Source organism: Antechinus flavipes, chromosome 1, assembly GCF_016432865.1.
Source record: "Antechinus flavipes isolate AdamAnt ecotype Samford, QLD, Australia chromosome 1, AdamAnt_v2, whole genome shotgun sequence".
NCBI lineage: Eukaryota > Metazoa > Chordata > Mammalia > Dasyuromorphia > Dasyuridae > Antechinus > Antechinus flavipes.
In genome coordinates this window covers 695624460-695757286 of record NC_067398.1, presented here as the reverse complement: position 1 = coordinate 695757286, position 132827 = coordinate 695624460, and the positions used below count along the sequence as shown (strand labels likewise).

At 40.2% G+C, this 132827-nt stretch overlaps 2 protein-coding genes and 1 long non-coding RNA gene across 4 annotated transcripts; 1 reads left to right on the top strand and 2 right to left on the bottom strand.

The window, feature by feature from the left end:
- Positions 1–28677: 28677 nt before the first annotated feature.
- Positions 28678–69433, top strand: HVCN1 (hydrogen voltage gated channel 1). The gene is made up of 7 exons (XM_051972776.1): positions 28678–29396; positions 40358–40397; positions 47714–47986; positions 52459–52563; positions 57792–58023; positions 68716–68828; positions 68943–69433. Exons 2-7 carry the CDS (start codon positions 40377–40379, stop codon positions 68997–68999), a joined length of 801 nt encoding a protein of 266 aa, XP_051828736.1. The 5' UTR covers positions 28678–29396; positions 40358–40376; the 3' UTR covers positions 69000–69433.
- A 2-nt stretch (positions 69434–69435) lies between these two features.
- On the bottom strand, positions 69436–106596 carry TCTN1 (tectonic family member 1). Its single transcript, XM_051972777.1, has 14 exons — positions 106369–106596; positions 102692–102812; positions 94479–94609; positions 93048–93199; positions 86874–86964; positions 86036–86145; positions 84119–84139; positions 81523–81660; positions 79460–79585; positions 79019–79098; positions 77253–77393; positions 74738–74900; positions 72533–72658; positions 69436–71778 (listed from the first exon to the last, which is right to left on the bottom strand). The coding sequence occupies exons 1-14, from the start codon at positions 106574–106576 to the stop codon at positions 71635–71637; spliced, it is 1752 nt and encodes a 583-aa protein (XP_051828737.1). The 5' UTR covers positions 106577–106596; the 3' UTR covers positions 69436–71634.
- Positions 106597–114526: 7930 nt separating this feature from the next.
- Positions 114527–125848, bottom strand: LOC127545466 (uncharacterized). Of its 2 annotated transcripts, XR_007949668.1 has the most exons (3): positions 124889–125848; positions 115456–115568; positions 114527–115005 (listed from the first exon to the last, which is right to left on the bottom strand). It is a non-coding gene; the product is annotated as an uncharacterized LOC127545466 (long non-coding RNA). The 2 variants fall into 2 exon arrangements; XR_007949667.1 differs by having other exon boundaries at positions 114527–115568.
- Positions 125849–132827: the final 6979 nt, after the last annotated feature.

Sequence of the window (132827 nt, the reverse complement as noted above, 5' to 3'; positions counted from 1 at the left end):
TGTCAGAATGTCACACTCCCGAGGGTCAGGGCCATACCCTCTGCTGGCATTCAGCGTGCTGCCATTGGGTGAAAAAGCATGGGGGACATCCCATAGGGTGGCACTTGCCTCCTCGTCACAGTCCTACCCCTCAGAATTTCCTCTTGACCAAGAAGATAGATAGGTCTGGGGTTTTATTTTTTACTTTCTCCTGGATAAGGAAGACATCTCAGGTCCACTGCTAGGGGACTGGGATGTCTCATTTTGAATTGGTTGTATAGTTGTGAGAAGAAACCATAATGTGTCCAATAACAGTTTTCCTTTCAAAACATCAGTGAATAAAATTCTTAGAAACTTTCTAAAGTAATATTTAGGGAAAATAGAATAAAGTATTTGGCAGTAAGACTGCCTAGATTAGCTTTGCTAAAATATTCTTGTAGACTAACTCCTAGAGGTCCAAAAATTAAACATGTTAGCCTGTCTCTAGTTTTAACTAAAAACTCGTCTCCTCCTTGCTACTCCTGATAAGGAATTGGGGCTCTTGAAGGAAGAGAATCATTTCCCTTTCTAGTGACACAACTTCCTAAGTTTAAGTCAAAGTTGGTGATTGCTAATCTGTTTATAACTGACCAATACTCTGTCAGCGTTCATGATCTCCAAAACAGTTTTCCTGGGGAGCAGGAAAACTCCCCTAAGAGCCAGCTCCGCAACTCAACGTCTTGCTTGGGCTGCTCAAGTTTCGTGACTTGCTCAGGCCCCTTCAGCTGGGGTCTGTCTGGAGGACTTGCTGCTCCCCTTTGAGGTGGCCTGTTTCCCACAAGAGTAAAATCTCCCTATTTTACATAATCAATTTCTAATAAACTTATATCTAGATAGATAGATATATGGAGAATTCAATCTCTAGGTGAAGCAAGCTCCTTTGTTTTGTCTGTGTATCCTCAGTCCCTACCACAGTCCTTCCAGCAGGAATTGTTGAATAGAACGTTGCTCTGGTGGAGAGAAAGTTGAATTCGGGACCTATCTGCAGGTTTTAACTTTATCAGCAACGGTTAAGTCACAGCTAAGCAAAATACCTCCTGGAAAAAGCATGTGCTTGGCTATGGATGGATAGGGGTTTGTTGGCATTCCCTTTCATTCTCTGTCTTGTCTTGGTTCCTGCCTTTTAATTCTCAGGGATTACCTGGAAATTTTTATTTATTCCGTTTTAGGCTACCATCCACCAGTTCTTTAAAATGTGAGTGATGTGTAAAAAAAATAATTTGCTATTGCTTGAAATTAGAACTCTCATTAGGTATGAGGATAGGCATTTTCTGTTTAAAAGGTGCCTTCTTCAAAACAAATCTGGAGTGATACTATGGGACAGACATTGTGCAGAGATGACCCATTACCTCATTTGATGCTCACGGCAGAAGGGGAGGAGCAAGCACCATAACCCGAGTTTACATGCGACTTGCCCATGATCATGACTTTTCTGAGGTATAATTGGAATTCCCTTCTCCCATCTTCAGTCATTATCCTCTCTTTGTTAGTAGGGCGGGTGGTGGAGGCCTTTTCTGGCCCAGAGAGTAGTAAGGCAACTTCCCCAGAGGGCACAGAAGTGCCAGAGCAAGGATTAGAAAAGCGAGTCTTTCCATCACCCTCCTTCACGTTCATTCACTGGGATGGTTTGAATCACTGTACTCGTGTGATCTGACGACCTCGTTTCCCGTTGGAGATGGAGACCCAAAGGCAGGGATCTTGACAATGTGCCCAACGGTGCCGGCCGGGCACAAATTCTCAGGGGTAGATTCACTGAATTCTAACCTGAGTCACCACCAAAAGGGACAGTCTGCTCGGATTCAGGGAGTGTCGGGGCCGAGGCTGAGGTACTGACCGGATTTTGCATTGATGCAGGACCTCCCAGATGTTGGCTGCATTCATGGTGCTTTTGTGCGGGATGGTCCCATTAACCATCACCTAACTGGGAGGAGGATTGTGGGATGATTGCTCTCACAACACACTAGCACTGATGCTTCTGATAGGCAATGTTCATGGTGGGTAGTGGGCTTCCAAGGCAGATCCGGGTTCAAGTCTTGTTTCAGACATCCTGTCTGCGGGATTGGGCAGGTAGGTCTCCCTCGGACTCCCAGAAACCTCAGACTGTAGGAGTGCTTGGATTAGGAGTAGTGCTACATGCTTTTAATAGATCTATAAGCAGTATCACACACACGAGGAGGGGATATTGCTAATATTTATTAAAGCTCATGTTTGTACTCATTAATTTCAGTGAGGAAATGAATGCTGGATTGGTCCAGGTGTGCAATGTGCCCTTCCCCTTCTGACTGACCGCGGGCCCCTCATCTCCTATCAGCAGCTCAGCATCCTCTCCATCATGACCCTTAGGTCTACTCCCCCTTTCTCAGCGGTGAAGGACAATTCCTGTGGAGCACACACCTTAATGTCTCCCTGACCTTACCTGTCATCCCTAGACCCACTTGGCAGTGCCTCTAGTTTTCCAGCCTTTCTGTCTGCCCTGCAGTTCCTGGCACATAGTAGGTCCTTAACAAACGCTTCTTAATTAGCTTTCTGCTTCTTGAGGAGCAATTGAGGGTACATTTATTTACAAAGACTTCAATGCTACAATGGGAACTCATTAGGTGACACCCTGCTCCCATTCCCATTTCCTTCCCTATAGGACTTGGCTAAAGGGTCTTTAGTGCCCAACAAACCGCAATACCTCCGGATGTGGATCAGTGTCAAGCTCCTACGCTGCCGGGCTTAGTGCTAAGCGTTGGCAATCTAAATAGAACGAATAAAACCGCCTAGAGCTTAAACTGACCACGGAGGTCAGATACAAACAATATCAAAGCAGAAAACTAAAGACTTGAGGGACACTTTTTTTTTTAGGGACACATTTTTTCAAATAGTTTTTATAGTAATGGAGTTAATTGTTCTTTAAATGTTGGGTAGAATTCACATGTAGATCCATCAGGTCCCGGAGATTTTTTTTTCTTAAGGAGTTGATTAGTAGCTTGTTCTATTTCTTTTTCTAAAATGGGACTAAATAATTTAGAAATAGAACATTTAAGTAGCTACAAAGAAGGCTCGGTGATCCTCCACGGAGGCTGCAGGGCGGAAGGCCGGATCTAAAAGCAGAGAGAGCCACGATTCCATCCCTCCTCGGATCAGTTTCAAAGTCGGTTAACCTTTACCTGCCTCCATTTCCTGAGCTGTAAGGAGGCAATCGGACGCTAGGTGGCGCCGTAGTGCGACAGGAAAACGCACTTCTTGAGTTCGCAGTCCGGGACGGACGCTCCAGGAAGCGGGGGATGCTGGGAGGGTCGCTGCGCCCGAAATGGGGGCCAGAAAGCGCTAAATGGAGCCACAGACACACGGAATCACAACAAAAGCGGGAATAGTCACACTTTAATTAATACATATTTTCTCTTTGTTTTGTTTATTGAGGAAGTTGGGGTTAAGTGACCTGCCCAGGGTCACGCAGCCAGGAAGTGTTAAGTGTCTGAAGTAAGATTTGAACTCAGGACCTCCTGACTTCAGGGCTGCTGCTCTGTGCACTGCGCCCCCTAGCGGCCCCATCTGTGTAACTTTGGGCAATCACCTTGAACCTCCCGCGTTTTCCTCGTTTGTAAAATGAAACCGACTGGACAGCCCCTTAAAGTCCTCTTTGGGCTCCACATGGAGGGTTCGTGCCTGCCCCGGGCAGCTCTCCGACGGTCTGCAGCTTTCCACGGCCCCTGAGAGGCTTCCCCCGGCACTCTAACGAAGGGCAAATTGTAACAGTGACCGCTCAAGGCTCCCTGCCTAAGTAATGATTTCTAAGCTAGCCCGAATTGGAGGGGGAGGGGGAGGGAGGAGAGGCGGCTGCCTCACAAATCCTCCCTCCGACTTTCCTCGTTATCATTACCTCGGGCTAAGCCTTCTTCCCCTTCCTGGGTCACGGAATGTGTCCGGAAGGTCACATTTGGAGCTTAAGAATCATCCACCTTCCAGCGAAGGGAAGAACAGGCCTCGACAAGTCCTACGTCCAGATTCATGGAGTTAGCAGATCTAGGACCATAGTTAGCACTAAATCCACATTTTTCTTTTTGGGAAAAAAAAAACGTTTTAATTTAATTTTTTTCATTTAATAAAAATTTAATTTATTATTATATCATTATTATTATTCTTCTTCCAACTGAAAAAGAAAAAAAAAAAAAAGCCAGAAAAGAAACGGAACCCTTGCCACAAGCATAGTCAAGCAGGACCAAGTCCCACAGGGCCACGTCCAAAAATGGGCATCCCGGTCCGCCTCGGGAGTCCTTCCCCGCTGCTCCATGGTCAGTCCTCTGGAAACCCGGCTGGTCACCGCACAGCGGCGGCTCTGAATCCTTCCGAGCTGTGTGTCGTTACAACGTCACTATTGTCTAAACCTCTCCCCGATCTGGGGCTTTTCCAGCTCACCGCATCGTGTCATTGTCTGCCTGAAGCTCGATCACCAGATAGACTCGAGGGCAGCGAATTTGTTTTTTTGTTTTTTCAGGCTTGAAAAACTAGGGAAGCAACTGGGGAAGACGAAGACCATTTATCCCTTGTGTGTCTCAGGTTTGGGGAGTGTACTCATGCTGACAAGGATCCTTGAGCCTGTGAATCTTTATAAATAGATAATATTTATATATTTTATAATATATATTATAGATATAATAATAAATATGCAAATATATAAATAAATATATAAATTCCCAAAGAATGAGCACTACCCATTTATGGAACTGGATTGGGGGACATGGGGTAGAGAAAAAAGAGAGAGAACATGTTAGTTTAATCGGCATCATATCTGAGAATCTACATTGAGAAGCGAGGAAACAAAGGAAGTGTTATAAAAATTATCTTACTTGATCCTCACAATAACCCTAGGAGATGGGCGCTATCATTTTCTCTTTTATGACTGAGGAAACTGAGATAAAGAAGTAGAGTGACTTGTCCAAGATCACACAACTAACAAATGTCAGAGGTTGGATTTGCACTCAGGTCTTCCTCCACCTAGTCATAGATCCACAGGCCTGCACATTTTATATATGCAATTATAAAATATTTTACATATAATTATAATTACATAGCATACATATAAAACATACATTATAATTATGTACATAATTATGTGTGTGTCCATATACATATAATTATAATTATATGCATAATTATATATGTATACATATAAAATACATATAATTTATTTTTAAGTTTGTGAGTTATTCGCTCTCCATTCACCTGTGCATTTATATGTGGATTTGTTTTTCTTTTACATCATTAGATACTGCAGAATATCTTCTGCTTTTTTATTGTAGCCTGCCGTTTCTGCTAGACATTATGTCTCTTTGCATATTTCTTTGCATCCCTCTTTCTCTGGCCCTAGAGCATCTCCTTCCTTTTGGGGTATCTGTTTATTCAGTCATTCACCAAATGTTAGACGATCAGCTGTTGCATCTGCCATTCCAAAGGAGGCTGCTACTTGGATGAGGGAATTTATTTCTCCTTCCAAATCAGACGATACCAATTTCCCAGCCTCCTTCTCTCTAGTGCCAGTCTCCAAAGAAATATGCTTAAAGGTAAAATTTCATTTCTGAGAAAAGGGAGTCGAGAAAGAACAATAGGAAAATATATTCCAAACCCCTCTTGTGACCAAATAGATCTCCCTGAGTCGATAAACCAAACCATTCAGCAGAGAACACTACTTCTCTGTTCCTGCCAAAGTTCCCAGCAGCTGTTCCTTAAGCCGTATAGGAGACTTCATTCATTCATTCACTCAACAAGCCCTTACTACATGCTGGCCCTAACAACGAGTGTACAAGATAAGATCGAAATCTCTCATCTCAAGAAATGTGGGGGAGGAGAGGAGGATGATAAATATATGAATGGGAAGGGGAGAAGGAATAAGCATTTATTAAGCACCTCGTGTTTACCCAATACTGTGGTAAGACCCTTATATATTATCTCATTTGAACCCACCCTGGGAGGTAAATACCATTTATTCTTACAGTTGAAAGAAATGAGGCAAATAGGAGTTAAATGATTTGCTCAGTTAGTAAATGTCTGAGGCTGAATTAGAATTTGGGTCTTCCTGACTTCAGCACTCTATCAATGGAGCTCCCTAGCTGGAGCGGGTTATGGGTAGAACATGGGATGCTCCCCATAGGTAGGGGGTGGGCCCCGGGTGATGACCCTGAAAAGGACAGTGAGAAAGAGCAACAAGACTCAGAAGAAAGGAAGAAAACCCAGAGTGTCCAGGAGAAGATGGAAATTGCCAAACGCTGCAGTAAGGGCAGGAGGACTGAGCAAAAACCACTACTTTATGCCATTCACGAAGAAATCTCTGATAACTGGAGGGAGCAGTGTCAGGTCATTGCCACCCTAAGGGAGGGATGCCCCCGGAGAGACCAGCCTCAGGGAAAATCCCTTGAAGCCTCCTAAACGTTCTGTTAATATGATGTTAATATGATGGCTGAGCCATCACAGTAATGCATGGAGGGGGCAGAATTGGGAAGGAAGGGGGCCATTTGTACACCCCCTCGCCCAGATTTAGTAGTGGATGCAGAAACAATGCTCTTCAACCAGGCAGAGCCAAGATGGCAGAGGAAAAGCAGGGACTCACCCAAGCTCTCCCCCAATCCCTCCAAATACCTTTAAATAATGACTCTCACTCACAGGAACTGATGCTAAGTGAAGTGAGCAGAACCAGGAGATCACTGTACACGGCCACAGCAAGATCATATGATGATCAATTCTGATGGATGAGGCGCTCTTCAACAATAAAAGGATTCAGAGCAGTTCCAATGGCCTTGTGATGGAGAGAGCCATCTGCATCCAGGGAGAGGACTGTGGGAACTGAGTGTGGATCAAAACGTAGCATTTTCACTTCTTTTGTTGTTTTTTGTTTGAATTTTATTTTTCTTTCTCATTGATCTGGTTTTTCTTGTGCAGCAAGATAATTGTATTAATACGTGTGCATATATGGGATTTAACATATTTTATCATGTTTAACATATATTGGATTGCTTGTCATCTAGAGGAGGGGGTGGAGGGGAATTGGAACACAAGATTTTGCAAGGGCCAATGTTGAAAACTTATTCTTGCATAGGTTTTGAAAATAAAAAAAAGCTTCAATTAAAAATAAATAAATAATGACTCTAAACACATTTTAGAGCATCAGAAGCCATAAAATCAATTTTCCAACTGAAGGCAAGCTAGAAGGTCAGCAGGAAAGCTCTGTTGCCCCAGGTGGCAGTTTCCAGACCTCGTAGCCCACAGGCACCAAAGACCACCTGGAAGGCCATCAGAAAAGGTGTGTCTCACTAGGGTGAGAGGGCCTTGGGAAACCAGCCAACCAGGAGAGGGTATTGGGAGCCACTGAACTAGCAGTGCCAACAGTAGTGGCAGTGGAGATCTCAGCCCACAGACAGTAAGAGGTTGAGCAGCTGGGCAGAAGGAGATTATAAGGGTCTCTTTGTTGGCACTGAGGCAGGACTCTGTTGCTTTGTCCACACTCAAATCCAGATACAGTCCTGGCTCACAGGACAAGGGGGAGCACTAGAACATTAGAACTCACAGCCAAAGTGGATCGGGGATCCCCTTCATAGTTCTGAGGCAGAGAGGAGTGCTGGTGGCCACTCATGGACCAGAGCATAGGCCAGGAGACTAGTAAACACATTTCTCCTTGGATCATACCACCTTGGAAGGACCGAAAATTTACCAGTCCCTAGAAGGATCTCTGAAAACAGTAGCACAAAATCCCTTAAGCTTAGGAGAGTGACCCGCTATCCTGGAAGCAAAGCCCTACTTTAACAAAGAGTTAAAAGTCAAGTAATAGACTGGGAAAATGAGCAAACAACAGAAAAAGATTCTGACCATAGAAAGTGACCATAGTGACAAGGAAGATCAAAACATACACTCAGAAGAAAATAACATCAAAGCTTCTTTGACCAAAGCCTCCAAGAAAAATAAGAATTGGTCTCAAGCCATGGAAGAGCTCAAAAAGGATTTTGAAAATTAAGTAAGAGAAGTCAAGGAAAAACTGGGAAAAGAAATAAGAGTGGTACAAAAGGAAATGCAAAAAGCTAATGAGCAGAATGCTTTAAAAAAATTTGACCAAATGGAAAAGGACATACAAAAGCTCACTTAGGAAAATTATTTCTTAAAAACTAGATTTGAGCAAATGGAAGCTAATGATTTTATGAAACTATTGAGAAAAAATCAAAACCAAAAGAATGAAAAATAGAAAACAAGGTGAAATGTCTTATCAGTACACCTATAATCAACCATTAATCAATCAATCAAGAGCCAAATATGAAATAGTCCCTGTCCTCAAGGAGATTACACTCTCTACATTTTATTTTTATTATATATGTGTGTGTGTGTGCATATGTGTATATAATAAAATATTCTTTTTACAAATAAGGACCTCTAAATAAATTAGAGGAATAATAATTACTGAGTAGACCAAGCCAATATAATAAAAATTACAATACTACCTAAATCAATTCTTTTCTCCAATGGCATACCATTCAAAATATCAGAGGATTACTTTGTAACTAGAAAAACATAATTTTATAAATTCCCCGGGAAGAACAAAAGGTTAAGAATATCAAGGAAGTTCATGGAAAAGAAAGTGGAAAGGAAAGAGGTCCCATAGTTTCAGATCTCAAAGTGTATTATAAAGCTGAAGTCATCAAAACAATTTGGTACTATGTAAGAAATAGATTGATCAGTTGACAAGACTAAGTAAAATATGTGCTTCTTTGAAGTACAGTAGTCTACTGTCCAATAAAGCCAAAGATCCCAACTAAGGGGGCAAGAACTCACCACCACCAAAAAAAAATCTATTAGGAAAATTGAAATGCAGTCTAGCAGGTATAAACCAATATGTTCTACTGTATACCAAGATAAGCTTCAAGTGGGTACAGGTAGCATGCAAGAAAATACCTTTTTAGACCTGTAGATAATTGAATAGTTCATGATCCAAAAAGGATTACAGGAGGTAAAATGGACATCCTTGATAATATAAAATGAAAAGTTTGTGTACAGACAAAATCAATTCAGCTAAACTTAGGAAAGGAGCAAGAATAGGGGGGATATTTGAAGCAGGTTTCTTTAATAAAGTTCTCATTTTATATGTATACATCCATATACACATGCATACATGTATGAAACAGATTCAAATTTATAAAAATAAAAGCAATTCTCTAATTCATAAATGATCAAAGTATATTATCAAGTTGTTTCAGAAGAAACCCAAGCTATCAATAGCCATATGAAAAAAAAAGTGCTCTAAATGAGTAACTAGAGAAATGCAAATGAAAACAACTCTGAGGTTCCACCTTACATCTACCAGATTGGCTAGCATGACAGAAAAGGAAAATGACAAATGCTGGAAAGGGAAAATCAGTACAGTAAGTCCTCTTGCTGGAGCTATAAACTCGTTCAGCTATTCTGGAAATCAATTTGGAATCATGCCCAAAGGGCCATACAATTGAGCATATTTTTAAATCCAGTGATGTCCCTCTAAAGGAAGAAAATACGCATTTATTAAGCACTTACTATGTACCAGGCACTGCCTTAAGTATCTCATTTTAGCCTCCTTGGTCTATTTTCCAAAGAGATCAAAGAAAGAAAAAAGCTCCATATGTATAAAAATACAGCAGCTCTTTTCATGGGGGTAAAGTACTGGAAAATGAGGTGGTAGCCATCAATTGGGGAAATCCATGAAAAAGTTATGATATATGAAGCTGATGGAATAGGTCTGTTAACACCTGATATATGATTAAGAGATTCTGAGATCCAAATGCTTGACTTCCACAAAGTTGTGACTTTCCCCCAGAGTACTCCAGTCCTTCCCAAAGAGATAGAATTCTGCCATCAATGGAAGCCTAATTAGCAGCTGGATGGTTTCAGAAAAATCTAAGATTTGTATGAACTGATGTTAAGTGAAATGAGCAGAACCAGGAGAACACTTTATACTAACAACAATATTGTAAAGATAATTTTTTTAATTATAGAAACATATTTATTATCATTTTAATTGTCGTTCAGTTGTTTCAATTCTGTACAACTCTTTTTGGGTTTTTTTTGGGGGGGGGCAAAGAAACTGGAATGGTTTGTTAGTCCTTTCTCCAGGTCATTTTACAAATGAAGGGAAATCGAAGCAAATGGGGGAAGTGGTTTGCCCAGGACCACATAGCTAATAAGTAGATGAGGTCATATTTGATGTGGCTTCCTGACTTCAGGCCCAGCACTCTATTTACTGGGCTCCCCAGCTGCCCCCATTTTAACTGAATAATTATACCATTTCCACAAAATATTTGCATTTCAACTTAGCATCATGCTTGACACATACTAAATATCTGGAAACTTGTCTAACCAGACCCCTAATAACTTTTTTTAAGGTATATTTGATTTTTTTATTCCATTGAATTTTCGGTTTCAAATTCTCTCCCTCCCCCTTTCCTAGATCCATTAAGAAGGCAAAAAAATTAAAAGGAATACAAATATGTATATACATGCAAAAGAAATTTCCTTGCTAATTGTGTAAAAAGAAAAAAAAAAAACAAGAATAAGAAAGAAATTGAAAAAAAAATAATGCTGCCCATAAGATCCCTTCTCTTTTCTGGCCCTCAGGATAGGAAAATTGACCTTTTGCTGATTAGGATTTCACACTTCTAATGTTCCTGCACACTTTGAGACTGATTTCCTGAGGATTTACAGAGCGTAACATCACCACCTGAGAGAGGACCTCAAGGAAAGACCTTTGGCCAATCCAATCAAGTACCTCTCTCACAAAGACCACACTCTACAGTCACTCTGCACTCATCAATGGCAGTATTTCAGCCTCTGAAATCCTTCTCTCTAATTTGAAGGGTGGAGAGCTCTTCCCAAACCTCCATGTAAGGAGGGGATCGGGTCAGGTCTCTGGTTGCAGTAACCCCTGGCTGCTGATGGCCAAAGTCTTTGCCCTCCCCAGCTCATCCCTAACTTCCCAAGGTCCCATTTCAGAAGGCAGAATGGAAAGAATAAGCAGATCTGGAATGAAACATTAGGACGGTGCTCCATAATTACCAAACTTTCTTTCATCTTAATTCTAGTGCCTTCCTTCTGTTAATTATTTCCTGTTTATTCTTGTATTTAGGTTGCTTTGTAAATATTTGTTTGCACACTGTCTCCCGCCTCCATCTTTAGATTGTGAACTCTTTGAGGGCCAGACTCTTCCCTCTTTTGGTATCCTCAGTGCTTAGTACACACTAAGTGCTTAATAAATGTAGATTGTTCTTGAACTTCTTCCTTTGTGACTCCTTCTGTCTTCTGCCATTAAATCCGATTTGGTTCATTTCTGCTGACACTGCCTCCCTCCCTATACTTTCTCTCATATCCTCCAAGTCATGATGGAGGAGTCCAGAAGACTCCTTTCTCTTACCTGCAGGGGACACAGAGACTCCATTCCCTTTTGCTCCCTCTACTTACTGGTCTGGTTTACCTACTGGGAAAGGAGAGAAACCCAAGCTATTAGTTTCCCCTGCTGGTCCCCTGCTCTGAGCAGCCTCAGAGGTAGTCCTCTGGGAGTAGCTATCGTGAGAAATGGATGAGCATTTATTTGGCTTCCACAGTTATGAAAATCAAATTGGAGAAATGAAACTTGAATTAGGAAACGGAAACCCACAAGGACATCAAAGAATAATCAAGGGTGGAGGTGATCTTCCCCCAAAAGATTGTTCCTTGGAAGCAGGGGTGCCTTTTTACTTTTTACTTTTTTAAAAGTTTTTAAAGGATGCCCTGATTGTTTTTGTAATCAGGGGTGATGGTCTGAGATTTGAAAAGAATCTTCAGTTCTTTGCCCTTAGCCCTCCTCTGTTACCTTCCCCCTTTATAAAAAATAAGCTCCTTTGGGGCAGGGACTGGCTATGTAATGGAGGTGGAGATTCATGTCCTGTAACTTCTGAAACATCTAATTAATGGGGAAGCAGGAGAGGCCCTTGTGCTTCAGGATAGGAAATGAGATGCTGCCTTTGGAGTTTCAAAGGTGTGTCTCCTCAGCTTGCAAGAATGTAAAATAAATCTTCCCTGCCTACATCAGTGAGTCTGTGGAGTTCTTGCTAAGATATTATGTTTCTGGCATTATCTACAGCTAGAGAATTACCCCCTGAGACTGAATCCCTGGTGATCTTAATAACGCACCTGCCCTCCCTCATTCATCAGTGCTCAGCAGCCCCCTCTCCATCATCCTCTCCTTAGCCCCGTGGTGCTGAAGTCCCAGCTGGCACTATTAGCCACCCTCCACTGGCAGCTCTCTTATTCCCACTCCCCGTGATGCCCCCTTCTCAAGGTCCCATTCTCCATCTCTTCACGCCTTCTCCTGTACCCTCTGTGTCCCATTCCTTTTATTTTCTGGCTGTCACGGATCCCTGGCTCCCTCCTGGTGTCCCAGCTTCCCTAACTACTCTTTCTCACCCGGACCAAGCTTTCACTCATTCCCCAGACTCCCTGGTCGAGATGAGAAAGCTAAGACTGCTCTCCATTTCCTCTTCCAAGGAATATCGCCACTATTCAGGAAAATCTCCTTTGAGGTTCCCTCATTGGCACCGTAGTGCCTTGGAATCAGGAAGAGCCATCTTCATGAATTCAAATCAGCTGTGGACCTTGGGCAAATGACTTCACCCTGTGTGCCTCAGTTTCCTCATCTGTAAAATGAGCCGGAGGAGGAAATAGCAAAACCCTCCAGCATCTGCTGAGATCACGACGGAAGTGACAGAATAACAGCAATTTGTGTCCACTTCTCCCAATCAAAATTCTGGGAACTGTTGTCTCCAGACCCACAGGACGCTTCTCCAACGAGCTTGCATGTTCTCCCCTTCAATTCCGGCTCCCGTGACTTCAACATGTGTCTATTTTCAAATGTAAAATCCTTCGTAGATGAGACGAGGGGATTTCACCATACTCCCTCAAACATCCTAATCTTCCATTTTCCCAACTTCCTCATTTCCCATGACCTCCTCAATCCCCTTTCAGCTACACACAGACGCAATTTTGCTAGCACATACAGATATACCGTTTCCATATCCATGAACTCTGGAATTCCCTTTCCTGTTAACAATCTGTTGCCTTTCTACCTATCCTCCTACCTTGTAACCCCAAACTCTGTTCTTTTTTCCCTATCATTTATTGATATAAATCTTAAATAAAAAGCAGGAAAGGAAAAAAATGCCACATGTACAGCAGAACACAAGAAAATTCAAAATATGAAGCAATAAATTTCCATTTCAAGAAAGGCTATATAATGAATGCAACACATTGGGTTCAGAGCTGTCCACCTTTGCTTCCTTCTAGTTTTTTTTGCGCTGTGTATTTTTTACTTTATTCTTTTCCCCCGTCTTCCCCAAGAGGCTACAATTAAGCCTGGAGGGGTGTGTGTGTGTATACCTACATATATAAATATACACAAACCTGCATACTCACATATACACAAACATAGACATAGATAGCTATAATTACATACATATCTATATACATATATACATTCATATGCATCTGTGTGATATGGCTGATGTAGACACCGGATGATGGTAGCCACCAAATGTTGGGGTGAATCCCCCATGGCTATTCTCTTTGGCAAAATTTATTTATTTATTAATATAAATAAATAGATTTATTTATGAGAAGAGGTCGGACAGAATGATACAATAGACACCAGGAGTGTAAATGTGAACTAGAGATGGGAAGCACCCTAAAAGGTTAGTTATGAGGAGGAGAAGTGGGACTGAGAAGTGTAGTGGGTTTAGGAGAGATACCAAGGGGCATGGGGGAAGGGGAAGGGGAAAGGCACCACAAGGCAGAGTGCCAGTGGCAGCTGACCCAACGAAGAGCATCAAAGCCACCGGCCCTAAGCTGTTTTATAGGGAAAATGTAGCTTCAGGGACTTGGATTTCTGACTGGATTTCCTCCAGAAAGTAGGACCACGGAACAACACTCATCTTGATTATTAGAGCCTTCTTTCTGTCTGCCCCAGGGAATCATTTTTTTTTTTAATATCAATACTTCAGTTTCTTTCTGTCTACCACACTCATCATTCAGGACCTCATCATGTATAAGACCATATCAGGCTTGTTTGCCCTATTTCTCGGATAGCATCTTCTTTTACAAATCCAAGTCTTTCATTTTTTTTTTTAAATCTACCAACCCATTTCTTTGCCCCAACAATATTCCAACCTAATAATGTTTAGTTATTTTTAAAAGTCTAAAACAATCTTGATTAATATGACTGATGTATAGTTTAGTTTTTCTATTTTTTCTTTTAATTAAATCTATTTTAACTTTAGCTTTGAGATCATGATTACTATCCCTGCTTTTTCTAGAATAAATTAGAATAAATTAATAAACAATAATATAAATAATAACAAATTTTTTTAAAAATAAAAAATAAAATAGAATAAATTCTATTCCTTATCTTTATTTTGTTTGTGTGTATTACTTATTTCCTATTGCTCCTGACTTCTTTGCTTTACTTTTACCTATCTTGTCTGCCTATTATTAACCTACCAGTCCTCCCTAAAGATCCTTCCCATATCCTGTCTCCCACTCTATCCCCTTGCCTTCTTGTTTCTATCTGAATGTGGAAGACTTCCATAACCTTCCAAATATATCTATATCTTTATATATATTGTTACCTCTTTATCTCATTCCTCTTCATCTATATACCCTTTTATGCCCCACCTTATTCTATTCCACCACCCTCATTTCTTTATAAATTTAGAATGCTTTTATTCCCTTCCAAACATATATGTTGTTTCCTCTTTAATTCAAATCTGATGTGAGTTGGATCTCCTCTACTAATCTCTCTCTTATCCTCTCCCCTTTTCTATTCCCTTAGCCTCTCATTTCTTTCTAAATTTCCAGATATATTTATATTTTTTCTCTTTAACCCATTCCCAATGAGAGCAGAGTTCCAGTTCATCCAGCCCTCTTCTTCTAATTCCTCTGCATCAGTTCTTTCTTTTTTCATCTGGTTTGCATGAGATAATGACCCTTTTTACCTTTCCCTATACAGTTTTGCTTTTTAGACTCACATCTTACTTCTACCCCAATCTTTCAAACTAATGGCAATCTTAGACATAACGGTTTAAATTTCTGGGTATAAAAAGCAAACAATTTGTCCTGATTGAGTCCCTTGTAATTAGCCTCTGATGTTCACCTTATATTTTGCCTCTAGTCTTTCTGTGAGGGAGGTGTCCAGGGTCTTAGATCCTCCTTCAGTTCTCCCCCTGGTCTGCACAAAACCCAGAACTCCACCTCCCCTAAGTCCTGCAGCGTCCCTGCACTTCTGGGGTGCCGTGGTTCCCTTTCACCCAAGACCACAGCCCAGCCGAGTCCGGTGTCAACCTACCTCCGCTCAGACTCTCCCCACCCTCTGGGAGGTCATAGTTCCTGTGGCTGGGGCTAACCCAGCCAGTTCCAGTGCTCACAGCTGGCCATTTCCCCCCAGGTGTTTACACTTCTCATGGGGCAAACCTCATTTATCCTGTTCTGCCCCAACTGTTGTTTATTTTTACCTCTTCACATTGGCCCTGAAGTCTACTTTGTCTTGTTTTGGGGGTAAATCTAGGAAGCAGGAATTTTCTGCCCTCTGCCATCTTCCCAGAATCCTCTCCCCAAACTTGTTCTTCTGCTCACCAGGACCTCTGATTTCCTGTCTCTTGGTTCTTTCCTAAGTCATCAACCTCCTCAAGACAAAATGCCCAATCGGCAATTTGAGATGCTGTACAGAGATGTTATAAGTCAAGAAATCTGAGAATCATCTATATAGAAATGATAAATGAAAACATGAGAGCTCATGAATATATAGGAAAGATCAAGAATAAGCAGTCCACTAGACTAGGGGAAAATCAGGAGATCACTCAGCACAGTGCCTAGAGCATAGTAGGTATTAAATGTTTATTGATTGGCTGCTTCCAGTTGCCATTTTCAGACAAAATAACCCCACTTACTACTCAATCCAAATATTGGGGGTTCCTCTCTATTGGCCCCCAGGCCATTCTTACTACTCAGTCCAAATATTGGGGGTTCTTCTCTATTGACCCCCAGGCCATTCTTACTACTCAATCCAAATATTGACGTTCTCTTTTGACTCTTGTTTTTCTTCCTCTATGAATTCAGGGACTGGTTCACAGTCTATCTTTCCTATCACCTCCTATCCTCATACCAGGGGATACATACATACATACATATGGATACTCCCTCAAATGCCCTAACCTCACAAATTTTCAGTCTTCTCAGTTCTCATGACCAATACCAGTCAGCATTTAGTAATCAAGTCTTCATCAAGGAAGAGAATCTTATGCAAATAGTATCAGACTCAGCATATATTAATGACAGGATTAACAATGAATATACAGAAAATATGGTACATTAAACCTATATAAGCTAGGTTATCCCAAGAGTATTTAAAAATGAAACTGAAAGAAAGACAAAAAAGTGATTTAAATAGATCTGTCTGTATTTCTAAGCCGCAGTAATTGTGTGGACTTTCCACAATTGGGTCATCTCATGCCTTTCTTCCCTTGGGAAACTCACCATTGGGAAATCACTTTTTGAAAGACTGAATCTGCCTGGTCCTCCAAGTTCACCAGTCTTCTCTGTGCCTCTGATTGGACCCTTTGACTGGAGGGCATGGCCATGGGTTCCACAGTTTCTATTTAAAGAGTAGGGGTTTTAGGACAGGTTTTTCCCCCTATTTCCTACCAGTGTTACCATTTTTGGCTTCTCTGAAACTCCTTCATGCTCCATGGCTAGGAACCTTCTATCCTGACCCTAAACCAACACTTCTAAATCTCCTTTCCTGTGTTATCTTCCTTCATTACATTATAAGCCCCTTGAGGACAAAGACTGGTTTGTTTTGGGGGGTATTTTTTTTAAATCACCAGCTCTCAGCACAGAGTCTGCCTGGCTCACTATAGATAGTTAATAAATAACTATTGACTGGTGTGCTGTATGAGAAAGACGTAGTACTAAATAACCCTGATGGGAAGAGCTTCTGGACCAAAATGAGTATAGACAGAGGACTTTATATTGGAGGCAACACAATCTGAAGGCATCGAGGGATCAAATCTCTTTTTTTGATTCAGCTTTTTATTTTCAAAACACGTTCAATAGATAGTTTTCAACATTCAGCTTTGCAAAATCTCGTGTTCCATGTTTTATTTTGTTTTTTCTCCCTCCTTTCTCCCCCACCTGTCCCCATGGCAAATAATCCATCTGGTAAACATGTGCAATTCTTCTCTACATATTTCCACAATTAGTATACTGCACAAGAAAAATCAGAAGGGGATCACATCTCTAAAGGAGAAGATACCAACTTAAGGGGGGAAACACCACAGACAATATTGCTACTCAAAAAAGGCAAGCGGGATGACATCAGTAGCTACAATCTCATATCTAGAAAAGTCTTCATGAAAATGACCTCCATGAGCATCAGCAGTATCCTTTTTTTAAATTGTTCTAAAATATTTTATTTTTAAAAAAAAAGAAAGCAAAACATACACAGAAACACACAGAGATAGACAACACTAAATAACATAATGATACTCTGAATTTGCCAAGGCCAATAAAGTTGAAAATTAACTACTTCTGCATCTGCTGTTCTCATAGCTTTATTTTTTTTTTGTTACAACAGACTAAAATAGGTTTTTTTTTCAATTAAATTAAATTAAATTTTATTTTTTTAAATAACTTTTTATTGACAGAACCCATGCCAGGGTAATTTTTTACAACATTATCTCTTGCATTCACTTCTGTTCCGATTTTTCCCCTTCCTCCCTTCCCCCTCCCCCAGATGGCAAGCAGTCCTTTATATGTTAAATAGATTAGAGTATATCCTAAATACAATATATGTGTGCAGAACTGAACAGTTCTCTTGTTGCACAGGGAGAATTGGATTCAGAAGGTAGAAATAACCCGGGAAGAAAAACAGAAATGCAAACAGTTCACATTCATTTCCCAATGTTCTTTCTTTGGGTGTAGCTGCTTCTGTCCATCCTTGATCAATTGAAACTGAATTAGCTCTCTTTATCGAAGAGATCCACTTCCATCAGAATACATCCTCATACAGTATCGTTGTTGAGGTATATAATCATCTCCTGGTTCTGCTCATTTCATTTAGCATCAGTTCATGTAAGTCTCGCCAGTCCTCTCTGTATTCATCCTGCTGGTCATTCCTTACAGCAATAATATTCCATAACATTCATATACCACAATTTACTCAACCATTCTCCAATTGATGGGCATCCATTCATTTTCCAACTTCTAGCCACTACAAACAGGGCTGCCACACACATTTTGGCACATACAGGTCCCTTTCCCTTCTTTAGTATCTCTTTGGGGTATAAGCCCAGTAGAAACCCTGCTGGATCAAAGGGTATGCACAGTTTGATAACTTTTTGAGCAGAGTTCCAAATTGCTCTCCAGAATGCATCAACAGTATCCTTTTTTTTTTTAAATTTTATTTTATTTAATAATAACATTTTATTGACAGAATCCATACCAGGGTAATTTTTTTACAACATTATCCCTTGCACTCGCTTATGTTTCGATTTTTCCCCTCCCTCCCTCCACCCCACCCCTAGATGGCAAGCAGTCCTATATGTGTTAGATACATCAGCAGTATCCTTAATGAGAATATAAGAAGGGAACAGTTAGGATTCTGCAAGTAATTTTCTATGCCAAGAAAACTGAATGGAAGGTGTAGAAAATACAAGATCATGGGCAGAAAGAATCATAGATGGAAAGGATCTTAGAGTTAAAGGATTTTTCCAAGATTACAAGGTTATCCATGGCAAAGCTAAAATTCCAACCCTTTTGCTCTTACTCTGGAACCAGCCCCTTTCTCATTAGACCACATCCCAATAAGCTTAGAGTCTGTGGATAATTTGAATGAATAGGGAAACTGAAAGTTTGAGGTCTTGTATCTTAGCTTTCAATATCCGTCCCATACAACAGACTAAGATCTTATTTAATTGCTTGATAAGTCACAGAAGGCACCTGTGTGCTGATGTCCCAACTTCACTCGGTTCTATGTTTTAACATGTAAAATTATTTGCAGATGATAGTTCCCAAATTTAATTACAATTAGATTCATTCACTCTATCCAGACATTAAACTCTAGGACAATTCATAAATATGAATACTGTTCTACTTCCCATTAAGAAGCTAATCTATCCACTTTTGCATGACCCCAAAGGAAAATACAGTGATCTCATACCTGAGAAGTATTTATCATATGAAACAAGAATTTTTTAAAAACAGCTTCAAACGTTAGATGTTTTATTTCCTCAATAAAAAGCTGAGTCCTGAGATCATCACTTCTCTCTCTCTGTCTCTCTATCCTTCTCTCTCTCCCTCTTTCTCTCTCTCCTCTCTCTCTGTCTCTTTCTCTCTCTCTCTCTCTCTCTCTCTCTCTCTCTCTCTCTCTCTCTCTCTCTCTCTCTCTCTCTCTCTCTCTCTCTCCTAATTTTTTGGAGGGTTAAGGGTCACACAACTAATAAGTATCTTAGGCCATATTTGAATTCAGGTCTTCCTGATTTAGGGACAGTAACCATAACCTCTAAAACAACAAAACCATAGATGACCATGAAAGCAGCAGAGAACTGAGTAATGGGTAGAAGTCAGATATCGCATATTTTAGTGACCAAGACAGAGAAGGAATTTTTGATGTGGGTTTGGACTTGTGATTTAATGAGGGAAGGTGCTAAGTAGAAACCGCCTCCATCAGTGCAGATTGGGATTCATCTGTAATTCATTATCTGAAAGTCATTCACAATCTGTCTCCCTCTTATGTTCCCAACCTTCTTTCTTATTATCTTTCCTATTACTCCTTATTCTTATTACTCCTTACTCTTTCTTTTTACTCCTCATCATGTACTTGTTAGCATACTTGCTATATGCCACATCTGGCATTCTGTCTCCCACCTCCATGCTTTTTCACAGCCAGTCTCCCATGCCTGAAACACTCTCTTCTCTTCCCTCTGGCTCGGATCTGAATATCACTCTCCAGCTCAAACACTTTCAATGGCTCCCTTTCTACTCTTGGGAAAATGTAAAATCTTCAGCCAGACATTTAAAGTCCTCTACAATCCATTCCCACTTACATTTCCAAATTAATTTCTATTTGCACCCCTGGTCCAGTCAAATTGGCCTGCCAACTGTTCTTTGAACACAAAATTTTATCTCCCACCTTCATGCCTTTACACAGAATGCTCTCCTCCTTAGAACGCCTCTTGAAAACTTTAAGGTTCAGCTCAAATGTACCTATACAAGAAGTATATTCTGATTCTCCCATTTTCTAGTGCTCTCATCCAAAAAAACCCTACAAATTATATTTGTTTTAAATATATGTGTATATTTTGTATATGTAAACATATATATGTGCGTGTGTATTTAAATTAGTATGTCTTAAATATAGATATATTTAAATGTGTCTATATTAAATCTATAAATATGTATTTATGAATACATTTATAAATATATTTATACATTATATATGTAATATATAAATATAAATAAACTTATAAAGATAAAATAAAAAATACAATAAATTTTTAAGTATAAAAAATAAATAAATGTATATGTATACATTTAAATATGCATGTATGTTTAAATATGTCTCTATTAAATATATACTTAAATGTGTGCATATTTATATATTTAAATGTGTCTATATTACGTATTTAAATTCAAACATGTACACATACCTATTTAAATATAGATGTATATTTATGTGTCTGTATTAAATATATTTATATTTAAATATATACACATATTAAATATATGTATATGCACATATATTTCATTTACTCATTTGTCTACATGTTACTCCCCTCCTCCATGTGTTAAGATCCTTAAAAGCACAACCTCCTTCATTTTTATCTTTTTTGACCTGCAGTACCTGGCATTTTTTTGGTGTAGATCTATGATTCACTGACACAGGGAATTCTCAATAAGGAAATGTCCACTACGCACACAGATTGGTTGCCCAGGATCACACAGGCAGTATGTGTCAGAGACAAGACTCCAACCTAGCTCTAGAACTTCAAGAGCAGAAGTTCACTTTGTCACGTTGGCCAACATTGAAGGAGGTGAAAGATCAGAAAAGGAAGTGATGTAGGAAGGGAAAGAGTCCCATGGCTGCCTTGGCATCCATAGAATCAATCCACAAGCATTTATTAAGTTCATCTGTGTACCAGGCACTGGACTGGGCACTGGGAATACAGAGATAAACATGTCATGGACCCTGGCCTCAAGGATCTTAGACAGAGAAAAAGAACTCAAATGCATCAGGTGGTTAAATTTCAATTTAAGGCAAATTCTAATTTTAAGGCAAAATCTCCCTCATTTCTTTTCAGAGGTGGGGAATAATGGATGTGCAATACTACCTCTGCTATTGGACCTATTTGATCTCTTGGTTAGTTTGCTAAACTCTTTTTTTATTTTCCTTTTTAAAATTTTATGTTACAAGAGATAAAGGAGTGGAAGGGATATATTGAGAAGTGAAGGTGATAATAAAAACCAAATATTAATATTTTTGAAGGTGCTCTGGCAGAATGAAGATTAGAATTATATAACATAAAAAGACATAGAGGATTTTGTTCTGCACCCAATGAAAGCATTACTCAGTTTGTGATCCATGGCACATTCAGTCCTTTTAGCCTGGCAACTGAAGGTCAGAAATTTAGTCTAAAGGGGTATCATAGGTCATCTACTTCAGAAGTCCTCATTTAATAAGGTTTGAGATGGATATAATTGGTTCCTGCTAAAAATTCTTTAACGAAACCCTAACGAGCAAATAATTGTCCACGTTTGTCTCAAATAATTTTTTCCTCTGTGCATCATGCTCATCCACACAACAACGTAGGTGTTTGTGTAACTATTACATCAAACTCTGATCATTTCTAAGTATAAACGTGTTGCAAGTTTATCATCAAACCTGTCATCAAACCTTTTCCAAACCACCACAAGAGTTCAACATTCAAGCACAAACCAATTCGAAACACATGTTCAGACACACACATACTCTCATCTGTGTTGCACAGACTTCACCAGAACAGTTCCCCTCTCCTTATTATTACCCTATAATTCTGTATAATCAAAGGATCAAGCAAAAACATTTTCATTCTTGCAGCACAAAATGGCAGGCTATTTGAAAACCATTATCGTGGGGTATGTGTATTGTAAGCGCCATCTTGAAATTATCACGGACCATCTCAAATGTTCCACAGAAACAAACCTTACATGATCTCTCATTGCAACGTGAAACTGTTTTCCAATTTCACCTTTTCTTTCATTATTATTTTTTTTCTATCGATTGGATTTTTAAGGGAGCTCATCAATAACTGGCCAATAGTTCAGTAGAGTTTCTGTGAGAGTGCGGCTGGTGTGCCAATGGAAAAAGAAAAGAAAATCTTATCTGAAGAGATTCTTTACAAAGGTTTAAAACAAAGAGATACATGCAATTGAACTTGAAGTATTATTTATCATTTAATATAATGTTTGCTTGTCATTAATCAGTAGAAAAAGGAATATTTTATATCGGAACTAGCTATTCATTTTAGCTGATTGATTAGGTAGCCATAGCTTCTGGAGTCTGTGCGTACTAATAAATCCAGTATTTAGCTTCAAGGGAAGGTCCTGATGTCTATCTATTGCTTTGAAACAAAGTTTCTTGGAAGTATATGCTACTGCATCAATCATGCTAATGCAGGGTTGTTACATATTTAACAAACATTGAATATAAAAATGAATTTTTTGTGAAATTTTAACATTTTGTTTTTAAAATTATAGCAACCCCTTTGGATCATCGAATAGAGACTGGAAGTATATGAAAAGGCTTGTGAAAAATATATTAGTGAAGAATCTAAAAAAATTGATTTAGATTCAATGAATTCTATGATTGAGAAATTTGCAAAAATCATTCAATAGTTCATAATTCTGAAATGACAAAGACACTTGAGATGCCTGCATTATGAGAGGCTGGAAAAAGAGGAAATATAATGAAAAATACATTAAGCTCAAATTCTTATTTATTATAGATAATTGATACCCACCCATAACCACAATGTGTAATTTGTGGAATTCTTGCCAATAGCAACTTAAAATCTTTTCTTGACATTTACAATCAGTCTGGTTATTGTTTAAGTGGAAAGAATAAAATGTGGAAATCTTATATTTATTCATTTATTAATATGAATAAATAAAAAATAATTGAAGCTTTACATTTAGTAAGTTTTCAAGTCGCAAAAATTGGAGTTCATACTATTACAGAATAATTAATTTTGCCGTGTTATTGTTCAGTCATGTCTGACTCTGTGACATCATTTGGGGTTTTCTTGGCAGAGATATTGGAGTGTTTTGCCATTTCCTTTTCTACTTCATTTGACAGATGCGGAAACTGAGACAGAGTTAAGTGATTCGTCCAGTGTGTCCGAAGTCACATTTTAACTCAGGGAGTCTTCCTGACTCTAGACCCAGAACTGTGCACTATGGTAACCCTTAGCTGTGCTCTTATAAGTAATATATTAAATACCCTGGGAATTCACAACACATTTTTTGGTTGTTGTCGAATCGGGTTTGTGGAACAGCAAAACACTGAGAACCTCTCTCTGGTCTAATCTCGTTTTTTCAAGGAGGAAATTGAAGTCCAGGAAGGAAAAAGGATTTGTCTAGAGTCCCACAAGAAGTTGGCTCACAGATCACAAATTTTTATAGACAGGGACATGTTGGTAAGTGCTTAACAACCAGTTCTGGAAATAACACACTTTAAAATTTAATTTGCATGATCAATACTCCCTTTAACACTTTCTTAAATCTAGACAATCAACAAAATAATCAAGAGACAAGCTTGGTCTTCCCCGCTTCTCCCTCTTCCCCATATTATAGATGAAGAAACTGAAGACACGACAGACACTTCAGAAGCCAAGCTTGATCCCAGATGGTCAAGCTCCAAAATGTGGACACTTTTCACTACTGTTCCAGAGAAATAAAATGTGGGTTTTTAAAAGTATGAATAGGGATTCAACCATGGGGAAAGAAAAAAAGAAATATTATAAATAAATATAAATACAATTCATCCCAAACACCGTAGCAAAGGTCCACGACTGCCTTCCAGGGCCTAGTTTTATGGGCAAATGGGCAACAGAATTTGGGCAACAGAAATCCACTCGCAGGCCCTGAGAATTCCATTTTAGAATTCAATTATATAATTCAATTACACACCATTTCAATTATCTTTACTAATTAATTAAAGCCTGCTGGCTTGACATCTGGTACTTTTACCAGGGCAATGTCAGGCAGGTGGTCAGACCCGCTCAGCCCGGCTCATCATCCTTGTTAAGCCAGCAGCTCTGGGATTTCATCACTGTGGGTGCTCTCCCCACAGGCTCAGACAGACCCACATAAACCCTCCAACCCTTTTCTAAATGGTTTCATAAGTGCTTGTAACCACAGAGCTGGTCGCCGGGTAGACAATCTGTCAGAGATAAACTTCTCCCAGCTCACCTAGACAGGCTCTTGGCCCCCAGCCCCACCTAAAGGGGTTCAGGACCACCTCTCTGGCTCATTTCTCATTAGTAGTAAATGAATCCTTCTAAAGTATAAGGTTGGCTGTATCGCTACTCTGGTGCTCAGGAAGCTTCATAGCTCCCTATTACCTCTAGGACCAAACACAAATTCCCTTGTTTCATTTTGCTTCCGACCCACTCCCCACTTCTCACCCCCCACATACACACACATTATGTTCCAGCCAAACTGCCCTCTGTTATTCTCACGGAATGACATCTATCTCCAATCCTATCCCTCCTGCTTTCCCCATGCTTTGAATGTATCTCCTCTCACCCAGCCCTTAGAGAATCATGGGGTCACAGTTTCAGAGCTGAAACAGAACCCAAACAGAACCCTAAATTTAACCCTCTCATTTTTCAGATGAGGAAACTGTCTTGTCAGTTTGTAAGTATTTAAGACCAGGCTTTTCTGATCCTGAATCCAATACTCTATCCACTATATTACACTTAGCTTCTCTTAAAGCACCCCTATTTGTTGATGTTCTCTTCCTTGTGACATTACAATATTTGTTATTTACGTCTGGGTATAGAACATCAACTGTGTCTTCCACTTTAAGAATGCGTCCCATTTTGATATTTATCAAGTATATATGTCTTGATTTATACCCATAGCTCCTGCAATAGGGCATAAGTGAGGGGAGGGACAGTGTAGTCCTTGCCTTTGTATCCCTAGCACTTAGCAGAGCGCCTGGAACATAATCGGTATTTAATAAATATTTATTTGTTTGATTTTTAAAAAACTTGTTCGCCCCAGTGCCCAGTGTCTGACATGTAATTAGTGCTTTATAAATGTTGCTTGACACAGTCAACCCAAAGAGCAGTCTTAATAGAGCTTCTGTTCTATGAGCAGAGCTCCGAGTCACCTCCCTGGGATGATGAGGTTCGAGAGGAAGGTTTGAGGGGACTATGTTCTAGCATTTCATTTTTCTTTAATAAGTATCTAATAATTTTTATTCAAGTAATCATAATCCCAATGATAGCTAACATTATTATATTATAATATATAATATATGTAGGTGTTATATATCTAATTATATATTAAAGATTTACAAAGTGCTTTTACATTTTTTTAATCTCATTGGAGCCTTGCAACAATCCTGGCTATTTTACATTCTTCTATTTTACAAATGAGGAAACTGAGGCAAAGAGAAGTTAAAAGTGATTTGCCCAAGCCATAAAGCTAGAAAATATCTAAAACGGGATTTGTATACTCTGGTTTTTCTGACTTCTCAAAATGTGGTTGGGAGATCCGGGGTCAAAACTATTTTCATAATAATATATATAATTCATAATAATGTTTATTATAATAATGCAATATATAATTCACAATAATGCTGTAAATCTTACTAGATATAACCCACATAAACAAGCTATTTAGGAAGATGAGCGTTAAAATTTTAGAACATAAACAAAAAAAATTTGAGAGTATCTGCCCTGTGTTGTTGAGCTGCTCTTGATCCCTTGTTCTCATCATCTCTGTAGGTGTTTTGACTCATGTGTATAAATGGAATCTGCTCATAAATGACCTTTCATGCTACATGATTCCCATTCACATGATCTTTGTTGTTGCTCAATCATTCCAGTATTGTCCGACTCTTTGTGGCCCATTTGGGGTTTTCCTGGCAAAGATACTGGAGTGGTTTGCCATTCCCTTCTCCAGTTCATTTGACAGATGAGGAAACGGAGGCAGAGTAAAGTGACTGGCCCAGGATCTCACAGCTAGTAAGTGTCTAAGATGAGCCTTCCTGATTCTAAGCCCAGAGCTCTATCCCCTTCACCCCCCTACAATCTAGAGGGGAAGACAAGATGCAAACGGAAACTGGGAGGGAGGCGGGGAAGGGAGAGAAGGAAGGTAAGGTGTATATGGTCATTCAACATTTATTCGACAAACATTTATTATTAAGTGACCACTCAGTGCCAGACACTGTACTAAGCAATGAGGATACAAAGACCGACTAGAACTGACTTTCAAGGACTTGGGGGGAAACAACATATATACATGTATACAAAATACACACAAAGTAGGCACCAAGTAATTTCCAGGAAGGAGGAGGGACACTAGCATCTGGGGGGAAGGGGAAAGCTGTTGGACAAGAGGTGATACCTGAGCCCAGCTTTGAAGGGAACCTGGGATTCTGAGTGTCAAGACTAGGTAGAACATATGTAGGAGAGTGACAGGCAAAACATATATTTTTTTTCACTTCCCATCAGCTAAACTGCATTTTTTTTTTTTTGGTTTAAAATGCTAGAGAAATTTGTCTTTGATCTCAGAGGCATGAGGGACCTTCTTGAGTGTTTTGGTGGTTGGAGCAAGAGAAAGGAACTATTTTAAAAACAAAACCCAACCCCAAGAAACTGCAAAGGGCTGAAAATGCCAGAGAAATTTGTGTTTGATCCCAGAGGCATGAGGGGGGACCTCCTTTTTTTAAAATTAAATTTAATTTTTTTCATAATTATAACTTTTTATTGACAGAACACATGCCTGGATAATTTTTTACAACATTATCCCTTGAACTCTCTTTTGTTCCAACTTTTCCCTTCCCTCCCTCCATGCCCTCCCTCAGATGGCAAGCAGTCCTATACATGTTAAATATGTCACAGTATTTCCTAGATACAATATATGTTTGCAGAACCGAACAGTTCTCTTGTTGCACAGGAAAAATTGGATTTAGAAGGTAAGAAATAACCTGGGAAGAAAAACAAAAATGCAAACAATACATTCATTTCCCAGTGTTCTTTCTTTGGATGTAGCTGCTTCTGTCCATCATTGATCAATTGAAACTGAGTTAGATCTCTTTGTTGAAGAAATCCATTTCCATCAGAATACATGAGGGACCTTCTTGAGTAGGGATAGTGACATGGTCAGCCCAGTAATTGGCAGCTGCATAAGAAATAGATTGTACAGCAAGATTATAGGATGATCAATTCTGATGGACATGGCTCTTTTCTACAGCAAGGTGATTCAGGCCAGTTCCAATGGTCTTGTGATGGAGAGAGCCATCTGCACCCAGAGAGAGGCTTGTGGGAACTGAGTGTGGAGCACAACATAGCATTCTCACTCTTTTTGTTGTTGTGTGTTTGCATTTTGTTATTTTTTTTCTTTTTTGATCTAAGTTTTCTTGTGCACATAATTGTGGAAATACGTACAGAAGAATTGCACACATTTAACATATATTAGATCATTTGCCATCTCGGGGAGGGAGTGGGGGAAGTGAGAGAAAAGAATTTGAAACACGAGGTTTTGCAAGGGTGAGTGTTGAAGATTATCTATGCATATGTTTTGAAAATTAAAAGCTTTTAATTTAAAAAATGAATTACTGAGGGAAAAAAAGCAGCTGACATTTATGAAAGTGTCAGCTTGTTCCTTACTTCCTTGATAGCAGATAATTTTTTTTTGTTTTTTTTTTTGTTGTTTTTTTTTTATTTCAGTCACCCAAGGGAGACTTTTTTTGGCCATGTTTTCTGTTTACCTTAGTAACCAGAATTATAGGATCAGAGATTTAGAATTAGAAGGCAGATCATTCCCCAGAAACATTCACTGTGTGACTTTGAGGAGAGACCTTAGAAGTCAGCTACTCCAATCTTATTCACTATTTTACAGATGAGGAAAACTGAGGTCCCAAGAAACTTAAAGTGACTTACTACTGCATTTGAGCCAGGTTACAAACCCAGATCATCCTTCTCCACACTCTACAGTCTTTCTGCTATACCCAGCAAGAGAACAGGAGATCTAATGCAATTGAGGAAACTGGAATCTGGAAAGAGAAAACAACTTTCTTCCATCACACACCCTCAATCCATTTAGGTGGGAGGGGAAGTCTCTGGCTTTAGTTAAGGATCAGGATTTAGAGCAGAAGAGTTCAATCAGAATTAAGCTAAGGGGAAAACAGTGAGTATATCCGTGGTTGGAAGCAAGAGAAAGGAACTATTTAAAAACAAAACCAAACCCCAAACTGCAGAGGTTTCCCAAAGGAAGTCCCTGGTCACTTTAAGGAGGACCAGATCAGAAAAAAGCCCTAGCTGCTTCCCCCATGTAAAGGCTCTCCTGTTCAGGCCCAGGGGCAATTCCTGAAGGGTCCAGAGCTCCCTAAAGAGGACCTTGAGAACTTTAGATTTCCGTGTGAGGTTGCTCCCTCCTTCCTGTCCCTGTTCCTGGTTCTCCTTCCCCTGCATGTGATTCGACTTCCAACTGAGACCTTTGTCCATTTCCTCAGCCAGGAGGTTTCATTAACCTGAGCTCTGGTCTGTGCCCATTGAGGAATGAGAAAAGAAAGGAGAGAGAAGAGAGAAAGAGAGACAGAGATAGAGACAGAGAGAGACAGAGAGGGAGAGAGACAGGAGAGGGAAGGTTGAAGTGGTTGGGACAGAGGAAAGAAAGGAAGAAGAGAGGGAAGAAAGGCGAAAGGAACCGAAGGGAGAAGGAAATGAGAAGGGAAAGGGGAAGAAAGAAAGTGGAGGCGATCTAGAGGAAAGAGAGAAAGACAAAAGGGAAAGGGAGGGGAAAAAAAGAGGGAAAGGAAGAGAGAGAGAGCGCGAAGGGAAGAAGGAAAAGAAAGAGAATGCGAGGGGGAGGGGAGACGGGAAACCGGACAGTGGGGAGGGGCTCTGGCCAGTATAATAAGTGACTCCAGCCGTCCCGGGACCCTGAAGTCGGAGGAAGGAGGAGGAAAGGAGAAAGAGAAAAAGGAGGAGAAGGGGAAGAAGAGGGGCGGGGCTGCAAACCACTTCTCTCCAAGTTTGCAGAGGCGGCTCTAATTTAGCGCCCGCCCTGCGTTGGAAGCTGGGGCTCGGGACAGGGTGAGTTCTCTATCCCAATGGCCGCTCACACACCCCCCGCCCTTGCCCCTTCTCCTGCCCCGCATCCCTGGACTTGGGGGAGGAGGGAAGGTATTGCAGGGGGGCTTCGAGATGGGCTGGGGCCGTTACGTCCTCCCTGGAGGCTGCAGCGGGGCGGGGGAGGGGGAGGCGCGGAACCGGATCCGGGACTCCTCCCGGTGGGTGGGCGCTGGCCAAGGTACTCCGAGCCAGCGGGAGGACTCAGGTACGGAACTGGGGGATTGGGTCGGGAAACTAGCTGGCCTCAGTGACTCGATCTAGAAAATGGGATTAGGGAGCCTGCTCCTAGTTCTCCCCTCCCTTCCTCCCTCCCCTTTCCCCAATTTCCCTCCCCTCTCTTCTGGTTTGGAAGATAGTCTGCCTTCCCCTCCTCCGCCTCCGGAAGCCTAGGAGCTGGAATGGACCCCCTGGGGCCTCTATGGTTCCAGGCGTCTGTCCCCTCTCCGGAGCTCTGCCGTCCTTTCCTGGGCTTGCTGGCTGCTCAGAAACCCCAGCCCCACTGCCCATGGCCCTCCGAGGGGGTTTTCAGAAGGAACGATTGCCCCCAACCTGGTCCAACAGTGAACGCCGATTCTGTGGGTCGGCCCAGTCCAACCCAGCCCCCCTCCCCTCCCCAACACATCAGTTCTGTTGCCAAAAGCTTAACCGACAAGAACCTTAGAACTTCCAGGTTGTCGGATTTGGGTGGGAGGGACTTTAGGACTTGGAATGAGAATCTCCAGTCACCCAGCATTTGCTCATTTGGGTATGAGGAATAACCAAATAGTAGTACTGTGCACCAGGCTCCAGGCCGCACAATACAGAATTTCAGACTGGAAGAGATCCCCGAACACAGAACTTCTGCCGTCCATGGGCTTTATGGCAGCGGGTATCAGAACCGACAAAGAATGTCAAGTGGGGGAGATTGGAATGTCAGAGATGGGAGGGTTTTGGAACAGGGAATGTCAGTTAGGAGGGGCCTCAGAACAGGGAATGTCAAAGCTGAAAGGGGCCTTAGAACATGGAATGTCAGGGCTGGGAGGGACTTGAGAACAGGGAATGTCAAGGTTCTGAGAAACCTTAGAACATGGAATGTCAGAGCTGTCCAGGTGTCTTAGAACAAGGAATGTCAGAGGTAGGAGCATCTGGAAGGGACCTAGAACATAGATTCACAGAACTGGGAAAAACTTAGAGTACAGAAAGCTGGAATTGGAATTCATCTCCTAAACTTGTAGGGGTCCTCAAACTACGGCCTGCGGGCCAGATGCGGGAGCTGAGGACGATTATCCCCCTCACCCAGGACTATGAAGTTTCTTTATTTAAAGGCCCACAAAACAAAGTTTTTGTTTTTACTATAGTCCGGCCCTCCAGCAGTCTGAGGGACAGTGAACTGGCCCCCTGTTTAAAAAGTTTGAGGACCCCTGTAAAGAGCCCACTCCAGCTTCCTCCTTTTATAGAGAAAATGTTAGGTTGGACTAGGGAATTTTGTTGCCCTGATCAGCCAACATAGCTGTGGCTGAGCTCCCTTGGGGAGCCTGCTTGTCTCCATCTTTACTTCCTGCCTTCTCCATCCTCATCCCTCCTGAAAATATCCTAGAAACACCCACAAAACTTGCAGAGCAGCATCTCTGGGAGGAGGGGGGAGCCCTGACTGGGAATCAGACCATTCCACATCCCTACTCCCTTCCTTTTCTTCTGAATGAACAGGGGCAGGGATTTTCCCCTCTCTGAGCCTTCATCCATAGAAAGCCTTGGATTCAAAAATCACACTGATTGATTGATTATCTCTTTAGTTTCTCCCAACATCCCTCCGAGGATGAATGCTGTAAAAAGGACATAACAATAACCCCTACCTCCTAAAGGTTGTTACAAGGATTAAATGAGATAATATTTGTAAAGTACTTAGTACAGTGCCTGACCAAAAAAAAAAAAAAAAGAAGATGCTATATAAATGCTATCACTATATTACTACTACTACTATTATTATTATCTCCCTGCCAGGGTTGTTATGAAGACCAAATAAAATAACATTTTATTTGATACAGTGTCTGGCACATAGTAGGTACTATAGAAATGTTCTTGTTATTATCCTTAGCATTATTATCTACATCCCAGGATAAATGAGATCATTTGTAAAGAGCTCAGCACAGTGCCTGACACATAGTAGGTCCCATATAAATCCTAATTATCACTACCATTATGATAATTATATTATCATTATTATTATCATCATATCTCCCCTAGGATTGTTGCGGAGATCAAATGAAATAATATGTATAAAGTACTTAGTAAGAGTGCCTGATACATAATAGGTGCTATATAAATGCTATCACTATCATTATAATAACAATGATATTATTATTATTATTATTGTTATCATCTTCCTCCCAGGGTGATTGTGAGGATCCGTTGAAATAATATTTGTAAAGCACTCGCTACAGTGCCTGGAACATAGTAGGACCTACAGAAATATTATTATCATTATCATTATTATCTACATCCTAGGGTTGTCATAAAGATCAAATGAGATCATTTGTAAAGCACTCAGGACAGTGCCTGGAACATAGTAGGTGCTATGTAAATGCTAGCCATTATTATTTTTGTTATTACTATTATTTCAGGAATTATTGCTTTCATTTTACATGAGGAGGAGGAAGTTCAAAAAAAATTATATGACTTGCCCAGTTTTAGGGCACACTTTAGAAGCATCGAAGATAAACTTTGAATCAGGGTCTTCCACATGTCTGCTCTTATGACTTTGGGACCTTTGGTGCAGTTGCCCCTGGAGAGGGCCTGTACATTAGGGCGTGTACATCCCTCTGCTCGCTCCACCAAGCAGTCGAATCCTTTGAGATCATAGGATGGGAGGACTTAGAGCTAAAAGGGACCCAAGGAGGTCCTCATTTTCAACCCCCTCATTTCACAGATGACTAGACTGAGGTACAAAAAGGAGAAGTAGAATCACAGGGCCAGTTATTTAGAGCTTTCCAGCCACATTGCTAACCTTCACCACTTGTCTTCTAGTCAAACTGAATTTCCTATTGTACCTTATTTATGGCTCTTGATCTCCCACCTCTGCACTTTTGCACGCACTGTCCCCCCTGCCTAGAATGTACTGCCTCAGTTCGCTATTTTATTCTCTTGCTTCTTCAAGAATTAGCTGAGAATTCCATCATGAATATGAAGCTTTCCTAAATCCTCCCAATAACTTTTTATTTATTTGTCTGTATTTTACATATTCATATGCATACATGTGCAGGTAGCTACATGCATGTGCAGATATTTAATATATCACACATATGTGCACATGTGTCTATACATGCATGTTGTCTCTCCCTGGATTTAAGCTCCTCACTTTGTATCCCCAGCACCTCAGCCGTAATTCCTGGTTGGTTGACTGATTGACTTTGAAAGGGTCTTTTCAGTGACCACTAGTCTGAACCCCTCACTTTACACATGAGGAAACTGAGGCTGAAATTCTAAATAATTTGCTAAGTATCGCCACCATTGAGGACACCATAGTCAGGACCTCATAGGGTAGATTTTTAGGTCTTAGAGGGAAGCTGAGGTGGTACAGTGAGACTCATCTTCCTGCCTCAACTGCTGACTAGCTCTGGGACCTTGGACAGGTCACTTAACCTTATTTACCTCAGTTTCTTCTCTGTCCGCTGAAGCAGAGAAGGAAATGGGAGCCCACTCTGGGACCTTTGCCAAGGGGAGGGTCAGGGATGCAGAATCCTGGCTCTCCGGGGGTGCTTGGCCATCCTGCCTGCTGGGATGTTGTGCTGGAGGGTTTGAGGTCTTTGGTTAGTTTCCAAGGGGAAGGTGCTCGAGTCTGCAGGTCCCTCTGACCCAAGAGGCTTGTGGTTATCTGCTATCAGCAGGGTTTCCGGGGGCCCCCTCAGCCAGCCCCTCTCTTGGCAAGCAGGCCCCTTCTTGTGTAAAGCTGGGGTTTCGCTTGATTTCGCTCGGGGAGAAAGCGGAGGGGAATGGACACAGGACTCTGTGCCCAGAGTAACTGGATGTTACCAGAGCATGGAGCAACACGAAGTTTTGAAAACTTTCTTTGAAAGAAGGTTTGCATAACCCCCTCATCATTTAGCAAGAGAGAGGAAGAAGCATGTGGCATCAGGATGCCCTGAGCAAATTCCCCTCAGACAATCCCCACGCAATCACAAGATCATGGATCTAGAACTGAGTAGAACCACCCTTAGCATCAAGCCAATCAAAAAGCATTTATTAAGTATTCGCTGTAAAGTCAGGATATCCATCAACCAAAAAGCATTTATTTATATAGGCAGAATGTCAATGAATCGAAAAGCATTTATTAAGCACTTATTGTATACTCAGGATGTCAATCAATCAAAAAGCATTTATTAAGCACTTACTATATAATCAGGGTGTCAATCAATCAAACAGCATTTATTAAGTATTTACTAAAAATCAGGGTAGCAATCAGTCAGTTAGCAAGCATTTATTACATCTCCAGCATTGGGCTAGGTGTTGGAAATACAAAGAAAAATCAAAAACAATCCCTGCCCTTGAGAAGCTGGCATTCTAATGGTAGAGACATTATATAGAGATAAGGCATATAGAAAGTGCCCTTGGAGGTGGAAGAGATTAGCATCTGGGACCAAAGTAGAGGAGGAGGGATGCTTTAAGTGGAAACTTTTTTTCATTTTTTATTTTATTTTATTATTTCATTTTATTATTTTATGATTATTTCATTTTATTATTTTATGATTATTTCATTTTATTGTTATTATTTTAATATTTTATTATTTTTATTACAGTTTTTTAAATTTCAAAAGATATACATGGGTAATTTTTTAGTATTGACCCTTGAAAGACCGTGTATTTCAATCCCCCCTTCTCCCTACTCCTTTCCCTAGTTAGCAAGTAATATGTGAAACATGGTAAAAATATATGCACACATAGTTATACAATTATCTTGCTGCACAAGAAAAAGAAAATCAAAAAGGAAAAATAAATGAGAAAGAAAACAAAATGCAAGCAAACAACAACAAAAAGAAGTGAAAATGCTGTGTTGTGAACCACCTTCTCTCTCTGGGTGTAGATGGCTCTCTTTATGCAGAATCTTAAAGGAAGCCAGAGAGTTTAAAAGTCAGAGGTGAAGAAAGAATGCATTCCAGGCATTATAGCTGAAAAAGAATCCTTTCTAGGAATAAATATCCTTTTTTTTACATATTTTTTACACATAGGTGCATATTGTATGTGATATAAATAGATAAATCTGTATAGTTATATAGAGATAGCTACATATATATAAATATAAATATATATTTCTACGCATCTATATCTATAGCTATTTAGATATAAATATAACAGCTCCAGTGAAGGGTAACACCACCTCCTACCATAACCCATTCTACTTTGGAACAAATCTATTGCTTAGGAAACTTCTTTAACTCGAATATAAATATAGATTGATTAGAAATGAGAGAAAGGAAGTGGGCAGCTAGTCAGAGCAGTGAATGGAGCATAAGGCCTAATCAGAAAGACTTGAGTTCAGTTTCAGCCTCAGAGACTTATTAGCTGAGTGACCCTGGACAAGTCACTTCACCCTGTCTGCCTCAATTTCTTCATCTGTAAAATGGGCTGGAGAAGGAAACAGCCGACCACTCCAGCATCTTTTGTCAAGAAAACCCCAAATAGGGTGACAAAGAGTCGGATAAAACTGAACAGTAATTACAGAAAGGGATAGACTGGAGCCAAGCAGTCAATCAATGAACATTTGTGAAGTACCTACTATGTGCCATTCCTAAATTTCTGCGAGTTTAGTGCTACAAAGACCAATTTTGGCTACTTTAATAGTTTAAGTAAGTCAGAGTGGATTGAAATAGATTGATGGCTGTGTGAGTAGAGAGAAGGGGATGGATTTGAGAGATGTTTGGATATAAATTATAACCTCGAAGGCATGGACTGTTTCAGTTTTTTGTCTTTGTATTCCTAACACCTAGCGGACTCCCTGACACACAGTAGGCACTTAAATGTCTGGTTGAATTGAATTAAAGATGACTAAAAGAGATGTTATAGAGGTCTTTGAAGCTGATGAGTTATGAGGGCAAGGAAGGTATCCCAGATGATCACAGGTTATGAACCTGGGTGGCCAGATGACTGAGAGGATGATGGCTGTGCCCTTTGTAGAAACAGAAAAGTTGGCGGGAAGACAGAAGTTCCATTTTGAACATTTGACATCCCAGGAAGGTATGAATACATGAACAAATGGATGAATGAGTGAAAAAGCATTTATTAAGTGCTTATTATGATCTAAACATTGTGCTAAGCACTAGGGAAACAAATATAAAAGTAAGAGAAAGATTGGGATTAGACACAGAGATCTGGGACTCCTTTGCATAAAGGTAGTCATTGGACCATGAGAGCTGATGATCAGCAAGAGAGGATGAATAGAGAGAAAAGAGGACCCAGGGAAGTACTCATTCTAAGAAGAAGGGAAGAGAATGAAGAAAAAAGATTAAAAAAAGAAAGGTACAGGTAAAAGAACCAGGAGATACTAGCATCATCCAAGGCAAGAGAGGAGAGGGTGGTCAACAGTGATAAAAGATTAAAGAAGAATTGTTCAATTATTCAATAGGGTAAGATTCTTGGTGACCCCATTTGGATTTTCTTGGCAGGGATACTTGGAGAGGTTTGTGTTTCTTTCTCTAGCTCATTTTACCAGATGAGGAAACTGAGACAAACAGGGTTAAGTGACTTGCACAGGGTCATACAACTAGTGTCTGAGATGGGATTCAAACTCATGTCTTCCTGACTTTATCCTTGAGGATTCTATCCACTTCCTGTCAAGGAAGAAGGAAAAAAATCATTGTATTAAATAATTAAGAGGTTATCGGCTATATCGAACTGTTTGCCTTCTCAGAGAGGGACAAGGGGAAAGAAAGAGGGAGAAAAAAATGGAAATCAAAATCACATAAATGTAAATGTTTACAATTATATTTACATGTAATTAAAAAAATAAAATATTGTTGCTTGTTGAGATTACAATAGAGTAATGAACTTAGAAACCATAAATAAAGATAAAGAAAATAAAGAAATAACAATAGTATCTACACAGCATTTTAAGGGTAATAAAGTACTTCACATACGTTAATTTATCTAAACCTGATCACAGCCTTATGAGGCAGGTGCAATTATTACAATACATTTTACAGCTGAAGAAACAGAGACGTTAAGGTGATTTGCCCGGAGTCACACAGCTGGTAAATGTCCGAGGCAGGATTTGAACCCAGGTTTTCTTGTCTCCAGGCCCAGCAGACTCTCCATGATAAGCACTGGTCATGCTATGGAGACAAGAGCTTTAGCAGACTGCTCTTTCTAGTTTAGCGGTAAAAGAGAACTAAGATATTTGTTCACTCTGGCAGTGAACTCAGTGTTTCTTTCAGTCACCCATATTCCCAGACTCGAAGTCATCCAAGATCCTTCCCAATGATTCAGTCCCTTGCCCTCAAGGATCTTCTCCTTCCCCTCCCCTTTCTTCCCTTTTTCTCCCTCCTCCCTTCTCTCCCTTCTCTCTTTCCCCCTCCTTTTTTTTAGTGAGGCAATTGGGGTTAAGTGACTTGCCCAGGGTCACAGACTTGAACTCAGGTCTTCCTGGTCCAGTGCTCTCCCTCCTGCACCACCCAACTGCTCCTCAACTGTTCTAGGGAACACCCTGGTGAGGAAACCTCCGTTACCCACACAGCTGATAATGTCTCTGCAATGAAGGTCTTAGAATTGCCGGGAGCACTGACCCAAGTCTGCTAGCAGTCAAGCCCAGGGCTCCACTGGGATAGAATAGGATAGACTGGCCCACCAGCCGTCCCTAAAGAGTAAAACTCGCTGATTGGTTAATTAGAAGCAGCTGGTTTGGGCTTATGTCAAATAGACCATGTCTACCTGCGGGTAGTAAGGAGGGGAGCCCTGCATGTTAGAGACCTACTGTGGGGAGCCCTGCATGTTAAGTGCTAGGTTAAGGGATACTGTCCTAGGACTTGGAGTTCTGTACCTCAAGTCAGGAAGGTCTGCATTTTAATCCTACCTCAAACACCTACTATCTGTGAAACTTCAGTTTTTTCATCCTGAAAATGGGAACAATAACTGCTGTACCCACTTCTCAAGATTCCTGAAACATTTTATGACGATGATCCTTACAGTGACCCTGATATGCAGGTGCTATTATTATTATCCTTCCCATTTTCCAGATGAAGAAACTGAGGCAGACTTACTCAGAGTCACATGGCTAGTAAAGTGTCTGAGGTCATATCTGAATTCAGGTCCTCCTGACTCCAAGCTCAGCCCTCCATCCCCCGTGCTACCCGATTGGCCAAACAAATAAGTATGTTAAGAAAAAGGAGGAGGAAAGAGAACACTCACGAACCAATGGGGAAAGAGCTAGGAAGGTTTCGTAGAGGAGGAGACGTGAGCTGGGTCTTGAAGGAAGAGAAGGACAAGGACGGTGTGAGATGAAGATGTTCTAGGCAAGGGATGAGTATTGAGTTTAGGAAGTAGCTCATAGTCCAATTTGTCCGGAATGTCGAATGCATGAAGAGAAGGAAAGTGAATTAAGTCTGGAGACAGACCTTGGAGAGCCTTGAATGACAGTTAGAGGTGGCAAAGGTGATAAGATGCTCTCCTCCAGTCAGAAAAGCCTGAGTTCACTTCCTCCCTCAGACACTTACTAGTTATATGATTCTAAACAAGTCACTTAATCTCGCCTCAGTTTCCTCATCTGGAAAATAAGGGTCATTATATCACTTATCTTTTTTATAATTTTATTTTCTTTTTATAGCTTTTTATTGACAAAACATATGCGTGGGTGATTTTTCAGCATTGACAATCGCCAAACCTTTTGTTCCAACTTTTCCCCTCCTTCCCCCCACCCCTCCCCCAGATGGCGGGTGACCAATACATGGTAAATATGTGAAAGCATTATATCACCTATCTTGAGGGATTGTCAAATGAGGTCACATTGTAAATTGCTTTGTAATGATTAATGAGCTTTATCAACCGCTAGCCATTATCCCCTTCTCCTAGAGACAATAGGGAGCCACTGTAGTTATTAGGGAGGATTTTTGAGCGGAGGGGAGTGATTTGGTCAGATCTGTGCCCTAGGGAGATTATTGTGATAATTGTGGGGAGGATGGATTGGTGACAGGGGAGACTAGAAGCAAAAAAGGGCTCCTAGGGAGGCGTGAAATTAGTCCAGACAAGAGGTGACTCCTGTCTCAATGGGGTGGCAAAAAGGTGAGTAGGGAGAAGGGGAAAAAATACACCTGGGGGGGAGGGGAAGAATTGACAGGATCTGGCAGCATGACTGGATTGGGGGGAGGGGGATGGAGGAGGGGTCACCGGTGACTGACTGATGGGGGGGTACTGGGGTCCTCAATGAAGCAAGGGGGTTTGGAGAAGGGATGTTTTGGGAGGACAGATGAGGAGGATTGGAGGGGCCCTTGGGGTGAGCCAGGCAGGGATCTGGCTTCAGGAAGTTGCTGTGATTTTGAAGTTTTAGTAATTATAGCTTGGGCAGTACAACGGAGAGCCCGATGGGCGGAGAATTAGGGAAACCCGAGTTCAAATCCAGCCTCAAACACTCACTAGCTGTGTGAGCCAGATGGGATCCCAGAGTCAGACAAGGCTGGAAAATGACTGAATAATAATAAACCGGACGTCAGATCCAATGGAAAGAGAGCTAGCTCTGGAGTCAGCTTCAAGTCCTGCCTCTGAGGCTCTCAGCACATTATTTAACTTCCTTGGGACTCAGTTTTCTCATCTGGGAAATGAGGTAATTGGGCTAGATGGTCTCCGAGGTCCCTTCCAGCTATCAACTATGATCCTAGAGTAGAAATGCTACAGACAGCGCTTAAATACAGAATTAATTGTTTTAAGATGACAATTTGGAACTATGCCCTAAAAGGCTAGAAACTGCGTACCCTGTTTGATCCAGCAGTGTTTCTACTGGGCTTATATCCCAAAGAGATACTAAAGAAGAGAAAGGGACCCGTAGGTGCCAAAATGTTTGTGGCAGCTCTTTATGTAGTGGCCAGAAACTGGAAAATGAAAGGATGCCCATCAATTGGAGAATGGCTGACTAAGTTATGGTACATGAATGTTATGGAATATTATTGCTCGGTAAGAAATGACCAGCAGGATGAATACAGAGAGGCCTGGAGAGACTGACAGGAACTGATGCTGAGTGAAATGAGCAGGGCCAGGAGATCATTACATACTTCAACAACGATATTGTATAATGATCAATTCTGATGGACGTGGCCCTCTTCAGCAATGAGATGATTCAGGCCAGCTCTCGTGATCTTGTGAGAAAGAAAGCCATCTGCACCCAGAGAGAGACTGTAGGAACTGAGTGTGGATCACAATATTGCATTCTCACTCTTTCTGTTGTTGTTTGCTTGCATTTTATTTTCTTTCTCATTTTCATCTGATTTTTCTTGTGCAGCAAAAGAATTGTATAAATATGTTTACATATATTGGATTTAACCTATATTTTATATATATATATACATACATACATATATGTATGTATATGTATTTTTTTTTTTGATTGAGGCAATTGGGGTAAAGTGACTTACCCAGGATCACACAGCCAGGAAGTGTTGTGTGTCTAAGGTCAGATTTGAACTCAGGTCCTCCTGACTTCAGGGCTGGTGCTCCATCCACTGCACCACCCAGCTGCCCCAGATTTAACACATATTTTAACATGTTTATCATATATTAGATCGCTTGCCATCTAGGGGAGGGGGTGGGAGGAAGGAGGGGAAAATGTGAAATACAAGATTATGCAAGGGTCAATGTTGAAAAATCCATGCATATGTTTCAAAAATAAAAAGCTCTAAAAATAAAAATAATAAAATCAATTTAAGATGAATGTGTTACACTAATGAACCCAACTGCATCCTTCTTTCTAGATTCTGTGACAGCTGAAAAATGGACACTGAAGACAAAGAGGTAAGTGGACTTTCATCACTAGAATTCAGGTGGGAAGAGACAGAAGGGTCAAGAAGATGGGAGGGGAGGTCAGCCAGGGAGATCTGGGTCCTACCATTGACACAGTCTGGCCGTGCGATCTTGGACTAGCCATTTATTTCTCGGTGCCTCAGGCCCTTTCCTAAGAACATAAGTTACAGCAGTGACACATCTAAAATCTTAGTACTGTAGCAGGAAGCAGAGGTCAACAGACCCCACCCTCCCACCCCAAGAAAATGGCTGGTAGTCTCTTCAACATGGAAAAGGAGTTTCTGTACCGAACATTCCCCACATTGCCAGGAAATGAGGAAGAGGAGGAGGAGGAGGAAGAGGAGGAAGAGAATGAGAAAAAGGAGGATGTATATTCTCCCTAAATGTTTCCAAAATGAGCTTCCCCGCACAGCCACAGCAACTGGGGTGCAGTGGTTAGATCCCTGGAAAGCCTGAGTTCAAATCTAGTTTCAGACACTTACCGGCTGTGTGATCTTGGGAAAGTCATTTTAACCCTATTTGCTTTAGTTTTCCCCAGTTGTAAAAAGGAGATAACAATAGCGCCCATCTCCCAAATATGTTGTGAGGATCAGATGAGATAATAATTATAAAGCCCTTAGCACAGTGGCTGGCACATAATTAGGTGCCATATAAATGCTTATTCCTTTCTCTTCTCCGTGAAAGTTAGGGGATTCCGAGGATTATTAGCCCCATTCCACAGATGAGGAAACGTTGAAAGAAGGTTGCGAGTCACCCAGTTAGTAAGCTCCAGAGCCAGCCTCTCTTGCTTTATTTGCTCCCCACTTTTTTTTTTTTTGTAAGTTTGTAAGAGGAGCAAGAAGAAAGTTTAGTTCACCTGGCTGGATTCTGGGTTCAAGTCTCTGCTCAGACACGCTCTCGCTGTAAAATTCTGGATGTCACCTTTCACTGAAAAGTCCATGAGGGAAAAGGGGGCTGGAGGAAGAGATGCCCAGGTAGGAGGCAGGTGAGGACGCCAGGGCAAAACGTGCTGGGTGATAGTGAGGAGGGAGGAGAGACAGAGGCCCTCAGGCCCATGGCAGAAAATAAGCCTCTCTAATAGATGAAATCAAAGTGTATTATGACGTAAAATTATGTTGTTTTCTTCATTTGCCTAATCCTATGATTCTATAAACTTTCTCAGCTCTGGCCTGGATGTGTTTGGAGCAGAGGGAAAAGCCTGTTGCAAGTCCTTTCTTTTCTCTGAGCCTCAGTTTCCCCCTCTGCAAAATTAGGATAGTACAGCTTATTAACAGGCAGATATAATAGCAAGAAGACTGAACTTGGACTTAGAGGGTTGGGGTCAAATCCAGCCTCTGCCACTGAAGACCCAGGACAAGTGACTTGTGTTCCCTGGACCTATTTCTTAATTTATAAAATGAACAGATTGGATTAAACCATTGGAAGGGAGAATTCCCGCCCATCCTCTCATTCCCCAAACCATTAGTGACACATCTAAAAATCTTAGTACTGTAGTACAAAGCAGACATCAACAGACCCCAAAGGGGGCCACGAGAAGGATTTCATGAGATTTGTGAACTAGGATGAGGGGGGAAAAAATCTTCGTTTTCACCAACCTCTGCCTGAAATTTAGCATTGTCTCCAATTGGGAAAATAAGCAATAGCATGTGATTGGGAGCAGTAAATATGTCTCATCAGATTGCCAAAGGGTCAATATCTTCTATTGTTCAGTTGTATCCAACTCTTCATGGCCCCATTTAGTATTTTCTTGGCAAAGATGCTACTATTTCCTTCTCTGGCTCATTTCACAGATGAGGAAACTGAGGCAGACAGGATTAAGTGACTTTCCCAGGGTCAAACAGCTAGGAAGTATCTGCAGTAGGATTTGAACTCAGTTCCTTCTCATTTCTGGACTGGTGCTCTATTCACTGGACTGACTGTCTACTTGCCTGCCCATAATCCGTAGTGGGTGGTTGGATTTAATTGGATCGAAGCAGTGTTTTAGATTTGAAGATGGCAAAAACGAGATACCAAAAAACTGAAATAATGCACAGGATCACCGCAGGCCTTGAATGTCTGACTGCCGCCCGGGATTCAGGACCAGAAGGCTTCCCACTCCCCAGATCCTTTGTACCAGGCCCCCATGTCATGGGGTTTGGCCTGTTGCATTTGTGGTTGCCCCTCATAAACCTCACACTTCCTCCTTGAAAAGGAAAATGTGCTACACTTATTTAAAGACTTCCCTAATTTAGAAAAAGAAAAAAAAAATTCCACATAATCTGAGCCCCCGGAGTTTGGTCGAGGTCCCAGGCAGCTGGGTTCCGATTCCCCGGAGAGTTCAGCTCTCCCCGCCCCTTGCCCCTGGTCCCCAGGGATGGCCTTCTCCCCCATCTGTGGCTCGAAAAGGAAGCGTTTGCTTGAAAGACAGAGGCTAAGAGAAAAAAATCCATCTGGATCATTCTCTGAAGCGAGGGAGGGACAGGAACTTTGGTGGCCAGACTCAGTGACAACCGAGACGGTGCAGACGGGTTGTGTGCAGATGAACTCAGTCTGGTGGTTTCCACTGGAGTTATTCCTTCCCTGGTCTTTACACTAGATGGGAAGTTTCTGAAAAATGGAACAAAAACCATCCCGCTGACCCTAAATGTGAAGACACATCAGGAGGCTCCTTTTAGCCATTTTTCCTATTTTTCTTACTCCTGGGTCTCTCAGAAAGGCTGTGTGTCCACTGAGGCTTCCTGTTGCAGTGAAAAGATTTTGAAATTAAGGCTATTTAAATTCTGGCTAATCCTCTTAATACTCATTTGACTTTGGAATATTACTTCCTGTCTCTCTGCCTCAGTTTCCCCCTATGTAAAACCCAGGTCTAGATACCCTACGAGGTCCCTATCCAAATCTATAGTCCTGTGATATTTTTGCTGTCTAGTGGAGGGGAATGGCCCCAAGATCAGGAATGGAGAGAGAAGAAGGAGAATCCATGAGTATATTCAAGCCATGACGTGGATGATCAGCTCTGGTATAAGAGAGAACTGCCTCCATTTCTTTTTTGAGACTGGATCCCTATCTCACCCAGATTCATGAGTAACAGTGATTGTCACACGAGCTTTAACTTGCTCCATTCTTCCACCTGGGCTGGTTTAGCTCTCCTTCAGCAGCCTGATAACCCTCTGCTCCTGCAGGCTCGCCCTATTAGTTGGGACTCGGCTTAGTGGCTCTGACCCACTGCAGCTCAGACCTCCTGGGTTCAGGAGATCCACCGGCTTCAGCCTTGCCAAGAATTAGAGATGGATGGCACTGAGCCTGGCCAAACTGGCTGCATTTCTGAAAACAATCTTTGGACAATTCTAAGAACCAAACAATGGCTTCTTGGTGGCGGGTCTGTGGATCTTTTCCTTTTGTTTTTTGGTTAGGTTTTTTTTTTTTTTTAATTTCAATGAGAATTTTCCTTAAACATCATTGTTAAAAAATTCAAAATGCTCAATATTGATTTTATGATTTTAAAAGTTCTGCTCTTAGCCAAACCAAGCATATTATGGGCCCTGATACTAATATAGCACATTGTGTGAGGGGGGGGAAAAAGAGATTTTTTTAAATGTAGGAGTCGAGGAAAACATTCCAGATGAAAAAATTAATGACCAGTGAAGGGAGAAATGACTTGTACAAGGCCATTAGAGCATAGAATATTGAGCTGAGCTGGGAAAGGCTTTAAAGTTTGGGGGTCAAACAAGAATTCCTTTTACAATGTCTTCCAAGTGGTCATCTAATTTGTTCAAAGACCTTCAGTGAAAGGGAGTTCACTCTTTTAACGTGGCCCGTGTGGTTTTTTGTTGTATTGTTGTTTTCAGCCCTGTCTGACTCTTTGTGAACCCATTTGGGGTTTTCTTGGCAAAGATGGTTTGTCATTTCCTTCTCCAGCTCATTTTACAGGGGAGGAAACTGAGGCTTACACGATGAAGTGATTTGTCCAGGGTCACCCAGCTAGTTGAACTCTTTGGAGCAGCTCCAATAACTGGAGTATTTTCTCCTTGGATTTAACTTCAAAATGTCTCTCTGAAACTTCCATCAGTTATTCCTGGTCCTGACCTCTGACCTAGAGCAAAAATAGTCTTTTACGTGACAGCCTTTCAAATGCCAAAAGATGACTTCCAGCTCCTCATTTCCCCTTTGCTGATTTCTGCTCCCAAAGCTACCATCACCTCCAATCTGTGGTTTCTCTCCTCTAGACATGGTCCAGCTTGTTACTGGCCTTCCTTAATGATCAGGGCAAGCAAAATGGACACTAGAGTCTGGATGTGACCTAACCAAATAAACAGAAGAAGGGGACTTCCCTTTTTCTGGACAGTCTATCTCCTGGTAGGGTTCTGCCTTTGTACCTCCAAGGATGTCTAAGTAAAAGTGAAAAAGAGATGTCTCAAAGAAAGGTATGGGGGAGCAGAAATGGGGGGACAGGGAGAGGGAAAGGGACTTGACTGAAGGAATCTGTTACCCCAAGACACATTTACTCAACCTTCTTCTTGTTCAATCCTTGACCAAGAGTGTCATTTGAAAACTTGAGCTTCAGTGGTTTGCTCACAGATCCTCCTCATCAGTGCAAGCCAGTCCAATAAATAACATGCTGAAAGATAAGTCTTGAGGGAGTAGTAACCAGATTACTTCCCCTACATATAGACAGCCCACTTCAGAACAAGACATCAGGCGCATGTAGCCCACAACACCCCCCAGTGCAGCCGGAACCAGAGGAAAATGTGGTTCCTATGTAATTTTTAATGGTGGTGTATTAATTAAAAATTAATCTATGAACATTAAATAAATATACAATTTAAAATATCTTACTCATTAATTTAAAATAAATTGACATGCAATTAGATTAAAACATGAATATGCTAGTAAATCATTAATGATAAATAATATATACTTTAGCATAGAAACATCAAATCAATGTGTAATTAAATATATTAGTAAATAATTAATAATAACATATCATTTCATTAATGCACAAACATTAAATCAACACACAATTAAATACATTAGTAACTAATGCTTAAAATACCACATAATTAAATTAATGTGCAATGCACAAATTAATATGTGACCAAATATAGTAGCAAATAATAATAAAACAACATCTCATTTAATTAACATATGAACATCAAGTGAATATATAATTAAACTAACTTCACAAATAAGTGATAATCCAATAATGTATAATTAAATTAATCCATAGGCATTAAGTTAATATATAATAAAAGACATGAGCGATTAATTAAAACTTAATATATAAGCATCGGAACCATATCAGAACAATTAAATAAGATTATTATTTACCAATAATAATAAAATAACATCTTATTTAATTAATATATAAACATTATAAAATTAACACCTAGGCACATGTGAGTCCTGAGGATCTCACACATAAGATAAACTTTAGCACCCTTTTCCCCTCCTTTGGGGAATGATCTTAGCAGGCTGCTCACTATTAGTAGCCAAACTGTGTAGCCTGATCAATTCTTCTTATACATCCTTTGTATCTATAGTACTATAACCCATTACATCTCGCCTTGGCAACTGCAATAGTCTCTTTGCTGGTCTGGCAGTTGGATGATCTGATGTGATCTTGAGAAGATCTAAGTTCAAATCCAGCCTCAGACACTTACTAGTGGTGTGACCTTGGACAAGTCACTTTATTCTGTTTTCCTCATTTTCCTCATCTGTAAATGAGCTGGGGAAAGGAAAGACAAACAGCTCCAGCGTCTCTGCCAAGAAAACCCCAAATAGGGTTATGAAGGGTCTAACACGACTCAAGCAACCATTTCTCCTCCTCCAGGTAACCCTCAGTCATAAAGCTGACCATGTCACTCTGGTGCTCAAGAATCTTCAGAGGATCCCTATTGCTTCTAGAATAAGAATAAGACCCAACTCCCTCTGAGGACAGGGATTTTTTTTCCTTTTTCCTATGAACTCCCATAGCCCAGCACAGGGTCTGGCCCAGGATAGGCTCCCTGAAGGTTGTGGGGCTGCATTGAGAGAACCCGAATGAGACGGTCCAGAAGGTCCTTTCTGAACCTAGAAGTGATCCAAAGCCGCTGGGGTGGGAAGATGGGAGGTCTGTTCCAGCTCAAGAGCCCAGCTGATAAACATCTGGATTCTCTCTAAACCAAGTGGAGGGGAAGGAGGAAACAGGGTTTGCCCTACATAGGGATTTTTTGCTTTAGCACGGAAATGTTTTGTTTAAAAACAAAACAAAACAAAACAAAAAGCCAGCATCTTGATTCTGTTAGAAGAGGCCCAAATGACCCAAATTCTGTTTATTTTCCACCTTTCAGGAACCTGACTCTTGAAAAGGAAGAGTCTGCACGTGCCGTTTCCTTAGAATTCTGTGTGGGGGGTTGTCACTTCCACCCCCCCCCCACCTATTTCCACTTCCACCCCCCAAACACAGGCTCACTTCTTCAGAATGTGCTCACCTGTGAAGTGTGACTCACAGCTTTTCCTGTAGACAGCTCGAACATGGGCCTCGGGTGCCATTTAACAGCATCATTCCCACCCACCCTTCCTCCCGGCCCCGGGGATTTTTGATTGGACTGCAGAGTCAGGTCCTTTGCTTGCAGCCAGGCAAACCACAAGGGCAGGCTGGGGCTTCCTGTTGCCAGGTCTCTATAAAGCCCCTCGTTCCAAAATAAGAGAACAAGAGAAACTCCTTAAACCCCTGAGTTCTGGGTCCCCCACACGCTCCTACCTCTTCTCTGCTGTTTGACTGTGCCCTTACCCACGTGGCTCTGCTCCCTCTTTCTCTGTGTCTCTCTGTCACTCTGTCTGTCTCTGTTTCTCCCTTTCTCTCTCTCTCTGCCCTCTCTCTCTCTCTCTCTCTCTCTCTCTCTCTCTCTCTCTCTCTCTCTCTCTCTCTCTCATTACCTCTTTCTGCCTCTGTCTTTCTGTCTCTGTAACTATCTCTGTCTGTCTTTGTTTCTCTTTGTCTCTGTTTCTCCCTTTCTCTCTCTCTGGCCCTTCTCTATCTCTGTGTCTCTCTATTTCTCTCATTACCTCTTTCTGTCTCTTTCTTTTTTTTTGTCTCTGTCTTTCTCTGTAACTATCTCTGTGTGTCTCTGTTTCTGTCTCTGTCATACACACACATACACACTGTCTCTCTCACTCTGTCTCTCTGTCTCTCTGTGTCTCTATCTTTATCTCTGTGTCTGTCTGTGTCTCTCTCTGTCTCTCCCTCTCTCTCCCTCTCTGCCCTGTCTCTGTCTCTCTGTCTCTCTGTCTCTGTCTCTGTCTCTGTGTAGCCTGAGCTAAAACTCATCTTTCTCCCTCCCCCCGCCCAGGACGGCTCCCCCAGAGCTATGTCCAGGTTCCTGAGGCACTTCACTGTGGTTGGCGACGACCATTACAAATGGAACACCAGGTATAAGAAATGGGACAACGAGGAAGAGGAGGACGAGCAGCCGCAGATGCCAGCGGCCCCGGCGCCGACGTCCCTGGCTCCTGGGCCTGAGAGCAGCGCCACCAGTGTTCCAGAGGAGGCCGGCAGCCCTCCAAAGCCCCCTCCAGACTTCAGGACTGTGATGAGAAAGCTCTTCAGCTCCCACAGGTTTCAGGTAGGAGCCACTGAGAGCCGGACCAGCAGGATGGAGGGGAAGAGTCTAGATCTGAGAGTCAGGGCTTGGCTGGTCAGTCACGTGCCTTGTCTGGCTCTAAAGTAGAGAAAATAAACCTGCTCTCCTTCTCTTGCAACACTATTGGAATTGGAAAATCAGATGAGAACTGTGAATTTTTTAAAAGTTTGGAGCCTTCCAAGGCTATCACAATCATTGCTAATATTATTTAAAAAGAGAAAATAAAGGGGCAGCTGGGTGGCACAGTGGATAGTGCAGCAGCCCTGAAGTCAGGAGGACCTGAGTTCAAATCTGGTCTCAGACATTTAAGATTTCCTGGCTGTGTGATCTTTGCTGCACTTTAACCCCAATTGCCTCAGAAAAAAAAAAAAAAAAGAGAGAGAAAATAAGAATGCTTCCTGTTCTACCCACCTGCCATTCAACTCTTTAGAATCAGAATGTCAGGACTGAGAAGGGCCTGAAAATAGGGGATGACAAGGGGGAGGGGTTTTAGAACAGGGGATGACAGGGGGGAGGGGCTTTAGAACAAGGGATATCGGGGGGAAAGACCTTAGAACCTGAAATGTTCCAGTCTGAATGAACACCAGGACACTGAATATTGTTGCTGGGAGGCCCCTAGAATGAGGAAAATTGAGACACTTAAGAGGAATGGAGAATAAGGAGCCTTAGCTGTGGGTTGGGAAGTTAATGTCCATTCAGTTGCTTCACCAGCAGCCATCTCTTGCCCTCTCTGAGCCTTCCTTTTCCTCCTTATGTTTGAGACTGGCCTGTGGATAGCAGTGAGACAGGGAGCATGTCCCGGGAGCCTCTGGGCATCCCTTTTGGACGCTGAGTGCTCTGGGAGGCTGAGGAACCGTGAAGGAGCTGTCAGGATTGATTGCTGATCGGTTATTTTTGTGACCCTGCTCACGGGCCCCTGGGCCTGCACGCTGCTGGAAATAGAAATGAACCCAGTGCTCCAGATTGTGCAGATGTCACTGCTCCTGTACCTGGGGATGGGAAGCAGTCTCGTTCCTGTCACTGTCATTGTTCATGGTTTCCTCCTCCCGGGGCCCACCAAGAATCCATTTCTGTCAGGGATGCGTCCCTCTCTCCTGTGGCTGTGACGAGCAGAGAATCACAGTGTTAGCTCGGGAGGGGTAGCCCAGGCCGGCCATCTCCACCCCGCCAAGTCCCAGACTCAGTGAGCCAGTGTCCCTGCACCTGCCAAGGGGCTCACCCTTCCCCAGGGGGCTTCATTCCTCCAGCCTGGCCAAACCCCGGCCCATCTGCTCTGTGACACTGAGAGGGCCTTGGAGAGCAGGCTTGAGGGAGATGAACTAATTATGCAAGTGTGTAATGAGACTGGGGGCTGCAAACTCTTTCCATGCATGCTCTTGGTCAGTCACTGTCTCCAGCTAGTGCTGGGGTGGGCACAGTGGGGAAAGAGAAGAGAAGGAGAAAGGATAATTGTGCTGTTTGGGAAAAACCTTTGATCTGTAGATGGAGAACCGAGTTCAGATCCCACTCCTGATGCTTATTCATTGATTCACATTGATGACATTACCAAATCTTCCTGAAATCAGTTACTGACATGGAAAATGAGGGGGATGAATTCAGTGGTCTGTGTGAGAGAGAGAGACAGAGACAGAGACAGACAGAGAGAAAGAAAGAGAGAGAGAGAGAAAGAGAGAGACAGAGAAAAAAAGACAGAGAAACAGAGAGACAGAGACAGAGACAGACAGAGACAAAGAGAGAGAGAGAGAGACAAAAAGGGGGGGGAGACACACAAAAAAGGTGGGGAGAGAGAAGGTGGAGAGAATCAGAGAAAGAAAAGGAGAAAAGGAGGAAAGCAGGAGACAGAGAAACAGAGGCAAAGAGAACAAGCAAGCGAGAGAGTACATTTAGAGTTTACTATGTGCCAGGCATTAGATTATATGTTAGGGATATAAATAGAAGCAAAAAAGACAGTGGCTGCCCTCAAAAAGCTTTCCTTCTAATGAGGAAATAATGGGAAGCTAGAAAGGAGGCAAGGAAGGCTTGAGGGGAAAGAAGGAGAGGTGCTCTCTGAATTCTAAATCCCCAATCGACATCCCATAACCTGTTTCTATATTGCTTTAAAGTTTTCAAAGCACTTTCTTCATAGGCATCCTGTGAGCTGGGTAGGGATCCTTATGCCCACTTTACAGATGAGGAAATTGAGGTTCAGAAAACATAAGGTCTCAAAGCTGGCACCTGTGAAGGGCAGGATTTGAGTACAGACCATTTATAATCCCCAGTTCACCACACTTTGCTCTCCTCATGCTGCCTCAGTTTCAGGTCCTAGTTGTGTGAATCTGAACAAGTCACTTCACTACTGTCTGCCTCAGTTTCCTCATCTGTGGGATGGGGAGAATAGCACCTGCAAGGGTTGTAGTGAGAAGATATTTGTCATATTTGGCTCATTGCTGGCACATGCAGGAAGGATAGAGATCCTTATTTCCTTCCCTCAGGGAAGGAAAGATCGGGCAGGGTTGTGGGAAGCCTTTCTGAGGAATGAGCAGATGTGGGCAGACAGAGGAGAGAGCCAGTGGAGAGGGAGGGATTGAAGAGGTTAGAAAGAGAAGAGTCGTGGAGGGTGATTAGGAAAAGTGAGAGGGAGGAGTTCGGAGCAGATTGGGATCAGATTGCCCCAGGGGGAGCCCAGAAAGCTTTTCTGGAAGGAGGAAGACTTGGGTTTCAGTCACAGAGGCTGAAGGTGGCCCAGGTTGCCAGCTCCCTCCCAGACAGAAGTGCGGCTCCTTTCTCTCGGCCCCTAGAGGAAGTGCCCAGGTGGTATCAGCCAGACATTATGCCAACCTCTTGTTTTCTGACTTAATGACTTTCTGATTTAGGCTTTTTTAAAATCTAAAATGATTAATTCATGAAAAAAAAATGCAAATGAAGGTGGTCTAGCTGAACCAGATCTAAAACTATATTATAAAGCAGCAGCCACCAAAACCATTTGGTCCTGGCTAAGAAATAGAGAAGTTGATTAGTGGAATAGGTGAGGATCACAAGACACAATAGGCAATGGCTGTGTTTGATAAACCAAAGATCCCAGCCTTTGGGATAAGAACCATTTGACAAAAACTGCTGAGAAAATTGGAAACCTGTATGGCAGAAACTAGGTATAGACCCATACCTAACCACCATACACAAAGATAAGGCTAAAATGGGTTATGATTTAGACAGAGTGACACTGTAAGCAAATTAGAAGAACACAGGATAGTCTACCTCTCAGATCTGTGGAGAAGGAAGGAATTTGTGGCCAAAGAAGAACTGGATGTCATTATCGAATACAAAATGGATAATTTTGATTATATTAAGTTAAAAAGGTTTTATATAAACAAAATCCATGCAGACAAGTTTAGAAGGGAAGCAATAAACTGGGGGAAATGTTTACATTCAAAGGTTCTGGTAAAGGCCTCATTTCTAAAATATCTAGAGTACTGGCTGAACTTTATAAGAATTCAAACTAGTCTCCAACTGATAAATGGTCAAAGGGTATGAATAGACAATTTTCAGATGAAGAAATTGAAACTATTTCTAGTTATATGAAAAGGTGCTTTAAATCATTGTTGATCAGAGAAATGCACATTAAGACAACTCTGAGATACAACTACACGCTTGTCAGATTGGCTAAAATGACAGGAAATGATAATGACCAATGTTGGAGAGGATGTGGGAAAACTGGGACACTGATACATTGTTGGTGGAGTTGTGAACTGATCCAACCATTCTTTTGTTATCATTTTGTTATCATTTATTTTATTTTATATTTTTATGCAGTTAGATTCAAAACAAAATAATTTTTACTTTTTTTTTTACTTTTTGAATTCTAGGTTCTCTTCCTTATCTCCACCCACAATTAAGAAAACCCTTGTGAAGCTACACAAAACATTTCCATAAAAGTCAGATTGTGGGGGAAAAAATTATATCTCCCAGCTCAATGAAAATAAAAACCTTAAGAAAAATCAAGTTTAAAAAACAAGACAGAGAGAGAGAGAAAATGCTTCAGTCTGTATTCAGACACAATCAATTCCTTTTCTGAATATGGATAGGATTTTTCATCATAAGTCCTTCAGATTAGTCATGGATAATTGTACTACTCAGAATAGCAAAGTCATATTTCACAGCTGATCATCCCAGGGCATTGCTATTACTTTGTATCCAGTACATTTCACTTTGCTTGAGTTCATGAAGGACTTTCCAGATTTTTTTTTTTCTGAGAGCATCCTGCTCATCATTTCCCATAGAACAACATCCCATCACAAACACACACCACAGTCTATTGAGGCATTCCCCACTCAATTTCCATTTTTTCTTTTGCTCTGAGAAGAAAGGAACAACCAGTCATTTAATCCCCAAGCTCTTATATATGTAAGAAAGTATTTATCACTTGACATTTTCAGTGTAAAGAGTTTAAAACAATTTTCCTCTTCTTCTTCCCATAGGTCATCATCATTTGCCTGGTCATTATGGATGCCTTGCTGGTGCTTGCTGAATTGATGTTAGATCTGAAAATCATCCAGCCTGACAAGGACAATTATGCTGCCAGGGTAGAGCACAATCAGCTTATTTGTCTTTCCATAGCTCTAGCCCTCTCTGTACTATCTCATTTTGTGGCCCAGTTTCTCACCCCCCAAGAATACAGTCTGCAGGCTTTTCAATGCATTTTGTGTTTGGCTAGTTAGGGCTTATAAAGGAAAGCCTTGGAAGACCCAAGTTCTAATGGACAAGTCACTGAAAGTGTTTGAATCTCAGTTTCTTCATCATACTGATATGGGCTGGATGGGGTGTGAGGGCCTTTTAGTTGTAAGGCTGTAACTCTTAACTTCTCAATGCCCTCAGGCAATTATCTAGTGCTGTGGCATGAGAAGCTTGGGTAGAAGAAGTTTCTAACCCAGAACCATAGTCAATATAGAGGGAAGGAGAAGGGAGCTTAGGGCCCAGTCTAGAGGGCCAGCCACAACTGTGGCCTGAATGAGAAGGAGCTGTCAGCCAAATGAGAGGAGCCAGGAGAGAGCAGTGTCAGGAGAGAAGCACGGAGAAGGAGGTGATCAGCCATGTCAACTCCTGCCAATGAGTCAGGGAGGGTCAGCACTGAGAAAAGGCCATGGAAGAGATCGGTGGTGATGTGGGAGAGCAGTTTCAGTTCAATGGTGGTGTCAGAAGCCAGAAGGGTGGAAAGAGAGGGCGTGAAGACAGATGGGAGGTGACTTTCCCAAGAAATGTAGATGATGAAAGGAGGTAGCGTGGAACAAGTGAATGGTTTTCTGAGGATGGAGTGGTGACATGGATGTATGAAGAGGCAGTAGGGAAACAGTCAATGGAAAGACTGAATCTGAGAGAGAGCTCGGGAATGGTAGTGCCTGAGAGTCTGGTGGAGGAGATGGGAGGGAATGGAATTGAGACCCTGGAGAGAAGAAAGGCCATCTTCATCTGAGATCAGGGAAGAGGAGGAGATAAAAGAGGAAGATATCTGAGATAGTGGAGAGAGGAAGAAGAAAGAAGTTGGAGCTCTCCATTAACATCCCATTTAATTTTACATGAAATATGGGGCAAGGTCTTAGGCTGAGAGTGTTAGGGGGAGGAGTAAGAAGATTAAGGAGAGACAGGAATGCTTGGAAAAGCCACAGTGGAGGTGGGGATAGTGAATCCAATTGGAGTCATAGGTTGTTTGCCGTGTTGCATGTAAGGCTCAGTTGAGATGAAATAACATCACTTTGTAGTTGGTCCAATCAGTCAGGTTTCATAATTTCTTCCAGCTCGGTTCAATAGCACAAGATTGTGAAGGAGGTGACTGGTGGGAGCTTTCTAGGGTTCAAGCTTGGTAAGCTTGGTTATGATAAACAACTGGACAGAGGGGCAAAGGGAATTATGGTGGAAGCTAGGGTAGACTTGAGTGGATTCACCAAGGGATTGAGATAGGGCAGCCAGTCACTGCAAGGATGATGACCTGGGAAATAACTAAGAGGTAGAGATAATGGAGGTCACAGTGAGATTAAAAAACTGGGTTGAAGGTTGTAGAGCAGAGGGAAAGATGGAATGATGAGTTTATGACGAGATTGAAGAATTTCAGAGCTGGTGAACACAGAAGTGGAAGATTTGGGCATGATGACAAGACAAGGGGGGTGTGTCTCTCTCCGAGTGGCCGAGGTGGAGCAGAGGAGGTGGTCATGGGAACTGAGTAAATTAGGAATAAAGAGCGTAGGTACTTAGTCATGAGCACCTACCCTCCTGTGATGGTGGCAAATAAGAGAAAAAAATTTAAGCCAGGCCCTTGAATGCCTTTCCTTGAGCTGGAGTGGGGAAGGAGTGTCTATAGCTAACAATCACCAGGTTTTTCTATGGAGTGACAAATTTGGCTAGCATGAATCTCAGGGTCAGGTTCAAGGGAGAATTTGAAAGTAGTAAAGGGGAAAAAGGAGTATTCTGATTTCCCCAACACAAACAGGGTATTGGGAGAGGAGAGGATATAAAGAAAATATCCAGTAATAGAAACTGCTTGCCTCAGTTTCCTCATCTGTAAAATGAGGGAAAGAACAGCACCCACCTTTCAGAGTAAACTCACAGGATAAACTGAGATCTTTTTCTATTGCTAGCTCTTAGTAATCATAGATTGGCGGGTCAAGCCTGCTTTTTCTTTAATTCAACATTTTTTAAATAACTTTTTAATTGATAGAACGCATGCCAGGGTAATTTTTTACAGCATTATCCCTTGCATTCACTTCTGTTCCAATTTTTCCCCTCCCTCTCTCCACTCCTTTCCCCAGATGGCAAGCAGTCCTTTACATGTTGTAATTCAACATTTTTAAAGCATCTTCTGTGTGTGTAACAGATGTAATGGAGACAGAACCATCCTCAAACTCAGGAAGAATGAGTTCAATTCCCACTCTTGACACGTCCTAGCTGTGTGACCATGGCCAAGTCCCTTAACCTCTCAGTGTCCTGGGATATTTCCCAAGTTTTTAATTTACAAAAATGATGCCAGCCTGCATTGGTAAGGGGAGTTTCTTCATCTGAGAGTTCCTCGTGACAGTGATATCACAAATCCAGGTTTGCTCCCTTTCTTCTGTGTGCAGGGACTGGGGACAGAAAGACAGAAATAAAACAATTCCCGACCTCACCAGCTCCTTCTCTGTTCTTTATTCACGTTCTCCTCTTTTTTTAGAGAGTGTCTGTCCTCAGTGGATCATAAAACTAGAGCCAGAAGAGACCCATCCAATAAAGCCAGCCTTTCTAGTAAGGGTCTGCTGTGTGCCTGCGGGACACAGAGAGGCAAACGTGGTCCCTGCTCTCCAAGGTCCCAGTCCAGTTGGGGGGACTCATATGCATGCATCTTTACAACTCTTCGAGTCCAATCCTCACTCTTCATCACCCATTTTACAGATCAGGAGATGGAGGTCCAGGCAGGGGGAAGTGATTTGCTCAAGATCACACAACTAACAAGCATCAGAGGCTGGATTTAAATCGAGATTCTCTGATGATTACCACACCACTGCTATCCCTCCTGTGTTTATTACTGTTACTACTCCTACTCCTGTTACTGTTGCTACCATGGCTACTGTTACTGCTGAAGTTACAAGCACTCCAGTTACAATGACTGTTTTAGGACTGTTATCACTACTGCTACAATCACTGTTTCTACTAATTTTGCTTCTATTGTTACTACTACTACCACCACCATCTTTGCTATTGTTAGTAATACTATTACAACTGCTATTACTATTACTATCATCAGTATTATTAGTACTACTATTATACTACTATTACTGCTGATATTATAACTACTATTACTACTACTATTATTATTATCATCAGTACTATTAGTACTACTATTATACTACCATTATTGACATTATAGCTACTATCACTATGAGTACTATTAATACTACTACTATCTCCACTGGTGTTATTGCTACTACTACTACTAATAAAACAGTTCCATACTGTCTTGAATAGAAAGGAACATTTTATTTACAGTGGGCAACCCAACCAGCATGGGCAGAAGCACAAGAATTAATAGCCTTGCAGGGTAAAACTGAGAATTCTGAACTTGTATCTAAGTAGCCAAGAAGATGCAGAGTGAGAGATCAAGATAGGCAGCGATGGAGGAGGGGGTTTCCTAGAGGAAGTAGCTATTGCACCAAGGCTTAAGGGAGGTGATAGATGTTGAAAGAAGGTGGGACTTGTGCTTAGAGGAAGCCTTAAAATAACGTTGGGCATGCCTTTGAACCTTGAAGCCAGTCTCTCTGGAGATGCACAGAGCATCAGAATTCATTTTATTAACAGAAAGAAGCAGATAAAGAACTTTCCCAATGATCATGCAGGTTGTTGAGTAGAGTCCTTGTGGTTAAGGAGCATTAACAGAAAATCCATCATCAATTAAAGGCTGGATCATGTTTTAGAGCAAGAGGAAAATTGCCCCTAATATCCCTCCCCTCATGCCTCGGAGTGGTGGGAAACTGACCTAAGGCTTTTGAAAACATCTCTGTCAGCTGAGACCAGCCTAGATCATTTCTTTTTAAAAATTTCTTTAATATCTTTTTTACATCACCTTTATTTCCATATATACCACTTCTCAGTCAGCCGATTATCACTTTCAAGAAAAATTTTAAAAGAAAAGGGGTGAAGCGCAGCTGGGTGGTACAGTGGATAGAGCCCTTAAGTCAGGAGGACCTGAGTTCAAATCTGATCTCAGACACTTAACACTTCCTGTCTGTGTGACCCTGGGCAAGTCACTTAACCCTAATTGCCTCAGCAAAAAGAAAAAAAAAGAAAAAAGAAAAGAAAAAGGGGGCAACCAGTTCAACAAACCAATACATGAGTCATATATGATAGTATATGTACCCCATCAAATAAAATAGTATATGTATCACACTCATAATCTCCCACCTCTGCAAAGAAGAAAGATCATTTTTTTCCTCCTCTCCAGAGATTAAGCTTGATCATTATAATTAAAGGGTGCTCAATCTCAGTTGTTGATTTTTTTAATTTTCCCTATTTTTTGGCCTTTCTTTGAATCTCTCATGTTTAGCACAGTGTGTGGCACATAGTAGGTGTTTAATTAATGCTTGTTGACAGATTCCAATGTTGTAATCATCGTGTGTGCTGTTTTCCTGGTTCTTTTTCTTTAAATTCTTCATATTCATCATTTTTTTTAAAGACACAGTAATATCCTATTACATTCATATAGGAAAATTTGGTTGACCATTCCCTCAACACTGAGTATCTCAGTCTAGCTTATTTCAGAGAGGCTTATCACCAAGCTGACCAAAGAATGATGCCGTTTTCCACCACAGCAACTTAAAGGCCATCTGCTAAATTATTTTGAATAATAATAGTTAATAACCCGAACACTTATTTGACACTTTAAATTTGACCAATTATCTTATATAAGTCATCTCACTGGATTTTCATAACTCTGTAAGGTAGTTAGTCCATCAAGATTTGCTAAATGGCTACTCTGTCGGGCACTGTGCGAAATTCTAGGGATTAAAAATAAAAGGCAAAAAAAATGCCTACAATTTAATGGGGATGATGACAAGCAAACAAATGTGCAAAAACAAGCACTTGTTTTGTTGTACTTGATAAATGGGAAATAATGAAGAGAAGGAAGACACTGGAATTAAAAGTTAGAAAAGGCTTCCTCTAGAAGATCAAATTCTAGATAGGACTCGAACCAGTCATAGGAGATGAGGAGGGAGACCAGTGATGATGATGATGATGATGTGATGCTTAGAGTAGGTGGAATTTAACTATTGTCTCCTTGCCTTTCTTCTAGGTGTTCCACTATCTCAGCATTGCCATCCTGAGCGTCTTCATGATAGAAGTTGCATTAAAATTATATGTCTTCCAAAAGGAATTCTTCTACCATAAATTTGAGATTCTGGATGCCGTTATTGTGATTATCTCCTTTGTCCTGGACATCGTCCTTCTGTTCCAAGAGCATGCCTTCGAAGCCCTCGGCTTATTGATCCTTCTCCGGCTTTGGCGGGTGGCCCGGATTATCAATGGTAAGTCCCAGTAGTGGCAGGTCCTCCATGAATTGTTGGCCGAGCAGACTGTTCCGAAAACTCAGACGTAAGGCGATACCAGTTCTGCAAGGCATGAGACATTCTTGTGTTTCAATCTAACTGGCATCGGGCCTTGTGCTGACCTTAGGCTACATCTTGTTTGGTCGTAGGAAAACAAAGAGCAAAAAAGTATCTGCCACAAGAAGCTAGTCTTTCTTTTTAAAAAAAAATCAATTTGTTGTTTTTAATTCTTACAATACAATCATTTCAAGTTGGTAATATAGTACCAAGAGTGTTAGACTTGGAATTAGAAAATCCTGAGTTAAAATGCTACCTCACAGACTAACTCTGTGAATTTGAGCAAATCATTAACCTTTGCCTGCTTCAGTTTCCTCATCAGTAAAGTGGGGGCAATAATAGCATCTACTCCCCTGATTTGTGAGGATAAAAAGGGATAATATTTGTGAAAAGCTTTGCAGATCTTAAAGCAGAATATGCTAACAATTATTATTTTTATCATCATTATTATCATTTATTTTATGGAAAAATATTATTATTCATATACAAACCAGAAAAGTAAAAATAACCATTTATTATACATGTTCTTCCCCTAGGTTTCCCTATTTCATTGTTGAGAAGCTATAGTTGATTTTTTATTTTCCAGGACCAAGACCATTTATTACTATTAATCACAATTCTACTTCCTTTTGCATTCTTTACATTACCCTCTTTTATTCATTGTATCTGTTGTTCAGTTTATTTCACTCTGCATCAGTTCACTAAAGTCTTCTGGCACTTCTCTGAACTCCTCAGGGTAGGGTGAGGATAAAGTCTGTGCTCATTCTCCCTCCTCCTCCCCTCCAGTATTTCTTCCATCCAGTCTTTTCTGCTACCAAGGAATTGAGCATCCAAATGAGTTGGCAAAATTGAATGCACTTCAGTGGGAAATATGACTTCCCCTTGTATTTAGAAGATAGGAAGTTCTAATGATTACTTCTAAAGCTAATGCTTTTATACTTTGATGTTAACATGATTTCATTAATGTAGCACTCATTCTCCTGGTGCAGACTGTAGTCCTTCCATGCCTTCTGGGTAATTCTTATTGATGTCATTCCACCAAACTGGTCTACTTGCTTTTCCCTGACATACATGTCATGCAACATTTCTGTGCCTTTATAAAGACTGTCCATATGCCTGGAAGCCATTGCCTCCTGGTTGGAACTCTTAAAATTAAATCTTTCTTCAAGGTTCAAGTTAAATGCCACCTCCCATAGGAAAGCCTTCCCTATGGGCCCTAGTTATCACTCCTTTCTCCCTCAATCAGCCCATCAAGCAGCATTTACTGAGCACCAGGTATGTGAAAGGAACTCTGTTAAGTGCTGAGGATACAAAGGTATGAGAGGAATAATGGCTGCCCTGAGGGAGCTTACATTCTGTCAGGAGACAGCATTGTAAATATATACAAAATAGATACAAGAAAGGTAGAGAAATCAATCTCTGCAAACTATCTTGGGTTTATTTATCTGTTTAAATGTTGTCTCTTCTCTACATCTCACCCTTCACCACCCTCACCCTAACCCCAAGTAGGATATATACTCTTTGAGGGGAGGGACTAATTCTTTGTTTTGTTCTGTTTTTTAATCTCCAAGTCAATTGACTTGATTTGAACAACATGAAAATCTTTCTCTGGAACTTTCAATATAACAATAATAATCACAATTTTGTAATACCTTAAGATATGCAACCTTTTACATACATTTGATCCTCGCAACAACCAGGTGAGTTCAGTGCTGTTATTATACCCAATTAACATATGAACAAACTGAGGCAGGGAGAAATTAAGTGACTTGCCCAGGGTGACCCAGCTAGCAACTGTCTGAGGCCACATTTGAGTCCTGACTCCAGTCCCACAATCCAGTACTCGGGTGAGCTATCTGTAATCACTCCTGGTTATATGACTAGTCTGTCCCTCTTTTTATCCATATCGGTCTTTGAGTATGTCTTACACATCACTTCTTGCACATGAATCTTCTCTGGTGTCATACTGCAGTCTGGTATATCCATGGTCCATTTGTCCATCTTCTCCAGGTCTTCATAATTTCCATACTTCAGAGAATATGGTCTTCCATGATTCCTAAAGCATCACTGGAAAAATAATGGTGTTAAATATGTAATTGTCTATGTAAATGAGGAGAACAATTATGGAGTATTTTCTTTTCTACCTGATCTAATAGCTTCCTTATCTCCTTGACCTAAGTCAGGATTCATCTCTTGTAGGATCCCACTGAATAGGGAAGCATTTTCTGGAAGAATTCTTTTTCTCTGTTATTTTAATGAATTTAACACTGGACAGCCTGGAAACTGGGGCTTATGTGGGTTAGGAACTCTGGGGATAAGGTTCAGAAGGGAAAAGATTGAGTGTCAATTTGACCTTTGTGTGAGAGAGTCTTGTTCTACTCCATTTGGGCCCCTTGATATCCTCCCATATTGTATTTTGGTGTTCACATGATCTCATTAATGTCTCATTTCAATGGCACCTTAGATGTAACCCATACCCTAATCTCTTAGATATTCAAAACAGGTCATTGAAATAAATGGGAAGATTTGATTATTATTGGGTTAAAGTCAATATCCAATATCCATAAGTTCTGATCTTGAGGAAGGGAGGGAGGATAGAGAAAAGGGATTTTTTTTTAACCAAACTTTCTACTAGAGCAGATTGGAGTCTGTTTTTGTAACCTAAGGCCTTAGTTGCCTGGGCAGTCAGAGATTAAGTGATCTGGCCAGGGTCACAGGTTAGAGTTCATCAGAAGTAAGACCTGAACCCAGGTCTTCCTGGCCCCACGCCAGCTCTGTCATGTTGCCTTTCATTTGGGAATTAACCATCAGAAAGTGATAAAAAGCTTATCTGAAATATAAAAATGTATAAAATCTCAGAGATGCCAAAGAGGTCAACCAGTCAAACTTACTGAAGAAAAACACTTTATTACGCATCCAGTAAATGGTACTTTGAAGATTTCTAGAAAGGGAGAATGACTACTGACCCAGTCATCTTATTCCACTTTTGGACAGCAGAAAGTTAAGAACTGACCAGCTCTCTGAATTTTTCATGGTTTAGCTAAGGCATTTTTATCATTTGTGTCCACAAGAGAAAAACTGGACCTTGGACACCAGCCAAGGTGTCACAGCCATGTTCTCTGACCACGTGGAATATGGCTTCCTGATTTATCTTACAACTGGGCTAGGAAGGCACCTTATAGTGGGGGTACAGAATGAAAACAGAAATAGGAAGGTAGTAGTCCAGTTCGAGGAGAGGGAAGTACAGAAGAGATTGAACTAAGCATGGCTATTGGAATATTCTCAGAATACATAATAGATGGTAAGCAGGTGCTTTCCATCATTCGGTCTTGAAAAGGCGCGCTTTCCCACAGACACACATTTCCCCAAAGCTTCTTCATATTGATAATGCCTCCTACACTCATGAGGCTTTGCAGTAATACTGTGCTTTCTGGGAAAAAGACAAAGAAGCAGGGCTACAGCCTTGATTCCACTCTTTGCTGCTCCCACTGCCTGCTCTTGGTTCTACCTGTGAGGACCAAGCAGAACGAGTCAATTCAAATTTTTTTGAAGCTGACAGTCCTTCAATTGCTGGAAGATTATTTCTGTGTCTTTACGTCATCTTCTCTGCAGGCTAAAGAGCTACAGTTCCCCCATGTAGCATGATCAGAAGCCTTTGCTTTCCTGCCCTCCCCCTTCCCCCGTTAGCCATCCCTCATAGTCTGGTGCCATCCAACAGCTATTTCCCAGGAACTGCTGAAAACCTGAAGCAGCACAGGGCCAAGCATAGATCTCTGGGGAGTTGCCCTGGAAACCACCTTCCAAGTGCAGGTCAAACTTTCAACATCTGCTACCGGTTCAGAAATCCATGCCTGTTAGGTTTGTCTGATATGACCTGCTCTTGATAAAGTTGGCCTTTTGTGTTCACTGTATTTTCTGTCTTCAACAGCAATCTCTTCAATAATGAATCCTGAATTAATGTCACCAAAGTCAAAATCAAGCTTATTGGATTATAGATTTCAGAATTCCTTTCCATTTCCCCGCTTTTTTTTTTTTTCTGAAAATAGGGACATTTCCCCTTCCTTGGTCTTAAAAATACCCCTCGGTGTTTTTTTTTTTTTTTTTTTTTTGATTTTTCAAAATCACTGTCAAGTGGTTCCAAAATCACACCTGCCTTTCCTTTGACTGGTCCATGATGTAGTTCATTTGGGCTTGATCAGTTGAACACATTAAGCTACCAAGTGATCGTAAAGATCTTCCTAATTACCTTTGCTGGTCACTAGGTGGCAGAGCAAACAGTGCCCGGTCTGGAATCAAAGACTCATTTTCTGGAGTTCAAATCCAACCTCACATATTTACTTATTGTGGGGCCCTGGACAAGTCACTTCCCCCTGTTTGCCTCAGTTTCCTTATCTATAAATTGAGCTGGAGAAGGAAATGGCCAATCACTCCAGTATCTTTGTGAAGAAAATCCCAAATGGGGTCACCAAGTGTTGACATGATTGAAATGATTGGACAGCCACAAGAAATGAACTTTACTATCAATGTCTTATTAGTCATTTTAACCCTTTTTCCTGACCTGTGTGAAGTCATTCTTGTGATAGAGAGAAACCACCTTCTTTCTGTCATCACTTATCCCTGTCCACCTCCCAAGCAATAGTCCTGTCCCATTTTTTATTCTCTTTTCCTTCCAAGAAAGCCTAAAAAAAAAAAAAAAAGATAAAACCTGACTGTTTTCAGGCTTCCTTGCTATCATCAGTTCATTCTGAAAGTGAGCACTCCTGGCGGTTGTTATAGGACCAATGAAACATCCTCATATTCATTCTATTTTCTCACCCTTCCTTCCATCTTCTATGTTTTTTGAAAATCAAAGAGATTTGCTGATCTGGCTCCCTGCAATTCCACATCAGGCTATCCAACAGCTCTTCCTCACTAAGATGTTTTCTTTTAGTTCTTCAGAATTTCGTTCAGAGCTTCCTGTTCCTCCAGGGCTGACTTCCCCTATAGAAGATGGGATCCTACTTATTCTTTTTCTGTATGCTATAGAATCTTTTCTCACTAAATCTAGGTTGCATGCTAGACTATTCCTGCATTTCCTCCTGTTGCATACTTTTTAATAGATTTAATTTTCAAAATATATGCAAAGATTGTTTTTAATATTAATCTTTGCAAAACCTTGTTTCAGATTTTTCTTCCCCTTCCCCTAGACAGCATAAGTAATCCACTATATGTTAGGCATGTGTCACACACTCTTAACGTGGAGTGGGCATTTCCCCCAAAACTCCTTTTCACTTTATTCTAGCAAATGTTCTCCATCTGCACTCCTATGTTCTCCAGCTGCACTCGTTTTGAGCTCCTTTGACTTCTCCATCATGCCCCTGTGCCAGGTACCTCCCCTCCCACCCACACTTTTAGCTTTCTTTTGTGTGTTGTCTTACCTTATTTTGCTGTGCTTTACTGTAAGCTCCTTGAGGAAAGGCACTTATCTTTTTTTAGTATTTGTATCCCTAGTACTTAACACAAGGCCTGGTATATGGTAGGAACTTAATATTTATTGCCTATTAACTTGTTCTGTTGGTGAAAATCATTTGCAGAACAGGAATCCTCATTGGTTCTCTCACCTTTTAAAGAAATGGTCACCAATTCAAGGAAAGGAACTAACTGCTGTTCTTTGGACAGAGGGAAAGTCAGCAGGAATATGAATAATGAAGTCCCCCATCAATAGTATGCCATACCTTCTTGCCAAGCTTGTGATGTTTCCCAATGACTCCACTATTTCTTCTTTCTGTCCAGGTGGTCTATAGTATAGATGGTAGAAAAGATAACTTTTTCCATCATTTTTCAACATTCACCCACAAGCTTTCTACCATGCTTCTCCCCTCAGATTCCTGGATTTCCTCAGGAATATAAATTTTAACACAGCATGCTAATGCAGACTCTGTTTCCTTATCTTTTGAATAAGGCATATCTTGTTCCTTTTAAATAAATCTTTAACTTTTTCAGAACCCAATTCCAGTCATTGGACTTACTCCACCTTGTGTCAGTGATATCCCATGGCCTAGAAGGGCAAATGAGCCTCTTTCTGTTGGCTCTAGTTCCCCTTGTAATTCAAAGCGTGCATGTGTCTAGATGACCTTTCTTGAATTTTCATTCCTCTTCTTCTGGACTGCAGCTACTCTATGTGGTGGATGTGTCATAGTTTACTCCTTTCCCCTCCCTTGTCAGCTTGAAGCTCTCTGGAATTCCATATTTATCCTTTTCATTTTCAATTTGAAACAAGCCAAGTTCTCCACTACATTCTATTTATATTCCTTATATATAAATGAATGTGAACATATATGCTTTGTTAAGAACCCTGTAAAAAGCCTCTATCATATTTTTATTTCAAGTATAAACAATTTTACAATGAGTTTTGTCTCTTGGAACCAAGCCTGGTCATTGCATTTATTCTGACTTTAGATGACTTTTTTCTGCTGGGAGGACACCCTATACATAGACAATTCAGGAGAGATAAAAAGTAAATATGAAGTGATTTGGGGGTTTGCTAACAAGTGGGGGAAGCAGGAAAAAAGTCTTGAAGGACCCCCCACTGGGGAGTTGTGGCTTTCCAGAGGCAATGATGAGAGAGAGCATTCCAGGCATGAGTGACAGCTTATATGAGTAAAGGAAGGGAGAGACAGAGTGCCATGGACTGGAAAGAGCCTGTAGTCTTGTTTGGCTGCAGTTGAGAGTCTGTGGGACGGCAAGAGCCAAAGTGCAAAAACTTTTAAACATCAGGGGAGTTTGTGTTTCATTTTTGGGACAACAGGAAATCTCTTAGGGGCGAAGGAAGCTTGTTGAATAAAGAAGTGACTTGGGCAGTCCTGTGCTGTGGGAGTCTCTGTTTGGCAGCTGTTGGAGGCTGGGCTGCAAATTGGAGAGAATGGCTAGAGGGAGGCTAGTTCGGTGGCTGTTGTCCAGACAAGAAATGATAAAGGCATGGACGTATTGTGGAGTGAAGGGAATTGAGGGAAGAGATGCAGGAGAAATAGCATCAAGACAATTGGCTATGGGGATGGCAGAAGTGAAAGACTAACTTAGACTGGTACATTGTGTCTGGGTGACTAGGACACTGGTGCCTCTGGCACAAAAAGAGCCTGGAGAAAGGGGAGGGCTTAGGGGAAAAGAGACCGAGTTTTGTTTCAGCCATTTTGACTTTGAGGTGACCAAGTGAAGATCATACCATCAGATTCAGATCTGGAAGTGACTTTAGAGGCCACTGAGTATGTCCCTCATTTTATCCAGGCTGACAGAGGTTCAGTGACTTTTCTATCTCATCCATGTCATGTCAATGAGCAGTTATTAAGCATGGTGTCAGGCACTGTGCTGAGCACAGGGGTCACATAGCTAATAAGTGTGGGGCAAGATGTGCACTCAAGTCTTCATGATTCCAAACCCAATACTCTTAACAAGATGGACATCCAAGAGAGGAGGAAATAAAGCTTGAGGGAGGAAAGCTGAGATTTTGAAGTCATCTGCATAGAGATAATCCATGGGAGCTGAGATCACCAAGAGAGGTACTATGGAAAAGAGGAAAAAGTACAAGATGAAGCCCTTGAATATAGCCATGTGACTTAAGTTGGACATAATTGATGATCCTGCAAAAGAAACTGAGAATTGATGAGAGAAATAGAATGAAAATGACAGATGTGTCCCAAACACCAAAGGAGAAGATATCCTTCCAGATAGGAAAGAGTGGCCAAGAATATTAAAAATTCATTTGGTCTTCAGCCAAATAATAAAATGTCAAAGGATATAAATAGGAGTTTTCTAAAGAATACATTAAGCTATTAATTGCCAAGTTAAAAAAAAGTTATAAATCACAAAGTTAGAAAAGTTACAGCATTGTTGAGGTTCCACCTTACACACACTTGTGAATAGATGAAAATGTCCCATATGTACAAAATTATTTGTACTAGTTTTTTTTTCCCCAATGCAGGCAAGAAACTGGAAACTTAGCATGGGGCAAGGAGGCAGGGGTTGCCCATAAATTGGGAAATAGATGAAACAACTATAGTATATGATTGTAATGAAATATATTGTTCTGTAAGAAATAGTGAAGCAGATGGTTTCAGAGAAACTTGAGAAGACTTGTATGAACTGATATGGACCAAATGAGAACAAGAGCACAATTTATTTAAAATGAACATTATAAACACAAAATTTTGATTTAAGAACAATGATATGCCCAGCTCAATTTGGCTAACCAGATAGAGCTAGTCATTACTAAATTCACCTAATTCCAGAGGAAGCAGGATAAATAATGCTACCCATCCCCTTACAGACAGGTGATAGACTCACGATGCAGATTGAGATATATTTTTTGGACATGCTCAATGTAGAAATCTGTTTTAGCAGACCATGCCTGTTTATTATAAGGCTTTTGATTTTTTATTTTTTTCCCCAAACCCAATGGACCTGGGGAGTTGAGAAGGGCAGAAAACATTTTTTTCCATAAAAAAAGAAATTTAATTTTAAAAAACTTAAAATTTCTTCACTCTTGACTTTGAGAAATTAAGTGTAAAGACCAAGAAAAAGTTAGATTTAACATAAAACTGAACTGATTACCTTGGAGAAAGCAGTTTTAGGTGAATGGGGAAGATAGAATCCAAACTGCAAGAGAGTGAATGATAAAGGGAGGTGAAAAAATAAAAGCCTCTTATAGGAAGATTTTTCTAGGACTTGGTTATAAAATGGAGGAGACACACAGGACAACAGTTTTAGCAGACAGCGAAAGTTTTTTTTTTTTTTTTAAAGACAGGGAAATGTGGGCATGTTTGTAGATAACATGGAAGAAGCCCATTTATAACAGATTGAAAATTAGGGAGAGGAAATGATAGAAGGGGCAGACTCCTAGAACCTACCAAGAGACAGGCACAAATAGATATTGGTATTGTTCTTCTGAGGATCATCTTCGGAGACTGGAGCAAAGGAAGGGAGGAGGGAATAATGTTGAGGTGACTTACACAATGGGAAGAGAAGCAGCTTGTGGCAGCCTCGGGTTTTTCAGTGAAGCTGCTGAGGAAGGGGCGAAGAATCAACATGAGTAGCTTGAGGAACAGCTGCTATGGGGAATATAACAATGGTCAATTGTGAAAAGTAGAACTGGTCACAATGTAGTACTGAGATCCTGCTGAAAACAGACCACAACTTGTAGTGTACCCAGTCAGCACAGGTACATGGCTTCCTCCAATGGATTTTTGCATTTTAAAGCTAGGAGTCTCTTTCTTTCTTTCTTTTTGGAGAGAGGTAATTAGCCCCAACATGGCGCAGTTAGGAAGCAATTTAACTAGGATGTGCACTCAGGGGTACTCTGATTCCGAATCCTGCACACTATCCACTACACAGCCAGCTATCTTTTTTGTTATTGAAGAACCAATCTTTCTGATTTCCTTTAAATATCTGGAGTTAGATCAGGTGTGAAATTTGTAACTCTGCATTCCTCCAAGTCATTTTCCAGAATTGCTGGGCCAATGATAGTATATTATTTGTGCGGGTCTTCCCACAGCCTCTCCAATAGCTCTTTCACTATCATCACTTTTGTCAGCTTGACGCACAAGATGACACTTCAGTTGTTTTGACATTTCTCTTATTAATGATTTGGCCCATTTTTCCCACATTATTACTTTTTATTTTTTTGAAAGCTTCTTGGTCATATCCTTTGACCATCATCTTTTGTGAAATATATTTTCTTACATCAAGGTTGATTTCCTGTATATCTTGGATATAGTCTATCATCAGAGATATTCAGTGCAAAGATATTCCCAACTGCCGGGCACCTTCTCTTACCCAAAATTGCATTGATATAATTTGTGCAAAAAATGCTAAAATTTTATACATTCAAAATTGTCTACTTTGTTCTTAGTGATCTGTCCTATCGCCCCAGTTTGATCTTGAATTCTTTCAGTAACTTGAGTTGTGAAAGGTACTTAACTCTGTTCTGCTCTCAATTTTTGTTACTATTTATGCTTTTATGTTTAAGTCATTCACTTGGAGTTTGCTGTGGCATACAACACAATCTATTGGTTTATAAACTTATTTTTTGCCAAGCAGCTCTCCCGATTTCCCAGCAGTTATTGGGAAAAAGGTAATACTTTCCCCCATTGTGTTTATACTCTTGGGTTGATGAAACATTGGGCCTTCATGTGCTCTGAGGCCTTGCTTTCTTGCTCCATCAACATGATTTCACAATCTCTGTTATCCTACAAGAAACAGGGGATGAAGCCAAAGTGGAAACTAAAAACATTCTTGGAGAAGTTTCACCTGGTCAGTTCAAAAGCTCAAACTGGGCATTCCCAAATTTCAATTCTTCTGAGAATTGAATGAGTAGCAAAAATGAAACTCCCAAACAAATACATTATGTGTAGCCTACAGCACACATCTGTGAGTCTATGTGGATGGTGGAATTGTGGTGAGGCTGCAGGAGCTTCAGACCACTTGGGTTTAAATCTCAGAACCAGGATTCATTTTTTAAATGTCCTATCTAACAGGACTGATGAAATGATGTATGGAAAAATATTTTAAAATCAGGAACCTAGTATAATGGACTTATGTTAATGCCCAAGGTCACCATCTGGCCCTCTGAATTATTTTTAGGCATAATTATTTCAGTCAAGACACGTTCTGAACGACAACTCTCAAGGCTGAGACTGATTAATCATCAACTGGCCACAAAAATTCAGCATCTTGAATTTAGCTGCAATGAAAAGGTAAGATGAATGAGAGCTTCAAGTAAGATAGATGAGTGACAGCTTCAACAGTAATTAGACTTATGCGCTTTAGAGATGTTCAGAACATAAAGTTGATCTTTGTTTTTGAAACAGGAACAAGAAATTGAAAGACTTAACAAACTCCTGAAAGATAATGGACTTCTTGAGTAGCTGGACCATGCAATATTTGCCTAACCACATGGAGAGGAAACTTCTTATTTGACAGAATGGCCTTTTGTACATGTCAGTGAAACACCCTGGGTATCTCCAGGATAATTTCTGGAAATGACCTGAAGCCTTCACTTAACTTGTTCTCAGGTCTGATTATGTCCAGATATTACATCATTCCTTCTAAGACTTGTCTTTTTTCCTTGCTGTGATAAGAGACTTCCCTTGGTAACAAATGTTTCATAAGCTACATTTCCTCATTTTCCCAACTCTAACCTTGCTTGAAATTGAATATTATAGCTGGATGGGTCTGTATAAAATTTAATTTTGCCAAATATATGTTTTCAAATTTGTTTCCCCTTTATTTCAGTCCTGGATTCTCTAATTGTGGACATTCTGAAGGACAAAAGCAATAAACAAATTTTTCTTAGACTCCAGGTCATTATAGGAAAGTCCATTTATTCATGAGCAGATCAGAAAGAGGAACCGTGTTCTGTTGCTTACAAGTGAATCCCTGCAGTTTGGGTCTTTCTCTGGATGTTGTCCAGATCCCTCTGTAGCAACCAGCTGCAAAATTCAGTCTAAACCTAATTGTATTTACTCATGCCTCTGGGTGACATTTGCTGAAGCTACCACACAATTAATGTCCATGTGAAACTGCCTGCTTTGCTTGAGCCCTCCCACTAGATTCTCCTGCTACAACAGTGATGAACTCTTAATGATCTACCTCCATTCTGTAGCATCCCAGGAGTGTTCCCGGGCTGGGCTTGGGATGGCACATAGCAATTAGATCAAAGATTAGGCTGCAATTAATGGGGTATTTGAGAAGGTGCTTTTCTTGAACCTTTTTTGTTATGCTTCTAATATTTCCGTATAATATTTGACTATTTTTGTGCTCATTTGCATATGGAAGTTAAAGGAAGAAGAGGCTAAATTGAACAGCTATTGCTTTTGAAGTCATTTTCATTTTAAAGCAGTGGGATGAATTAAGGGGTTGGATTTCCTAAGAAATAAAGGGAAAAGGCACCTATGTGGCACTCTGCTAAGCAATTTGAAAATAGTGTCTCTCATTTAAAACCCTGTGAATAAGGCATTATTAATATCTTTTATTACTGACGAAACCGAGGCAGAAAGAGATTAAATGTCCAGTCCAGGCTCACCCAGTGAGTGAGGCTGGAGTCGAGCCCTCATGAGGGCCCAGCCCGTAGCCACTGCACCACCAGCCGCCTCTGCTGAAGACAAACCTACAAAGAGCTTTGTCCTAAACACATTCTCTCCCACAGTCCCGAGTCACTTGGGACAGGAAGCCTGGAGGCTAGAGGGCTGGCCAGAACCTGGCCGGGCTCTCCCTTCATTCTGAAGCTGCAAGGTCATCTGGCCTTGCTCCCAGGTGGGAAGCATCTTTGACAGGGATCAAGGAGACTTTGCATAAACTACTTCCTGAGAGATTCCAGGTGTGGCCACCTGATTGTCCAGAAGGTGACTTTAGGCTGAGCTAAATCTGCCTCTGCAGCCTCCACCTGTTGCTCCTAGCTTTGCCCTCTGGAGCCAGAATAAATCGTACCCCCCCTCTACAAAACAATCCCGTGGCTATGAAAAAAAAAGCAATCATAGCTGTGCAGCCCTCCCTCCCAACCTGTTCTCTATTCTCCAGACTCTTCGTGTCTACTTCTTTCAACTAATTATTGTAAGGCACAGTTTCCAGCAGCGGATCGAATTCTGGACCTGGCGTCAGGAAGATCCATCTTCCCAAGTTCAGATCTGGCCTCGGATACTTTAGCTGTGTATCCCGGGCACTTCATTCCACCCTGTTTGCCTCAGTTTCCTTATGTGTAAAAGGCGCTGGAGGAGGAAATGGCAAACTGCTGTATCTCTGCCCAAAAGACTCTAAATGGGGTCACGAGTGTTGAACGGGTCTGAAGTGACTGAACCACAACTGAAAATGGCTTCCAGACCACACTCCACTGCTTGCTGGCCTGCAGTCTCCTGACCAGCCTCACTGAGACATTCTCGAACCGGCCGGTCCGTGTCCTTCCCAAGCCTGTGTATCCTCAGTTGAAGAAAAGCCTTTAGAGGTAGTTAAGCAGGGCCGGCCAGCCCTCCTCGCACACTGCTCCGATGTTCGGCCAGAGCGGTGGGCGCTCTGACGAGGACACAGGGAAGCCAGTCAGCCACCCTGCCCTTGGCCATCGGCGGAGCTTGGCCCTCGAGGTCAGGGACTGGTCTGTGGCCACAGGCCCAGGAGAGGTCCGTGCTCAGGCCTTTACTCTGGGTCTTCCGGACTCGGAGGTCAGCTCTGTCTCCCACACCCAATGGCCCAAAGAAGTCTCGGAGCGGCCCAGGCAGCTCCTCGTGAGGGAAGACTGAAACAGGGGCTGCAGTCAGAGCAGACACAGCTCGGCTCCTCCGAAGGGCTGGAAATCCCAGGAGCTTCTTCGACCTCCTCGATTGCTAAAATCAAGAAAAGCCCAGCGAGAGGTGACGAGAGACCGGAGGGGAGGCTTGATCTAGAAGTCAGAGCGGACGGGCACGGCTCTCCAAATGACGGGGACTCCTCAGCCCAACGGCCACTCCATTCTCAGGGCTAAAAATACCCGGCAGCAGCCCCAGGATTTCCTTAAGTTAGTAAGTACTTACGTCACACAAATGGAAAGAAGAAATTGGAGGGCAACTTGGCATCAATGGTTGGCCGAGCTTTGTAACCTGCTTTTGCAGGTGCAGACACATCAACAAAACTAACCACCGTAGAAACCTGCATCGTATTGTCATATTCTAATTCGGTCTGTAATAAAAAAAGGGAAAGTTACACAAGTTCCGGATATCCTGTGTTAGTTACCAGGGTAACAGAGATTAGGAAACTTTTTATTCTATTCCTGACTTTCCACTCCCACCCTCCACCCTCCAACCCTGATTTGATTGACTCATAATGTCAATCTGGATGAGAAATATAATTTTTTATTTCCTAATAAAATTATTAAAATAACACCCTTAATAGGTGACATATGGGGTTAATAAGTCAATAAATCATTTTGAGGACAAAAGAGATAAAAAAAATTTTCCTGGAAGTTTTAGACCAAAACATTAAGTCTATTTGCATTCCTAGATCAATTTTCAAAAATTTAAAAATAAAAACCAATTTTTAAAGTCTGGAGTTACACAGGCTATTTTTTTTTATTTTTATTTTTTTTTTTTTGCTGAGGCAGTTGGGGTTAAGTGACTTGCCCAGGGTCACACAGCTAGGAAGTGTTAAGTGTCTGAGACCAGATTTGAACTCAGGTCCTCCTGACTTCAGGGCTGGTGCTCTATCCACTGCACCACCTAGCTGCCCCTACACAGGCTATTAATGTGAATAAAACCCATTATCAAAGAATACCATTTTCTCCCCAAGAAATAAAGCTAAAAAGTCATAATTAAATTGTTTTGTAATGGTCCCAGAGGGACAAATACAAAGGCAGCATTTCAAATCTTGGCAAATATCACCTGCAATGTCTATATTCTGAAAATGTGTTATATAATCAACCTTAAACAAATCATACCTTGGAAAAATAATTTGAAGTCAATTTTGCTGTAACACTGTTTATTCTGGCTTGTGGATTCATTAAGGAACCATATTTAGTCCACTTCACTTTTATCTCAAAGGTCATTGGAATCACACATGGCTCCTGTAAAAGTAAAAAGCCAATCTTACATTATTCCATGGAACCATTTTTCCACATCCAATGAAATCCAAACTTTAGTTTTTCTCTTTTGGATAGAAGTCTCATCTTTTAGATAATGTTCTGAGCAATAGGAATTTCCTAAACAGTCTGGATAAAATAGTGTAAAAGGTGCTATTTCTACTTTTAAGTATTCCTTGAACCAAAAATATCTCAAAAAACTAGGGCATTAATTTTTAGATCCCTTTATACTCTAAATACTAAACTTTTCCTCCTTGTCTTTTGCTTCATGCATTAACTGGATTTAAGTGAGGCAGAGCTGCATGAAGTGGTCGGTCTCCCTCTCTTTTCCAGAGTCAACCTATTTCAGTTGCCTGACAGAGTCAAGACCACTAGTGCTGGCTTGCCATGCCCTTGGTGTCTCAATACCTTGGTGTTTCTGCAATTTAAGGCAGCATACTTAGTTTCTCTATAGCTTAGTTGCTCTGGCTTAGAAATGGGGCAAATCTCTGCCTTCTGCTGACCAGCAGGGACAATAATCTCAGGAGGAGATGGTGAGGGCCATGCTGGTAGCATCAACAGAAAGGTTCCTGCACAGAATGACGTGTGACACGCCCTGGGCACATTTCCAAAGTGCTCTTAGATCACAGGTGGCACATCTTTCCCTTTGCAAAGTTGGTAAGAGCTTTTCCATGGAAATCCAGGAATTGTCGCCATCAGCTCAGAGGGGAAGAAAGGGACAGAGAAAAGGGCTGGCAAAGGGCCTATAGCTACTGAAAGCATTTCAGTCCCTGCCCCATCTTCAGTGCTCAGCTTCAGGGACTTGGAGGTGACTTCTGGGGTTTCACTTGCTGCCTAAGAAGCTCAGCATGCTGATAAGCTAGCAAAAGGGCCTCCTGCAGCTAAGGGAGGAAAAGTCCCCACATACAGTTTTTTGAAAGGAAAGTGGCCAGTCTTGAGCTTGCAAGGTCATCAGAAGCTAGCAAAGAGGCAGGAAGATTGGGGAGGGAGGCAGAACTATGGGCAATTCCCTCACTAATTATCAGCCCAAGTGACCAGTGTCCAAGCAGAGTCAGGACTAAGCCACTTTTCTCATTACAGTGACCTGAGCAAACCCCATCTCCAAGGGGGTGCTGAGAGCTCCATCTGAGCCGGCAAATGCTGTTCTAGCAACGTTTTCTCTCTGTTACAGACTGAATTGTGTGAGACAACTGTAGGAGAGAAGTCACATAGCAACACTGGCCATTTAGGCAGAGATGGAGAACTTGCCTCCAGGGACAGATGCAGACCCACATTCCTCACAGCTTAGAGGAAGAAGGTGGGAAGGAAAAGACACAGGGATTCAGGGGGCCTGGAAGAAGTATCGACCCCATGAAGCTCATGGGCAGTTTTGGATCAAAAGTGCTTAGTGTGGGTGACATCTATAGCCTAAGGATGTCAGCTGCTTGCCTGCTGACAGCATGGAACACTGGAGTGTAGAATCTGGGGATTCTCGGCTTCGGTCAGTCACAGACACGTGAGGGTTTTTACTCTGTCCCAGATTGGGCAAGGAGTTAGAGATCGAAAAGAAAGGCCATTAGTTTTGCATGTGACTGGGCTCAGTCCACTTCTAAGTCTTGTGGCCCTGGAACAGCCAAGAGCCTGACCAGAGACTTCTGGGTCCCATTGAAACGGTCTACAGACTATAAAACTCATAGACTGCCAGATGTGGAAGAAAGGCCCCTCAGCAGTTTAGTGCAATCTTTGCAGTTGCCAGAAAAGGACGAAGAAACCCAGGAGGAGAAAGGACTTGCGTAGGGTCATGGTTAGAGGCTGAGCCAGGCCTAGAAGCCAGAGCAGGTTTCCTGATTCTCAGGTCACTGTTCCTGTCAGAATAGTGTACTGCCCCTCTTCCCATCCCTCCTGTCATAGATTTCAAGGGAGGGGGAATAACAGGAGGACAACTGTTCAAATACATCAATGTTCCTGCTTCTTCAGCCCAAGTCTTTTCTATACAGAAGAAAGAGGCAGAATGTCAGCATCTGCTACTCTAGACATTTTCATAAACAAAAAAACCGCCCTCCAAATATCAGGAATTATCTTTACCCGTCTATTTTGTGTCTGAGTGAAGAAACGGACAGGCACCCATTCCTGCAAATTCTGGACTGGAGAATTTCCAAAAGAAGATACATATTGTGGGAAGTTTTGTCCCATCAGTAATTTTTTCAGTCTTTCTTCAACTAGTTGGCAATTGAGTGTTGTGTTCAATCTTTCAGAAAGAAAACAACAAGATATTAAGCAGCTGACAATTATTAATAAAAGCATGTTGACAGTCTCCTGCTCTTCGACCTCTCTTTTCTTCTGACAAGGAGATCCAATGGATGGAAGTGGCTAACCTTGCTTTTCAGTGTAGAACTCACATAGAGGGAATTTCATTATAGAGAGACGGCCAAAACACCAGAGCCAGATGTGTTTTCTCTGGGGTGGTGGATAGTTTGAAATCCAGAAGAAAAAAAAAAAAAAACAGGAAAAATTTGGGAGCAGGAGAAAGGGGAAAGATTTGCTGGGAATTCACTTCTGTTTCCTGAAATGCAGGAAATGTACATTCTCCCATTATTATTAAAATGAACAAATAGTTGCAGTAATTTTCTTTAATAGTTCATTGTCATCTAAGACACTTTGCTCCAATGAATGGATAAAAAACAATTTACTAAATATCTACTCAATGCCAAAAGTGACCCTACCCTCAAGCAGATTCCATTCTTATGGGGAGATGCACATAGGAAATGTCTATGGAAAGGCGTTTTTCTCTAAAAAGTCACAGGGCTTACAATGTGCACTGAGGATAAAGAGAAAGGCAAAAATTGGTGGAATCAAGTCCTATTTCAATGAGAAGACATACATGAAGTGCATAGGGAGAAGAGAATAGAGGGTTGACAGATCCCAAGGGGGACACCTGCAGACAGAGAATCTGATCAGTTTTGAATGAACCCAGAAGAGCTAAGAGAAAGAGATGAGGAAGAGCTCTGCAGGTTTGGGGGACTTCCCTCCTTCCTTCTTTCCAATCTCAACACTAGAATTAACCAATTCATTTCTCCAGTGCCCTTTTGGCCCCTGATCCTGTTTCTGCTTGGGCCTGGCCAAACCACAGCCCTGCAGCAGCCATTTCCTCCACTCCAACGAAAAGGATTTGGAGTAAAGCTGGAGGAAGTCAGAGATCTCTGCTGACTGTGGAAGGCTACAACTTAATTGAGCTCATCACAACTGAGCCCTCCTTGAAGCAAGGCAATCCTGTGACTCCTCCCTAAATGATGCTCCATCACTTTTCACCCTCCACCTTTCTGGTCTCCCACTTTCCCTTCAGCCCTGAGGATCTGGAGGCCATTCACCTTGAGCTCATCTCAGAAGCCCTTAACACTCCCTCCCCCACTCTACTCCTTTCCAACACCAGCCCTCTATGGGGTCCCTTGTGCCCATTCCCTCTTGCTCTGGCAAACTGTCCTCACCATCATCCCCACTCTCTCACCTCTTCTCTCTCCCTGGCCAACAGCTCCTTTCCTGCTGCTTACAAACCTCACCAAAGCTCTCTCTTAAAAACCTGCGCATTTGATCCATACACTCTCAGGATATCAGCCTAAATCTCTCCTCCCTCCCCACAGTCACACTCTGAAATAAGCTGTCTAGTCTCACCAATGCTCTTTTCTTCTGATTTTCAAGATTTTCTCTAGGTCTTTTGACCAAGAGTCTACTCTGCTGGGTCATTCATCGCTGCCTCCTAACAGTGTGTGTACCAAAGACGGGGCCTCCTAACAATGTGTGTACTAAAGACGGGGCCTCCTTTCCTTCCCTCTGTCTCCTTCTGTCTGTCTCTCCATTCTCTGTTTTCTGTCTTTCTCTACTGTCTCTACTCTCTGTGTCTCTCTATTCTATCCTTCGTTATTGCCCATGACAAGAGGACACGCCCCTCGCCATCTGCCACACGGAAAGGCCTTCCCCCTAGCTGTCCCCCCTGCCTGGATGCACACCTGTGTCCCCACCTTCTTCTTACTCTTTCCTTTAAAGCTCTGCCAAAGCACTTTCTCCTACCTGGGGCCTCTGCTCCTCAATAGTGCCTGCCCCACCCCAAATTCCACTATGTTCATTTTGTCTACGTTTTGTCTACACTTAAGACAGATGACTGTTGTCTCCTCCAACAGAATGGAAGGTGCTGAAAACAAAGCCTGGCATACAGTGGGTGGTTAATCAATGTGAGTGACTGTCCCCCTTCCCAGTAGCTGAAAGAGCATGAGATGGGAAGCGGGGCTGGGCAAAGCACCTTGTGTCTGGAGGTCAGATAAAGAGATGCATGGTTGGAGATCGTGTCAGTTTTCACATGGTGGGCAGGCTCAGGTTTCCACAGGATAGAACGGGGAGAACCATGGGGGGAAAGGTCTACTAGATAGAGTGAGTAATGATGAACCCAGAATCTACTTTAAGGGTTTCATGCCTGCTGAGCTTGTTTAGAGTTAAAGGGGTTTTCTGTTTTTTTAGGGTTTCTTTTTAGGACAGTACCCAGAAAAAAGTAGTCTTTTTATTATCGAATCATCAGAAACTATGAAATGGTGATAAATGAATCCCTTACCTTAGTTTGCAGGAAGTCATCATATTATAACCAAAAAGTATCGGTTTTCGAAGTCCTTCTGCTAATAAGCAGTTCTGTTCATCTGTGCTATAAAAAACAGTAAACTGTCTATTTCTATTAGAACTTTGAATAATTCGAGATGTTCACAGAGTTAAGAAAATATATAACTAAAGATGTTTGAATGATATAACTAAAGATATAACAACAGTTCACATTTGTTGAATGTTATAGTTTATAAAGTTCTTTCTTTGGTCACAAACCCCTATTTATTAAACAGTGGAAAAATTATTATCCTTCTTTAACAGAAGAGGAAACTGAAGAGATTTGCCCTTCCAATCTTAATGTAATATTGGTCAAGCTGTGACTTGGTCTAACTATTCTGGAAAGCATTTTGGAACTATGCTAAAAAAATGGTAGGAAGGAGGCCATATATACTGAGAAATAAATATGGGTGATACAAAATCAAAAGACAGAGATTAAAAATAGAGCTAATAAGCAGCACAGCTGGACTTGAACCCAAGTCTCATTCCCAAATCTCTATACCAGCAGGCTGCCATTCTAGCATCAGATGGGAATATGTTCGTCTCACTCCTGATTGTCTTTTATGGAGTCCCTAAGGCAGCCTCTGGCAAGACAAAGTTATCACTTTTCCGTGCCTCAAGTTCCCTAGATGCACAGGAGTTTTTCAATACTTTCTTCAAGGCATTGCTGTGACTATTTTCATTGACTATTATCAGCTGAGGAAAAGATCAACTAGAAACAGGTTTCACTCAGGGTTAGCTGCAGATTTCCAGCATCGTTAATCTGGTCCATAAATCATTTATTCACATTAATAAGTGCAGATTTAGGGCCACTGGATGGCTGGGTGAATAGGTACTAGACCTGGAATCAGTAAGACCCAAGTTTAAATCCATCCTCAGATACTTACTAGGTACATAATTCTGGGCAAGTCACTTTTACCTCTCTTTGCCTTAATCCACTGAAGAAGGAAATGACACACCACTCCAGTATATTCGCCAAGAAAACCCCATATAGACAGAGACAGACACAACTAAACATATGAACAACAAAATCCCAAGATCTAATTAAATAAACAGTACCTACAGAAACTCATGAAAGCCAGCAGGTATTGGGAGAAAGAGGACAAGCTGGTGCCCAAAGATCGTGCACATTCTTCAGTGATAGTGTGGACCCAACATGTGGGACACAAGATCACAGGTTCATCTGACTCTAGTCCCATATTCCTTCCAGTTACTATAGGTTCCACAACTAAATACAAAATCATCACAGGCTCTGATGTCTGCAGACATTTCTACCTTGAGTCATAATTTTCTGTTTCTTAAAACATTTTCCACACACATATTACTTCACCCTAACCAATCTCCAAAAGATTTTCCACAATATGCAACTAGATCAGTAACTAGGGCAGAATTAGTCTAAATAAGTCCTGGATGAGAACAAATGACTCCACTCCCCAACAGTCTAAAGCCCAGTTTCTTAAACTGTGGGTCATGACCCCACGAGTCTCATAACTGAATGTAGGGATGACAAAATTATGATTTATTATCAATAATTGTTTTGTTTGTATACCTATTTTACATACCTACATATCTGGGATCATGTAAAAGTTTCTCAGGCAAAAATTGTTGTGAGTAGAAAAAGTTTAAGAAGTTCTGGTGCAAAGGATTTTAAAATATACAGACATGAGACAACACAATCTCCAAACACTGGCAAACTGACTCCTATTAGACAATCAAAAAGGATATCCCTTCTCAAATCCAGCTAATAATGGTTGTCCTGGAATATAACCTGGATTTCCACTTACACGGAATGATTTAACATTTTGCTGAAAGATAAAATATAACAAAGAAAAATTCTTATTTTTATTCAGAAAAAGGCAGAACAAATAAGAGCTTAAATAAAGTTTAGAATATTAAACAAGACAACATCCTCCCCCCATATACAAATACAAAGAAAACTACTGAATGCAAACACACGTCTTGCCATAAAATTACAAGTTTACTGAGTGTGCTGCTCTTAAGAGAAAAGGAAAAAAGAAATTAACACAATTCTACCATAAAATTGACTCCAGTGTTCAGTACGAACCATGTTATGGTTAGCATGTACAGCCTGAGGTTTTAAGTTTTAAAATATTATAATTTTATAATCACTTGGAAAAGCATCTGTGTTAAAATGACAGAAATTACCTGAAGAAATTCAACCTGAAATTGCTGTTGAAGTGGAAGCATCGAGCTGCTGATGGTCCCAAGAAGGAAATGGCTATCAGCCTTTGTGATTTCACCTGCCTCTGTGTATGTGATGCTGTACGTTAACTGAAAATAAAACCACACACAACTTATGATCTCTTTCATTAATTTTCATTTAGAATCAAAGAATACATTCAATAGAACTTTGGAGCTAGATGGACTTTGGAGATCACATAATGTTGTGATCTAGTTCAGATGGATCTGAATCGGTCCCTGTTCGGGCGCCAAAATGTGGTGAGCTTTTTCTTCTCAAACACAGCCAGGTGATAAAAGTTCAGATCTTTTATTATCTCCAATATAGCCCGGTTAGCTTAGAGGCCTATCTCTCTGCTTGGTTCCAAGAGCTCTCTCCGAATGTCGCCAAATCCAAAGGTCTGGTCCTTCAGCCTCTGCCTCTGCTTTCTTCAGCCTCCAGCCAGCTCCACTCTTCATGTCATTCCAGTGAAATCTCGACTTGTAGCTTCTTCACTCTGAAGAACTTCTTTGACTGGCCCATTGAAGCTCTATTTATGCTCCTTCAAGAGAGGGATTGTGGGTTTTCTCCCATAGTGCTCTCTGGCCCAAAGAGCTTCAAGGGAGGTGTGAACTCATTGAACTCCAATGAGTAAAGGTGTGAACACAAGCCTTGTATTAATTAGTTCTACTTAGTACCTTATTTCAAGTTCTGCCCAAAACATCTTCTTGTAAGATTAGATCAACTCTAATTAGTTAGCAGTTAGTAAGGATTCCAACAACATAATCTAATCCTTTTATTTCATATATTTCCTAAGAGGGAAAATGATCTGTCCAAGCTAGCAAGTGTGACCTTAGGGAAGTACCAGAGTTATATTTAGCATACTGAAAAATACAAAAGCTATGAGAAGCAACAAATTCTTTTCTGTCCCTGCACTTCTTGGAGATTGATATTTCCACTACGATCACAATAGGACCATGAAATGCACTGCAGCTCAGATGTGCCTCTCCCACCTCAAACAAGGATGAGCACTGGAGCTGCAGGCTACCCAAATGGGTACTTTGTGGATCCACTGGCATTTAGATACAACTAATCTCATCATTCACATTTCAAACGTTCTAAAACTGGAAGCAAAATGCGACTAATGTTTGGGGAAGGGTATACAAGTTATGGCGTGTATACGCTGGCTGGTGGTTGTCCTTTGTCCTGGAAGAGGACCAAAATGGCTTGCTATGTGAGAGTTGGTTACACTGTGTCCTCCTTGAGCTGACCAGAACACGAGTTGGCAGTGCTCTGCCACAGGTCGCACACAGTAGTCCCTGTGAACCTCCAGGGCAGGCTCTCTAACTGTGCATCTCATGTTCCTTCTGAGCTAATTCAGCTCTGCTCACAGAGCACAGCTCCTTCTCCCATGAGGGCATGCCATGCTGAGTGGTCCTGTACCAGTGTCTCCCATGTCATATAATCAATTCTAAAGTTCTTAAGAGAGACCTTGAGAGCGTCCTTGGATCACTTTCTCTGACTGTCTTCGGAGAGCTTGCCTTGTGTGTTTTCCATAAGATATTCTTTTTTGGCAAACATATATGTAATGCAGTGATATATATAAAGAATTCAGAAATACAAGGGAAGACTCAAAAAGGCCTAGTAAGAAAGCAGAACATACATAATAACAAGTGCAATGGAAATAGAATCAACATGGAAAGATCACAAAGACCAGGTTGAGTCCAACAGCCAATGTCCATTGTATGCTGTGATCTAAAGGGCAGAACTCTTGTTTTAACAAATGATAAATTCAGTCTTTGGGGAGGAATTGTTACTGTCACCCTTTATTCTTTTGAAGCTTCAGGATATGGCATAATTAACTCATCTATATCTAAAAGCTAATCAATTCCTAGACACCAATTGGAGGACAAATAAAAATGGGATACAATGTGGCCGTCTGCAAAAGCAACATTTGGGGAGGGGTTTCTGATGACTATCCCAAGGCATATGGCTTGATTCTACCTTGAAAAAATAAAGTTTCACCAAAAAAATGATATCTGGCACCTACCTGAAGAACAACATTAGTGCAGACTTTCAGACCACTGATGTTGACAAAAGTGGGTTGCAAAAGAACATCACTCTGGGGATGATAAGTCACTGTTTTATTTAGCGATTTCAGAAGTACTCCTCGGACAGTGATAGGAATCTGCAAAGTGTTATAAATAGATTATTCAACACACTTCATAAAAATATGCTTTTAAGACTAAGAAATCCCATAGCTATAAATCTTTATAATATCTGTTAGTTTGATTTTGGTATATATTTTACTTCCTATATCATCTCCTACATCTATAAACTCAATATTAAATCTTCTCTGGCTCTATAGCATAAGTAATCAAAGAGCAAAACTAAGTAAAGCTTTCTGTCTGAGTAAAATAAGTACCTCTCACATATCAAAGAGCACCCAAAGAAATGCCTGTTAGCTAGTGCCTTGGTCTAGAAGACAGAGGGAGTTTGTATATTATCATATACAGAGTTTTTATTCAAGTCATCATAAAATCAAACCAGATCCTTCTCACTTGTATCTTGCTTGGGATTCCTGACCACCTTCCCCCGCTCTAGTCAGGATAGTAAGCAACTTTTATAGGCAGCCATGATAAAGTAGCAATAACAGGAAAGAAGATCACAAAGAGGAACCTGTAAGTCATAGCTAAACCATCCCAAAAATCAAAGGAACAGAATTTACAAATCGTATCGTACACTGACTAAAATTCACATCCTGAAAATAGGTGCTAAATCAAAAGAAACCATGCAGGTGTTGCTTATCAAGGTTCTGATTCTATGATAAGTAAATTCCAGACATAATCCAGACCTCCACAGCTCCAGGCCACCAGAAAGATGCTGATAACTTTAAAATAATGACTTTGAAGTTTTACTGATAACTTTGGGCTAATTTGGATGTGTTAATGAACTAACTGCAAGGAGGAGTTGGTCTGCTTCATTCCAAAAGATTTTACAAAGGATCTCAAACTCCTGCTCCCCGCCCCCAAACATTCTTCTATCTCCTTGGTCTATGCTACAGCATGCTCACAACTCAGATCTATGCTTACATGAGTGATATTCTCTGTCTCTCCTCCTCTACTTCATTATCCCATTCACTGTCCTCATGCTGTCACTGTATTACTTTTTGCCTTTCTGCCTTTCTGATCTGTTAGGTCTCCCTCCCAATATCCTCTGCCACTCCATTTCCCACCAAAAATCATGGTCTTTCCTGAGGTGTGTCTGGCACTATTTCATAATTTCATAAATTAATTACCAATTTATCACTCAATATAAAAATCTTCTCATTTGGATTAGAGATCCTAAACATATTGGGTGACAGTAAATGAAACCTTTAGCCTCAAACAGGACATCCCTTTTTAGGAGTCTTTTTAGGAAGGGGAAACAGGGGACTGACAGAAATGCTAAGAAAAGAGCACTGTAAATTCAAATATCTTTGTGAGAAAGCACTGTGCCTGGGATGGAGGAGGAAAACTTGATTAAGTCATTTCATTATCCTCAAGAGGAATGTGAGAATGATGTCACAGAAGATGCTGGGAAGCAGGCTGTTATGGATTTCTGAACAATCCCATATGCTGAAACCAGGTCCAAAAGACCAATATTCAGAAAGTTAGAATTTATCAAGATAGATTTAATGCTATCAATTTAATAAATGCGATATGGATGTTTTTCATAATGACTCAAAGGTCTAGGAACTGCAAGCTGTCCCATTCCCTTGACTGTTGATTCCTAGACACAGCAATACATAAAAATAGAATGAGGCCCTCAACAAGCTTCCCAGACTCTCAAAGACACTCATGAAGTTGTTTTTTTGAACAAAGAAAGCCCCAGTGATTATACTTCTCATTCATATATCATATAAATAGAGCTCCATAGGTTTCACCTAAAAATTCTGCTTAGCTAAGCTTTCAGGCTACTTCAGGCCATTAACTAAAAAGATTATCTTATTTCTATATCTTTTTTGTATATTTATATCCTAAGTTCTAGAAGCATCTACAGAAACTTCATTACCCATGAAAATCACCAAGTACTTGGCAAAGAAAACCAGACAGTGCCCTATGATCATAATTCTTCCCTGATGGTAGAAAGATAAAAATTGAAGCAATAGAGCTTCTTGTACAAGTGACTCTTGTTCTTCACCCCTTCTAGTTCTAACAGATTCCACAACCAGTGAGGGATAGTATGGCAGACCCTTGGATTGACTATCATTCACCCACAAATCACCAAATTTATATTAATATTAAATAATCTCCTAAAATGTGATCCTGGCTGCTAATCATCACTTTAACAAGAGACCATTTGGAAGGAAACCAGAAAATATAGGATCTAATTCTATTCATTTGTCAATGAAGATTATCTGTACAACTTCAGCACAGAGAAAACAGTAAAACTTCAAAACCAAATCAGTTTCAGTGTTACCAAAAGATAGGGAGGGTGTATTAGGAATTCTTTATTTGCTTTTTAGCAAATAAAAAAACCTTTCTATTTAGTCAACTCCTTTCTCTTGATAACAAGGCACTGTTTCTAATCATACATATATTTATTTAAAAGATTATTAAAAGCAAGTTTTATTGTATTTTTACTATAAAAAGCCTGATTCTTACCTTTTTACTTGAATTAGGCTCCTAGACAAAAGGAAACAGAAAGAATTATATCTGTAAACATAGAAAACCATCAACATCTGTTATTATACCGGGTTACATGTTGTCAACATTATCATCACATTCATAATAAACTAGTTGGTTATTTGGTTGGTTGGAATACACTCCTAAAACAGAGCATGGCATCAGCCAACTCTCTAGCCACTGCTAGTCTGGAGGAACTCATAAGCTTTTTCTCTATTAATTAAAAAGGATATTTTGACTACCTCCTACATGCACATTATTAGGGGCTAAGAGAAAAGGGAGGGAAAAACCATGTAGAATATGGCAGCTTCCCTCCAGGCCCTTACAAATAAGGTGGGTAGAAGAGATGTCAACAAATGAAATTTACAGTAAAACTAGGTTTATTACAAGAGAAATGAGCAGTGCTGTAAAAGTGGGAAAAATACAAAACCTCTCCTGAAGGGGAGGAATAAACTTTTCCCTCAGGAACTGCTAGAATATGAAAATAGGATGGTCTGCTTATCTTCAGGGTCTCAGCCACATAAGTAGTTTCTTGGCCAAGCACAAACACAATCACAGACTGATTGGTGCCTGTCTCGACACACATGGAGTCCTATTTGGGACGCATACAACAAATTAGATCAGCTAGGGAGGAGGATCTTGTGCTTGACACATTCATACCAGTGCTCCTGGAAAATATTGCAACTCAAAAAGAAAAGTTCAGGGGACCCTTTAACAGTCCTTAATAAATAAGAATACATGAAAAATTTAACCACCAGTATATATGACGGAATACAGTAAAAGAATAGTTTGCAGGGAAAAGATAAGCAAAACAAATAAGGGGCTGAACTAGATGATCACAAATGCTCAAAATCTCTTAATCCCATGACCTCAAAATGATTGGATGTCTTTTGAATCTAAGATTCAATGATGTTAGGCGTTCAGGAGGAGGAATCAGTGCTCTGCAGTATTTGGAGAAACAATGCAATCTGAGTGTGAGCTAGAACTTGAAGAAGGGGCAGGACTTAGAAAGGCAGAGGGGATTGGAAGGGCTTCTCTGCAAGAAATGGCATGGAGGTGGGAATATACAAAACATGTTCTACAGAGAGCCTGATAAGAGTAGGAGACTAGTACTAGAGAACAGTGAGAACAGAATAGTAGATTAGGTCCTGATTATGGAGATTCAGAAATGCAGGGTTATGGAGTTTGGAGGAATCACTATTTTTGACCATGAAAAATGAGAGAAAGATTATTCTCATGGAACTATTCAAGGTGTTCAAAGAATGGAAGTGCAGAAACCAGTTGAAAGGCAAGAGCTAAGTAATAATAAAGTGATATGGACTTTCATCTCATCTCTTTCTCTGAAAACTGTCATCAGATCAATGCAATAAATACTCTGCTTTATTGTTCCCATACTACAATTCTATCATAGCTCTTCTCTTTGAGTAGTCTTCCCCCATTAAAATAATAATGAATGATATTTAGCAGCTAGTTATTTATGCAGTATTTTAAGCTGAATAAATATTGCTTCTTTTTATCCTCACCACAATTCTAGAAGGCTGAGGGAAATGACTTGCTTTTATATTTGTATTCCAATTTCTTAAGCTAGTGCTTGGCACATAATAAGAGTTTAATAGATGCTTGGCACTTCTTTCATTTACTGAACTAACTTGGTATGAGTGTGGGAATAAGGAGGCATTATATTAGAATGACCAATATAACTTTCAATGTTTAAAAAGAACATGAATAAGTAAGCAGGAGAAAAATATGGAACACTGTGTTTTTTGCAAAGGTGAATGTTAAAAACTATCTTTGCATGCATTTGGAAAAATAAAATGCTATTATAAAAATATTCAATATGTAATTTAAAAAACAAAATAAAATTGGGAAGCTGGGGTATTTTCAAATGGAACTTACAGCCATAATCTTGGGTTGGATGTAGTGAGCCATACTGAGGGCTTTGTCTTCACCACATTGCTCCAGAGTTACTCTTCTGTTACATCTAAAGTTCTGGTTCATCAGAAAGCCTGGAAATCACAGCAAAGTAATCAATAAAAGATAAGCAAAAAAAAGAAATTTCTAAAAGCACACATTCAAGGAAAGGTCAAGTTGCAAATATGGAAGAGAAAACTGAGGGCAAAGCAAGTTGTGAAACAAGATAGGAATAGTCAGAGGCTGATTTTGCTCCTTGGGCACTGCATGTGACTGAGAGGTTTCACTCAAGAACTGAGTCTGTTTGGTAGGCTGAGAAAGCACAGACACCCTAAAGGAGCCCAGTCATCCCTGACATTGTGAACTGGACAAGGGAGCCCCAAGGATGAGGAAGAATCACATTATGGCTAGTTTAAGATGCAAGTAAGAAATGTGACCATCTTTGAATATCAAAATGTTGTTTTTACTCCAGAGAGCAAAATGAAGACAAGAAGGAAGAAGTTACAGGGAAGCAGACTTCAGGCCACCATGAGAAAAGATTTTAGAGTAGCCAGAAATATCCAAAAGAAAATGAGCTGCCTCATCAGGAAAGTAGTGAACTCCTTGGAAGTCTCCAAGCAAAGCCCAGATGATTGAGACCTGTCAGAGATGTGTCAGACCCAGTATTAGAGAGAACTTGTGACTAGATCACTTTTAAGATCCTAAGTAAGAGGCCTGACTAAGGGGATTATAAATTTAAGCAGTGGATTCTAATGGCAAATCTTAAAGGGGAATGAAAATTAGACTTAATTTTAAATAGGAATGAGAAAATAGGAGCACTTACCTATAGGATTGTTATCTGTGCAATGAATGGTGACTAAAGGACATGGGAGCATCAGAAATGAATCAGAATCTGTCTGCACAGGAATTCTGTACTATAAAAACAGATAACAGAAGATTTATGGCTATTAAAAATAATCAGATATTTCTAAAGAAAAAGAAAAATTGCAATTCAAATAAAGAAATGTACTTTCCCAAAACAAACCCAATGAAGTTCTTCATCAAAATTCACAACAATGTTTTTTTATTTTCTTTTCTTAAATTTTAGTTCTGAATTCTCTCCCTCTCTTCAGTCCTTCCCTTCATCTACTGAGAAGGCAAACCATGATTTTTATTATACTTATGAAGCAATACAAAACATATTTCAACATTGCCATGTTTTGCTACACACATCCCTGCAAAAGCCAGAAAAATAAAATGAAAAATTATCTTTCAATATTCATTCTGAGTTTCAATTGGGCTCTATCTGGAAGTGAGATAGCATTTTTCATGCTGAATCCTTTCTTTGGAATTGTAGCAGATCAATGAATTGATTATTGCCTATCACAGCTAATTGTCATTACAATATTACTGAAAATGTGTCCATTATTCTAATGATTCTGCTCATTTCATTTTGCATCAGTTCATGTAAGTCTTCATAAGTTTTTCAGACAGCATTGTGCTCATCATTTCTCATAAACACAATAAAATTCCACCACAATCTAAACTATAACTTGTTCGGCCATTCCTCAACTGATGAGCATCCCCTCAGTTTATAATTCTTTGCTACCATAAAAAGAGTTGTTAAAAATTTTTAACATAGGAGCCCTTTTCCTTTTTCTTTGCTCTCATTGCAGTTTAGACCTACTTGCAATATTGCTGGTTCAAAGAGTATGTACAGTTTTATAACACTTTGGACATAGTTCCAAATTGTTCTCCAGAATGGCAGGCACCAGTTCTACCTGCGCATTAATGTTCCTATTATTTCACATCCCCTCAAGCATTTGTCAATTTCCTTAGAAGCAGTATCTCAGAGTTCCTTTAATTTATATTTCTCCCTTAATGATTTAGAGTATTTTTATATGATTTCATAATTTTGATTACTTCCTCTAAAAACTGCCTGGTCCTATCTTTTGACTATTTATCAAATGGAAAATGACTCTTATTTTTACACTGGCTCACACATATTTATGAAAATAAGACCTTTATCAGGGAAACTTGCTTTAAAACTTTTTTCTCTAGTTTTCTGCTTTTCTTTTAAATTTGGCTGCATTAGTTTTGTTTGCACAAAACTTGTAATTCTATGTAATCAAATTTTTAAAATTTATTTATTTTTATTTATGCAATTTGTGTAATCAATTGCTTTACTTCCTATGAACCTTTCTAGTCATGAACTCTTCCCTATCCCTAGATTTGACAGGTAATTTTTCTATGCTCCCCAAATTTGCTTATGATATCACCCTTTATGTCTAAATCATGTATCCATTTTAAGCTAATCTTAGTATATGGTGTGAGATGTTGGTCTATGCCTAGTTTCTACCAGACTATCTCCCCATCACCATATCACTCATATGTAGAACTATCAGTTACAGTAAATAGTGAAGTTTTGAATGCTATGCATAAGTTCATGTACTTTGGCAGTATATACTTTCCAGGGATGTCACACTGATAATGAGACTGGCACACGCATTTTAAAATTTCCATTTAAAATAATTATGGACAGAATAAAATATGTGGGATTCACCCTACCAAGATACACACAGAAACTACAAGAATGCAATTAAAAAACACTCTTTACATAAATAGAAACAGACCTAAATAAGTGGAAGAATATTAATTGTTCACGGATAGGATGAGCCAACAGTATAAAAATTACAATGGTACCTAAGTTAATAAATCAGTGCCATATCAATCAAAGTACCAAAGAATTACTTTATAATGCTAGAAAAAATAATGATAAAAATTGTTCTAGAGGAACAAAAGGGCAAAAATATAAAGGAATTCAATGGGGAAGAAATGGGAAGGAAAAGGGGAATAGCAGTACCTGATCTGAAACAATATTACAAAACTAGAATCAACAAAACAATTTGGTAAGTGGATTAGAAATTGAAATCTATCAACAGAATTGATTATGTATACAATATACAGAAGCAAATGAGCATAGAAACCTAGTCTTTGATAAACTCAAAAAGATCTCAGTTGTTATGACAAGAACTCACCATTTTAAAAAAAAAATTATTGGGAAAACTGAAAAGAAATCTGGCAGAAATTAAGTATAGATCACCATCTCCAACTGCATACTAAGATAATCTCAAAATGGGTATATGATTTAAATATAGTAACATCATAAGAAAATTAGTAAAGCATAAATGTACCTGTCACATCTAGAAATGGAAAGAGTTAATGACCAAACAAGAGGTTCACAGGTGGTAAAATGTATAAGTTTCATTACATAAAATGTGTAAGATTTTGTACAAACAAAATCAATGCAGCTAAAAATTAAAAGGAAAGCAGGAAACTGAGAGGGGGAAGTCTGAAGAAAATTTAAAGATTTTAGTTCTAAAATATGAAGGGAACTGAGTTAAATTTACAATAAGAATTATTCCTTCATTAATAAATAGCCAACGGATATGGATAGGCAGTTTTCAGAGGAAGAACTTTAAGTTTTATTTACCATATAAAAAACAGACTCTAAATCACTATTGATTAGAGAAATGTAAATTAAAACAATTCTGAGGTACCACCTTATACCTATCAGATTGACTAACATGACATAAAAGGAAAATGACATAGGCTGGAGGAGACATGGAAAAACAAGTACAACTAACATACTATTATTGATGAATCTGTGAACTAGTCCAAACCATTCTGGGAAGCAATTTGGAATTATACTCAAAAAGCTAGTAAACTATGTATACTACCTTTGACCCAGCAATTCTTCTAATAGGTAGGCCTATGCTTCCAAAAAGATCAAAGAAAGAGGAAAAGGACCAAAATGTACAAAAATATTTATGGCAACTCTTTTTGTAGTAGCAAAGAATTGGAAACTGAGGGATATCCATCAACTAGAGAATGAATGAAGAAGTTATGACATATAAATGTAACAGAATACTATTCAGCTATAAGAAATACTAAAGGAGATAGTTACTGATGCAAAGTGAAGTGAATAGAATCAGAACACATTAATACTAATAGTGTAAAGAAAATCAACTGTGAAAGGCTAATTCTAATCAATATAATGACTAACAATAATGCCAAATTGATGAAATATGTTACTCACCTTCAGTCAGAGAGCTGACAGAATCAGAGTGCATATTGAAGCACATTTTCTTTATTTTTCTTTTTTTTTGAGGGGACAAGGGAACCTGGCTAATGGGAAATTTATGTATTATTTTTGAATACAATTTATTTTATATGATTATACATTTTTTGTAATGGATTTTATTTTATTTTTTAGTTTTCAATGAGGGAGGGTAGAAGAGAGAGGAAGATTATTCAAAACTGAAAATAAAATGGAATTTTTTAAAAAGATTGCTCCTCAACTAAAATTCTTTTCTCCTTCTACACTGTGACATAGAGGTGACTCATTCTTAAAGCCTACATAGACAGATTAAAATTTCTGGCAAGTTTTACTAAGCTATAAAAGCTTTAATAATAAGTTCAATGATAAAAATGGAAATGTATAGAAAAATTGCACATTTAACCTATATTGGATTACTTGCTCTCCAGGGGAAAGAGGAAGGAAGAGAGAGAGAAAAATTTGGAACATAAGGTTTTACAAGGGTGAATACTAAAAACTATTTTTGTATGTATTTTGAAAAATAAAAAGCTATTATTATTTTTAAAAAATAATGATAAGCTCATTGATGGAATGTTATCTAAAAACCAACCCAGCTAAGTTTAGACAGGTTCATTACTCACAGGGCACAAGTACAAGGTGAGAGATCTTCTGATCACAGTTATTTAATAATCTTCTGTGATATGCCAAATAGAGGGAATATCTACATCACCAAAGTCACAGAGTTTTTGAAGTAATGAAGAGGTATACCATGATGAAGTGAATGCCTATTAACTGGGAAATAGCTAAAAAAAATTGTGGTATATGAATGTAATGGAATATTACCATGCCTTAGTAAATAACAAATATGATAAATTCAAGGAAAAATGGGAAAACTTGTATTAATTGATGTAGAATGAAGTAAACAAAATGCACAACTACAAAATATTAAAGAAAAGAATTTTAAAATGAAGCCAAATATCCAATCATTATAACAATCAATCTTTGCTTCAGAAATAAGGCCATGAATTCCTCTTTCTCTCTTGGAGAAATGTAGCACTAAGAATGTAGAATGCTGCATACACTATCAGATTAGCTTTGGTTAACTGTCTAACCTCGTTACAAGGGAGGGCTCAAAGAAGGGATGGGGAAAAATATACCCGGGAATGATTATGATGTAAAAATAAAAGGCATAAATTAAACTTACTAAAGCGTATCAGTGATCCAGAGAGAAAAATGGTGGACTCTAAGAGTAGACTGAAACATTTTTTCACTTTTTCTTTTTCTTTTGTTTTTTATAATATGGTTTATGTAGAAATATATTTTTCATGATTTCATGTGATAATGCATATCGCTTGCTTTCTCAATGGATGGGAGAGAGAAGGAACAGAATTTGGAACTAAAAATTTAAAAACTAATGTTATACTATAAAAATTTAAAAAGGGATGAATAATAAAATAAAGTTTATGGGAGGGAAGTCAATTGAATCAATCAATTAATCTAACTAAACTTATATAACTAAGAAATACTCTGGTCTTGTTACCTTCATCAGGTAAGAATATCTCTATTGAATCAATATAAATGCAAAAAAAACTTTGGTCAATCATTATTGATCAGAGAAATGCAAATTAGACAACTCTGAGATACCACTACACACCTCTCAGATTGGCTAAGATGACAGGAAAAAATAATGATAAATGTTGGAGGAGATGGGGGAAAACTGGGACACTGATGCATTGTTGGTAGAATTGTGAATGGTTTTTTCCAATCATTCTGGAAAGCGATTTGGAACTATGCTCAAAAAGATCAAACTGTGCATACCCTTTGATCCAGCAGTGTTACTATTGGGCTTATATCCCAAAGAGATCTTAAAGGAGGGAAAGGGACCCGTATGTGCAAAAATGTTTTTGGCAGCCCTTTTAGTAGTGGCTAGAAACTGGAAATTGAATGGATGTCCATCAATTGGAGAATGGCTGAGTAAATTGTGGTATATGAATGTTATGGAATATTATTGTTCTGTAAGAAATGACCAGCAGGATGATTTCAGAGAAGCCTGGAGAGACTTACATGAACTGAAGCTGAGTGAAATGAGCAGGACTAGGAGAGCATTATATACTTCAACAACAATACTATATAAGGATCAATTCTGATGGAAGTGGCTCTTTTCAACTATGAGAGGATCCAAATCAGTTCCAATTGATCAGTGATGAACAGAACCAGCTACACCCAGCGAAAGAACACTGGGAAATGAGTGTGGACTACAACATAGCATTTCCACTCTTTCTGTTATTGTTTGCTAGCATTTTTGTTTTTCTTAGGTTATTTTTACCTTCTTCCTAAATCCAATTTTTCTTGTGCAGCAAGATAACTGTTTAAATATGTATACATATATTGTATTTAACATATATTTTAACATATTTAACATGTATTGAACTGTCTGCCATTTAGGGGAGGGGGGATAGAGGGAAGGAAGGGAAAAGTTGGACCAGAAGTTTTTGCAAAGGTCAATGTTGAAAAATTACCCATGCATATGTTTTGTCAATAAAAAGCTATGATAAAAATAAAAAAAAACCTTACCCATCCTACTAAAGAGTCTGTTTCTTATTCTTTGGTTAACATAACTATATTAGTTTTTAAAAATTAAGTTTAAAATGAAAATTCTGTATTATCCCAAAACAAGCTTTTTTTTACAATTTCTTGAAAGATTCATTTCAATTTAAAAAACATCTTTTGAGCTTCTACAATATGCAAGATACTGTGTTAAACAATGAGGATAAGAATATGAAATTAGATACAATCCCTATCTTAAAGAAACATACAGTCTTACTTAAATAAATAAGCTAATTGAAAGTATACTTCCAAGTGTAGTTCTTCTGTATGTCTTAGAAAGGGAATTTTACTAAAGTCAGATTCTTTACTTACCATGTATTTAGTAGCAGTTGGAGCATTCAGTATGGTTGGGTGAGAAATGTCTAATTCTTTAGTTCTGGCAAAATTATCAGATTTTTTCAAGAAATTATCAAAATCATTCTCATTGGGGAATTCAGGAGTAATAAAGGATAATGCAGCTTTGTCTGTTGTGAAAGAAAGCATGTTTGTCAACATCAAAATAAAAGCTTTTCAAGATTGTGCCTACAAACAGAACTAAGACTAATAAAAGAAACAGATTCATCTGAAATGTACCCTCAGGTTAAAACCAACTGCATGGAGTTCTCTTCCATGGCCTAGTCACTCCATCTCCATGAAACTCAGTTTTCTTCTATGTAAAATGAGAAGACTACCCAACATGATTTTTAAAGCCCCTTATAGCTCTCACATACCATTCTACCTGCCTCATTCCAGACAAGTCCATGTGCCAATAGGGACAGTATGCTTTACAGCACAATATGGAGAGAAATCCAATATGGCCCCCATGCTCTATCGTCCAACAGTACAATGGAGTTATATATAAAAGCCATTTAATGTTAATTATGTTCTTCAACCTAGGCTGTATCAATCAATGAACCAGTTTAGAGAGGCAAGTTTGTGTGGATATAAAAAAATTCATTTTTTATCTTTCACACAAGAAACAGGGAGAGATTACTCTCCTCACTTCATAGCCAATTTTAAAAAGAGTCAATTGAGGATGGTCCTTCTGCATCCTACAAACCAAAAGAAGGAAAATAGGCTGTATGTATCCCTGAATGTGTCAGTGGACAGAAAATTGATTTGCAATGTCATTTGTTTCCTATTATATTAACAAATCAGCAATTTAAGTTCTTGTTCTCACTTAATTATGAGATAAAAGTTGAATCAAAATTTTAATGTCAAAACAATAAACTACATAACAAAAAAAAATGTTTTTAAAGATTGACAGGCAATGCCATAAATGAATATCCTTGGTCTTCTAATCTCTCTAATTCTGGTGGCATTTTTCAGTACCTATTCTCTAAAAATGGATTTTGGTAGCCTTGATCAAGGCTAAATGATTTTATAAAAATAAATACTGTTTTTATGCAAATCTCCTTAATAAACATGAAAGCAAAAAAGGAAATGGGAACTACAGCTACTATTCAAAGCTGTACCATAACAACTAAGAGGAAGTCAAATTTAAAAAACATTCAGGAAAATAAAACCAGATAGCTTGATATATTACAAATTAGGAAACATAAACACAATTACTTCAAAAGAGAATCCATTAACAAGCAATTATGTTAAGTTCCTTGAAATTTGCAAAGAACAGCTATGTCCTGTACCACAAGGAGGGTTAATTACTTGGATCCTAAATTTAAGCTTTATTTTTGCTACAAAGGAAGTTTAAAGAAAAAATTTCCCCTATGCCTTGATTGAATACATTTTTCATCAGATACTTACAGTTGAGAGTATAGAGACAGAAAAGAGATGGGTTGACTTTATCAGTTAACTGAAATAGTCTTTTAGGTGGTTCCGCTTGCAAATCCATTTCATATATAGCTGTCTTTTGAAAGCAGAAATGATCATCATCTCTGAAAACAAAAAAAAAGCTCTAAAATCTACAACATAGACAATTTTGGCAAGATAGGTTAAAAATATCAGATAGACATATTTACTAGATTAGTGGCTCTGCTGAGACTATTGTGAAAATATGAAATATCATTGTTGTTAAGTTTATTCACTGTTAAAAGGACTGGCATTTTTAATTCTGTCTTTTCTATAATGAGAGAAAAAATCTAGACAAGAAAAATAACAACCAAGAAATACAGTGTAATATGAAACATAGTCTAGGGCTTTATGATACAAGTGAGAATTAAAAACCAAGGTAACAACAGGATAACATGGAGGTTTGAATTATAAAATAATTTTGCTTGTAATAGGAACAATTTAAGAATATCTAGTTTGCTGAATTAAGATATAAATTAAAGACAATAAGAATACATCATGTAGAAATATCTGAGACAGAATATCAAATCCTATAATGCTACATTCAATGTTCTTTCCATTACGTCTATAAAATGGATTGTATTATTATATTAATAATACACTAAAAAGCTAATAAGGAAAACTTTTTTAAAATACATCATGTGAAATGAGAAAAAATGGACGTCTGAAATAATGTGATCAATTTTTGATGCTTAGAAATCATAGCATAGCCAAGTATACAATCCATGGAGAAGATGACAGATGGCAATCAACTTGACACGTGAATGGACCAAAAAATGATGTCAGGAAGATGCAGAAATATAGAGCTGGGTAGTTAACTGGGGAAAAAAAGTGAGTAAGATGATGCTAGCAGAAGTTATGAAAAAACATCTAGCAAAATAATTAATGATGATACTGACAAATGACTAGAGCATCTGAAAACAGAAGGTAGCTAATAGAGATAGGAGACCTGCTAATGTAAGGAAAACCATCTGATCAGTCCACTCATGTTTATTTGATTGCTTCTGTGCGCAAACCCTACACTTGGAACTGTTGTAGATGGACCAGAACATGAGGCAGCAAATCCCTTGAGGAGTTTACCATCTAGATAAAAGAGATAATCATACACACATAAAAAGGATAACTAACAATGCAAGGAAGCAAGTGATACTTGGCAATTATCTTGCAACTTGGCAACAAGCAACTTGGCAAGTGGTACATAGAACAAGAATTAGGATCTAGAGGAGGAAGCCATCAGATTCAAGTAGGCTGATCAAAGGGGAGAAGGCAACTAGAGCATGAAGGATCGAGAAGGTACAGAAGAGTAGGAAAGTTATCCTAGGAAGGCAGAGAGAAAGGTACAGAGATAGGGATGTAGAAGCACGATTTGGGGACAGTAAGTAGCACAATCTACAGATAGGGTCAGACTGTGGGGAGCTTTAAATGTCAGGCTAAGGAGTTTGAACTTTATTCTGATGGCAATCAAAAAACCTTAAAAGTTTCTAGCCAGGAAAATGACAAAAGAGATTCAGTGTTTAGGAAGGTTAATCTGGAAACAATTCAAGTGACAGGATGGAATGGGAAAGAAGAGAAGCAGAGATTCTAGGGAGAGGACTGCTCTAGTGAGAGCAACAATATATAATAAAGGTCTGGGCTAAGAATCATTGTGAAAACAAAAATAGAAAGGATAATTATGTAAAATCTCATTAAGGAGAGAGATTTTGTGCTTAACTGGACATGCAAGGGAGGAGAAGAGGAAGAAGGAAGGGTTATAAATAACATCAACTAAGGGGTCTAGTAAAGACAAGGAGTCAGGAGGAAGAGCCTATTTTGAAGAGGTACTATAATCAGTTGCTGCTGACATGATTTCTTAAGTCTTCACCATCTTTAAGTGCATGAAAGGTAAAATACTTGGCTTTGGAACTTTGGCTACTTGGAACTTAACCAGAACGTTCACTTAATTGGTATTATTCTTTTTTCTCCAGGTGAGGCAATAGCATAAGCAAAGATTAAGAAGTAGGAATACTGGGGCAGCTAGTTGGTGTAGTGGATAGAGCACCAGCCCTGAAGTCAAGAGGATCTGAATTCAAATCTGGTCTCAGACACTTAACACTTCTAGCTGTTTGACCCTAGGGAAGTCACTTAACCCCAATAGCCTTAGCAAAAAATAAAATAAAATAAGAAGTAGGAATATACAAAGCATGCTTTGGGGGCAGTGAGATTTTTTTTTTCATTCTTCCAGTAATCCCACCTTCCCACTCCCACATAACATTCCACTTTCAAAAGAAAGAGAAAAAAGTCCAAGTTCCTATCAGGAATTTATTCAGAAAAGCAAATTCCAAGTGATACCCTGACTTCACTACCAATTTAGCTTTCCAAGAAGACTGACTGATGTTCTAAATGATGCCTTTAGGGCCTTTTGAGAGGCTTGATCCTAAGAAAATAAGTTAATGCTCTTATCAGTGCAGGAAAATAGACACTTTGGGTATCAGAGAACTTAAATGGATGGAAACGTTGTTCAGTCATATCCAACTCTTCATGACCCTATTTAGGGTTTTCTTGGCAGAAATACTAGAATGTTTGCCATTTCCTTCTCCAACTCATTTTACAGACTAGGAAACTGAGGCAAACAGGGTCCATTGATTTGCCCAAGCTACCAAGTATCTGAAGTCAGCTTTGAATTCAGGTTTTTCTGACTCTGGGCCCAGCTCTTAACGACTGCATCACCTAGCTGTCTCACAGATGAGAATTTAATTACATGATCACTACTTATACTACTGTGGGCAAGAATCCCTTACAAGAAATGTAGTAGTACTTACAATCAATAAAACAGTGTGACAAGTAGTACAAGAGCATTTCAAAAATGATTAAATGTTGTCTATTCTAATCTAAGGCAAACAAATTAGTATCATAGGAATACAAGTCTGTGTTCCAACCACTGCTGCCAGAGGCCCAAGTTGATTAGTTCTCCGAAGACCTACAACATCTAGAAATAACACCAAAAAAAGATGTCACATTTATCATGGGAATATGGAATACTAAAGTAGTAAATTAAAAGATCGTTAAAACAACAGGAAGTTTGACTTTACAGTACAAACTGAAACAAAAGAAGAGACTAATAAAAGTTTTGTCAAGCTAATTTGCTGGTAATAATACTCTCTCTCTTTTTTTTTTTTTAATTGAAGCTTTTTATTTTCAAAATATATGCAAGAATACTTTTTTACCACTGACCCTTGCAAAACTTTGTGTTCCAGTTTTCCTCCTTTCTCACCACCCTTCTCCTAGATGGCAAGTAATCCAATATATCAAATACTCTTTTTCAACAACCCAAAAGATGACCTTACACATGAACACCATCAAATGATCAACATAAAAATCAGACTGATTCTATCTACACTTTGCAGCCAAAGACACAGAAGCTCTATACAGTCGGTTAAAATAAGACCTGGCACTGACTGGATAAGGTTATGAACTTCCTATTGAAAAATTCAGACTTAAAAAGAAGAAAGTAAGGAAAACAATGCCCTCTGATCAGCCTACTTGAATCTGACAGCTTCCTCCTCGAAATCTTAATTCCTGTTCTATATACCACTCACCTGGTGCTTAGAAATCATAGTATAGCCAAGTATACAGCTCATGGAGGAGGTGACAGATGACAATCAACTTGACCCATGAATGGACCATAAAATGAAGTCAGGAAGATGCAGAAATAGAGAGCTGGGTAATTAAAACTGGAGGGGGGGGGGGGGGGGGGAATGAGCAAGATGATGCTAGCAGCGAAGTTATGAAAAGACATCTAGCAGAATAGTTAATGATGATATTAACAAATGACTTGGGCATCTAAAAGCAGAAGGCAGATAATAGAGATAGTAAACCTGCTAGTGGAAGGAAAACCATCTTATCAGTCCATTCATGTTTATTTGGTTGCTTCTAGGTGCAAATCCTATACTTGGCACTGTTGTGGATAGACCAGAACATAAGGCAGAGCATAAGGCAATATAGGTTTGACCTAAATAGCACCCCTTACAAATATGAAGTGGAGGTAAGGAATAGACTTAAGGAATTATATCTGTATATTAGTAGAATGCCTGAAGAACCATGGACAGAGGTTCACAATCTTGTAAATGAGGTAGCAACAAAAAATGTTCCAAAGATCAAAAAACCAAATGGCTGTCTGTTAAGGCTGTTAAGAAATGAAAGAAAGCAAAAGGAAAAAAGGAGAAAGATATATATCCAACTGAATGCAGAATTCCAAATAATAGCAAGGAGAAATAAGGTTTTCTTCAAAGGAGTAATGCAAAGACATAAAAGAAAATACTAGAATGGAAAATGTGAGATCTCTTCAAGAAAATTAGAGATATCAAGAGAAAATTTCATGCAAAAATGGGCATGGTACAAGACAAAAACAGTAGGAATTTAGCAGAAAAGATTAAGGAGAAGTGACAAAACTACAAAGAAGAACTATACAAGAAAGCTCTTAATATCACTGACAAAGATGCTGTTGCTAAAGTACGGTATTCAATATGCCAACAAATCTGTAAAACACAACACAGGTCACCAGACTGGAAAAGAGCAGTTTGTGTCTCAATCCTAAAGAAGGGCAACATCAAAGAATGTTCAGAGTTATTAGGTAATCTGAACATTCTTTGACATTGCCCTTCTTTAGGATGCAAAAATGGGCATGGTACAAGACAAAAACAGTAGGAATTTAGCAGAAAAGATTAAGGAGAAGTGATAAAACTACAAAGAAGAACTATACAAGAAAGATCTTAATATCACTGACAAAGATGCTGTTGCTAAAGTACGGTATTCAATATGCCAACAAATCTGTAAAACACAACACAGGTCACCAGACTGGAAAAAAGCAGTTTGTGTCTCAATCCTAAAGAAGGGCAACGTCAAAGAATGTTCAGATTACCTAATAACTGTGCTCATTTCACAAGCCAGAAAAGTTAGGCTTAAGATTCTACAAATTAGGCCTCAGCAATATGTGAACTAAGAAATACCAGAAGAGCAGGGTGGTTTTCAGAGAGGTAAAGAAAATAAAGACCAATATTCACTGGATTATAGAGAAAGCAAGAGAATTTCAGAAAAAAAAATTCATTAACTTCATTAACTACACAAAAGCCTTTGATTATGTGGATCACAACAAAATACAGCAAGTTCTCAAAGAGATGGGAGTATCAGATCATTTTACTTATTTCTTGAGGAACCTATGTTTAGTTAGAACTGTACATGGAACATCGAATTGGTTTAAGATTTGAGAAGGAGTATGATAAGACTACAGTCAAGATAAATAACAACAGATGCAGAAAAATTCTTTGAAAAAATATAGCACCAATTCCCATTAAAAATAGTAGAGAACATATGAATAAATGAAATTTTCCTTAAAATGATAAGCAGTATCTATCTAAAACCATCAGCAAGCATTATCTGAAAAGGAGATGAACTAAAAACCTTTCCAATAAGATCAGGGATGAAGCAAGGATACCCATTATCATTATTATTATTCAATATAGTTCTAGCTATAGATTTAGCAATAAGAGAAGAAAAAGAAATGGAAAGAATTAGAATAGGCAATGAAGAAATAAAACTATCACTATTTGCAAATGATATGATAGCATATTTAGAAAATCAACTAAACAACTAAACAATTTATGTGCATTTACTTTACATCCTACAACAGTTGACTTCAAGTTGCAGAATACAAAGTAAATGCACATAAATCTACATATTACTAACAAATCCCAGTAGCAAGAAATAGAAAGAGAAATTCCATTTAAAATAACTATAGACGATATAAAAGATTTGAGAGTCTACTTGCCAAGACAAATACCGGAACTATAAGAACACAACTACAAAACACTTCACATAAATAAAGTCAGACTTAAATAATTAGAAAATATCAACTGCTCACGGTAGGCTGAGCTAATATAATAAAAACAACAATTCTGCCTAAATTAATTTACTTATACAGTGCCATACCAATCAAACTACCAAAAATTTATTTTATAGAGTTAGAAAAAATAATAAAATTCATCTGGAAGAACAAAAAGTCAAGAATATTAAGAAAAGTAATAAACAAAGATGCAAAGGAAGGTGGCCTAGCTGTACCAGATCTAAAACTATATTACAAAGTGACAATCATCAAAACTAATTGGCACTAGCTAAGAATGAGAGTGGTAGATCAGTGGAATAGGTTAGGTAAACAAAACCAAGAATTGATGACTATAGCAATCTACTGTTTGATAAATCCAAAAACTCTAGCTTCTGGGATAAGAACTCACTATCTGACAAAAAACTGCTGGGAAAACTGGAAAATAGTTTTAAGGCTCAACTAGGCACTGACCAACAGATCACACCATATACCAAGATAAGATCAAAAAAGGTACATCCATGATTTAGATATAAAAGGCGATACCATTAGAAAATGAGAACAGCAGGGAACAGTTTACCTGTAAGATCTATGAAAAGGGAAGAATTTATGACCAAACAGAAAACAATGCAAAATGGATCATTTTTGATTACGTTAAATTTAAAAGGTTTTGTACAAATAAAGCCAATGCAACCAAAATTGGAAGGGAAGCAGAAAGCTAGAAAACAGTTTGTACAGCCAGTGTTTCTGATAAAGGCCTGTTTTCTCAAATATGTAGAGAACTGAGTCAAAGTTATAAGCTTTCTATAAATAAAATGAGAAGGCAAAAAAAAAAAAAAGTTGCACATAAATAGAAAGGAAGTTCACAAGTTTTGCACAGAAAGGAAAATAAAGGAATTGGTGCAGTTGGCTTCATCGTGTATCCAAGGACAATAAGAAATATCATTTCCTAAGATCACCATGAAAATAATGGTAGTTTCCATTCCCACCTGTTACAGAAGATGATGAGACTGAGAAAGTCTACTCAATCAATCAACAAGCATTTAAGAAACTAGGCAGCAGGCTAGGTTCTAAAGATACAGAGATAAAGAGGATAATACTGTTTCTACTCTCAAGAAGCTTGCATTATAACATGGGAAACAATTAATACAAAACAGATAACAAGGTAATGTTGGGAAAAAGGCACTACCACTTAGAAGGATCAGGAAAGAATTCATGAAAGAGGTACTTCTTTAGTTGAGTCTTGAAAAAAAACAAGGATACTAAGAGGTGAAAATGAAGAGAGGGAACATTTCAAGCAAGAACTCAAAAAGACCAATCCTCCCAAAAAATCAAAATATATTGTTGTACCTAATAACTTCAATGCATACATGTAGGAGAGAATGACAAAAATATATTGGAAAATCTGAATTAAAAATAAGATGACAGGCCAAAGGCTTCTTGGACTATACAGAATTTATTTATCGTTAACTACTTCAAGAAAATAAGTAGAACAGGTAACTGACAGGATAGCTGTCATGCTCTACTAAAATCCACATATTATCATGAGAACCTGAGGAAGGCTCCCCATTATTGAATAGTAGAAGAACACAAATCCATTAGGATATTTTCTTTTGGTCAGTCAAAAAACTCTTATGAAAACAGACTGTATAACTTTGAAAAGCATTCAATCTTTCAAACATCACTTGCTAATCCTTCCATAAAACTAAATTTAAATTATCACTCTCAAAATCATAAACTGTCCACATCAACCTGCTACCTGCAGTAATTACCATCTTAAGTGCTTCTTACTTTAAAACTTTGAAATCTGACATAGTTGTACACAGATAATTCAAGATAAGATTCTTCAAATTCTAATCATCTGGGAACAGTTTTCCACTATTCTCATGTACAACGTGAACTGCCAGAATTTTTGGAAACTTACTTATCATAAAAGTCTAAACAAAATCTCCCTATTGAATTTTTTGTCATATCAGTCAAAATTGTATAAAATCAAAATGAACTCTTTTCCTCACAAGATATTAATGAGAATAGCTTACTGATATTACAAAGTGATTATCTTGAAACCATCTGAAATAATCCCCAATACAGGAACTTTGATTTTCCTTTCAGGACAAAGTTTTCAGACAATAGATAAATAAATAGTGAAATGATGCACTAGCATTCTGGAAATGGTAAAAGCACAAAAGGGAGGCCTCCAGAGACTGAGTAAATACTCTCTGAAGATTTATTAGAAAACATAGGGTAACTATTGGAGGGCTAAGTGTCAAGTATCAATCACAAACAGTTGTAAAAGCTACAGTTGTAAACTTACTTGACAACATGAACAGAGCATGTTGAGAAAACACTGACATCTGCAGAGCTGCAGTCAGGGTCACAACAGCAGTTAGCGTCACATTCTTCAGCTATCAGGTCACACACACACAGTGTAGAAACTAGAGAAAACACAGCAGGTCAATGATAATTAATATAGACTGGTAGTAACTACCTCAGACATTTTTAATGCTCCATCTACTTTAAGAAAGGGGCAAGACCTGATCTCTGGTACAGAGAACTCCAGGGGGAGAAGGCTCCCTCCACCTGGGCAGGTGAGCACCTTCTCTGGGACAGACTCTTAAAGCGTAGCCTAAATTCCAATAGATTTGGGATGGCAAATACCATCATGCCCTAGTGGATGGCTGGCTTCAAAGACAGAAAGATCTGATTTCAAGTTCTTTGTCTGAAACATATAAGGTATGAGTCAGGGCAAATCCCCGAACCTCTCAGACTTCTAGGCTACTCCTTTTTTCCTCCTTTTTCATTTTTTAAAAAATTTTTCCAAATACATGTAATAATAGTTTTCAACACTTATTTTTCTAAGATTTTATATCCCAAAATTTTTTTCTCTTTCCCATACCTCCACCCTCCTCAAGATAGCAAGTAATCTGATCTTGGTTAAATATGTGCAGTTCTTTTAAACATATTCCCATATTTGTCATGTTGTGTAAGAAAAATCAAAACAAAAGGGAAAAAACCATGAGAAAGAAAAATTATTATGTTTGTCAAGAATAAAAAAAGATATATTTTTTTTAAAAAAGCAATGACTTGAGGAGCAGCTAAAGTGGTGCAGTGGATAGAGCACTAGCCCTGAAGTCAGGAGAACCTGAGTTCAAATCCGTCCTCAGACACTTAACACTTCTAGCTATGTGACCCTGGGTAAGTCACTTAGCCCCAATTGCCTCAGGGGGGGAAAAAAAGTCATTGGGGGTTAGATGATTTTGGTTAGAACTTGTCACATAAGTATTGATATATTATTAATCTCTATGAGTTATATTTTCATATTCTCTAAAGTGGGGGGGGGGAACCCCAGGGACTTTAACTTTCACAGAGTTGTTGTTGAAAAGAGCTAAATAACAGGGATGGACTCTGATAGCCATTCCCTTCTCTGGGCTTCATCTTCTCCATCGTCGGAATTTATTCATGACATTTTCCATGGATGTTCCCAGGCCTTGTATCACTCTGATAGATCTTAGATCCTAGAATTGGAAGAGATTCAAGAAATCATGCAATTCAATTTCCTTATTTACAGATGAGGAAACTGAAAGGCTCAAGAGAATGGAAACAACCTGACAAAGGTCACACAACAAAAATAGGCTTTAAACGCAAGACTTCAGAACTAGTGCTCTCTCCACCTGCCCACTCTTCCTCTTTCTGGGAACACACCTTCTAAAGGGCACTAGATTCAAATAGTTCTCTGTCCCCCTCCTTCTTATGCTATCTAGCATTCCCATCCAGATCAACAGAGGAGGGCACAAATTTTATCAAGTTAATTCTTTTTTTATTTTAGTGTAATACTGTCTGATTCTTTCTGCTGCCTTGCATTACCAGGACCATAGAAGTGACTCTAGTTTAAAAATCACATAAGAACTTAGTCTCCTTCATTTTTTGTATGCACTTCATACATTCTTGCTGACTGATCCAAATTCTTTAAAATCATTTATTCATGATTATTACCACCAGGAACAAAAAAACATAATTTAATAAACTCGAAGAGCACAAGTCAATCCTAAATTTATACACATGGTCCACTAGAGCAAGGAATACATGTTTAATCCAAATTTCCTATCTCTCCCAGCAACTAAGACAAAAGTCAATATATAGTAGATGCTTAATAAAATCTTGTTTATATTATATGTATTTTTTTCTCAACTACAAACACCATGAGAGCATAAACAGTTGTTTAAAATCTAAACTTTTTATCTCTTCAAGTGCCAGGCTCAGAACTCTGCAAAAAGCAAACTTTCAATAAGCAAGCACTGACTTAGTAAGGAAAGGGACCTTAGAGGTCATCAAATACAAGCCCTTAATTTTTCAGATGAAATAAATGAGTCCCAAAGGGGTTGAGAGGTTTATCCAATGTCACAGGCAGCGTCGCAGAGGGCATTCAAGCCCAGATCTTGCGTTCTATGTATCTCATTAATGTAAGCAGCTTAAACCGATTATATGTAACTTGGTGATACAGTAGGTAAAATTCCTGCCCAGAGTCAGAAAGACCCGACCTGACCTCAGACACTTACTGTGTGAGCTTTGGGCAAGTTACATGTTTGCCTCAGTTTCCAGATTATAAAACCTCACAGGGTTATGGTGAGGATCAAATAAGGTAACATGCCTAGAGTGCTTTGAAAACTTACATGTATATTTTTACCATGTTTAACATATATTGGATTACATGCCATCTAGGAGGGAGGGAGGGAAGGTGGGGGCGGGGAATTGGAACACAAGGTTTTTCAAGGGCCAATGTTGAAAAAATTATCCTTACGTATGTTGTGAAAATAAAAAACTTCAACTTAAAAAAAAAATACTTAAAAAAAAAAAGGCATCTATAATTAGATGGGGTGTTTGGAGCATTCACTGAAGACCAGCCCCTCTGCTGGGAGTGCTTGGCCCACTGTGGAAAACCAGCTCAGCTGATGGGCCAAACTGGCTAGAAGGGCCTCAAATGCCCGCATGAGCAACAGGACAGCGCCCCCAAGTGTGTGAAAGCTTTCACAGCAGAATGGATGCATAAGAAAATTCAGAGGCTGGTCAGGATGACAGTTATATCACCTGCTGCATCTGGGGCCATCACCAGATGTCTCATGTCCTACACTGGCCCTGGATCACTCAGGAGGCGGCGAAGGGCTTTGCCCACATCTACTTCCCTTAAATCCAGGTCACCAGAGTCAAGATGTCACCCCATGATGTCATCAGTCCTCATCAAAAAGGGACAAACAATATAGCTATATAATAATATACAAATGTAGCCATATAAATGCAGCTAGTGTTACCTATTGCCTCTTATTCCCTAACATCCTTCTAGGTTCTGAAGATAGGATCTGTATTTTACCTAAAATCTCTCTATGCTCTGGGAGTGGGGGCCGGTGTGGAAAGCACGGGACCTAGGGTCAGAAATCCCTGAATTCAAATTTTCTCTCAGCCACTTACCAGTTGTGGGCTGTTTGCCCTCAGTGTCCTCATCTGTAACATGGTCACATTAGTAGCATCTTTCTCACAGGGTTGTCATGAGGACTGTGCAATGTCTGCAAACTTACAAGGGCCATCTCAATGTTAGCCATTATCACCATTAAGGCTCCTTCTTGTTTTCCTGTTTCCAGCACTATCACAGGAGCTGGCCATCCAGGAGACTTCAGCAAAGAGCAGCCGCTTCTAGATGCTCTGATTGCTAGCTAGGAGCTGAGGTCTCCCCCATTGTATCTCCACAGACTCTGATGCTCTCTCTGCACACAGCAGGGGCTTAATAGGTGCTCGGGTAGCAGCTGCTGTATCTGCACGCAGGGATTTCATTCCCAGGGCAATTCCTCCTCAGCATCAGTCCCCGCCTTCCTCCTCCTACCTCCCTCTCCCTCCCACCGTGCTCTAAGCACACAGCAGGCGCTTAATAAGTGTGGTTGTCGGCCCCGGGGTCTGGGCCAAGCCGGCTTGCTCCCCCGCCCCCACCTTCTCGGTACCCACCGTCCGTAACCGGGCTGGGCCTCTGGACCTCCTGCTTTGGGAGCCTCGGGGCCAGAGTCACAAGAGACTGAGAAGTGGTCCCGAACTCGGTGGCGGAGTCCGCGGTGGGGTCGGGGTCCGGGCCCTGGGTGGATTCGGGGTCGGGACCCCGCGCTGCCCCCGGGCTCAGGAAGACGAGTAGCAACCACAGGACACGCCGCCACCCCATCTTGAGCCACAGGCAGGCCCCAGACGCCGGAAACACGCGTCGTCTTGGAAACGGCCTAGCCGAGCGCGGAGCATCACGGAAGGAGGCGGGCCGGGGAAAGAACTGTACGGGAGGGGGCGGAGCCGAGCTTGTCCAAGGAAGAGGGGGATTGACATAAGGAGGCGGGGCCCGATCAGGCTCAAATTCAAGCGCGCGGGGGAGAGGGAGAATGACGTCAGGAGAAGTCAGCAGCCTCTAGGGACACTAAGAGATTGCTGTCGGGGGCGCAGAGCGAGAGTCCCCTAAGGAGGAGGGCGGAAGGGGAGACAAGCAACAATTTACAAAGGGAAGGACCTTGACGTCAGGGGGCATCTAGGGAAGTCAAGAGAAGGGGCGGAGATTGACGTCAACATAGCGGAACAAGGTTAGGGAACTGGAAGAGGATGATGTCAGGGCCTTAGAGACCACTTGCACACACATAGCCCAGGAAAGGAAAGCGATCAATAATGTCAGGGGCACAGAGCACAAGGAACTGTAGGGAATGGCGTCAGAATAAAGTCTGAACAATAACGTCAAGGCCTTAGAAACTCCACTCCCCCAACCCTGGCTCAAATTTTCCCTCCTACAGATTAACGTCAGGAGCAGGAGATATCTAAGGAACTGACCGGGCATGACGTCAGGGGCTCAGGTCCCGCTGAGGGAGGGGAGACTGACGTCACCAGTTCAGAAGGGGCCGATGGCGCTGATGATGTCAGTGACTGGAGTCAAAGAGGGAATCTAGGGAAGGACAAGGGACTTAATGTCAGGGACATAAAGCAAATGCAGGGAATTGGAAAGGGATGACTTACGAGGGCTGCAGTTAAGGAAAGAAGAGCACGGCATCATGGGCACAGAGCAAGTCTGCAGCTGTGAGAGTGGGATGGGGTGGAGACACTGGAACAGGGTGGCTGCAGGAGCCCAGGGAACCTAGGTAGTGAACCCAAGGAAGGTGGGATGAATGTCCAGAGGTTGGGGAATGGAACCAGATGGTATCATGGACACTCAGGGGAGGGGAAGAGATTGGCATCAGGGCTGTAAAGCCAGTTTAGGGATGTGGAAGAGAAGGGATACAGAGAGCCTGGGGATGGGGAGGAGAATGATACAAAAATGGGAGGAGGAGGAGGTCAGGCAAGCTAAGTTAGGGAAATGGAGGCCATTGATATTCAGGATCCAGAGCCCAGTTTAGGAAGTAGAGGAAGATGAGTCAGGGTGCAGAGGAAGGAGGCCTTAGCATCTGGAAGAAGATGGCTTCAAAAGAACAGAGCCGTCCCAAGAAGCTGGACAAAGATCTGAGGACACAACAGTCTTGGAAAACAAAGGAGGATGGTGTCAGGGGAGGGGAGAGAGTTTAGTCAAGGGAAGGAGGATGAAGGCGAGAGTCAAGGATGGGGAGTGGGGATGGGAAGAAAAAGGAATGGGATAGAGAGGGGAGATCACTAGTCTGGGAGTTAGGAGATAGGGGCTTGTTCTGCTGCTGGTGCAAAGACTGCTGGCAAGGAGCTTCACATCGAATCCCAGATCTGAAGCTCAATGCCTGTATGACTTTGGACTAGAGCAGTGTGGCTTCTCTGGGCCTCAGTTTCCCCATCCACAAATGGTTGCCTATTTAAGGGCACTTTCAACTCTAGGGGAAGCAGGCTACCATCATCATAAGAGGCAGTAATGGGAAGCATCTTGGATCTGAATTAAAGGAAGTGGATTCTAATCCTGGCTTGCTCTTTACCATATTTGTGACCTTGAACAAGTTAGTCAACCTCCCTGAGGCAGTTTCCTCATTATCTTGACAAAATTCTGCCCTGCTTCATTTTGTCCTGCAAACTTCCTGTTATTCTACTACAATGCTTCCCACATGATTTATGTCCCTAACATTAATCCTCTTGTCTTTCCCCAGGTTCCCTCTCTGATTTCAGTCTCTGCCAGTTCTCTAACTTTAGTCTGCACCGCTGACGTCATTAATCATAATCCGCCCCCCTCTGGATTCCCAATCTGGTTCTGAACTAGTGACATCAGTCTCCCCATCCCTCAGCGGGCCCTGAGCCCCTGACGTTATCACCTTCTAGTTCCCTAACCTGGTTCCGCTGCGTTGACGTCAGTCTCCACCCCTTCCCTAAATTTGCTTGACACCAACTGACGTCAATATCCTCCCCTCAATAATCGCAGCTCGGCTCCCCTGCCGCTCTCTTCCTTCTTAATGTACCCTAGTTCTGCGCTCCCGCCTTCCTTCTCCTAAAGTCCTCAGAGGCTGCTCCCTTCTCCTGACGTCATCCTTCCTCCCCCACCCCCGCCTGAACTTGAGCCTGACTCGGGTCCTCCGGTACGACCCTTCCCCGGCCCGCCTACTCCGCGATGCCCCGCGGTCTGCCGCGGCTGCTGTAAAGAAAACGCGCGCTAAGGGCGTGGGGGCCGGTCTGTGGCCCAAGATGGAGTGGCGGGATGTCCTTTTGGTTACCGCTCGTTTTCCGGAGCCCGGGAGCAGGGCGGAGTCCCGGTCCCGGACTCCGATCCCGGGCCCACACCAAGTCCGGCCCAGCGACCTGCAAACTGCCGAAGGTCGCCTCTCCATTGCTGCTGATTCTGCCCCCGAGATTCCCAGAAGAGGTGCGGTCTCCCCTAAGACCCAGTCGGGTCACGGTGCCCCAAGGATGACAACCACACTTATTAAGCGCCTGATGTGTGCACCTTGAGAACGCTGGGAAGAAGGGGAAGACAGGGAGAAACTGATATCTCCAGGGTGGGGTGAGAGCCTGCATGCAAATACATTAGCTGCTGCCTGAGCCATCTTTTAAACTCCTGCCGAGTGCAGAGGAGAGCCGGGTCTGGGGAGGAGTAGGGAAGTACCCCAGTTCATAAATGTAGCAACCAGAGCATCTTTTAAGCGATTGCTGTATACAGAAGTCTCCTGAGGACCAGGTCCTGTGACGGGCTGACGATAAGAAAACCAGAAGGAACCTTAATGGTGATGATAATGGCTAACATTGAGATGATCCTTGTAAGTCTGCAGACATTGCACAGTCTTCAAGACAACCCTGTGAGAGATCTGCTGCTAATGTACCCATGTTACAGATAAGGAAACTGAGGCAAACAGGAATAAAGTGACTTACAGCTGGTAAATGGCTGAGAGATTTTAATCCAGGTCTTTCTGACTCTAGCTTTAATTTATACACTTGCCCCATGATTAGAGGACATACATTTTAAGTAAGATTTGGTCCTACTTTAATGACGCTAAAAAGTATTCAGAGAGTAACAATAAACAGATACAATATCATCATCATCATCATAACTGGCATTTAAATGGCCACATAAATGCATCATGTAGTATTATGTGGCTATATTGTTTTTGTTTTCACTGAGCAGCAATGACATCCTGATGACGTCTTCACTTGCTGTGAACTAGATCTGCACAAAGTTCCTGGGCTCACTCTCCTCCAGAATCATAGAAGTTCAGTGGCAGAAGCACCAGGGATGTCCTATAAGCATAGATGACCCTGGCCCCTTCCGTGGGGTCACCTAGTTGGTGTCTCACCAACTGTTCTCCGTGTCTCACCCAGTTCTAAGTGCTCCAGCACACTTTCAGCCAGCTACAAGGCTGTTGGAAAGTCTTCATGGGCTTGGGTTAGACATCCCCTTCACTCACCATCTGCCAAAACTTTTTCTGAGCAGGAAAGCTGCTCTGGCTTTCAGCCTGGCTTGACCTCTAACCATGACCCTAGGCAAGTCCTTTCTCTCCCTGGGCCTCATTTTCCTTTTCTGGCAACTGCAGAGATAGCACTAAACTTCTGAGGGGCCTTTCTTCCACATCTGGCAGTCTATATGAGTTTTATAGCCTGTGGATCGTTTCAATGGGACCCAGAAGTCTCTGGTCAGCCTCTTGACTGTTCCAGGATCACAGGACTTAGAATTGGACTGAGCCCAGTCACATACAAAGCCAATGGCCTTTCTTTTTTATCTCTAACTCCTTGCCCAATCTGGGACAGAGTAAAAACCCTCACTGTCTGTGACTGACCGAAGCCTGGACTCCTGGATTCTACAATCCAGTGTTCCATGGTGTCAACAGGCAAGCAGCTGACATCCTTAGACTATAGATGTCACCCACACTGAGCACTTTTGATCCAAAACTGCCCACGAGCTTCATGGGATCGGTACCTCTTCCAGGCCCCCTGACTCCATGTGATTCTTGTCCTTCCCACCTTCTTCCTCTAAGCTGTGAGGAATATGGGTCTGCATCTGTCCCTGGAGGCAAGTTCTCCATCTCTGCCTAAGAGACCAGTGTTGCTATGTGACTTCTCTCCTACAGTTGTCTCACACAATTCAGTCTGTAACAGAGATGCTTGAACAGCATTTGCCGGCTCAGATGGAGCTCTCAGCATCCTCTTTGGAGGTGGGGGTTTGCTCAGGTCACTGTAATGAGAAAAGTGGCTTAGTCCTGACTCTGCTTGGACACTGGTCACTTGGGCTGATAATTAGTGAGGGAATTGCCCATAGTTCTTGCCCCCCCCCCCAATCTTCCTGCCCCTTTGCTAGCTTCTGATGACCTTGCAGGCTCAAGCTTTGTTGCTTTCCTTCCAAGAAGCTGAACGTGGAGACTTTTCCTGCCTCAGCTGCAGGAGGCCCTTTTGCTAGCTTATCAGCATGCTGAGCTTCTTAGGCAGCAAGTGAAACCCCAGAAGTCACCTCCAAGTCCCTGAAGCTGAGCACTGAAGATGGGGCAGGGACTGAAATGGTTTCAGTAGCTACAGGATTTTGCCAGCCCTTTTCTCTATCCCTTTCTTCCCCTCTGAGCTGACGGCGACAATTTCTGAAGTTCCATGGAAAAGCTCTTAACAACTTTGCAAAGGGAAAGATGTCCCTACCGTGATCCAAGAGCACTTTGGAAATGTGTCCAGTGCGTTATACATGTCACATGTCATTCTATGCAAGAGCCTTTCTGTTGATACCACCAGCATGGCCCTCACCATCTCCTCCTGAGATTATTGTCCCTGCTGGTTGGCAGAAGGCAGAGATTTTCCCCATTTCTAAGCCAGAGCAACTAAGCTATAGAGAAACTTGAGTTGCCATCAGTTGAAAAAAAAAAAAAGTCAGTTATTGTTTAGTATTTAGAGTAAAAAGGGTTATTTATAAATTAATGCCATAAGCTGTTATTTTTGGTATAAAGAGCAAAAATAGCACCTGTTACACTATTTTATCTAAACCTCTAGGAAATATTTATTTTGTTCCTCAGAACATTATCTAAAAGGTGAAATTGCTATTAAAAAAAACTACCAACCAAAATTTGAATTTCACTGGACATAGAAAAATGGGGCATTTAACTTTTCAAGAAGTCACATAAGATTTCAGTGATCTTTGAGATAAAAATAAAGTGAACATGATTCCTTTAAAAACCCACAAGCCACTTTGTTACAGCAAGAATATTTTGTCTTTTCCTAGAAGTAACTAATTTTTGTTTAAAGGTGTCATATTTCCAGAACACAAACATTACAGGTGACATTTGCCAAGACTGAAAATGATTTTTTGTATATTTATTCCTCAAGCATTCAAAAAAAACATTTAACTAAATTTTTAAAAACTTCTTGGGGGCAGAGCGGGGGGGAGCAATATTCATTAAGAATGTGTTTCATTCATATTAACAGCCTGTATGACTCTACAATTTTAAAAACAGGTTTGATTTTTTGAAAATTCATCTAAGGCAGCAAATAGGCCTAAAAAAAATAGGCCTAAAGTTTTAGTCATTGAAACTTTCCGGAAAAAATTTTCCATTCATCTTGTATACTCAAAGTGATTTATTGGCTTATTGAGTGGGGTTATTTTTAATTTACTAAGGAAATAAAAAATATGTCTCATACAGATTCACATTTTTGAGTCAATGAAGTGTATGGAGATAGGGGGGTGGAGGACAGGGGGAGGAAGAGGAATAGAATGAAGTGCTCTGCAACGACCATCCTGGTTAACACACAGGATATCCGAGACTTGTGCAGTTCTCACTTTGATAATGGATTGAATTAGAACATGAAAAGATAATATGTCAGCAAAACTAACCACTGTAAAAACCTGTATGTCCACCTGAAGAAGCTAAGCCAATCACTGATGCCAGGTTGCCCTCCAATTTCTCTTTTGTGTGAGGTATTTACTAACTTAAGGGAATCCTGGGGCTGTTGCCAAATATTTTTAGAGAATTGAGTGACCATTGGGCTGAGGGTCCCCCATAATGCTGACAGCCATACCAGTCCCCGATGCTGTTTTGCCTTAGACTTCTAGAACATTCCTCCCCTCAGGTTTCACTTATCCCCTCTCCCTGGGCTTTTTCTTGATTTTGGTAAAGGAAGTAAAAAAATCAGAATTGACTGTGCTCATTTTATGCAGCTCTTATTGGGTCTTCCCACAAAGGCCACCAAGAGGAGCTTCCCAACCAGCTCAGAGACTGCTGCAGCTGGTCAGGAGACTGCAGGCCAGCAGGCGGTGGAGTGTGGTTTGGAAGCCATTTTCAATTGTGGTTCAGTCACTTCAGACCCGTTCAACACTCGTGACCCCATTTAGAGTCTTTTGGGCAGAGATACAGCAGTTTGCCATTTCCTCCTCCAGCGCCTTTTACACATAAGGAAACTGAGACAAACAGGGTGGAATGAAGTGCCCAGGATACACAGCTAAAGTATCCGAGGCCAGATCTGAACTTGGGAAGATGGATCTTCCTGACGCCAGGTCCAGAATTCGATCTGCTGCTGGAAACTGTGCCTTACAATAATTAGTTGAAAGAAGTAGACACGAAGAGTCTGGAGAATAGAGAACAGGTTGGGAGGGAGGGCTGCACAGATATGATTGCTTTTTTTTTTCATAGTCACGGGATTGTTTTGTAGAGGGGGGGTACGATTTATTCTGGTTCCAGAGGACAAAGCTAGGAGCAACAGGTGGAGGCTGCAGAGGCAGATTTAGCTCAGCCTAAAGTCACCTTCTGGACAATCAGGTGGCCATACCTGGAATCTCTCAGGAAGTAGTTTATGCAAAGTCTCCTTGACCCCCTGTCAAAGATGCTTCCCAGCTGGGAGCAAGGCCAGGTGACTTTGCAGCTTCAGAATGAAGGGAGAGTCCGGCCAGGTTCTGGCCAGCCCTCCAGCCTCCAGGCTTCCTGTCCCAACTGACTCTGGACTGTGGGAGAGAATGTGTTTAGGACAAAGCTCTTTGTAGGTTTGTCTTCAGCAGAGGCGGCTGGTGGTGCAGTGGCTACGTGCTGGGCCCTCATGAGGGCTCGACTCCAGCCTCACTCACTGGGTGAGCTGGACTGGACATTTAATCTCTTTCTGCCTCGGTTTCCTCAGTAATAAAAGATATTAATAATGTCTTATTCACAGGGTTTTAAATGAGAGACACTACTTTCAAATTGCTTAGCAGAGTGCCACATAGGTGCCTCTTCCCTTTATTTCTTAGGAAATCCAACCCCTTAATTCATCCCACTGCTTTAAAATGAAAATGACTTCAAAAACAATAGCTGTTCAATTTAGCCTCTTCTTCCTTTAACTTCCATATGCAAATAAGCACAAAAATAGTCAAATATTATACGGAAATATTAGAAGCATAACAAAAAAGGTTCAAGAAAAGCACCTTCTCAAATACCCCATTAATTGCAGCCTAATCTTTGATCTAATTGCTATGTGCCATCCCAAGCCCAGCCCGGGAACACTCCTGGGATGCTACAGAATGGAGGTAGATCATTAAGAGTTCATCACTGTTGTAGCAGGAGAATCTAGTGGGAGGGCTCAAGCAAAGCAGGCAGTTTCACATGGACATTAATTGTGTGGTAGCTTCAGCAAATGTCACACAGAGGCATGAGTAAATACAATTAGGTTTAGACTGAATTTTGCAGCTGGTTGCTACAGAGGGATCTGGACAACATCCAGAGAAAGACCCAAACTTCAGGGATTCACTTGTAAGCAACAGAACACATTTTGTCTTTCTGATCTGCTCAATTTGTTTATTGCTTTTGTCTTTCTGAACGTCCATAACTAGGGAATTCAGGGCTGAAATATATGAAATAATTTTGAAAGCATACATTTGACAAAACTAAATTTTATATAAACCCATCCAGTTATAGCAATCAATTTCAAGCAAGGTTAAAGTTGGGGAAATGAGAAAAAATACCTTATGAAACATTTGTTACAAGGGAAGTCTCTTATCACACCAAGATAAAAAGGCAGTTCTTAGTTTGTAACATCTGGACATAATCAGACCTGAGAACAAGTTAAATGAAGGCATTCCAGAAATGATCCTGGAGATAACTAGGATATTTCACTGACACGTACAAGAGGCCATTCTGTCGAATAAGAAGTTTCCTCTCCATGTGATTAGGCAAATATTGCATGGTTCAGCTACTCAGGAAATCCATGATCTCTCAAGAGATTTTTAAGTCTTAAAATTTCTTGCTCCTGTTTCAAAAAATAAAGATCAATTTAACATTCTGAGTATCTCTAACCTACATAATGTAGTTATTGTTGAAGTCCTCAATCATCTGTCTCAAAGCTTTTTGAAGGGTCACAACCCTATATGAGGTCATAAATGTGGGGATCGCAAAAAATTTGGCAATACTTAATGGTATCAATTATTCTGACATTTGTTTTCATAAAAATAAAAAAAAATCCATCTCATTAGTATGCAAATTTTCTTTCATCTTTAATAAATGGTAAAATTACATGTATACCAATAAATTTTTTAAAATAAATTTATGATTTGTTATCAGTAAATGTTTGATTTGAATGTGTATTTTATATGCCTGCATATCTGGAATCATGTAAAAATTTCTCCAGCAAAAAGGGGTCTTGAGTGGAAAATTTTTAAGAAGCCCTGATATTTTTTCTTGAGGCTCTCATTCATCTTACCTTTTCACTGCAGTTCAATTCAAGTTGCTCAATTCTCATAGTCAGTTGATAATTTATTAATTTCAGCTTTAAGAGTTTTTGTTCAGAACGTGACGTGGATGAAATAATTCTGCCTAAAAATAATTCAAGAGAGCCAGATGGTGATATTGGCCATTAATATGAATCCTTTATACTCAATTTCTGATTTACAAAGTGTTTTCTATAAATCATTGATTAAGCCCTGAAAAATAAACATTTAAAAAATGAACCTTTGTTCTGAGAACTCAAGACATATGCCCTTTGTGATGTAGGGCACAACTCATAAATCCTGGGTGGTCTGAAACTCCTGCAATCTTACCACAATTTCATATCCACAAAGACTCATTGTAATGTTCTCTTTCTCTAAAATATAATTGTTCTATCTAACATATATAGGACTGCTTGCAATCTAGGGGAGGGGGTGGAGGGAGGGAGGGGAAAAATCGGAACAGAAGCGAGTGCAAGGGATAATGTTGTTAAAAAAAATTACCCTGGCATGGATTCTGTCAATATAAAATTATTATAAAATAAAATAAAATATTAAAAAATAAAATAAAATATAATTGTTCTCTGGGAACAGTTTTCTTGGGGGACTTCTGAAAGCATCCTTCCTTTCAGTTCAATGTAATAATCACTTTAAATGCAGCCAGGAGTTAAAAATCCAGATCCTTTATTGTCTCTTCCAAAATAGCCCAGTTAGCTTTCTTAGAGGCCTATCTCTCTCCTTGGTTCTGAGAACTCTTGCCACTTATCCTTTGCCTCTGCCAGCTTCAGCCTCTAGCTCCCTCCAAATCCAAAGCCTCCAGCCAGCACCAAGGTCGAAGTTGGAATGACTCTGTCTTGCCTCCGAGAGTGGGCTTGTGGGCTTCTCTTAGACTTGTGAATCTTCTCCACTGAATCCTGATTTGTGAATCTCCCAAAAGTCTCTAGTGGTCTTGTAGGCGCTCCTCCTTATATATCCTCTCTTAAAGATGTGAACTCTAATGTGTGAACCAATGTGTGAACTCTCCCAAAGGTGTGAACTCCAAAAGTGTGAACCAAGTACATAAGTATTGTTTCTATCATTTCCAGTGATTGAGCACCTTGTTTCAAGTTCTGGCCCATAACAACTCACAGTATGTACTGTAGGCTAACAGACGATATATGTATTTGGAAGTTTCATTTTTGCCCGTCATTAATCATTACTTAGAGGAATTGAAAATTGAGAGTGATTAGCTTGAGCTTGTGTAGTGATCAGATGAAATTTCTCCAAGAATATGTTTAGGGTCCAGTTTGACTTCTCCCCTGTTTCTTGTAGGGGATAAGAGGTTGTGAAATTATATCAATGGATCAGACAAGCAAAGCCTAAAAGCGCATGCAGGCAATAGCCGAATGTTTCATCAGCCCAAGAATATAAACACACTGGGGGGAAAAGTTTCCCCTTTTCCCCAATAACTGCTGGAAAATCTACAGAGCCAGTTGGAAGAAAATAAATTTAAACAAATAGGTTACACAATATGCCACAGCATACTCCAAATGAACGAGTAATAAACATAAAAGCATAAATGATAAGAAAACTAGAAAAGTGAGAAAACTAGAGAAGTGAACAAATTAGGTACCTCTTACAACCGGGCTCAATCATTTCCTAGTTTCAATTAAGACTCCTGGTTTCAAATTGCAAAAATCCATTGGAGGAAGCCATATACCTGTGGCTGACTGGGTACACTACAAGTTGTGGTCTGATTTTAGATGGGATCTCAATGCTGCCCTGGCCAACTCTACTTTTCACAATTGACCCTAATTATATTCCCCACAGAAACTGTTCCTCAAGCTACTCATACTGATTCTCTGCCCCTTCCTCAGCAGACCTTGCCTCATGCTTCACTGGAAAATCACAAGGTGTTTTTCTTCCCTGATTCCACTCTGTCACCTCAACATCATTTCCTCAATTTTTCCTTTGCTCCAGTCACAGAGTGGAAGTAGATCCTTGCAATAGCAATGCCTCTATTTGTGTCCCTTTCTCTTCCAGTTGCTAGGAACCTGCCCCTTCTATCATTGCCTCTCTCTCATTTTCAATGTTATACAACAGGCTCCTTCCCAATTGTCTATAAACATGCCCACATCTCCCTGTCCTTTAAAAAAAAAAAACTCTACTGTCCCCTGAAACTGTTGTCCTGTCTCCTCCATTTTACAACCAAACTCTTAGAAAAAAACTTCCTATAAGATGCTTCTATTTTTCACCCACATTTATCATTAACCCTAAAAATTTGGATATTATCCTCATCATTCACCTAAAACTGTCTTCTCTAAGGTCATCAGTTATCAGTTATATATACCAAATCTAACAACCTTTTCTTGGTTTTCATCCTTAACTTCTCAAAGTCAAGAGTCAAGGAGTTTTAAGGGTTTGGTTTTTTTATTAAATTTCATTTTTTTAATGAAAAAGAATCTGCTTTCTGTGTTCCCCATGTCCCCAGACCCATTGAGTTTGGAGGAAAAAAAATTAAGAAAATCAAAAGCCTTGTAATAAATAGACATAGTCCGCTAAAACAGATTTCTACATTTTGCATGTCCAAAAAATAAGTTTCAACTTGTAAGTTCATCACCTCTCTGTAAGGGGATAGACAGCATGATTTATTCTAGGTCCTCTGGAAATAGGCAAAAAAAAAATTGGGGGGGGGGGGTGAGTTGTTGAGGCAATTGGGGTTAAGTGATTTGCCCAAGGTCACTCAGCCAGGAAGTATTAAGCATCCAAGGCCAAATTTGAACTCAGGTCCTCCTGACTTCAGGGTTGGTGCTCTATCCACCACACCAATTAGTTGCCCTGGAATTATGCAAATTTTATAATGACCAAACTATTATCTAGTTAGCCAAATATAGGTAGTCATTTTATTGATCAGACTTCTTAAGTTTTTTTTTAAGTTTTGTGTTTATAATGTTCATGTTGAACAAATTGTGCTCCTGTTCTTCTCACTTTAGTCTGTCAGTTCATACAAGTCTTCCCAAGTTTCTCTAAAAGCATCCCCTCTTCACCATTTCTTACAGAACAATTTTGATTACAATCATATACCATAATTAATCATCTATTTCTCAATTTATGGGCAACCCCTGCCTCCCTCTCCCATGTTTAGTTTCCAGTTTCTTGCCTGCATTAGGGAGTGGGGGGTGGGGAAATACAATATATATGTATAAATAATTTAGTACATATAGAAAACTTTCATCTTTGATCTCTTTAGAGATATACACAGTGTCAGTGGTAATTGTGGGCAGCGGAAGCAACATTATCATTGCTTTCTAGAATGTCTGGATAGTTCACAATTCCACTAATGATGTACCTTTCCCCATATCCTTGTCAGCTTTTGTTATTTTTCTTTTTAGTCAAATTTGCCAATTTGGTAGGTGTAAGGTAGAACCTCAGCAATGCTATAACTTTTCTAACTTTGTGATCTGGAACTTTTTTTAAACTTGGCAATTGATAGCTTAAATGTATTCTTCAGAAAACTCCTATTTATATCCTTTGACATTTTATTATTTGGCTGAAAACCAAATGAATTTTTAATATTCTTGGCTACTCCTTCCTATCTGGAAGGATATCTTCTCCTTTGGTGTTTGGGACACATCTGTCATTTTCATTCTATTTCTCTCATCAATTCTCAGTTTCTTTTGCAGGATCATCAATTATGTCCAACTTAAGTCACATGGCTATATTCAAGGGCTTCATCTTGGACTTTTTCCTCTTTTCCATAGTACCTCTCTTGGTGATCTCAGCTCCCATGGATTATCTCTATGCAGATGACTTCAAAATCTCAGCTTTCCTCCCTCAAGCTTTATTTCCTCCTCTCTTGGATGTCCATCTTGTTAAGAGTGTTGGGCTTGGAATCATGAAGACTTGAGTGCACATCTCTCCCCACACTTATTAGCTATGTGACCCCTGTGCTCAGCACAGTGCCTGACACCATGCTTAATAACTGCTCATTGACATGACTTATGGATGAGATAGAAAAGTCACTGAACCTCTGTCAGCCTGGATAAAATGAGGGACATACTCAGTGGCCTCTAAAGTCACTTCCAGATCTGAATCTGATGGTATGATCTTCACTTGGGCACCTCAAAGTCAAAATGGCTGAAACAAGACTCATTCTCTTTTCCCATAAGCCCTCCCCTTTCTCCAGGCTCTTTTTGTGCCAGAGGCACCAGTGTCCTAGTCACCCAGACACAATGTACCAGTCTAAGTTAGTCTTTCACTTCTGCCATCCCCACAGCCAATTGTCTTGATGCTATTTCTTCTGCATCTCTTCCCTCAATGCCCTTCACTCCACAATACGTCCATGTTCACCCAGGCCTTTATCACTTCTTATCTGGACAACAGCTACCCAACGGCCTCCCTCTAGCCATTCTCTCCAATTTGCAGCCCAGCCTCCAACAGTTGCCAAACAGACCTTCTCATAGCACAGGACTGCCCAAGTCACTTCTTTATTCAGCAAGCTTCCTTTTGCCCCTAAGAGGTTTCCTGTTGGTCCAAAAATGAAACACAAACTCCCCTGATGTTTAAAAGTTTTTGCACTTTGGCTCTTGCCGTCCCACAGACTCTCAACTGTAACCAGACAAGACTACAGGCTCTTTCCAGTCTATGGCACTCTGTCTCTCCCTTTCTTTATTCATATAAGCTGTCACTCATGCCTGGGATGCTCTCTCTCATCATTGCCTCTAGAAAGCCACAATTCCCCAATGGAAGTGTTACCTCCTTCAAGAGGCTTTTCTTGCTTCCCTCACTTGTTGGTTTACTCCCAAATCACTTCATATTTACTTCTCTATGTATAGGGTATTCTCCCAGCATAAAATAAGCACTTCTTAGGAAGCACAGTACACACAACAAATGGTTGTTGATTGACTAGTACACATACTAAAAGATTCATAGAAATGCAGTAACCTGAAAACACGTGAGTATGTCATAATTTGGGGGGGGCAAATTGTGACTTCTGAATGTAATAGGATATTATGAAAAAAGGATGAAGAAGAAATTCAGAAAAAGACAGGAAGATATATGGAAGACTACAGAGGGAAGAAAGCCAACAGATATATAGCACTATTATGACATTAATGAAAACAACTCTAAAAAGCATCTAAAGTCAGAGTAAATGCAGTGACCAGTCTTGGTTCCAAGGAGCAGAACTGAGTGTAAAATTGTTCATTCTTGAAATAAAAGTATGATAAAGAGAGGCTCTTTATAGGGTTAAATAAAAGCAAATGGGTTCACAATCATTTATATGTTAGGAATTCTGTAGTAGAGAATTTAGCTTGCTTCAAAGTGAAAATAAAAAGGATGATAAAAATGGAATCCAAAGAGCTTCAAGCTGACAAGGAAGGAGAAAGGAGTAAATTATGACACATGCACCCAGCTAGATACCACACAAGAGTAACTGTCGTACAGAAGATGAAGAATGAAAATTCAAGAAAGGTCCATCTAGACGCATGCACAGTTTGAATAACAAATAAGGGGAATCAGAATCAACAGAAAAAGGCACATTTGCCCTTCTAGGCCATGAGATATCACTGTCACTTGGTGGAATGAACCCAATGACTAAATAGGGTTCTATAAGGGTTAAATAAAAGTTCCTTTATTTAAAAAAACTACTTAAAAGAAAATTTACTATTCAAAGGACATTATCTTATTCAAAAGCTAAAGGAAATAGAGTCTGCATTAGCATGCTGTCTTAAAAATATTTATATTTCTTGAATATAAACTGTTTGCATTTTTGTTTTTCTTCCCGGGTTATTTTTACCTTCTGAATCCAATTCTCCCTGTGCAACAAGAGAACTGTTCGGTTCTGCACACATATATTGTATCTAGGATATACTATACATGTATAGGACTGCTTGCCATCTGGGGGAGGGGGTGGAGGGAGGGAGGAGAAAAATCGGAACAGAAGTGAGTGCAAGAGATAACATTGTAAAAAATTACCCTGGCATGAGTTCTGTCAATAAAAAGTTATTTAAAAAATAAACAAAAAAAATTATATTTCTGAGGAAATCCAGGAATCTGAGGGGAGAAACATGGTAGAAAGCTTTTGGGTGAAAGTCATTGAATGATGGAAAAAATAATAGCTTCTTTAGTCTATACTATAGACCACTTGGACAGAAAAAGGAAATGGAACAGGAGTTGGGAAATATCACGAGCCTAGCAAGGAGGTATGTATCCTGGTAGACTTCATTATTCATACACCTGCTGGCTTGTTCCCTCTGTCCAAAGAACAGCAGTTAAGTTTCTTTCCTTGAATCAGTGACTATTTCAGTCTTTAAAAGATGAAAGAACCAGCAAGGAGAATGTCTGTTCTGCAATTTATTTTCACTAACAAAACAAGTTAATAGGTAATAAACATTAAGTGCCTTCTATATGCCCGGAATTGAGATAAGTGCTAGAGATACAAATACTAAAAAGATGGTACTTTTTCTGAAAGAGCTTACAATCCAATGAGGTAAGACAAAGCAAGCCGAAAGCTTGGGTGGAAGGTAGGTACCTGGCACAGGAGCATGGTGGAGAAGTCAAAGGGGCTCAAAATGAGTGCAGCTGGACAAGACAAGGAACTGTTTACTAGGGCAAAAAATGAAAAGGAGCTTTGGAGGAAGAGTATGTGACACACATGACGTATATGGGATTACTTGCTGTCTAAGGGAAGGGATGGGAGAAAAATTTGAAAATCAAGATTTTGCAAAGATCCATAGGAAACTCTGAATGAAATTCTGAAGAACCAAAAGAAAACATCTTAGTGAGGAAGGCAAAAAGAAGCTGTTGGATAGCCTGATGTGGAATCACAGGGAGCTAGCTCAAAAAAAATCTTTGATTTTCAAAAGACGTAGAAGATGGAAAGAAGGGTAAGAGAATAGGATGAATAGAAGGATATTTTACTGGTCCTACAACAATCATCAGGAGTGCTCACTTTCAGAATGAATTGATGATAGCAAGAAAACCAGAAAACCAAAAAACTGGATTTTGGGTTTTTTTGTTTTTAGGCTTTCTTGGGGGAGAGGAGAATTTTTTTAAAATGAGATAGAACTGTTGCTTGGGGAATGGAATAGTGATAAGTGAAAACAGAAACAAGGGCATGCTTTACTTCTCTTCGGTTTTCGCTGTCAAGGAGAGTGACCGGGACAGCTGGGTGGTGCTGTGCTCTATCTAGCACCACCCTTAAGTCAGGAGGACCTGAGTTCAATTCTGAACTCATCACACTTCCTAGCTGTGTAACCCTGAGCAAGTTACTTAGCTCCATTTACCTCAGGGGGGAAAAAAAAAAAGACTTTTGCACAGATAAGGAAAAAGGAGGGAAATGGTTAACAGGACATTGATAGCAAAGATTATTTGTTGTGGTTGTTCAGCCATTTCAGTCATATTGGACGATTCCTGAACCCATTTGGGTTTTCTTGGTAGAGATACTGGAGAGGTTTGCCATTTCCTTCTCCAGTTTATGAAAAAACTGAGGCAAACAGGATGAAGTGACTTGCCCACGGTCATAAGAGCTTGAGGAAGATATGACTTTAAATGTGGCCTTACAGAGTTGCTTGCTAGGTCACCCTGGGCAAGTCACTTAATTTTTCTCTGCCTCAGTTTCCTCATCTGTTAAATAGCAGCACTAAACTTAGATCTTGTTGTAAGGACCAAATGATATAATATATGTAAAGGGTTTGCATGTATAAATGTGACAATGGTGGTTACATTGAATGATCATTTTGTACATTAAAGAGACAACATTTAAATAAATAAACCTAAACTAGTTTGAGGAGGTTGATTTCTCTCTACACATCTTTCTTGTATCGATCTTGTATGTATTACTTTCATGTTATGTCTCCCTATAAAATGTAAGCTCCTTGAGGGCAGCCATTATTCCCCTCATACCTTTGTATCCTTAGCACTAAGCAGAGTTCCTTTCACATACCTGGTGCTCAGTAAATGCTGTTTGATTGGCACCAACGAGTGCTACATTGATGAGATCATGTGAACATCAAAGAACATGTAACATCAAAAGCGTTAACGTTAGAAATAATCATTAGAACTTTCTATCTTTTAAGTACAAAGGGAAGTCATATTTCCCACCGAAGGGCATATTACAATACCAATATGAAGCCACGGGAGGACACTCAATCTTTCCACCTCATATAGGTGCTCAATTCCTTGGGAGCAGAAGAGACCACAATGGGAGAAATATTGAGGGGGTTAAAGAATGAACACATACCTCCTTCTTACCCTCACCACCCAATTCAATGTGATCTCATTGAATGCTAAGAAAAGACTAATATAAGTTCAGAGAAATACCAGATTTTAATGAACTGATGCACACTGAAATAAGCTGAATGAATACTATGACTGAAAGAAGGGTAATGTAAAGAATGCAAAAGGATGTACAACTGTGATAGTGATAAACGATGTTGTTCCTAGAAAATAGAAAATGAAATATATCTTCTTAATAATGGAGAAGTCTAGGTGAAGAACGCTGTATACACCATCAGACAGGTACACTATATTGATTATTTTTACTTCAGTGTTGTAAAGGGATGATGGTTTCATTTTTGGCTTTTATATGGTTAAAAGTATTTACCCATAAAAATAAAGATTAATGGGGCAGTTAGGTGGCACAGTGGATAGAGCACCAGCCTTGAAGTCAGGAAAACCTGAGTTCAAATCTGGTCTCAGACACTTAACATTTTCCTAGCTGTGAGACTTTGGGCAAGTCACTTGATCCCAATTGCTTCAGGGGAAAAAAAATTAATGATAATTATAAAATAATTCCTAATGTTTATATTCTGCTTTAAGATTTATAAAGCTCTTTACAAAGATTACCCATTTTTATCTTCACAACAACCCAGAAAGGTGGTTGCTATTATTTTCTCTATCTTGTAGGTGAGGAGATTGAGACAGGCAAAGGTTAATGGACTAGCCCAAAGTCACATAGTTACTATATGTCTGAGATAGGATCTGAACTCAGCTTTTTTCTAACTCCATGTCTAACACTCTCTTCAAGGTGCAAACTCACTGAAATTAATTGAATTTTTTAAAAAGAAAGATAAACTTCTTGAAGGTTGCTAGATCTTCATGCTCCCATTACCAAACAAGACATAGCCCAAAACCCAGGAACATGGTCCATGTTTGTTAGATTGGAACCCAAGAATGACCAGTGCTCCATATACTTGACACCCCCTTACCACCTCTGCCCAGTTTTGTTTATTTTTGGGGGGGAGGAGGTCTTTTTTTTAAATAACTTTTTATTAACAAAATATATGCAGGGGTAATTTTTTACAACACTCACTTCTGTTCCGACTTTTCCCTTCCCTCCCTCCACCCCCTCCCCTAGATGGCAGGCACTCTTATATGTGTTCTGCCCAGTTTTCAAAGTAGTTTATTCAACAGAGAGTTCAGAAAGGACCTGCTACTTTTGGGACTTACCATTCATAATCTTAACCACTCGCCAAAGTCGGAGAATGATCAATAATTGAAGGGCTTCATAGGAATGTCCTTTGAACATAATAAGGACGTTCACAGAAAAACAAATAATAACAACAACAACATCCAGGACCTCAAACTTGTAGTGGAAGAGTTCCTCGTGGAAGGTATATAATTTTAATATAATTTCTATCATAAATATGATCATAATAGCAGTACTCAAAAAGTGGGACACCTAGAACAGGAAGAGAACCAACAGTCAGATTACACCAATTCTAAGCATCACATCAACATCAACATCATCATTGCTCATCCCCTACTCATCTCCCATTGCCTTCTTTCCAGTACCAACTAGAATCCAATATACTATACGAAGCCTTAGCCCTCTTAAGTCTAGTATCTTCCTTCACTTAATTATTTTCCATTTATCCTGTAGGATTTCTTTGTCCATATTTGTTTGCTTGTCATCTCCCCTATTAAACTGTAAGCTCCCTGGGGATCAGTGTTGCCTTTTGCCTTTTTTTTTTTTTTAAATCTCCAGAATTTAACTAACTTAGCACACAGTAGCTACTTAATAAAAGTTTACTGACTAACTACACTGCAAGGCTATGAAACTTAAATGGCATAACATATGAAATGCTCTATCAAATAAGTGCCGAGTCATTATCAAAAAACAATTAAAAAAAAAAAATTTAGCCGATTGCCTTTGATCAACCTGTGGTCAACCTGGTGATAAGCCTCTCTGAAATTAGCTAATCTGAGGCATCATTGTGTACATTTATGTAGAGAAACTTGAATGACCATTTCCCCAAAGGATTGGGATGTTATTGTGCCTAAATAAAAGATGAATAAGGAATTTGGAGAATTATGGAAAAATTTAAATGATCTAATATAGAGTAAAATGAGCAGAACCAGGGAAACAACATATACAATGACTAAAGCAATGTAGTCAGTCAACAAACATTTACACCTACTATGTGCCACACGATATACTACTAAACATGAGAGATACAAAGAACAGCCAAAAAAAAAAAAAAAATAGAAATAGAAAAAAACTTAAAGCAAACTTTAATTGGGCTCTATTTATTTATAATAAGCAAGCTTAGTCTCTGCATTAGAGTGGAGAAAAATGAACTCCCTCTCTTCTTTACAGAGATGGGAGATTATGAGTATGCTACATATATTATTATATATGATGGGATGCATAAATTATTAATATGTGACTGATTTATTTGATGGTTTTGTTAAACTGAGCCTTTTCTTTTTATAAAGTGATGTTGGCTGAATAGCGAAGAGTCATATATTTGGAAATAAGATGATATAAAAAAGGATATTAGCTAGGCTAGTCTCGGAAGTCATAGAGTTGCTTTCAAAAGCCCTGGGTCAACTTTCTACCACTTTTGAAGAATGAGAAGAGGGACATTAGAGGAAATTCTCCTTTTGCTTTGAAACACGGTCCAGCCCGTAGCTAGTAATGGATTTTCTGTTAATTCTGCTTAACAAGAGAGACTCCTACTCAACAACTGGCTTGATTATTGGGAACTTCTATGTCTGCTTTTTTTGATAAAATGAATTCTTGTGCTTTGTGCAACTCCAGAGATACTCTCACTTCAAGGTAAAAGTTTAAAGGAATGGCCAATATTATTTTAGGGCTTCCTCTAAGCACTTGATATAAAGTGCTCTTTTAATACTTTCTATAGAAGAATTGCACATGTTCAACATGTATTGGATTATTTGCCATGTAGGGGAGAGGGTGGAAAGAAGGGAAGGAAAAAATTTGGAACACAATGTTTTGAAAGAATGGATGTTAAAAGTTATCCATGCATATGTTTTGAAAATAAAAAGCTTTAATATTTTTTAAACAGAAAGGTACTTCTTCTAGGACCCAGTTTCTTAAACTCTGGGTTCTCCCCCCATGTGGGATCTCATAACTGAATGTGGGGATTATGAAATCATGATTATCAGTAAATGTTTTATTTGTAAACTTAATTTATATATCTATATACCCAGAGCACATAATTTCTCAAGTAAAAAAGGGTCACAAGTAGAAAATGTTTAAGAAGCCCAGATCGTAGAAACCCTCTCCATCATCTCTATCTTTCATTCTGCATCTTCTTGGCTATTTTGGTGATAGAAATTCTCAGTTTTACCCTGCATGGCTACTCATTATTGTGCTCTTGCCTCTGTGGATTGAGTTGTCTAATATAAATAAAGTTTTCCTTTCCATTCAAGACACCATGGAACTACACAAAAACCGCTATGTAGCCAAATAGTGAAGTGGATGACAGTGATGGACCTGGAAGAACTGAGTTCAAATACAGCCTTAGATAAATACTAGCTGTGGGATCCTAGACAAATCACTACCACTGTCTCACTCACATTCCTATAAAAACGGGGATAATAGTATGTATCTCCCAAAGTTGTTGTGGAATCAAAGAAGACAATATTTCTACAGCACTTAAAAAATTAGTAGTATTGTCAGTGATACTGATACTCATGGTAGTGGTAGTAATATTAGTAATAGTCATAATACTATTAATGGTAGTATAGTAAAAGTCATGAAATTAAATACTAGTACTACTCGTAGTATTAATAATAGTAGTGGTGGTGGCGAGAGTAGTAGTAACAGTAGTAGCAGTATGCTGCAGTAATAGTAATAACAGTAACAGTAGCAATAGTGACAACAGTAATAAAACAATAATTGTGAATGTAGTGGTAGTAGCATCTATAGTAACAATAACAATAGTAGCAACAATAACAAGCAGCTTTAATAGCAATAGTAATAGTAGTAAGTAATAGATCAAGGAGTGGTAGTGGTGGTGTGGTACTAGAGTTTAAATGTAGGCTCTGATGCTTATTAGTTGTGTGATCTTGAGCAAATCATTCCCCCCTGCCTGGATCTCTCTCTCCTAATCTGTAAATGGGTGATGAGGAGTGAGGGTTGTCCTCGAAGAGTTGTAAAGATGCTTGCACATGAGTTCCCCGCACTGGATTGGGACCTTGGAGAGCAGGGACCACGTTTGCCTCTCTGTGTCTCCCAGGAACACAGCAGACACTTTCGTAGAAATGTTGGATTTATTGGATGGGTCTCTTCTGACTCTAGTTCTATGATCCACTCACTGACAGACACTCTCTAAGAGTAGAACATGAATAAAGAATGGAACAGGTCAGTTTTCTGTCCCCAATGTCCTACATATAGAAGGGAGTGTGTGTGGACCTGTGATTTCACTAGTATAGGGAAGTCCCAGGTAGAGAAACTCCCTTTACTAATGCAGGCTGGCACCTTTTCTGTAACTTAAAATCTTAGGCAATATCCCAGAACACTGAGAGGTTAAGGGACCTGGTCATGGTCACACAGCCAGGATTCAGAAGTGGGAATTTGAATTCATTCGTCCTAGGTTTGAGGCTGGCTTTGTTTCTACTACATTTGTTACCATGTCACCACTCCGTCCTCAGAAAAACATTGACTTGTTCCATGCTACCTTCTTTCGTCATCTACATTTCTTGGGAAAGTCACCTCCCATCTGTCTTCACGCCCTCTCTTTCCACCCTTCTGGCTTCTGACGCCACCATTGAACTGAACTGCTTTCCCACATCACCACCGATCTCTTCCAACGGCCTTTTCTCAGTGCTGACCCTCCCTGGCTCCGTGGCAGCAGCTGACATGGCTGATCACCTCCTTCTCCATGCTTCTCTCCTGACACTGCTCTCTCCTGGCTCCTCTCATTTGGCTGACAGCTCCTTCTCATTCAGGCCACAGTTGTGGCTGGCCCACCTTGGGGATGGAGCCTGAGATCGAGGGAGTCTGAGAGGGGGAGGGCATAGGCAGAGGAGAAGCCCGAGCTCCATGGAGAGACCTCTGCCCACTGTTTGGGAAGCCTACAAAGCGGCAGGAATGGCAGCAATCACCATCACCAGTCACTGTAGGCCTGCACTCGATCTCCAATGCTGCCTGGCCCTCTGCGCCCTGCGGTGCCCCATAGCGGCCCCAGCTGGCCTCCCAGGGCCCTGCAGCAACTGTCAAGCAGAGATGCTAAAGCTTAGGAGGCGAGCAGCTCACCGGTACAAAAAGTGGGGTCGTTGTTCAGGAGGACTGGCAAGGTGGGCGTGCTGGGCAGCTTCCCCCCTCCACAGTCAGGGTTCACAACGGGGCCTTAGGATTTATCCAGGGGCTGAGGCTGCATAGAGTCAGTTGGGACACTTATCTAGGGAGGAGGGGAGGAGAGGGGCACTGGAAGGGTAGGAGGGGGGAAGAGTGATTTCCTCGGCCCTGGATCAGAACTCCCCTTGATCCACACCACTGCACCCCACAGCCCTAGACAGTTGCCAGAGGGCGCTGAGAAGTTAAGAGTTACAGCCTTACAACTGAAAGGGTCTCACATCCCATCAGGCGACCTGTCCACCATCACACAGCTAATAAGCATCAAAGGCAGAATTTGAACTTGGGTCTTCCTGACTCCAAGGCTAGCCCTTGATAAGAAAGCCTTAGTCAAGTACCAAAATGTGTTGGAAAGACTGCAGTCCATATTACTGGGGGTACCTTGGGCCATAAAGTGAGTGTAATAGAGAGCTGGCTAGAACAATGGAAAGAAAAAAAAGCTTTACCACGGAAGCATAATTCTTTTTATCTGGTTCTAAGATTTTCCTGTCTAGCATCAGCTCCATAAACACCATTGCGATAGCCACCATAACCAGGAACACAACGAAAACCTACGGTAAGGGAGGAAGAGGGGGATGGAAATTGTTTTAAACTCTTCACAATGAAAATAAGTCGTATTTATTATTTCTGCCTTTCTGCATTTGAATGTGAGATTTTTAAATATATGGTCCATTGTTCTGTAGGTGCCATGTATATACTTTCTGTCCCTATTCAGTTTTCTCCAGAGGTCTATCATATCTAACTTTTCTATGATTTTATTAACCTCCCTAGGTTCTTTCTTTTTTTGTGGTCACATTTATCTAATTCTGAGGGGAGCAGGGTGAATTCTCCACCAGTATAGTTTTGCTATCTATTTCTTCCAATAATCGGCTTTACTTCTCTAAGAATTTGGAGCCATTACCACTTGAAGCATATACATTTTGTATTGATACTACTACTTTAACAATATGTAGTTTTCTTATCTCTTTTAATTAGATCTTTACTTTTGTTTTATCTGAGATCACAATTGCTATCCCTGCTTTCTTTTTCTTCAGCTGAAGCATAGTAAATTCTGCTCAAGCCTTATGCTTATTCTATATGTATCTCTGTGGTTCAAATGTGTTTCTTTTAAAGAACATATTATAGGATTCTGTTTTTTAATCCATTCTATTTGCTTCTCTTTTAATGGAAGAGTTCATCCCATTCACGTTCACGGTTATGATTACCAGCTGTGTATTTCCCTCCATCCTATTTTCTCCTCTGTATATACTTTTGTTCTTTCCACCCTGTCCCTCAGATTTGTTTCTAACTCACTCCACCCTCCTCTGCACTCTCTTCTATCACCCCTCCTCCTTTCTCTTAATCCCTTTTCTTAGTACTTCTGCCCTCTCTTCTACCCAGCCCATACCTTTTTTTCCCCTTTTCTCCTCCTGTTTTGGATGGAAAACTATCTGCATCCAGAGAGAGAAATATAGAAACTGAACACGAATAAACACATGCTATGAACACTTTATTCCCCTTCTGTTCAGATTTTTCTCTCTTAACACAATTCAGAAAGAAATGTTTTAGAAAAAAAGAATAATGAATGTCCATGCATAACCAAAAAAGAAATCAAATGACACTGTCTTCTCTATATAAGAGCATGGGAATTAAAAGATTGGTTGTTGTTCATTGTTTCTAACCTTAGCTAGCAAGTGTCTGTGGTTACATGTGAAATCTGATCTTTTTGACTCTAGGCCCCATGCTCTATTTACTGTGCCTTCTAGCTGTAGGCAAACAAAATATGACTAAATTATTCCCCAAAAGTGGGGGGGAAATCCACAAATTATTCCAATAAGCCCCTGAAAAAAAAGTTCAAAATCTTTTCTAGCAAGAGAACTCTGAGGTATCCCTACAGCTATCACAGTGGACAAACCAGTTAAAAGAATAAAACTCAATGTTGGCAGGACTGTGGGAAAACAGGAACACTATATGAGTGATGGGAAACATGAACTATTATAAATTTGATTCAGAAGTACAAAAAGAACCCTTGGATGTACAATCAGAATTACCAAATTGAACCTGCTACATGGCCATGTGATCCTACTTCTGGGACTGTACATAAAGGTATCATTAAAAGATAAAAAAACAGACTTGTCTATTCAACTATTTATAGTTGCTTTATTTACATCTAAAAGAACTGGAAATGGCTTAAGAGTTCAACCATGGAATACAGCAGGATTCTTGGCATTTTTGACATCATTGGAAAATAACATGTCACATTTGCCAGTTCAGTAAAATTATAGAACCTATGTCAAAGGCTTAATATAGAGCTGAAATAATGTATGCAAAGTTATAAGCATGTGTATATATAATTATATATTTAAAATATATTCGTTACATAATAAAGACATTATTACAAATGAAATGCATAGCAATGGTATTTTTTATTAAATGTTACATGTTGCTGTGCTACAGGAAATGGCAGAAGAAATCAGGAAGGAACAATGACATTTTAGACATTATTTTGTTTATATGAATAACACTTTTTACAGGAAGTTTTCAAACAATCTCATTTTTACACTTTGGGTCGCTTGGCCCTGTTTTTGTTAATGGACATTGAATTAATCATTTTAGATTGAAAAAAAAAAAAAAAAAAAAAAAAACAACCAAACCCTAAGAAAGAAAACAAGAGATTGGAGCAGGAGAGCTTCTGAGTTGGCGTAATATCTGGCTGACACCACCTGGGCACTCCCTCTAGGAGCCTAGAGAAAGGAGCCACACTTCTGCTGTCTGGGAGGGAGCTGGCAGACTGGGCCACTTTCAGCCTCTGTGACTGAAGCCCAAGTCCTCCTCCTTCCAGAAAAGCTTTCTGGGCTCCCGCTGGGGCAATCTGATCCCAATCTGCTCCGAACTCCTCCCTCTCGCTTTCCCTAATCACCCTCCATGACCCTTCTCTTTCTAACCTCTTCAATCCCTCTCTCTCCACTGGCTCTCTCCTCTGTCTGCCCACATCTGCTCATTCCTCAAAAAGGCTTCCCACAACCCTGCCCGATTATCCTTACCTGGGGGGAAGGAAATAAGGATCTCTATCCTTCCTGCATGTGCCAGCAATGAGCCAAATATGACAAATATCTTCTCACTACAACCCTTGCAGGTGCTATTCTCCCCATCTCACAGATGAGGAAACTGAGGCAGACAATAGTGAAGTGACTTGTTCAGATTCACACAACTAGGAAATGTCTGAGACTGGATTTGAACTTGGGGCTTCCTCATTCCAGGTCCAGCACGCTGTCAGCCAGCTACCCTCTCTCTGTACCCTTTCCCACTAAAGCTCTAGAATGTCATCTGTCTTTGCTGCCTCCAGTTCCCCGCCTTCCCCTGCTCTACACCTTATAGGCAGGCAAGGGGACAGGAAGAATGGAGGCTGCAAGGCAACAGATGGGGAGATGCCATCCGAGACTGGGCTGAAGGAGCTGCCCTTCAGGACAGACCTAACTCCCTTTTCTTTGACTCCCCAGGCCGTGCCACAGAGAGGCCCAGAATAACTGCTGACGGATTTGATTCAAGAACCTCAAGGCTGCCTCTGGAAGAGGCATTTCTCCTGCTCGGCCCCAGGAAGCAGCCCCAGGAGCATTGTTCCCCAGTGCAAGGATTCATTGCAATCTGGACCGCAGGGAGAACTCCCTAACTGCAGCTATTACCCAACATGCTTCAGGAGGCAGGGGTTCTCTTCCACAAGAGCGCTTCAAGACAAAGCTGGAGAGCCATCTGCTGGGTGGGCTAGTGAGGCACAGCTGGGACTAGATGGCAGCTGGGGTCTCT

Bases quoted from the DNA above. Each gene is read 5' to 3' on its own strand.
- HVCN1 (XM_051972776.1), top strand. From the start codon at position 40,377: ATGGACACTGAAGACAAAGAG. The intron at 40,398-47,713 runs GTAAGTGGACTT...CCCCCCGCCCAG, and splicing joins TGGACACTGAAGACAAAGAG to GACGGCTCCCCCAGAGCTAT. The intron at 58,024-68,715 runs GTAAGTCCCAGT...AATTATTTTTAG, and splicing joins GGTGGCCCGGATTATCAATG to GCATAATTATTTCAGTCAAG.
- TCTN1 (XM_051972777.1), bottom strand. From the start codon at position 106,576: ATGGGGTGGCGGCGTGTCCTGTGGTTGCTACTCGTCTTCCTGAGCCCG. The intron at 86,965-93,047 runs GTAAGTAAAGAA...CTGTTTTTATAG, and splicing joins CAACTGCTACTAAATACATG to TACAGAATTCCTGTGCAGAC. The intron at 81,661-84,118 runs GTAAGAATCAGG...AACACTTTGCAG, and splicing joins AGCCTAATTCAAGTAAAAAG to ATTCCTATCACTGTCCGAGG.